The sequence below is a fragment of the Ambystoma mexicanum genome, chromosome 3p, assembly GCF_040938575.1.
Source record: "Ambystoma mexicanum isolate Mex_15411 chromosome 3p, UKY_AmexF1_1, whole genome shotgun sequence".
Lineage (NCBI taxonomy): Eukaryota > Metazoa > Chordata > Amphibia > Caudata > Ambystomatidae > Ambystoma > Ambystoma mexicanum.
In genome coordinates, this window is record NC_090925.1 from 258,164,081 (window position 1) to 258,308,259 (window position 144,179).

General features: G+C 46.1%; 1 protein-coding gene across 1 annotated transcript; it reads right to left on the reverse strand.

The window, feature by feature from the left end:
• Window positions 1–11,975: 11,975 nt before the first annotated feature.
• On the reverse strand, window positions 11,976–118,945 carry GATA5 (GATA binding protein 5). Its single transcript, XM_069650752.1, has 7 exons — window positions 118,180–118,945; window positions 105,494–106,112; window positions 59,853–60,022; window positions 37,773–37,898; window positions 35,879–35,960; window positions 28,556–28,680; window positions 11,976–13,307 (listed from the first exon to the last, which is right to left on the reverse strand). The coding sequence occupies exons 2-7, from the start codon at window positions 105,990–105,992 to the stop codon at window positions 13,152–13,154; spliced, it is 1,158 nt and encodes a 385-aa protein (XP_069506853.1). The 5' UTR covers window positions 105,993–106,112; window positions 118,180–118,945; the 3' UTR covers window positions 11,976–13,151.
• Window positions 118,946–144,179: the final 25,234 nt, after the last annotated feature.

Here is a 144,179-nt window from a genome sequence, read left to right on the forward strand (position 1 = left end):
ACCAAAACAGCCTATTCGGGATGATCTGGGGCAACAGAGGAGGGACACCCCAGAGTGAGGTCCAATCCTTAGCTGTGACAAGTAGAGCCTGGAAATGAGTGGGCTGAATCCTGGCAAGAGAATCTTGTTCCTTCCCAGATCCTCCCGGTTTACAAAATATCTGGGATCCCAATTACACATGAGAGAGCCTTTAAGGTACACTTTCAGACGCTGGGAGACCTAGTACAAGAAGGGCAGTTTATTAAATGGGAAGATTTACGAATGAAGGGGGAATGTAATGCGCTTTATGAATAAACAAATACAAATACAAATACAATGCAGTAACTATGCTTCGATACTAAATGGACCAATTTTCCCCACGCTCCTATCCCCCACCCACCTCAACAATATGTGATTAATACAGTATCCACTAAGAAACTAGTGTCAACTGCCTAGAGGTTGATTAGGGGTGGGAAGGCAGAAGGGGGTGGACTCATAGAAGTGCCTGGGAGGGAATGCTGGGAATGCCGATGAGTGAGAATCATTGGAAAATTGTCTGCATGCAGACACGTAATCTGACTGAATTGTCAGTTCAGGCTAATCCATTACTAGTTCCTGCACCAAGTCTACTACTCCCCGATCAAATTGAACAGATTTTTCCCAGAGAGATTCCCCTCATGTAGAAGATGTGATGCAAACTCAGCAGAGTTTTATTATGCAGCCTTGGCATGCCCAAAAATCAGAACCTTCGGGGGGAGATTGAGGAGGCAATGACTGAAATGTTGCCAACAGCCCAGACATATACACAAGAGCTGTGGCTCCTAGCACTAATCAAAGAGGTGACCTGCACTGAGAGGAAGCTATTGGGGATGGCCAAAGTGACAGCCAGATACCCGGTTGCGAAGAGATGGTGAAAAAATAAAACACTTCCGTTTACGAGATGGCTGGAATTTATGAGCAAATGTGAGCAAAGACAAACCCAATATGCTCTAACACTTCCAGCCAGTAGCCATAGGTTTGACTACTGGCCTCCTTTTCGTCAGTTCTACTTGGAACTACAACAAGACATACACATAACAGAAGACACTCAATGAAAGATAACATTTAAATATGGGAGAGTAACCTACCGTAACCAGACTAAGGAGGTTTGATACCCACACGAGACATACAATAGTGATGATACAAATATAAGGTTATTGGAAATAGTAGAATGTTTGAACAGACACGTGTATTACTGAGAAATTACTTGCCAAGAGCCGGGAGAGGGGCCGGTGGGGGGATGTTTCAGTGGGAATGATTATGATGGTTGTTGTTTACCCATTGTCAAAAAAATCAATAAAGATAGTTTGAAAAATAAATGAAAAACATATTTTCATCATAAAAAATGACAACATTTAAAATGAAAGGCCTATTTTGTTTCTGTGAACAATTGAACATCGGATTCTATGTAACAGTGGCCTACGTGTGAACTTATATTTGTTCAAACAGCATGTAAAGAAAGATTGTATTGTAGTAATAAACAGCAGGACCAGATGCGATACAAGAATGCAATGTTGAACACATGTTTTCAATTGAAAATGCTATGATGTTAGAATTATGTTTGTAGCTTGTTTTCCCCACATTCAGTTTAAATGCTAACAATTACTAAGAATTAGATCTAAATTTTGGAGGGTTCAGATAAGCCAGCCAGCAGAAATTACCTTTAAGGTCATGCCTCCCCATTAACTGTGCATTAGTGACCAACAGAAATGACCTTTTTAGTGCTGACTCGACTTCAAGAAATGGCCTTCACAGCCACTAATGGATCTTGAAACCCCATGAAACAGACACTGCTGATAAGTGTCAGGTCACAGAACAGAAAAAAACTTAAAAATAAGGTGGGGCTACATATCAAACCATGAACTCCCAGGTGATGCCTTGCCATAGATTAACATTGGGACACCTTTCTTTAATTAAAAGAGAATCATATGTCCCAGTGAGCTCATCCCAGACTCATATAAAAGGGGATAAGAAGCCTGTTGGTACCATGTAAATATGACCTATGTGTGATGTTTATAAGTTGAGTTATGAAGAAAAGTATGATTCCAGTCTTCTCATAATTCTGAGGAAATGAAAAGTTGGTGTGGTGATAGATTGTGAATTTAAGGTTTGAATCTTGAAGGGACAGATTTGTAACTATTTCAGCTAAAGAGCAAATCGAAACAAGCAGTAGCTCTTCCCAGGAAGGGTGTGCCAAAATAATATGAGCATTTTCCAACTCGCCATAAAATATAGAACTGAAATAGATATATATGTGCCTGCAGTTATCTGAAAAATTAGGGTAGCTGCCATATTGTGAGATTTTTAGGAACTATGAAACGTTAAACCCACTTGTCATTTTGGGATGATGAATCTTCCTCCTCCCTCAGCCTCCATCATCCATACCTCCCAACTCCTTGTCCTATCAGCAGGTAGTTGGTGTATTGGTGGAGGGGGAGAAAGATAGCTAGCCAATCCTTATTGTGGGAATTATGATAATAATGGAGTGTCAACAGCCCTAAAAGAGATCAGTTTTCAATCTGAGAGGGGACTTTACCTTTTGTCTTGACTTTTCCACTCTATTTATGGAATTAGTCTACTTCTAGACTCTTGCCAGGAACAACTTGCAGAGAGGCAAGGAGAGCTGCCGAGGCCATCAGGGTAAACCTTGCCAGAAGAAAAGCTGGTTACCCTGAAAGTCCCTAGACCTTGCATGGGAGGCAGAGACTGTAAAAATCTAGAAACTAGCTGGGCCTGCGTTTAAGGAGCCAGAGGAGGACTGGGTGCTGGGGACTATCCTAGAGCGAAGCCTTTGACCAGATCTGTGCTGTCCTCTGAGGGCCCCTGCTCTTTCCCTGGATGCCCCATAACCAAGTCCTCCCATGGAAGTAGATTAATCCAAATGCCAACAGAAGTGTGGGGGGAAATCTTCCAGCCTTAATCTACATCTTGCACAGTGGGTATGGGGATGGAACTAGGGAGAACCTTGGCACATTTTATTAAATATAACTCAAATTAATTCCCCATAGAAAACCACCCTATCGATTTAAATTGAATTGTGTGGGGAACTGCCTGAATTAAACCTTTCCAAAAAACTGTGTCGGGGGGTGAAACTGCATAGGCCATTACCACATTTAATAAAAGTAAGTCAATTAATTCCCATATAGAAAAATCACGGGAGGAGTGTTGTTAGAGTACAAAACTAACAACGTTCTTGCCCAGTGTGTTAGAGCCGGTATAGACAATAAGTACTTGGGTGACTATTTTTCTGAAACCACTGACATCTGTACAGGAGGGGGTGTCCTTAACCCAAAGTAGAAGTGACCCTAACATTCTGCCTTTCAACTTAATGCAGAGTGTGTATAACGAAATCCCCACTTATTCCCATTTATAGTCAAACCAGAATCCCAAAGCATTACCTTTACCTTGTTTTAGTGGTACAAAATAAAGTTTCTCAGTTATTCCCATTTATTCTCGAACCAGGATTCCCAAATCCTTGCATTGCACTTTATTGTGGGTTGAAAAATGATGTTTCCCAGAGAGTTCCCAAACCCTGCCTTTCTAATAACAAGCCAAACTGATGCCTGTGAGCATATGGCCCTTTGGGTATTGTGGATGCGATGGATGAGGATGCAGAATAACTCTGACACCAAATAATCGAACCAACTCAGGAAGATGGCAAAGGTTCTGTTTTAATAACAATTATCTAAAACAGGGAGTTACAACGGACATCAACGTACGTTCGTTCAAGCTCTCAGCGCATTTTCCTCATAAAAACATTCTTATATGCAAACTCTACATGTCAAATGAGAAACACCTACCAGGGATTGTGATAGGTTCAAGGGGAACATCTAAGTATACATTGCATAGGGACTAGAATTGTGATTTTTTATCTACTGTCAGGTGGACAACTTATGCCAACCTCTAAAACATGTAATCTTTAACATTGTTAAGTACACAGTATGTCATTGGCTCTCAAACTATAAGGCCCTTCGTTATATGGGCATCTACAATTGGTTGGCACGCTCATGCCATGTCTGGAACATTTGGTTCATTTAGCAGTATGTAAGCTCATACCCAGGTGCCAGTAGGTGGACTTGATTTTACCTCCCCACCTAATTAGCCTAACATCTCTCATCACCCATGCCTTCTTTCATGCAGATTGTCATTGAACTTGGCCTTGCAAAGTTTCCTTGTCTGTGGGAATACATGAGAGTACAGGCTTTCACTATCGTTGTTCTAGGACTCCATGCTCAACTCTATTTCCATCCTTGGCTCACGTGAAAGGAGACCACAATTTGTTCCTTTTTACAGCATTTAAATGTCTTAAATTAATAAAACTTGACAAGCTTGGTGTTCTTTCTTTGCACCTTAACAAGGGATGATTCAGCTTCAGACGTTCACTGCCTTCAAGAATAAATAACCAACCTTGGCTACTTCTGTTTTTGATATCAGACCAGACAGCTTTGCTATTGGTTTCCATGATCTCAGCTTATTCTTGCCGTGGCACAGTTCTCTGCCTTTCCTCTCCATGGGTCCTGGCTTACTAATTCAATGACACCAATGTCCAGTTGCTTGACAATGGTGGCTTCGTCTGCAGTCTATTCACTACATATAGCCAGCTTCTATGATCACTTAGTCTACTTGCGATTGCATTTCCAGCAGCACTTCGCACATGTGAAATCTTCTTTTCGCATATGAAAGTTTACTCGATTCTTAACTTCGTCATGCATTTCTGTAAGATCCATGCATTTTCTTCATCCAATATTCTCAAGGTGTCGCACTCGTCTTTTGTAATGTCACCAGCTCCTCTTTCACTCTTTTTCAGATTCCTTCAGGGAGTTCCTCCCTCAGATTGTCATCTCTTCGGGCACACTCTGGGGTGAAATAGCCCTAAAATGCCATAACTACAGGCCGGAGCCTGTTGGGGGGACCTGCACCTCTGTAAATGGCCTGCCCATGATTTTGTGCAAAATAAGGCTTGTGCCCAAACACAAAGGAGCAAATGTAGGCATCTAAGCCTGGGGAGGCCTGAAAATGTTCCTTGCCACACATGTGGGGAAGACCTCATAATACCTATGAGTTGTGAGAGCAAGATAACACATCTGTGCTGTCATTTGGCTTATACATAGGTTACTCCTCCTCAAGAGGGTATTCTCTCCACAAAATCTGAGCTGTGCAGCTGATGGAAAATCTGGAGCTATCCTTGCAGAAAATTGGGTCTAGTCTTGGAGTGAAGCAGGGACCTGGAATAGCTGATTCGGAGGACAGAGAGCGGCCTTGATTGACCCCTTTATCGTCCCTGCAGTTAAGCCCTTGATGACTATAAAGTCCTTTTCTCCTGTAAGTTTAGACCTCCACAGCCATAGATTAAACAAGTCTTTTTAAGCACTACCCTTGTAAAAAAAAAAAACTCTATTCTATCTGAAGTGTAGTCATTTTTCTATTGAAAAGTATTTTTTTTGTCTGTGCATTGTGGTAACTCTCCTATTGACAAATACTGTGTTCAACTGTGCGTTTAAGTCATTTTCCTATGGAACAAAATCCTCCCTTGTTGACCTGTTGGTTATAGTTATCTTTCCCCTGAAAAATCCCTTGTTTGCTTGCATAGTTAAGTTATTTTCCCGTGGAAGAATCCCTTGTATGTCTCTGTATTTTCACCACTTCCCAATTAAGAATCCCCAGTGTCTGTGTAGATCCCTAGTATTGTGCTTAATAAATCAATTAATTCCCCCATTGAAATTCATGGATTGCGATTGTTGAAATTCGAAACCAACAATCTTGTTCCCAGTGTTTTCATTAATTCTTATAGTCATTAAAGTTTTGCCCCAAAAGAATTATTCCCATTATGAGCTAAAACCAAATTTGTCCATGTATTGTGTGCGTTACCAAACAAATCCCCATTTTCATCTGTCATATTAAACCCAAACCATTGTTCTCACTCTGAGACTACCTTCGCCCCTCTCATTTTCACTGAAAACCGTGGTTCCTTTGTGCCTTTCTCATTGTTGAAAGCATGTGTGTCATTTCCAGCTCCAGCAAAATTCAGTGTGATTTCCATTTTCGTTTTTTCAAAGATGTCTTTTCATCCTTTAAAATGTGATTTTGAGAGTATTCCCCTTCCTCTATCATGCTCTGAGCTCGGTTGTGGCATTGCCTTTCCTTCAGCTCCAGCAAAAATTTGTGTCATTTGCAATTTTGCTTTTCTTAATATATCTTTTCACCTTTGAAAAATCGTTTTTCCTACTCTATCCTTCTTCCTCTATCATACCCTGATCACGGATTTGAATTATATTCCCTCTTTTTTTTTTCTTTCTCATGTGCTGCCTGTGTTAGAATCGGATTTCCTATGTGTGCTTGCTGGTCTGTTTTGAAGCTCTATTTGTTCTCTAGTATAAGCAGCATGAAGTACCCTTGTGTGTTGTCCCATGGCAGTACTATTGAATAATTGAAAACCCAGTTTTCCATTGTCACAGGGAGGCGTTTAATCTTCCTGCAAACAGTTGATTGACATTATTGGGCATTGCTTTTTGCAACACAAAATTGGTGTGGCATTGATGTATCTCTTAACCTGGTTATGTTTTGGAAGCCGCTGCATTGTGTTGCCACAACATTAGTGGCTGCTGTCATATTTTTGTTCTGATTGGATATTAAAATAATAAATGAATAAATTATTCATTGACAACCCACCGGCCTGGTTCCTGGTCTATTGGGAAAAGGGGTGCTGGTGAAGGTTGGGTGCGAGAAGGGTTGAAGGCCTTCTGAAAGAGAATTCTGTGTAATAATAAAAAGCTTTTTATTGTGCACCACCTTCATTGCAGGGGAAAAGAGTCCCTGACTTGCTTGTGCTTAGAGGATATCGTCTCTCAAATATTCACTGCAGAATTGGCACACATGCAGGTGTCAAGCGTGGCACAATCTGAGGCTTCCAACATATAGGAGATAGGGGGGTGGGATTTCCTGCAGAGGCTCCTCTACACCTGGGGTGGGGGTTGCTGGGAGAAAAGAGCTTGATAACAGACTAAGCAATCGCTGAGTGAGTCATATTGTTCTATGGGTCCGATTGCAAGAAATCTGATGTAAAGTGATGGCTGTCCATCTCTAAATTTTACCTGTATGTTGTAGTATCTGAAAGTTCATTAGAAATATACCAGTCAATTGGTGCAAATAATTTGAAAGTTTGATATTGTGTAGTGGTACGGCGCTGGTGGCTTATGTTTTGGTGACAGTTCTGTTAATCTTTGTCAAACCTAAATAAATATATTTACTTACTATACGCTGGCCTGGTTCCTAGCTCATTGGTAATAACGAGGGTATTTTCTGAATGGCACAAGATAGGTTGGAGGCCTCACTAAAGTTGAATCTGCAAAGCACTTTGTTGCGTGCCACCTTCCTTGTGTGGGGGGGCTCCATGAGTTGAGAGTGACCGCCCAATAAATCGTGACAAAACAGAGGGATTGAGAGAGACAGAGAGAGGGAGAGGGAGAGCAAATGAAAGACAGAGAGATGGAAGTGAGAGTAAGCGACAGAACGGCAAACCGGCAAATGATATGCTAGGTACATGTTAAACTCTTAAAGATGCTTTAACAATGCTTTAAAGATATTCAAATATGCAATTATTGTTACAATAGTGCACATGGCTATTTTATTAAAGGGCTTAGTTGGAATGTTGAAATAAATGTGTATCCCTGTGGTATGTCATGCTCAGATCGCCAAGAAGGAGAAGCAAGGTGGGCACAGGCATAACGTCAGTCCAATGCTATTGGCAAAGTACCTGTTGGTCATTGGCAGCTGACCCAGCATTGAAGGACAGGTTCCTGAAAGAAAATGGGGTGGTAGGATTCACAAGATTAGGTCTTGGTCAATCGGAAAAGCAATGTGGAAGGGCTTGTTTTTTAGGGATCTTTGGAACTTGAGTAAGTCATCTTCAAACCTAAGTTGAACTGATTGGGTGTTCTACTGTGTAGAGTAATAGATGTTTAAGGAACCTGACCCAGATCTCTTATTTTTGGTCTTTTGAATGATGCGTGAGCAATCTCAGGTATTATAATGGTGTGTACTCCTGGGTGACTGTGTTGAGATATTTGGGGATATGACCTTTCAGAACTTTGTTAACTATGCACAGGGTTTTAATTCTGATCATTCCTTATATGGTTACAAATGCAGAGACTTGAGCCCAAGTGTTTTGTGGCCATAGGCAAAATGTGAGACACATTGGTGAGAACATTTACTGAAAAGTAAAGAAGAGACTGCTGTAAAAACATACCGGAGGATCAGGGTCGGCAAAATGAAGCTCTGCAAATGTTTCGGTCTACAGATCCCTTCATGCCTTGCCTTTTGACTATTGTGGAAAGGGCTGATTGGAGTTGAAGTTCAAAGCATCTGAATAGTCAAAGGTTTCAGATTCCTATTCCAGATTGTGGCCCTTTTTGATAGGTAAATGAGGAGTACTCCAGAAGCCTATCCAGGCAACAGGGATGCGTATTGTTGACCTTGGTCCATAGGTGAGATGCCTGTATTCAGTATTATTGAGAGCTGCACCTGTTCTGGACAGAAAACTACTTTTTGTCAGCTGCAACATTATGAACCACAAGGAACATGTAACCATTGATTCGGATTCTCAAGAGGTACAAACGCTGGGGCCCTCCGAAGGGGAAGTTGGTGACCTTAAATGAAAGGTTGAAATAAACTTGATGGAATCAGCTCTCAAGGAAGAATGATAACCAGGTGAGGAATATTCCCAATGCCTGGTTAGCTAAATGGTTGAATGGAATATTGAAATCAATAGTGATGAATTTAATGCAGGTTTGGACTCTACCACATGTGGTATGGAGTTCGTGTGTTGTTTAGTATGTCAATTCCAGCCGAGAGTCATGGCTAGAATCCTTATTGGTAGTTGTACAATAGACCATTGGTTGGTCTTTATGTATGGGGAAAGTTATGAGGTGGCCACCATTTCCAGTCTTTTGGATATGTGCAAAAGATCCAATAGGAGCACGTAATTTGAAATAAAATACTGGGATCTGTGTTTTGCTTTTGATCAAGGCATTATGAAAATAAGAGTTTGTGCTTTATGGGGGAGAACTCCAGTTAAGAAGGTGGTGCTAATGGGCTGAAGGATGAGGGTGGCTTGGGCCGGGCTACCTAGGCTGAATGTCTTCATATTGCAGATGCCCAATTTAGGGGAAGACTTCTTGAAGGAAGAGATGATCTGTATGACTTTATGATCTATTGTTCATGCAAAGGGGGCTTTCCTTCAAAGTAAGTTTAAGCAGCCAAGAATCACCCCAGAGATTGGTTTCATGTTGTTCAGACTTTTTAAAATCCTATTTGTGAGCAGCCGACGCCAAGCATCTTTATGGAGCATTGTGAAATGTTGCGCAACTTCTTCATTAAAAACAATTGCAATGTCCAAAAAATATATTATTAAAAGAAAAAGTGACACTGAACCACCGCTCCGGGGACACTCTATTTTGACTTTTCCTTCTTTCAGCGTTTGAACAGTTTCTTCGACTGATATTTTGCCATCATTGAATGATCTGATTTGATTTGATTTTGGCATTTCTAACGTGTATACCTCATAGGGGTCCCGGCAGGTTCTGCATCTGGGCACAGGTGGTGGTCAACAATTAAATCATGAACTGCACTCAATTTTAGCTTGATACCTGGATATTAGGTGGCAACAGACAGTTACAGGAAAAGGTAGGTTTTCATTTGTTTCCAGAAGATAGATAGGGATTCAATCCCTAGAAGGTCCACGGGAAGAGAGCTCCAGGAGCGAGGACCCATAGAAGGAGAAACGCCTATCACCACATGTTACAGTTTTGGAAAAAGGAACCACCAGAAGGCATTGTCCCATGGATCGAAGTGATCGATTTGGACGAATGGTAACAAATGTAGAGGTCAGATATGCCGGGGCTAAGCCGTGGATACATTAAAAAACCAGGCATAGAACTTTCAGTAGGACCCTCTGCTGCACTGGAAGCCAGTGAAGGCTTTTTCGATACTGCGAGAAGGTTGACATCCTCAGAAATGCGAAAATCAGCCTGACTGCAGAATTCTGTGTGACCTATAATCTCTGTATTTGGAATCTTTGAACGCCCATGAGAAGGGTGTTACAATAGTCCAATTTTCAATTTGTAAGTATATCAACCACTGTTGAACGATCCTACGGGTCCAATTGTGGATGTCCTACCAGCTTTGGCTGATTTCACTCTGAGACTGCATTATCCCTGTCTCTCACTTTATTATTCAATCCATATCTGAAGGGACAGGATCGTGTGGTATGAAGCAACTCGGTTTTTGCAGTCGGAATTTTCTTCTTTTTAGTAGATTTCGAAAAAAGAAGAGGAGACCATAGATGCAAGGGTCTTTCTTTAGAAATTCGATCGATTTAACATGTTTATTTTTTTCTGAAAGATTCAAAAAACAATTTATTCTGCTAATTATATATCTGGGCTTTCACCTTTCTTTTTCTGATGTCTGTCCATGCCAAGATGCAACTTATCCCACTGGTGGCGTGTTGCACATTCACGTTATCATCACCATGACTTCTGATTCTAGGCCAGGTGTGGCCATTAGAATGATGCTGGGCTGCAAAGGTTCAGGGTTGCATTCTGCAGCAATGAGTGGGCAGGGTGACTTTGTTCTATCTCTGATGTCTTCAGCCTTGTTTCAGAAAAAACACATCTGAATATCACCACCTCTGGAGAGGGCATCAGTGGTGATTGAGCCTGATGGGGGATGGCATTTTCCTGTAGGTTGTGTAAACTTTGGAGATGTGCACCTGTTGTAATGTTTCTTCGTCATGAAGTGGCTTGATTGCGTCCTCGAGCCTAGGTCTTGGATTTGACAGGATTATCCGGGTGCACTGATTTGGGAACCTTCATTGAAGCGCGCTGGGTTTGTGTTTGGGTTTCAAATGGGACACCAATTACTGCACTTTCTTCATTCATGAGGATCTCAAATTATATGTAGAAGTTAAGGTGGCTTAAGCTGAATTTCAGGGGGTTTGCTGTGTTAAATTCTCACCTTAACGTCCCTGGTGGCAGAAATGCTTTTATGAACCAGTATTGGTGAATTTACTCGAGCTCCCGGATGGAGGGGCTAAATTAACCAAGCTCTGAGCTGCGACTGGCTTAGAGTGCACATGCTACGTCCGCTAGAATTCGAGGTTTCGCGAGCCATTAAGATAAATAAAATCTGCTCCAGCGGGAATCCCACCAACCAGAAGCAGCTCTGATCTGTTTTTCAGACCATGCTGATTAATACCTAAGAACTCAACACTTGCCATACGGAAGCTCTTTACGAGTGTGTAAGCAGGAATGGCCATTTTAATTAAATACGTTTAATGGGAAAGTTGGTGTTTATGCCAGAGCGTGACTGTGTTCTATCTGGAGAGGGATGTGTGCACATAGATGCTGTTAATTTGCAGTTTTTGGGGGGGGTAGCCCATCAAACCACAAAATACATATATATGTATGTGAGTGAAATCATAAATGCGTATGTTTGTGTGCTTATGTGTGTTTGGTTGTCTATCTCTGTGTGTGCTGGTGCGTGCATGGGTAAATGCATGGTTCTATGTTCTTTCATCCCCAGTTATTTTTTCGATACATTTTTTGGCAAAACCTTTTTGACGAAAAACATCTCAGCATTTTTGTTTTAAAAAATATTTTGTGGGCTTCTCTCCCCCAAGAACCTCCCTCCCCTATCATTTACTCCATATTCCCCACCCTCGACCTCTTGTATCGCCTTACACACCCCTATATTTTTCTTGTCATTTTTTGTTGAAAGATGCTTGGCAAAAAACTCATCGAAAAATATATTGCCGATTTAACAATGTTGTACCAAATGTAAGCCAGTCTGTGTGAATTTTTTTTTTTTACACACCAATTTTCTTGACAGTACACTGTTGCCAGTCTTATTACACTAAATGCTCATTAAGTCAACTCCAGAACTTAGTTAAAATAATATTTATTTTTGTTGCCAGAAACAATAAAAATAGCAAAAGGCAAATCTCAACATTTTTAATAAAATTAATTTATTTCATGGCTTATTTGCCATCTTTATTGGAAAGTGAAATACATTGCACTCAAAATAAGTAGTCATACGAGGAAATCATCATAAAATTGGTGGGTGAATTTAACAGAAGTATGGGGGGGTGGGTGTGCAGATTAGTTGGAGAATATGCGAGTAATCCTTCAGCTTCACAATTCTCCACACATGTATGGTTGTTGCTGGGGTGTTCCTGCACAGCACACACCTGTGGTTAGCTCTCCTCTGAGAAACTAATTTTTGTTCTGTGAGTTAGCAAACGATCCCTGGTGGTTCTTATTTAAATAAACTAAAGCACTACATTGCATAGGGGTCAGCGGTGAGTGACATCCCCTTCCCAGTCCTTCATAAAGTATCTTTTCAGTATCATACTGCTGGAATTCTTCAAAGTGTACATTGGTAGGAAACCTTCCAGGAGGTTGTAGATAAACTGAAGATCCCAGAGAGTTCTTTAAAGCCCCAAAAGTTCACAGACATGGTCCGCAGTGGCGCAGCTCAGGGACAGTCCGTGTAGGAGGACCAGCTATTGTGGGGTCTGTGCAGCACGGGCATGGGGGGCAATTCAATGCTTTCCTATTGTAATTGGGATGCTGAGAATATGTTCACCGGTAGTGAGGAAAGAGTCACAGGCCTCCAAGAAAACAGCCCCCCATCCCGCCCGCCCCCAAGTTCCCTCCTTCAAGCACTTGAGATAACCGAGAAGCCAAGAGCAGCAAGTGCATACCCTGATTGGTCCCACCAAACCCTTCCCAAACAGTCAGAGTTTCTTCATTTCTTATGTTTATAAGCATCAAATCCCACTTCGGCCTTGATAGTCCCGGTGGCTGTTTGGTCACTGGTCGTACAGCTGCTGTGTTGGCAGGTGCCATCGGCTATTAGTTGGCCATCCCAATGAGCAATAAGACCGCAGTCCTAGTTGACAGTCAAACCAACAGTCCTACTGGCCGCTGAGTTGGCAATCCGGGTGCCTGTAAAGTCATCCGTCACAATGGCTGCTAAGTCGACAAGCCCAGCAGCTCTGGAGTCACGCTAGCTCTGGCTACAGCCCTTTTACAGGAGAGACTTTGGTTGTTCTGGAGAAGGTTATAAAGATTGCCTTTTTACGCCAAAGCCAGTGCACACCAGGACTCCTGACGCAAGGGGACACCAAATCCAGCAGACTGCTGACTCATGGGTGCTGAGGTGAAGATGTATTCATCGGGGATAAATTTCAGCTCCGGCGGGCCACTGGCTAGGTCATCGGCATGGGTGCGACCCTAAGGAAAAAATAGACAAGGAAGAGGGGTTAGACTCAGAGTCTGGAAACAAGGCTTTTCCAACAGAGCAAAACAGATGGATGTATTTTTCTGAGGCCCATTTTGGACTGCAAAAGACAACCTTACTGTGCAATACAGACTGTTCAAATTCAATTAATCTATTACATATTTATGAGAATATTACAAATAGAAACTTTGATATTTATTGTATGATTATGTATAAGCATGTGTTAAGTAATACTGAATAATGTGGATGTGGAAAACTCCTGTGAGCAAGTGTTTCCTCAAGGGTAAGCGGGCACTCAGAAACAGCAACCAGATTGAGCGACAAGCAAGGGGGTTGGGGGGGACTCGTGCTCCCTCACTTTGTTCAGGTTCAGGTGCTGGGCTCAGTACCACCCATCTGTGGGACCCAGGTTAGTAATGGGACCGGATTGCACAGCTGCGGATTGCCTAGAGAAGCTCTGTCAAACAGTGAGTGCTGTGCAACTTGGGATCTAATGTCCATAAAGATGAGTGCAGAATTCTTGCATCTGCCATTTTTCCAGTCAGGTGGAGAGGATTTTAAAAATCGACTCCATCTTTAGTGCTGTGAGCCCTATTACCCAAAAAGAACGAAAACGAACTGCCTAAAGCATGCTTTGTAAGTTGTTGGTATGGTCGAATCCCATAATGCTGCACAAGGGGAGTGAGCGTGTCCCCCGCTCCTTCAGTTCAGCTTTATGGGTTCAGGGGTTGTGGGTTTGTTGCCCGTTAACATATTCATTGGAAAGCAGGGGACAATTGTCATTTCAGTGCGTTCGGCATTTTCGAAATACCTTTGCGGCATTGAGCTGAGTTGTTTTCGACTTCGATAACGTAGAACCCTGTGAGCACATCTACCATAGCTGATGCAGGCCATCAAGTCACAACGGAGCCAGAGAATGTGTGAGTAGGGCTGAACCACCCAGGCTCCACCCTTCCAACTGACCAGGGTAGATAGTAGGGTCAGCACAATCCTCAACATTCCACATCCATTAATCCATTCCACTCGTGACATCACTCACACATCTTCTGGATGAAGGGTGACCAGATTTTGAAAATAAAATCCGGAACAGGCCACTGACATAGAAGTAGGACTACAGCTTCAGCAGTGAAACTGTAGTCTTACTTCTTATGAGGGTGGCCCATCCCGTGTCATGTTGCAGAACAGAACGCATATTGGGACCCGGAGGAAGGTGGAAGGTATGTGGGAGGGGGTGGAAATCAAGTGAGGAGAGTGCCCAGGGTCCCAAGACTATTTTAAGTTAAAAAAACACCAGCAGGGATTTTAACCCCAAGACTATTTTAAGATTAAAAACCCCACCAGGGATTTGGGGATTGGGTGGATACCATCCCGGTTTTTGGCCAAACCGATGGTAAAATCGTGATATCATGCCAAAAACCAGGATGGTACCCAACGGATCCCCAAATCCCGGTACAGGGTTTTTAAACTTAAAAACGTCTTGGCACCCGGGGACAGAGACACAAATACCCAGACAGTCCTGGCAAAACCGGGACGTCTGGACACCCTACTCGGATGAGACATTGCAAAATTCCTGGAAATGTAATTGTTTAGCTTCATTGGTCTTTTAAAACTTTAATGCTGTTCTAAGTTGATTTGACCGCACATGTGAATTGTTGTATCTTTATATGTTAAATAAGTTGTAATAATTGACACTGTTAATGTTCTGTGCAAAACTCTAATAAATATGTGAGTATATAAAAAAGAAAGAATACACGTACAACACGGAGAGTGTCAGAGTGTCAGAGCGGACAGGGAAAGCCCCCTTGCTTGATTAGCACACATCTCTTGCTTCATACATGAAATAACTGTCTGAATGGAAGTTGATGTTCAGGTGTGTGTATGTTTCTTTGTAGCATGGGCTCGTTCCTGGAACTTGAATGCTTACATTGATAAGCCATCTGCTTCCGGGTTAGCAGAGTATTGTAGTGCACCCAGGATGATGTGACATCTAAACTGTGAGGTTACAGTCTGCTATTCTCTGAGGGGTACAGAACGCACCTTAGCTGTATACAGTACACCAGTGGAAGCCCCATGTTCTGCACAGTGGTCTGCGGCAACTTAAAGAGGAGGAGCTAATTTGAGGGGACACGAGTGGATGGAGTACCTTCATTATTTTTGGAGGGGGGCTGACTCCCCCATTGTCTGGCCAAAGGAGGAGATGACAGTGTCCTGTTTAAGTGGTGAGCCTCCAGAACAGAGGTCTTCAAACTGTAGGGCACATCCGGAGGGGGGCGCGGCCGCATTCCCAGAGGCTGCGAGAGCCCAGCATGAAATGTAAACACATTTTTTTTGTTTTTATAGATTGGAGAAAATGGGTAGGGGCGGCTCACATGGTCGGACTGGACCATAAAACTGTCTCAGGCACCAATGAAAAAGTGGCCCGCAGTTGCAAATGAATATTCATTCCTTTCCTTTAGTCACATAGTGTTTGAATAGTACGCAAGGGTGTATTTTTTGTTAAATTGTAAGCAAGAATATTTATTCAGCAACAATGGTCAAGACTACTAACTGCATAGTGAAGTAACTCATCAAACTGGCCCAAAAAGTGGCCCATTTTGACTGGCCTACACTAGCATTTTGCATTTTTGGTTTGGGCATCGCCCTATTGCCCTATAGGCCAGCCAGAGCCTGGAGGCTCATCCATAATGGGTGAGGGGGTATCCACCCAGGGGTCCCCTTACTCATTATGAAGGAGCCGAGGAGCCAGCCCATGGAAAACACTCAGCACTACCTCGGCTGTTTTTTCCAGATGAGGGAGTGCTCCTGGGCTGGCTGAACTGTCAAAGGGAAACATTGACAGTTCAGTTCATCAGCTGCACATGCTCACTGAGTAATGCAACGCCAGCCTTGCAAAGCTCATTGGAAATGCTGGCTGGGACACTGCATGTCTGTATGTGCGAGGGGGAGCTCCTGCACCTCCTCACACATACGGACAGAGCAACCTGGAGAGGGGCATTTCAGCACCCATGAACATGCCCTTGCAAAAGATATGTTTACGTTCATTTTTTTGAATTTAAATGTGTATGGATGCATGTATGTTTGTGTTATGAGTGAGTGTATGGTGATGGGTGCTTGCACGAATGATAGATTGATTGCTGTGTGAATGTGTGTGTGCTTGTTTTGTTCCTTTGAGCTGATTTTGGTGAGTGGGGGGTAGTGGGGGCAAAGGAGGGTTGTACAACAAAAGCATTTTAAAAATGTCTTTGTTGCACAATCCCCCTACCCACCTGCAAAATCAGCTCTCCTTCTGAGGCGCTGTGGGGCCCAGGGGACAGGTGTTTGTTTTACTGGCTGTCATATATGTCTAGTCAAAAATGCCATGCTTTCCCCCTTAGCCCCCCAACACCAATTGCAAACTGTTTGGCTTTTTACCCATTTTTTATTAAAGTATGCTGTAAAATGCAACATTTTAACCCATTATTTAAAAAGAATTCATGGGCGAAAACCCCCCATGAACCCCCATTGATTGGCTCGGGCTCCCTCGCTGCACTCGTCGCTATGTCATTTTTGTGGGAAATATTTATGCCCCTCCACTTAAAAAATTCACCAGCTCCCACTGGTCCTTGGACTGGTGTGGGAACGGGTTGGGGGGAGCCCAGGGACTGTGGTGGAAGCAGGATGGGTGGGAGCCATGGGATAGTGGTGGGGGCACAGGGGGGAGAGCCCAGGGTCTGTGATGGGGTGGGGAGAGCCCAGGGACTGGGTAGGAGTTGGATGAGGGAGCCCAGCGACTGTGATGGGAGAGCCCAGGGACTATACTGTGAGTAAGGTGCAGGGATGGTTCATAGCCATTTCTACATACTGTCCATTTGGCATTTGAGGGGGGAGGGGTCCGGCCTGCCCAAATTTTGTTCAGAGGGGACCCAGGCCAAAAACGTTTGAAGACAACTGCTCTAGAACAAAGCGGCTATTCAGCGCCTCACGCTGGGCTGCAATTACGTGTCCTCTTGCTTCTGCTTGTGAGGGACTTTTGCTGTCTGTAAAACTGCTCCTCAAAGGCAAAACCCTACACTGTCCAAAACGGGCTTCTCAATATTTAGCTGCATTCAAGAAACCAAAACCTAAATTAAATTAAGAAGCTATTTAAAGCTGACTTTTCCATTTCCATGCTGCTTACTTGTTTGACACGTATTTATGGCACTAAATACCGATTTAATTTCTGCTTGCCTAACAGCTAGAGCCATACTGCACTGGTGCGAAAGAATGAATAAATGTACGGACTATTTCACAGCTCCTTGGGAGATACAAGCCATTCTGCTAGTTTGGGCTGTAACGCTCTCATCGCTTGGCATTATGGTACTTGCAGTCCTACATTTATAAAGGGAAAATAATACCGCGCCACCATGATAGAATTCAATATGACACACTTAAAGAGCCAGGACTTCCAGAGCATCACTTACACGCTCTACATATTTTATTCAAATGAGGGTGAGTGATGTTAGGTTAACAAGGTGGACGGTCGTTTGTCAATATTAGTAGGTTTCCTCCTCGGCATTTCCTTTTGGGCGTAGGACATGGGGGGACAAATCCCCCCCGGGGGGATATAATAGCTTTTATCTCCCCCAGAATTTGTACCTTAAAATAAACACATTCTAGTGTGCTTTGTGGCTAGTTTCCATGATCAGGATCGAACCCTGGTTGTCCCAACTGTGGGCGGGAAGCTTGGCTGCAGTGCCATGTGGAGCTGCTTGCAAATATGCCGAAAGATGTCAATATCAGTTGCAGGCCGCCTGTAGTACCACAGTTGGCCTTGTGCGCCCCCAGGACACTGTCTTGCTTAAGCAAGCTGCTCTTGTTTGCCAGAGATGTCTGAAGGGCTGGGGCAGGATCAGGATAATTGTGGCCACGCAATGAAAATATCACAGTAGCACTGCCGCTCGCCTGGAAATGTTCAAAATAATATTTACTAAATGGTGCAATTTCTTTCATGTGGCTTCTTTCCAAACTCCACACTGTACATTTCAACTTTAAATCACTTCCATGACCAGGTACACCCACTTTTAGTACATTAAGCGACCCACAGACACGCTGTACAGTAGAAGACTGCCAGGGTAGCTCAGCAGGTTGACAGACCGATGCTGAGATGTTATATATTCAAAACTACAGGTTGTTAATCGTATGACTTTTTGCAATGCCTCATAAAAAAAGTGTTAATGTGTTTGGCCAGGGTATGTGTTGGGCTGGTTGCTTGCTTATATTCAGGGTGAAGGTGGGGATATTTCTGCCCCTGTAGTGAAAATTAAAAGTTGCCAGCCATGAACCCACTGTTTAATTTCCTAAAAACTGCTGTCGGCACAACAGAAGCATTTATTTGTGATTAACCAGTTTGACAATCATATACCATCTTTATAAATATAACCTCTGCTAAAACACAGAGGGGCACACAAAAGAACAGTATATGTGTTGTGGCTGACAAAAAAAACATTTCAAAGAAAACTAGTGAACACAAGCAGCATTTTTCAATTTGGAAATTACTTTTGTTTTTTTTATGGAAGTGTGAAATGCACATTTGGAAAACAATAGTGTGCCTAGCATGTAGAAATCCTGCATAAAACGCAAAGGAAGGAGCACACAAATTATAGGATATTTGTGTGGTAGTCCAACAAATATCTGTCTTTTTGAGACAGCTACAAATAAATAATAATGCAACAAAGAGGTTTTTGAAGTTTTTAATATAATCGTGAAGGCATATGTTATTCCATCTTTTTATAGAGGGGAAATAACCGGGCCAAAAAAAAATATGGGTAAAAATTCGGAGGTTTATAAATATCTCCACCCCGATATCACCCATTAGTAGCTCTCCAGTGTTGGCCACCACTACAAGTAGCTCTAGCTAATGTAAAGGTTGAAGACGCCTGCTCTAGCGCCTTCACCTCAATGTCACGTTTGTGTGTCTCATTCCTGTGGTACCATAAAACACCTCAGTCAAGGGCTGTGGCAAGGAAGGGGCGCATTGCTGACTGCCCCCCATTCACATTCGCTCTATCTTCCTTGCTCGCATGTAGTGGCAGACAACACCATATTTTACCACCGCATTCAGTGCCCCAGCAAAACCCATCTTTCTTTCCACAATGCATACAGTGCCAGCACACACACCATATACCGTTCTTCCCCCAACGCATGCAGTGTTAGATTACCAACACTCCCCAACATAATGCATGCAACGCCTAAAGAAAGCACCCCAGAACCCACGCACCCTAGCTCACTTTAACACTTGCATGCAGTGACGAAACAGAGCCCATCTATTTCACTGCACCCCACTACACGCACTGTATAAAGACACACCCTTTCTCTCCCCCCCATCATGCCCATGTAATGCCAGAACACACACCCCTCTGACTCCTTTCACCCGAATGTCCCATTTTGGGCCCTGCCTCCTCTCTTCACCCCTTGGCCCCAATGTATGCACTGCCACACAAGGTGACTCGCCCACCGCTCCCGCTGCATGCAGTGCCACAGGGGCACTCGTGGGCCCTCCACCCCCCTTCCACTGCAGTGGTGCCAGCCTTGCCCCTCCACCGGCACTCCATCGCCTCTGCATGGAGAGCTACATGTGCCATTGCCACAGATGCCCCCACTCCCTCGGCCGGTCAATGCCAGGGTACGCTCTTTGTTGCAAGTCCACTGTGTCAGTGTTGCTGTCCCTTCTTGGCCACATCATTCTCCATGCCGACACTCTGTGTCGCTTCCTGTGAGATATTTTTGGAAGCTTTTTGATAACAAATTATTCACCTTGAAAGATGAGCCTAGTCCCAAAAGAAAAAATCTTCCCCTCGTGGTGATATTTTAGCGCTTTTTTATATTCCTGCCACTATACAATACTCAGTCCAATATTTGGAGAACCAGCATACGCTGCCTCGTACAAACTGGGGGCAATACATGGCCGGGAGAGAGAAGGGGGGAGGGGATAATGGAACTACAGCACAGCGCTGGTAGGTGGAGGGGGTGTCACATAAAATTGAAATGCATGCATTTCTTATGCTGTCGTTGAAAGGCGCAGCTGGGGGAGTAGAGGCAGTCACATGTCAGGTGGGTCGGGTGCGTCCATGTATCTTTCTGCGGGCAGTAAAAGAAAAACTGATTTATAATATTCCAGAAGTATTATAGATGCTGGTACTTCAGAGACTCTGCTAGGGCTGGGGCACTTACATGTTGGGTGTGTCTACATAACCTTCTGTTCCTCTGACGGCGTTCAAATGTCTGCCACGGAATTGTGTAATGTATGAATGCGTGGGTTTTATAAAGCGTAAACCTATGTGGAAAGAAGCCCCTGTACATAGGCGATGCACCCAGGTGGCCATTATTAAGCACTGGTCACTTTTAAAGACCAGTAGAGAAGAGGAGTCAATAACATGTTACATGTGCCCAACGGAGCCCTTTATCTTGCTTAGAACAGTAAAATGAGAGACATTGAAATGGGGAAGATTAACATCTGCAGGCTTCCTACAAGGTAGTACTTAAGGGCATTCTCAAATGGTGTCGACTAGAATGGCTTCATTGAGCCCCTGACAAACTGGTCAAAATATAATAAAGATTTCTCCAAAATGTGTTTACGCAAAGTGTCAAAAGTAAGCCCCACACCTCTCACATCAACCTCGTTTGAGGGGTGCCACCCTCGTTGGGATCAGCTTCACCCTCACGAAAAACCCCAGGTTTTTCATAATCTAGAATAGGGTGGGCGGACTAGTAATCCCTAATTACCGCCAGAATATATGTGATCTAATTTGCTTTTAATGGGATCACCACTACCAACATCTGAATTCAGCCATCTTGAAGGGTCAGGTGGTTTAGCTGTCCCAGGAACACCAGGCAAGTATCTGCAGCGTGTAAAATACGATGTCAGCTTGCAAAAGTTAAAGTAGACTGTCTGCACACTTCTGCTGCGGTGCCCCATGCCTGCGCATAATTAACGTGCCCAAGCTGGGGGACAAACTGCACGTGCCCTGCCTGCGCAGGTCACTGCTGTGCAGCCTCAGCCTTTGTTTTTCCTAAATGAAGGAGAAGCCAGGCAGAGACACGTGCTCCAGTGACTCTGTGAGAGTGTGTGTTATTGAAGGAGACAGAGTGAGACTGACTCCTAGTCCGACTGCGACTCGACCTCCACCTGAGTCCTCAGCTACCATAAGGTAAGTCAAGTGGTGTGGCCCCCCTCTCCCAGGTGCAGGGTGGCATGGGGAGGATTTATTAGAGAGAATGTGCCATTGCCAATGTCAGGTATACAGTTTCTAAGACCGCGTGGTGCATTGCAAAACTGATCAGGAATCCTGGCCTCTTAATGTTTCATTATGAAACATTAAGAGGCCAGGATGCCCTGATCAGTTTGCTACGCGCCGCGCTTGTTTAGAAACTGTACATCTGACGCTGGCACACTTTCATGAATTGAAAAACCTGAGGCCATGCCGCCCTCAGGTTTTTCAATTCATGAAAGTGTGCCCCTGCCAAAGAGGGACATCACATTGGAATGGCTCTTTCATACTGATGGGCAGCCAGGGCTCACATTTAAACTCCAAGCATTGGCGAACATGGGCTTGCAAGGCTGCACAAACAAAACACAGAGGCCATTCACTGACACAGCAGAAGATCAAGGGTGCACAATGGGAGCCGGTATTGACATGTACATGCAGTTCTATACAAATGCCAGGCACAGCACTGTTTAATATATTATGTATTGTCTTTTTTAAGGAGAAGGGCATGATGATTATTTTTGCTGCTTACACTAGTGCCCCTAAACCGTCAGGTTACTTTGAGATTGTTTCTAGTTTATTTCCTTAGAGTTGGATCAAGCTGATCGCACCTGACACGTTTCTCTGAAAAATAAATGACTCATTCTATGAATGTATCTATAACTGCTTCCCAAAATGGGACCCGGTCCCCCAGCTGGAGGTGACATCTATTTCTGTGACACTTTGTCCCTCTTCGCACTCACTCAACATGCTTAGCATACATGGATCAACAAGAAACTCTGTTAGAACATTTAGCATTCCGTTATAGTGTACACTGCCATCTGAGTCACTTCTAGGCGATGCCAAGTAAACCTATAGAGAAAATAATGCACAGTGGGGGGTCACACGATTCGCCCAGGATCACACAATCTGGGAAAGACTGGATTTTCTCCAAGATGTCCCTGTACCCCAGGCCTGGCTTGCAAAGTGCAAACACTGCCTGAGATATCAGCCTGACATAGCATCCAAAATCCCCATGAAACCATATAAAGTAAAATGAGGATGAGCCAATCTCAAGATGGGACGCTACATGGGATGTGTCCTCTTTTCCATAGTAATGTCTAAGCTAGGCAAGGGAAAACACTTGATGTATGCTCTAATATCAGTAGGCCTCACTTAAGGCACACCCCTCCACCTCTTTCCACCAACTCACACCTGCTTGAAGTTTGGATGGTACCACACCTAACGCTTGGTCTCTGACATAAGGGCTACCTGCATTTCTCTAGTTCAAACCCAGCAGCAGCTGGGTCCACTTAACCTTTCATAAATTCAGTACCGTTAAAATGAGGGTAATAATACCTGCTATTGCATTGCCTAGAAGCTGAAAGCATCTAGCATGAAGCACTATGACCAAAGTGTTATTATATTCCATAATACAAACTATTACCAGCACAGGCCTGAACGCTGTCCCTGCCCAAAATAAACCATTTCTTGGTGCCCATCCTGCGCATCTCTCAAAAGAAATCAAGCGCAAATCTTCTGTAGGTCTTGGCTAAGCTTCACTGTTTTATTCAGCCTGGCTGTTTCTGTCAGCGTACTTGAGTGGTCGCAGTGCAATCAGATTTTGGGGGTAGAGCTTCGGCAATACGGGGATTTAGTGACTTCTCTATCTGTGCCCCCTTCCAAATATCCATGCTCCTGACTATTTCTTAAGAGTTAATGCTTGCAGTTATCAATGGGCCCTTTAAAGGTCATGGATCTGGCATGCCTGTTCCAGCTTATTCTGAGAAGCTATATGCAGTGGTTGGTCATGAAAGGCGTGCAAGAGAAAACCTGTGAAACGTAAGCCAGGATAGTGAGGGTGCTCTGAAGACTGAGGAGAAAGTGCTGAGTAAGTGTACAGATGAGAGTTATGGGGTGCTGGCCATGGGGGAATGGGAAGGGAGGGACTGGGCTGCAGTAAAGTGTGGGACTGCAAAGTGAAAAAGGGTAGAAAGGGTGCAGAGGACAGAAAAAGAGAGGAGCAAGGGAGGGGAGAGATGGGAACAAGAACGGAGCGCAGATGAAAGATAGGGATGTAGTGCAAGAAGGGAAACCTCCAGGACTCAGCGCCATGAAGTATATGGATGCTTGATTTTAATGGTCAATCAAACAAAAAAGTTTATTAGCCCTCTTTAGGTTGATTACACGTGTTTCGGCTTGCCTGAGCCTTTTTCAAATCAGGGCCGTGGATAACGTGAAAGATCCATATGACTGTTGTCAGGTAAGTAACAGCGGGGTCAAATCCCCAAGTCCAAAAATCCTTTTGTTCTAAAATTGCACGTGTCGGCTGGTGTCCATGCTCACGAGGCCTGCACGAGGACGATTAGATGTCGTTTGTTGAAATAATTGCAGATATATACACTACACCATACCTGTCTGTGCATTGATTGGGCCTGATAATACACACAGTGACCCCCCTCTCCCAGGTGCAGGCGGGCTTGGGGAGGATTTATTACAAGGAACGTGGGAGCACGGGCTCAACGTTCTCCCACTGCGCCAGTGTCATCTGCACTCCTGTCCTGTTTGTCTCCAGGAAGAGACAGTCACATCAGGCTGTTCCTGAATCCACTCCCTTTTCACTCAATCCTACCTGCAGCCTAGGTCTGAAGTCAGGACTAACCTTAAATGAGGTATATATTCACCTCTGACCTGTCCTGTAGTGGGAGCTGGTGCCAGGGTGCGTAGCATCTTGCCTTGCGAAACAGCATCATGTTATTTGGGCTATCTTAGCAACGCCAGTTCTGGTTTAGATAAAGCCACTGACTTAGGGATGTTTACTACGAAGCCCTGTGTAGTTAATAACTTAATTGGAGCTGGGAACATATTACTAGTGTAATACAAATGTCTTATCCAGGGTTGCCTTCATCCACTCTATTAGCACTATGCATTTCCTTCACTGAAGTCCTACTACTAAAAACCAGCAATGGCAAGTGTTTGCTTGTCTATACATATTGGGCATTTGCCAGGCACTGCTATTAAATGTCCAGGTACTTGCACCATTTTGCAGCTGCTACCATCAGTGGGTACGTAATACCACTATGGCAGTGCTTGGCAAGTGCCTTTTCCATGCCTACATTAAAGCCCAAATGGTTGGCATTGCCAATGCTTGTTTTAAAACTGCATGTTTTTTACCCACCACCAGCTGACTAATGCATTGTAGACAAGTTTTAATAGTGGCAACCATAAGCCATCTTGGTGACCCAGAAAAAAATAAAATAGAGCCTCGAGATTCAAACAGCGCTTGTTCCGCTATCCATGTAAATCTAGTAAATACCCTGGTGCTGAGGTATGATTGCAGCCCATACACTGCTGTAAAGGGGCTCAAGTGGAATAGGATGGGATGGCGAAACTCCATCAAGCTTCTGCATTTAAAGCGCAGGTGAGAGCATTCTAAAAGATCTCTCTAAATGTCCTTTGCTGGGAGGATTTTATACTCTGAACTGCTTTTCTTTTTCTTAATTTTCTTCGGTGTTGTTTTCTTCTTTTCTCTTTTTTTATACAGTGATGATATATGTAATTTAATACATACTGCTATTTTAATTTTGTGAAAAGTCAAGTTCTTTAAAAAAACAAAGTCCCCAAGGTGTCCATTGTCCCCCCCAGATTTTATGGGTCTCCTACTTTTTCATGCTGATTACTGTGTGGCAGAAGTGATAACATGCTCTTCTGTCAATTCTTCAAGGTTCTTCCAGGTACAGCCCCACGTTTTAAAAGGGTCTGGCATTGCCACTCCATGTCACAGTGTACTGTGGTGTTGTGCACCGCTCACGCTGATTATTCCCCCCATGTATTTATTTTAGGAGCTCTGCCCTGGATAGGTGCTCAATGAGCTATACAGGGGATGCTGGTACTTTACTTATGAGAGGAGTACTTACGTTTTAAAAGACACTTCAACAGCTTACCAGAGGGGCAGCATAATGGGTCCAGGGTCACTGTGCCCTTGGGACTGACGCATTGTTCTATGCCCTGTGTACTGCAGCACCTACCCTGTGAGAGGAGCAGCATAATGGGTCCAGGGTCACTGTGCCATTGCGACCGAAGCATCGTGCTTTTCCCTGTGTACTGCAGCACCTACGCTGAGAGGGCAGCTACATGTTGTGTGCGCACTGTTCTGTGGCACCCGACGTTTAAGAATGGACCACACCGTGCCTAGGGTTCTGTGGCACCTTTCCAGTGAAGTCAGCAACACTCTCTGCCCAGGATGCTGTGTCCCTTAGCCTGGGAGGGTACCCCCTGATGCTTATGCTATACTGCATAACCTAATCAGGAAAATGAGTCACCATATTCGTTTGTCTGTCTGCAAAGCCGGCGTCATGAAGTACCTGGGGTACCGCGTCTCTTTCACCTTTGAGGGTGCAGAACACACTTCTCGAGGTATTGGGTTCTTCGCCTGTCAGGGATGCAGCATTTTTTGCATAGATACCGAGTTACCTAATCTAGAAACGAGTATGCCTGGGATCCATGACAAATTGCTGTGCATAATATGGTGGTGGCGGGGAAGGGGTGAAAGCCCTGCCAAGGGTACTGCGTCACTTAACCCGCGAGGAAGGCACCACCATTCTGTGCCTGGGTACAGTCTCACGCTACCCGTAGATGGAGCAAACTGCTATCTTGGAGGCTTTGGGAGACTTACATGTGTGGGCGACGCCATGTTTTTGCATAGGTACTGTGACACGCTACCAGTAAGGATGGGTGCATGGCAGCAAGCCCCGTTTCTTGTCCCGGGTGGGGTGGGCAACGGACCGGGACACAGAGCTAAATAGCTCCGCAGGAGGGCGCAGTAGGGGGCCCACCCAGAAAGCTTCTTCTGAGCTTGCCGGCCAACCGATCAAGCAGCCTGCTGTGCCGGTGAGAACTCCTCTGCCATGTGCGGTTGGCTGCTCTCTGCCGACTTGTAGATGACTGAGATGCGTTTGGAATATGCAAACAAAGGAATGCATATTCCAAAAGCAGCATGTGACATGCTCTGGTGTCACACAGACTTTCAAATGGCTCACTTAACAAGCCACTGTTTTTACACAGTATGTGATTTACATTTCAGTGTTAAGAACTGAACATGGGGCATTTTTATTCACCAGGCCAGCAAAAGTATCAGTTAGCCGACCAAACCCATGCATTCTTCACAGAGAATTAACATGCCACACAGAAAAGTTTTAAACTATTTTCTTTATGTTCATGTCTCTTTATTTGACACACCAAAAACTTTTAAATTATATATATATTACTTTTTAGTTGTATATGGCATATCCTTGGGAAGGTTAACTCTAATTTTCTTGCTTAAGTAGCCTAGTGGCTGCTTTGGGACATGGGCTAAATGCATGCGCTCAGCATCAAAGATCTTTTAATTGTCTAAACAAGCCACCCACTGCCTAGTGTGCAGCCACTGCCTAGCCAGCACACCAGATAGTAACTCCATGTCACATGGCACCTTGATTGGAAAGTAGAGTTCATTGTGTGTCACCATGCAGACAGTAGTCCATGGCAAATCAATGCAGTGATGTCTGCAGCAATGATTTGTGCGCTGCACAAGCCATCACCCTGTTGATTAATGGCGTCTATGTGGTCCTATGTAACAGCACATATGCCTGTTTTTGTCTGATGTGTCCAATATCCATACAATAGCACACTGGATCGTTTTGTGTACGTGGCTCTGACGAGCATGCCATACTGTGCCCAAACTTAAACACATAAAGCAATAATAGAAGTTGCCTCAAATTGTAAATCCACGGGGCCAAACACCCTTTCTACACTGCCACGCCATGTTTTCACTAGCTGCAGACCTGCACTAAGAGATGCTAATGCCAGCTCTGTTAAATAAAGCATGGGCCTGCTCTTTTTTGCCAAAATACTCCCTGAGGCCTGTACAATGGCGAGGAGGTAGTGACTGAGGAACTGTGGACTCTTTACCATGCATCAGAAGCCTGTTTCGTTTAAAACGGTACATCAGCTTATTACTGATCAGGCTAAAGTTTGAAAGAGGTACATTCCTTTCTGTGTAGCCTTTCCGTGCATTGTTTATTGGGTCTTTCTTGTGCGGTATCCTGCCCTATCTGTAGATATAATTCCCTAAAGATGTTTCTGTATTGGGGTTGGGCATGCCCACACTGAGACCCAGCCCTTCCTCCTCTAAAATTCTTCAGAAATAAGAATCAAAAGAACCCTTGTACCCCATTCGAGTGGCTGGTGTTGCAGCCATTTTATACTTGCATCCAAAAACATAAGCTGTCCAAATGAGTATGTATGGTTCATGGTTAGAAACATTTTAATGTTAGGGTGAGTGTTGTGTACAGTGATGCGAGCACCAAACCATGCATCTGTTATGAATTTAGAGATACACACATACAATCCTTTTATCACAGATTCGTTTATCAAATGTATAAATCTTTGATCACTGCTATAGTCCTGAAATGCTCTGTGATTTAATGCAAAACATACAGGAATCCTCATTGGTGCTATGTATCCCCTTTCCCACTCTCAGAGAGGTATTTTGAAAGAATACAATAAGAGTGTACCAGACTGTCCATCTTGGAATGATAACCTTCTATCAGAAAATAATTCATATGGTTAGTCTAGAATTGGCCCTTGCGAAATACAAGTGAGGTGGTAGGAACAGAACACCTGCAACACAAGGCCAGAGGTCAGTAGGCTCTCAGACCCTGGTAGGCTGGTCACACTGCAGTGTGCCAGTACGGACAGTTTGAAACTGCATACAGGCAAGGCCTTCCCTAAGAGCAGGTGACAAACAAATTTACTTGGGCAGCAACAGCTGTGTTTTCACATTAGAATTCTTCTGTAAAGTACTTGAATTACAATGTAATTAAACCAGCTTCATTTATATAGCAATTATTTATTCAAATTGAGGAGGGGTTTTGTCACACGGCAGAGGTGTAGTTTGGGAGTGACGTGTACCAGTCGGGGGAGGCGCATTCTGATGTTAAGCCCTGGGCACCAAGTTGGCTAGAAACTGTCCTGATGGCAGCTATAACCTATTGCCTTACCTGTGATGGGGGCACCAGGCCGTGTGCTTGGTACTGTGGAGTGGTACTGGGCTCTGTCTTTACCACGGTGATGCTGTCCGAGTGAGTGACGGACGAAGGAGAGTCGGTGGCCGAGGTGGTGGACCCTGTGGAGAAAAAGGTTACACGTTTAGAGGAGTGGTGCATTGCCACACCAATGCTAGAGTAAAGGACACTTTCATTCATCAGTGCTGTGTCTGAAGGTTTGTGGTGTGTCTGAAGGTTTGCGGTGTGAAGCTTCCAGCCACTTCACATGAGAGACAGTTGCAGGATATAACTTCTCTGCGGTTTGAGGGGTTCTCTGAGGATCCCCAGAGTCCATTACTGGCAATCGCTTCAGTACCTTAAATCGCCACGTTCTTTAATAAAGCAATGCTCCGCCCCCTCTTCCAGGCCTCGGCAAACCCTATTCATCTTTCTTTGTATTTTAGATCCTCCCGCTCTTTATTTAGTGAAGCTGCTGCCCTCAGGTTTCTTAGGTTGGTCAATGTCTTCTTCATGTTGTAATCACAAACATGGAAGGCTGTGTCCCAAACGTGGTCCCGCCAGCATACCTTAGGGTAGAATGTTTTGGTGTTTCTCAAAATGACTGTGCCCCACTTGTTTGATTTCAGTTGCAAAATTCTGTATTGTGTTATTGAACAAGTTACGCGTGAAAAAAATCCTAGATCTCCCGATGGGGAGAGCCCTTCTAGTGACACGTGTTTCGGCTCGACCTGAGCCTTTTTCAAAACAGGGCATATCTCATATTCACATGAATTTTAGTGTTCAAGTGTAACAACGAAGGTAATAGTAGTCACTTACTTGAATTTCTGGGTTTGAATTCCACCTGCAAAGTTCAGTGTTTCCTTAACTCATGTCGGCTTTCTTAGTATGGAACGCCCCGAAGAGGTTGACCCCGAAAAAATTGCCCCACTTCTAATTCTCATACCTTAGGGTAGACTTGCTCCTACTCCACTCTCTCAGAGGGACTGAGCTGCTGTCTGGTGCACACAGAGCGACGTGTGTTCTAATCCTGACTGCGGAGAACCCCAAGTCCACACACTATTGGCCTCATTACACGGATGGCGGTGGACCAAGGTGCTATTAGCACCTTGGTCCATGCCGGTAAAATACCGGCACCGCCTTGGTGGAAAGGGGAATTACCGCCCTATTCCAAGGTTGGTGGGGCGGTAATTCCCCCTTCCCCCATTGCCCTTCCCCATTCCCATTTTTGCCCCATAGGGCATAATGGGAATGGGGAAGGTGCTAATTACGGCACCGCAAATTGCAGTACCGTAATTAGCTCCCTGGTCCCTTTGCGGGTTGGTTTTTAACGCCTGCAAAAGCAGGTGTTAAATTCCCCAACCCGCAAAGGGACCTCGTAGTAAGGCAGTAAGGGTTTACCGGTACCGGTAAGATACCGGTACCGGTAAACCCTTACCGTCTACCGTGTAATGAGGCCCTATGGGCCTCATTACCCGGTAGGCGGTGAGCCATGGCGCTATTAGCGCCATGGCTCATGCCGGTAAAATACCGGCACCGCCTTGGCGGAAAGGGGATTTACCGCCCCATTCCAAGGTTGGAGGGGCGGTAAATCCCCTTTCCGCCATTGCCCTTCTCCATTCCCATTTCTGCCCCATAGGGCTCTATGGGAATGGGGAAGGCGCTAATTACAGCAGCGCAATTTTGCGGTGCCGTAATTAGCTCCGGGGTCCCTTAGCGGGTTGGATTTTAACGCCTGCAAAAAGCAGGCGTTAAATCCCCCAACCCGCAAAGGGACCTCGTAGTAAGGCGGTAGGGATTTACCGGTACCTGTATTTTACCGGTACCGGTAAATCCCTACCGCCATCCGTGTAATGAGGCCCTATGTGTCCATTTATTTTTAATAGTGCTTGATTTGTTTAGTGTAGGAAGACTAAATACTAATCACAACGAGCTGCGTGTGTGCCCTTAGACTTCTTTGGAAACTGTGGCAGAGCTTTTTCTGGGAATCGTCAGATGCCTGACCAAAGTGGGTTTCCCATTTGGAGGCAGTAATGCCCGCCGACCCTCAGCTCTAGCAGGTTCTTGGGCAGTCTTCTACTATTCTGCATAAAGGAGTCCAGCTCAGGTAGGCCCAGCACACTGCCACCCACTTCCCCCACCCAGCGCCAGTGCAGGGCTGTGCAGCGGGCAGAGGGGACCCCACCTAGCCCCGCACACTGCCACCCACTTCCCCCGCCCAGCACCAGTGCAGGGCTCTGCAGCAGGCAGAGGGACCCCACCTTGCCCCGCACACTGCCACCCACTTCCCTCGCCCAGTGCAGGGCTATGCAGCGGGCAGGGGAGACCACACCTAGCCCTAACACTCTGCCACCTACTGTTCCCACACAGCGCCAGTGTAGGGCTATGCAGCGGGCAGAGGGGGCCCACCTAGCCCCAGAACACTGCCACCCACTTCCCCCACCCAGCGCCAGTGCAGGGTTATGCAGCGGGCAGAGGAGACCCCACCTAGCCCCAGCACACTGGCACCCACTGCCCACCTAGTGCTTTTGCGTTGGACTGATGATTTGCTATGTTATGTTACTGGGATGTATACCGCACACCACTGCCCTTTTCAGGACCTCCGGCGCTTGGGAGCGGGCTCAATAGTCATTTGTATATCGTGAAGGGGAATAGAAGATCTCTAGAGGCCGTCCCATTGGTCAAGAAGGATTGTATCAAGAGTGTCTATCCTCCACTTTTTGGATGGCTTATGGGTCAGGACAAAAGCCCACTCAGTTGAGGTTCTCCAGAGGCTAGAATCTCATACTCATTAACATACGATATCCCCCCACCCTCATGGAACTGTGACAAGAAATCAAGACCCTCTTCTTCAAGCACCACCTTCCCCCTGCTTCCTCCCACCCGTAATATACACCCCCATCTGTAAATGCCATCCTCTGCCACACTACATGATATGCTGATGATACATTCTATGCATGTTATGCGGTACAGACATTTCCCATACCACCGAATGTATGACTGTATCTCCTATGGTGTGCTGTGTTGCTTGGGACAGGGGGAATTTGAGTAGGTTGAGCAGGGGGACATATATCTTTTGAAGTTGGGCTCTCCCGCTGTTGTGGCAATGACCCGGCCCCTAGTAGCAAAACTCAGGGTCAGTTTCCACCTGTCTCTTTGCAGGCCTCCATTTGCACTGCCAATGCCCTCTGTATGTTGGCCATAAGCTCTGTACTGTAACAGGCATGCCTTTGCAACCTGCACACAGGGAACATCCCTCATACCTTAAACACAGCACAGTACACGTTGGGTCAAGACCAAAAGAGCCGTAAAGGAGCACTGACCCAGGAAGCCTAGCTGAAGGCACTGGTGGGCAACACTGGGCTAGTAAAGGGTCCAGCCTACGCTTGTCATCCTGTAGAGAGATTATTCGCCCAACCCAGGTGGATTGGTCTGCCTAGGAGGCCATCCACCTGTGGAAATGAGCAAGTGGGTGGCAATGTGCCCAGGTGTGTCTTTCTCTTCAGCGCTTGTGCCTGTACTTACATGCATAAATAATTGAGCCAGACACTGCAGGGGGAAAGGTCTCAAAAGTGAAGTTACCTGCTTCCCTGGGATCTCCTCCGGAGAACCCGTGCATCTCTGGTGCCACGCTTTGATGTCTAACTCACGTCCAGGCCCTGATTCCACTCACCTACACCCCAGATCTTCTCTTTTATCCTCACACTCTGCCCATCCCTCTGTCTGCATGAGCGCATGCCTAGAGGGGATTCAGCTTGCAGAGTGCTTGTAAGCAACCACCATAACAACATAGCATCAGAGGCCTGAGGTACACCCCTTCCTTCCTAATATTGGCACCACCTTACTTACAAAAATCATGTTGCATGCCGGCAATACTCAACGAGATAGACTCGGGCTTTTTTCTATATGGGATTTCCAAATCTGGTCCGTGGGGCCCAAAATGCACCCATATTCTGTGTAACCACTGACTACGTAAATAACTCCCATAAATGCCCTTTGTGTGGAACTTTAGAAAACATGAAGTGGAGTTGTCCTTTAAGGATTGAACTTTTAGTCCCCTGGTCTAGATGACCCCTCGCAAATATTGAGTCCTTCCTACCCATGGGGCTTGTACATACGTTTTCCTATTTGCTCAGTGCCACTGACATAACTGAGGCAGGTCTCTGAAATACATGCATGCAAGTCTATAATAAGTCCACAAGCTTTGACAAGAATGGGTTCATGACTTGGCTGAATCCCCAAGTCTATAATAAGAAGCTATTGTTCATTCATTTCTATGCACGTGGCCTTAGCAGAGCTTTTATTGCCCACTTATAAACAGCACAATAATCTAGATCTTCAAATAGCTGTAAATGCTAATTCCCCTGTTTACAGGGTGTTCAAATCTAGATTCCACCCAGACATTTTCGCTACTCAGTGATAATATTGCAGGAAATAATAAAGAATGAATTTACAATGATGAAAAGATATTGCAAGAAATAATATAGTGGGTAAAAAAATACCTAACAGCCGAAAGAATATGTAATGGTATGGGTGGGTTTTAGGTATAAAAAATAAAATAAACAGATTTAGGTTAAATTTGGGAACAAGGAGAGGGAGACTAGGAGAGTTTAGGAGTAGGAGAGGTAAGGGGCTATGCCTCCCCCGAAATTAGGTATCAATACAATGTGCACTATAAAAGGGATCTCTATATTTTTTCTTGCAATATTTTTTGCACTCTGTAATTGTACGTCTCTGTTATTTCTGCAATGGAATCACAGTGAACCACATTTTCTATATCTGACTGTCATTTAGGATCTCCTGCAACTAATTAGTGTATGGGCAGTAGGTGTGATGATGTCAAAAAGATTAATAAGAAAAAAACAACTCATACAAAGCATTATTTTTATAACCATGGCTAGAAATGAAAAATAAAATACTCTGTGAACCCGTCACCAGTGGACGTGTGGTGTGAGCGATGGGTATGGACAAGGGGTGGAGTAATGGAACTCAGTGACTGGAAGGAGTGGTTCCAGGCTCCTCAACTCAACAGTATATACACTCCAGGTAGCAATGGTGCTATACCGCACAACAATGTTCAATAAATACATATTATTCTGTCTATTTTACTCTCACTTCTAACCTAGCCATCACCTAATTACCATTTTACATTAAGCCTAGTTAGCACATCATTGGCAGTTTACATTATGCTTAGCTAGCACCTAGTTGCCAGTTTACATTATGCCTAGCTAGCACATCATTGGCTGTTTACATTATGCCTAGCTAGCACTTCATTGCCAGTTTACATTATGCTTAGTTAGCACATCATTGCCAGTTTACATTATGCCTAGCTAGCACATCATTGGCAGTTTACATTATGCCTAGCTAGCACCTCATTACCAGTTTAGATTATCCCTAGCTAGCACATACATTATGCCTAGCTAGCACCTCATTGCCACTTTACATTATGCCTATTTAGCACATCATTGCCAGCTTACATTATGTCTAGTTATCACATCAGTGCCAGTTTACATTATGCCTAGCTAGCACATCATTGGCAGTTTACATTCTGCCTAGTTAGCACATCATCACCAGTTTACATTATGCCTAGTTAGCACATCATCGCCAGTTTCCAGCAAACGACTTAGCACATCATTACCTTTATATATTATGCTTACTTATCAAGTTACCTAATGCACACTTATAGATGGCCGAGTTCCCAGACCACACGCAGTCGCTGTCATACTCGCACTCATTATCACTGTCACGTTCACTCCAACACACACTTTCGTTCCCAAATTCACTCTCACTCCCACACTCACTCCGACACTCCCTCCCAACTCACTCTCACACCCATTCAGATTCAATTCCAAACTCACTCCGACACTTCTACTCACTCCCACACCCATATTGACGTGTGAGCTAAATAAAAAATGCACCATTGTGGTAACTGGTGTAAGTGCAGGGTGGTGCCCACCATGGTACCAACAGGTCTTGAGACATAGAGTATTATCATTAGGGTATTTGTTGGGCGTGGGCCTGTCTTCAGGAAGCAATGGCGCACTTTACACGTCATAAACGGAAGTGCACAGCAAGGGGGCGGGAGCCAACGGGCAGCTTGCCAGCAATGGGTCTACAAGAAAATGGGCTTTCCTTGTGGACTGTACAAACGCTAAACTGAATGTTAATTCATCTAGAGGTGGAAAGAATTTCATTTGAATAATGGTCTATAAGTGTTCTATGATATAACAGAGTCTTTGCTTCCGGTTTACAGAACCAATACCAATATCCACTGCTTACTGTTTCTGATTCAGGCACTACTGGATGTTAGTGGGTGTTTTTGGTGATTTTGTTTGTCGGACTGTGAGTGTAACACCGAGGTGGATTCCAATACCCGAGAGTGTAATCCGAGTGTAAAAAGAACTCAGAATAGTGCAAAGATAGCCTGCTGGTAGAAGCACTGTGGTTGGAATTTGCCTGCTTGTGTCTCGTGTCCATGTTTGACTTTGCTAGTGCTGTTTATCCAGAGATGGCAGCTGGAGTGTAGGCAACTACACTATTACACTGTGATCCTCCCAGGAAGTTCAGTGTCCCTCCCTGCTCTTCTATTGACCTTCTGGGTCAATACATACAGCAAAAGAAGCTTCCCCCAGCGATGGGCAGTGCCATTTAATCTCTGTGCAGAGGATGATCCTGTGACCTCATCCCCAGCTACTGCAATCCCACCCCTTTCTGCCCTGGTTAGATTGTGATGTTTTCGCTGTGGCATCTTCATGACTTAAGTATGAGGGTGCAACGGTAGACAACCTGCCTTTTGACCTGCGACTCTCATGGCCCTACACTGTTGGCAGTGCTGGCGTGGGGTGATGGGACTAGTCAGTGAACACATCTGGAGGATGACATGATGGCTTCAATCACAGACTGCTCTAGAGATTTTATTATATTCGACCATTTACCAGAATGATGCCAACCAGCCACATCATTGAAACTTCAGCTGCCTCTTGCAGAGGTCGTCATGCCAACGCCTATGACAGGCCGGTGAGGCCGCCAAAGAACCGCTCAGTTAGCAGGCAACTGGCTTGCGATTGGAAAAGGGCATTTATAGGTCTGGCATGTGCCTTTATTGGCCATGCTGGCTTCTGAGAGATGTTACACTTGACTTTGGCAGGCCCCAGGCTTCTAGCTTTGCAGTGGCCTGCCACATGGTTGCTTGGGACCCAGCATTCCCGGCCTTACAGTATCCTGGCATGAGACTGTCTCCGCACCAGGCCTTTCAGAGAGATCTTCTGGTGTGGTTTGGCCAGTCGGTCCCTGGTATTTGACAAGTAAAGGTAGACGCACCTGAGGAACTCTTGGCGTTGCCCTTCGGCTTGCGTTTCCTGGTCTGGATGCTCTCCTTCTTCATGGCCAAAGGCCGCGGCACCTGCACACAAAGGGGAGGAGTTAGTGGCACGGGGCACTCTCAGAGCTTCATGAGTCTCAGAGCCCAATCTCAGAGTCAGCATTTTCCTTTTTCACCCTTATTTTCTGACATTACATGGGATTTTTCTATATTTAAGATGTGAATTGATGCACACGCGCACACACACACACACACACACACACACACACGTATATGGTGCCACGCCCACTCAATGGCAAATCTCACATTTGTTAAAAAATACATATATGATATGCAGTGCCATTCAAGAGTGTTGTGTCTGCTAGTCAAACACTACTGGTGGCCTGTGTCAGTTAATAGTGCCCTTCACGTGGCATATTTCTCTGTGCACTGCACACACTGATTGGTGTTTATGCAGAGTGCAGCTGGGATCCAAGGTTCCTGTCCTTCCCTATGAGATGTTTTTCAACTTTTGCAGACCTTGGAAGAGACCGGAGGGGGCCGTCCCACCATACCGGGCTTTGGAAGGCCTTGGTATGGCCCAGCTCCTTCTCACCACAGTCGGCCTCTGCGGACCTTGGCATGGCTCAGCGAGGCCTTCCCACAACAGTGGGCCTCTGCAGACCTTGGCATGGCTCAGAGGTGGCCTTCCCAAGGAATCTGGCGAGGAACCTGGCCTTGCCAGCTTCCTGCTTCCTGTCCTTTGCCTGCTGACTCAGGGAGATGTCAGGAACAAAAACCTCTTATCTGGAGTGGCTGGAGATCCAGGTTTCAGTCTAATTTCTTCAGTTTCCGTGTTTTCCTTAAAATTCAGCCATTCTTCCCGGAGGGATAAACGACTGATGTCACAGCCTGACCTCAGCATGTCCTAGTGATGTCACTGTCAGGCATCAGATTGCTTGACTAATGTTTCAGCCTTTCTAAGTGATGTCACCGCCTGACCTCAGGGTCTATGGCTGTTGATATAGGCTGATGCCAGGGTATGTATTGCAGCTGGCCACCACTGTCCTGGGGTGATGGCACAGCGGGCCTCATTATGAGTTGGGCAGTGCAGGTATAGTGCTGCGGTAATACCGTATACTGCCGCATTATCGCACCACCCAACTATGAGTTTGGTGGTAAGTTGGTGGATTCACCTCCAGCTGTCAGCTGGAGGTAAATCTGCCACCTTTGCACCACATTTCAGTGGAATTACAGCTGGCGGAATCACTGCCCCTGTAATTCCACCCAAATCCCCCATGGAGTCCTATGGACTCCAATTAAATGGGGACTAACAACGCCACTGCAACGTGTAATCCGGTGGTAATACCACCGGACCAAGTGGCGGTAACGGTATTACAGTTCAGTGGTATCTTGGCAGATTTAGCACTGAGATACTACGTACTAAGCCCCTGTGACAGAAGCCCCTCATGCAAACATCATGTACAGACTGCAGTCGTTGCATAGAGTCTTCTTGATAACTGACCTGTGTAGCTTTGTGAACAGGTTGCACATTCTGCCAAATGGCCTGGGGTCGTACATGACCCCTTCCGCCAGACCCAGTTTTGCACATTGCATGCTGGGACATGTAGGTCCATAGTCACGATTGGAAACATGACTATAATTCCCAGCATGCGATGTGAAAAGGCTACCCTGGCTGAAAGTGTCACGCATGAGTTAAATAGGCATCTATGACTATACGCATTGCTGGCCAGTCGGCTGTTGCACGCCCTGTGCCACTTGCTGTGCAGGGAACTAATGCTGTGCAATAACAGGCTCGCTGCTAGTGCTACCTTGATGTCGTGTTCAGGCCACATGCGGTGCGCCGCCATCTTGGATAAGCGCGTTTACAATACACAGGTGGTGCACACCTACCCCATGCAGCTTCATGTACAGGCCACAGGCGTTGCACACGGGCTCCCCCTCCGTGTTCCGTCTCCAGAGTGTGGTAGTGGTGGTGTGGCAATTGGTGCAGCAAAGACCTGCCCGTCTCGACGACGACTATGGAGAAAGAGAGGAAGATACGTGTGATTAAAGCGGTCCAGGGCATAGCAGCGCCAGTCTCAAGGTCTGGCCTTAGGCAGCAGGGTTAGCTCGCTAAAACACACATACTGCACTATGCATTGTCAGGCTTTGGGACAGCAGAGCCAGCTCGCTTAGACACACATACTGCACTATGCATGATCAGGCTAAAACACACATACTGCACTATGCATGGTCAGGCTTTGGGACAGCAGAGCCAGCTCGCTAAAACACACATACTGCACTATGCATGATCAGGCTAAAACACACATACTGCACTATGCATGGTCAGGCTTTGGGACAGCAGAGCCAGCTCGCTAAAACACACATACTGCACTATGCATGATCAGGCTAAAACACACATACTGCACTATGCATGGTCAGGCTTTGGGACAGCAGAGCCAGCTCGCTAAAACACGCATACTCCATTATGCATGGTCAGGCTTTGGAACAGCAGGGCCAGCTCGCTAAAACACACACACTGCACTATGCATGGTCAGGCTTTGGAACAGCAGAGCCAGCTCGCTAAAACACGCATACTGCACTATGCAACGTCAGGATTTGGGACAGCAGGGCCAGCTCGCTAAAACACGCATACTGCACTATGCATGGTCAGGGTTTGGGACAGCAGAGCCAGCTCGCTAAAACACACACACTGCACTTTGCATGGTCAGGCTTTGGAACAGCAGAGCCAGCTCGCTAAAACACACACACTGCACTATGCATGGTCAGGCTTTGGAACAGCAGAGCCAGCTCGCTAAAACACGCATACTCCATTATGCATGGTCAGGCTTTGGAACAGCAGGGCCAGCTCGCTAAAACACACACACTGCACTATGCATGGTCAGGCTTTGGGACAGCAGAGCCAGCTCGCTAAAACACGCATACTGCACTATGCATGGTCAGGGTTTGGGACAGCAGAGCCAGCTCGCTAAAACACACACACTGCACTTTGCATGGTCAGGCTTTGGAACAGCAGAGCCAGCTCGCTAAAACACACACACTGCACTATGCATGGTCAGGCTTTGGAACAGCAGAGCCAGCTCACTAAAACACGCATACTCCATTATGCATGGTCAGGCTTTGGAACAGCAGGGCCAGCTCGCTAAAACACACACACTGCACTATGCATGGTCAGGCTTTGGAACAGCAGAGCCAGCTCGCTAAAACACGCATACTGCACTATGCAACGTCAGGGTTTGGGACAGCAGAGCCAGCTCGCTAAAACACGCATACTGCACTATGCATGGTCAGGGTTTGGGACAGCAGAGCCAGCTCGCTAAAACACACACACTGCACTTTGCATGGTCAGGCTTTGGAACAGCAGAGCCAGCTCGCTAAAACACACACACTGCACTATGCATGGTCAGGCTTTGGAACAGCAGAGCCAGCTCGCTAAAACACGCATACTCCATTATGCATGGTCATGCTTTGGAACAGCAGGGCCAGCTCGCTAAAACACACACACTGCACTATGCATGGTCAGGCTTTGGAACAGCAGAGCCAGCTCGCTAAAACACTCATACTGCACTATGCAACGTCAGGATTTGGGACAGCAGAGCCAGCTCGCTAAAACACGCATACTGCACTATGCATGGTCAGGGTTTGGGACAGCAAAGCCAGCTCACTAAAACACTTTTTGGGGCATCGATTCAGATCTCCCGGATGCCAGCTTACGTATTCTGGCACAATATGATATGATATATTGTATTTGTATCGCGCTCATACACACGTGTTTCAGAGCGCGAAGAGGCAAGGGAGGAGAACAAGAGAGGATAAAAACAACGTTCTTACTAGGCCCAGTGACATTGAGAACGTGCACGTGCAGGCGTGAGGGGAGAGGTGGAAAGTGCTGAGCAAGGGATAAAAACAACAACAACTGGTAGTTCAGCCAGCGGGTGGCAAGTTCAAGATAAAAAGCGTAGACAAGGGGTGTCTGATAAGTGCAGGTAAGGGGACTTTAGGGTTACAGATACAGACCCAAGTGCAAGGGTTACCATCTTTGTGCCCATCCCGATTTATTTCAGTTGGCAAGGTTTGATATGGCACCCTCGGGTGCCATCCGGGTGTACACGTGGTTTGCAGCCAAGAATTGCCCTACTGTAGAACTACCCATGCCTCATGGACAGTCCCACTTCCACTCGGAATAGTGGTGGCATGAATCGGGCAGAGACACGTCCCTGTTTAGGGAGAGGCATCTTGGAGCATCATGAAGTGGTTTTGTCTGTGTCTAAGAGAAGTCTTGGCCAAATGAGGCGGCCAACATCTCCCAAGGGATTCCCGACTGGCAGTCGAATAGTGTTGCAACAACAAGGGGTGCAGTGGGGATCTTTGCCATTAACCCAATTACCATCATCTATTTTGTACTGTATCATCCGTAGCAGAAAGAATGGAAGGAAGCTTTGGCAGAGCCAATTGGGATCTTTTGTGTAGGCATGGGAAAGGCACTACCTTAATGGCATTAACTGGCCATAAAATGGCAACAGCTGGAAATGGTGTGAGTACCTGGGCATATGATTGTAGTTCCTTGGAAATGCCTGAATAATACCTGTTCAGAGCTGTTAGCTTGGCCAATGCTTGCCTTTAACTGTACTCCAGTACAAGGAACATACGTGAGGACACACACTGCTTATAAATCACATGACTTGAGACACACTTGGTCAATGCATTCATATTACATCAGTAGAACATTTACAGCTGCAATTAAGCCATTAACTCTCAGTAGACTGCTTACAAATAACACTGTCAGGCCTTTTACAAAACATTTGATGTTACTGCTTGATAGCGATACCTCAACGAGATCCCAGGAGCATGTATTTTGAGTATGAACAGGCAGGTAGTTGGTGGAAATGGCCAGATTAGCATAACCATGTGTGGTCAATCGGTGGGTAAATAACCAAACAACACCCATAAACCGTGTGTTCCTCCTCACATCTCACCCCCTCCTATCGGCGCTCCAGTGCAAGAGTTAAGCATCACCTAATTGTATGGAAGTCAGATGGGTGAATTTTTACAGTTAATGAAGAGACCGTTTCCTTTTAAAGTTGTTGGTTTGATCTACTTTCAACTCAGAGCTTTCAAAGTGAACCTTGTCAAGAGAGCATTGCTGTGCTTTGTGTCTAAAGGGATTGTCAAGCTAGAGGAATAATAGGAAAATAGTTGACAGTGGAGAAGGAGACCAGGCTTATAAAATGGCAGGACATCATTCAATCATTCATTGTGGCCGACCTTTCCCAATGGGTCCTCGTGTGGATTGATTCGGTGGATTATGGAGACATTAGAACATTCCAATGATGGCGCGCCGCTGTAAGCAATGGGCCTGCCAAGGGCCTTAATGACCATTACAAGGTTATTTACGTGCCCTATTTAAGAATAGGTGACATGTTTAGAACTGAACATTGGTTTCAGCTTGACTGGTGAATATGTAACTCGTTCAAAAAAAAGTCTTGGTTACTCTTTTATTATTCTGTTGCACATACATGTTAGCAGCCTCTATTTCCTCCAGTGTTTTCCGCAGCCGCATTCCTGGTTTTCCTTGTAAACCCTCAAAGACTAAATGTAGTTGGAATGCCATGCAAGGAATTCATTATGTGTCCCTACTTAGTGCAGAGTCCACGACTGCAATCAGTTGCAACTGTATTTTTGTATTTGTATGTATTGAATAACAAGGGTGTTATATTGAACAGGAATGATTGACAAAGTAGGCAATTACGTGGAATGGCGGCAGTGCCTGTTTGGGGTGCATTTAAAGGCCCCAGATAGAAGTCCCTTTGACATTAATGGAAGGATTTTAAACACTGAAACAAAAAAGGCCTGGCCTTTGTTTTTGTTTTTCAAGTAAAATTAAAGAGCCATGTGGAAAGGGATCTACCTGTCATTACCAATGGAAAAACAGCATTTTAATTTACAAAAGAAGGAGGAATCAAAGATCCCTGTGACATGGAAAACAGGATTTTCAAACACTGAAAACAAAAACGGCCTGCACGTGTGTGCAAATAAAAATGGTTTTTGAAAAAAGTAAAAGTGAAAAAAATATCTCTGCTCACGGAAAAATGTTAGGAAAACAAAACATGATGTGTGGGTTGACAAAGAGCAATGTATATTATGTTTCACCCACAAAACGTTAGTGACATTTGAAGATCCACTATGTCTTCATGAAAAAAATGTCAGCCCAAGGCAGACCCTTATGTGGGCTAAACTTCACAAGGACATCTCCCACTTCCATCCTGGATCCTCTACCATCTAATGACCAACCGCAATAAAACTGTCCTGCTAAAGGCGTCAAATTCAGTGTTCCCCTGAAAATTGCTGGCTCTGAAAGCAGGGACTTCAAGAAAAATCAACCTTGGCTTCAGTGGGACTAATATGTGTGAAAATTGGGGCACCCACTTCAAAGAGCAATCGTTCAACACAAAAGAGACTGATAAAGGCACAGGCTGACCCAGTGAAAATATATTGCCGGAAGCAGTAGCTGGACCATTTGTCCCACATGAACATTCACAATTTATTTAAAATGACTATTATAATTCAGGCCTTTTTCTCAGCCATCATAAGGCAGACAGATTTCATCTATGTAACATTTTTAATGTAATTTCCAGGTGATTTTGGGGATATAAAATTCATCTTCATGTGACTCTGGCAATTGTAAGGGCCAGTTAAACTAGGTTTCTGGCTGATTTGAACATGTTCCAAATGTGAGAGTTGGTGAGCGGGTGAAGATTGAAATCAGGGATATGCTTAATAACTTATACATTCATAACTGTTGTGCTTTTTATGGAAATGGCAGAAAGGTGCCACATGGCCGTGCTACATGATACAGATGAGGTGGTTGGCTTATCTAATTCCCTATGATTAGCTGAAACAGAAAATATGTTTAGTCTGGTAGCTGCTAGTAAGATTCTGAAGTTGTGATTCATAACTCGTTTTTGCCAAAAAAGTACAAAGGAGAACAAAGGGCGATGGCAAATGGGAATTTCCATATGCTGCTTCAGACCTCTAAACCAATCCTGACATGGAGGAGAAAGAAGGGTAACTGTCCAATCCTAGTAGCAGGGATTTTGCAGGGTACTTCCCCAAGATTGTAAAATTGGTGGTGTCATCACTGCTATATAAGGGGGACAGCATTAAGACAGAGAGACAGAAAAAGGACAAAGAGAAGAGACAGACCGTCAGGAAGGCTGCTGAAACTTACCATTTGACAGCTGTAAGGGGACACCAGAGCAGATTGCTGAGAGTGCATCTGGGTGAAGCTGTCTATCTCTAGGAAGGCCTCAAAGCTGACTGGGTCCTATGGTGGAGAGCGGGAGGCCATATTTGAAAGTGGAGTGACCAGAGCCATGCCCTATCTTTCCAGAGTGTCCTGAGATGCAGATGGCTTTCCTGAACCTTAAACAGAGGCTTGCTATGTAAGTAGAACTGAGCCCTGGGAAACCAAAAGGTGGTGGAGTCTGCTTGCCTTGAATCCTTTCCCTTTATAGTGGGCGGGGCTGAAGGGGAAAAAACTGTGTAGATCTTCAGCCTATTTAACCAAACATATTAATTTAATTGATTCCCCATTTGACAGACCACTACAGGTGGATTTTGTTAAAATTCCAAATTAACAAAGCTCACTTGCCAGTGTGCACTGAAAACTATAGCTTATAAATTAATTGGGTAATCTGTGTTGTCCAGGTGACCCAGACTTCTTTAAGGAAGAGGGGTGTCTTTGTTTTTAAATCAGTCCAACCTTTTTATCCAGCTTCTCCAACACAGGCCTTTCAGTAAGGGGGGTCTGACATCCAAAATTCCCAAAAGCATTCCAATTTTCCTGTCTGAATTTCCCAACCCATACCAAAGCAAGGGGGTGTGGGAGGGTCTGAAAAACAAAGCAATAAATCACACTGTGTTTATTTTAAGCCACAAGTCTGGGTGGAATTATAATTGTCATATGTATTTTTACCAATCTTGAAATCCTACTGCTACCCTTTTAAGCCTGCCGGAAAATCAAAATCGCACATTACATAAGTGCCTTTGTTATTGATCAGTGTAATTATTTCATGAAGTGAAATTTGCAGAAAGTGAACAAGTGTAATTGTGTTCTTTTGAACTCACTTTTGTGATTTATTTATGCTGAGAGAAGTTGGTTGGGTTGTGCCATGGATAAAGTGTGTTTAACATTTTCGTGCTAAATGCTATCACTTTAATTTAAATAAATACCAATATATTTCCTGTACAGCGGCCTGGTTCTTGGCTCATTGGTAGCTCAGCGGAGAGGGACCCAAGGGCCATGATATGTGTCTGAGATTGGGCTAAAAAAGAATCTATTAAACAGTTTGTTGTGTCACCACTTGAGTGGGGAGGGAAGGTACTCCCTGTGTTGAGGGTGACTTCTCAATAAACCGTTACACCTGCGTAAGGTGTCTTTAGGAAAGAGCACTGTTGCAATGAATGATGTTAGCCGGATAATGAAGGGATAAGAGTTGGAGCACAGTCGAGGGACAGGAGGACATAGCAATATTTGTTGACACATTTCCATGGTCAGTTTCGATGGGAAGTCGGGGGCTATTTGGATTCGTTCCTTGCAAGCAGATGGTGTCTGAGCTAGTTTTGAAGAGTTCCACTGAAGAGGTGGCTTCGATGTCCTGGGCAGAGCATTCTAGTCAGAGAGGCAACAGGGCAGCTAAAAGGTGATAGCAACTGATCCTACATGCATTACTTTATGTGCAGCATTACGCATTGGATACTGGAGAATAAACAACCAAACTCAACCCAGCACATTCTGAAATCCCTTCCTGCTAATGCTAACCTTGTCTAGTGCTAACAGTGATTAATGCCCTACTTGACTACATAAAAGGAGTAGAACACAGTCATCCAGAATCACTAATCCCATACTGTGATGCCCTTCCAGGCAGCCCTGGTGCTATACGTTAAGCCTGATGATAGCTAAGCGCCCTACAGATGCCAAATAACGGACCATAATAATCATTAGATGTGTCATTGGTGCTCCCCCATTTCCTTTCGTTTGTCTCATGCAAATTGGATACTGCTTTAAACTGTATCAGAGTATCCCTCAACTCTGACCCTCAAGAGAAAATGTCACTCCTTCCTTCCAGGATATCCACACAACGTCACAGCTGCAGCTTTTCATGTGCAGAGCAGGCTTCCCAGCAACAACCTCACAGCTGCAGCTTTTCATGTGCAGAGCAGGCTTCCCAGAAACAACCTCACAGCTGCAGCTTTTCATGTTCAGAGCAGGCTTCCCAGCAACAACCTCACAGCTGCAGCTTTTCATGGGCAGACCAGGTGTCCCAGCAACAACCTCACAGCTGCAGGTGTTCATATGCAGAGCAGGCTTCCAAGCAACAACCTCACAGCTGCAGCTTTTCGTATGCAGGGCAGGCTTCCCAGCAACAACCTTACAGCTGCAGTTTTTCATGTGCAGAGCAAACTTCCCAGCAGCATCCTTGAGTTGGCCCTTCAGGTAACCAACCATTCCCGGGTTCTTTTATTTATGCGCTGAATACCGCAGACCTGTCTCTAAGCGCGGGACCAGGATTCCAACCTGTGTTGCTCTGCATTGTGTGTGCTTCCAAGACAAGCACCTTGCCCATAAGCTATCCTCGCGGCCCACCTTTCATCACAAGGGGGGGACTGTGGCAGAGGAGTTTGGGGAGGAGTGGTGCGTGCAGGTGGTTCCCAGAGGAGCACCCCCCCGGCGCAACCCCAAAATGAAACTGCCCATGAAGGAGGGATGCCAGGAGAGTAGGCACAGGGTCATGGACTCAACTGGGAACTCACAATTGCAAGCCCGTCCTCATTGGCTGGTGTACTCAGAGCCATCCAGCGACCTCGCCTATAGAACAGAGCATTTTCACATTATGCCCGTGATTCGAGACTGCTCAGGGGCCAACTGAGGGGCTGTCTTAGGGTTTCCGATCTGTGCCTTTTTTTGTTGCAGCCTGCGGCAGCGTCTCAAAGTGCTCAGAAGTGCTGGTAAAACAATATGTTTGTGCAGATTCATTTAAAAACATGGTATCAAAATGCAGTCTAATTTTGCAACCTCATTTTCCAATTAAACATAATGTTATCACCATAGAGCTCAGTAAAATCCCACTGGCCTCCCAGTACAACACTATTTAAACACGATGATGGTACAACATACATTTAAATCCAGTCATCACCATACAGATCCGAATAAACTCATCTAGGGCACAGCAGAGACACCCTCACTCTATTGACACCACAACACAGCTCTTTTCCAACTCACTGAGATCACAGTGCAGTTCTGTGTCACCTGCATGGCACCACAATATGAGAGGGCAATCAGACACACAATGCAGCTTAACGTAATCCATATAACACCACTCTACAGTTTGATTCAAATGTACTAATCCCCTAATTTGCCTCGATATATACAACAAAAAACGACCGTACAGCCCTCTCTAAGCCCAATGGGATCACAATGAAGCACCATTGCAACTCAATGAAGCACAAGACAGCTCCATGTCATTCCAATGACATTACAACAAAAAGGCCAATTTAAATACTATACAGTCTGAGCACACCTGAATCTCATCACAATACAGCGACGTTTATGCTCACTGACATCACAATACAGCTCCATTTTATGCTTTCTTCTTTTAAATGTATTTTTATTTGTATAAGATTTTCAATTACAAATTCTCTTATGGGACAAACATATGCAGCAGGTGTGGTATAGATATAGACTTAGATCTATTTGTCCATCATGCTATAACATAGCAAAAGAACTTTACTGCGCTTAATAAAGAGTTTCACCTCTCTGATGTCCATAATCAACAAGATAAGGAAGGGGATTTGGGGGACGGAGGGACGGGAAGCGGTAGTAGGTCCCTTAATGAGCCAAACTAGAAGAAAAGCACTAAATACAATACAACAGAAAGTAGCTCCATGTAAACCCAATGACAACGCAATTTAGCTCCATGCATAGCCATTATATTTGAATACATCTCAATGTTAATCTAATAGTATCACACAACACCATCTCGTATTAAACCCAATGACATCCAATGACATCATAAAACAGCACCATTTAATATCGAATAAGCACACAGACCCACTCAAGCCAGAATATATCATAATACAGATAAAGTTAACCCAGAATCAATCGCAATACAGCATCCATCACAATGAAAACCTAATGTACCAATGTAATAATGTCAATAGTCTAAGAGCTGTGTAGTGTAACCACTTGGTTTTCTTCCTTTTTCCCTTATGTTGTTGATCTTTGTAGTCATACGTAAGCAATAATCCCCCAGCAATGGGGAGGCATTGCAACTTCAGGTAATGCCCCAGTGCCCATATATACAGGCCAGAGTGAAGCCCGTAAGACTAGGATACTAAAAGCATGTTTTTCTGTTCCGAAACGCTCTGGCCGCAGGGGAAGGGAATCAAGGTCCCTTTTCCCTTTCCATGGCCGCCATGGAAACTGGCCTGTCTGGGAGCGGACTCTGTGGAGACAGAAGAGTTACTAGTGCATCCACTCCTCAAATAGCCTGAAAATAAGGTAAGTGGCGGTAAGGGACGGGGTAGGAATTGTGGGGATGGGGAAGAGGAAGGGGAGGTTAGAACCACTCACCTGGTTCCCCGGTGGCGGAAGATGGTGGCCTCCAGCCGCGAGGAGGCTCGGAGCAGAGGAATTACCATCTGGTAACATGCATTCTCCGAGCCTCCCCATTTTCTGAGAGGCTGCACCCCCACGGCCCACTGAGGACGAATGTATTATAATGTAAAAGTACCTTGTGCACTATAAACATTTTAAATAGAAGAAAATAAATAAATAAATAAACTACTGCCATTACAATACAGCACAATTGAAACCCAATCAGACGAAAATAAGTCTGCATTTGAAATGAAAGACATCACAGTACAATTCCATTTACACTCAATTAATTCTCAATGCAGGTCACATTAAAACAAATGGCACATGAATGCAGCACAATTAACTGTAATTTACATCACATAATTATCTCATTGGAGACCCGAGACATTGCAATGCAACTCAATTGAAACACTTTGAAATCACAGTCCAACTATTTAATTATATTTTATTGCTTATGGTGCAAAGCTAGCGAAGGGGGCAGCATTGATTGGCCTCGGCCTTTCATATAGTAGCTCAGTACTGCTGGTGAAATGAGGGAGGATTTTAAATTGTCCCGAAGGTATTCTTGAAAGAGCAACATTTTTAGTGTTTTGAGGAGCTCGAAGATTGTGGGGGCATTTCGAGCCACTCCTGGCATTAAGTTAAAGGTAGTCGGAAGTATCAGAAGAAGGACTGCTTGCAAGTCTTCTCTTTGCCGGATAGCTTAGACTCCAACCTTTAGATATTTCTGCTGCGTGATGTGTGAGAGTTTCCAGAGATGTGGAGTTTAGCCGCCAACTATGATGGGGTTTCCTTCCAGACTGCTTTGTAGGTGATACATGAAGTTATAAATCTGACCCTGTGAAGGATGGCGAGCCAGTGAAGCTCACGCAGTGTAAGAGATATTGGGCCTCATTACGAGTTTGGAAGCAGCCATGCCCTTAAGAAGTGGACCCTGAATGGGGAAATACCGGGCCATTCCAACCTTGGAGGACCCGGTATTTCCCCATTCAGGGAACACATCCCCCTTCCCATTTTAGCCCCCAAAGGGCTCAATGGGAATGGGGAGGAGGTAACTACGGGCCCGTTAATAACAGGCCTGTTGTTAGCTCCCTGGTCCCCTCGCGGGTCCTGCAAAGGACGTCTGGTCTGACCAGACGTACAGAGAGGGTCCCGCAAGGGAACCTTGCAATAGGGTGGAATGGAATTAACGACACCGGCACCTTTACCGGTGCTGTTAAACCCATTCCGCCTGCCTCGTAATGAGGCCCATTATGTCGAATTTGCAAGCACCTTTAATGAGGCGGGCAGCCGAATGGTGGGCTGCCTTTAGACAGGCCAGGTGTATGGCTGGAAGCCCCGTTATTTATTTATTCATTTATTTATTTGCATTTGTATAGCGCACTTGCAGCCCGGAGGCATCGAGGCACTGTTACAAGAATTTTGTAGGGAGTTTTGATTCATATGTTGACGGGCGACCCAGAGTTCTCTTTGTTACAGGTACAAACTACATGAAGTGCAGGTGTGATCAGAGATACATACAGATAATTAATGCAATGAGGTCATTTTTACATAGTGATCATTGACAGCATACTTTCAGACAAAAAAGCTTGGTTTTGATTGCTTTGCGGAATGCTTGGTGGGACTCGATCATTCTTAGGTGAGAGGGGAGTGCATTCCAATGGGTGGCGGCCAGTGTAGGAAAACTGGAGCCCCCAGCGCTGACTTTTCGAGTCTTAGGCATGAGAATCATGTTGGAGAATCCCTTCCTCAGAGGTCTTGTGGCGGTGTGCTGGGTGATTCTTTGAGCCAGGTACGGGGGTCCAAGTTCATGGAGGCATTTATGTGTGAGGGTGAGGGTTTTGAAGACAATTCTCTCTTTGACAGGGAGCCAGTGAGCCTGCCTTCTCACTACAGAAATGTGGTCTTTTCTTGAGGTTCATGTGGCTGCCCTGAGGGCATTGTTTTGAACCAGTTGGAGTTTGGTCAGATTTTTGCAAGAGGTCCATGCGAGGAGGGCATTACAATAATCCAGCCTTGATCCAATTATTGCCCTAGCAATGGTGAAGCAATTCTGGCGCGATAAGAAGGGTCTGGCTGCATTAAGAACTTTGGAATAATAGGCTGACAAGGAAGCAATGGCATTAACTTGTCTATCCATGGTCAGATCCGAATCTAAGTAGACTCCAAGTGTCTTGACGTTGTTGGCGACCTTGATGGGAATACTATCAATGGTAAATGATATGTACTGCTGATCGAGGTTTCACAGGGTGGTGGGTGACCCTATAAGCAGAAGTTCAATGTTTTCACTGTTGAGGCATAGCCAATTTTCTGCCATCCAGGACTGGATAGTGGAGTAGATGGTGGTGAGAATGTTCATATCTGCTTCATAGTCACCAGTGAGTGGGATAAGCACCTGTGTGTCATCCGCATAATTAGTATACAATATGCACAAGGAGTCAAGGATGCTGAACAAAGGCCTCTTGAAGAGGTTGTATAGCGTGGGCACGATACAGGAGCCCTGTGGAACTCGACATTTGATGTGGCTCGGGGTGGCACAGGCTGAGTCAGAGAAGACTTTCATGGCCCTCTCTTGGAGAAAGGAGGTTATCCAGTCACACGCTTTAGGAGAGAAGTTGTCCTCAGTCGCAAGATGGCGGCAGAGTGTCGTGATCCACCAAGTCAAAGGCTGCAGATAGGTCCAGGAGCAGAAGGAGCGCAGGTTTGCCTGTGTCTCTCAGATCGTCCATTTGATTCTTTAAGTTTAGGAGAGCCGTTTCGGTGCCATGTCGTGGGCGGAAGCCAGATTGCCGCAGGCCGAGGAGACCGTTATCTTCCAGGAATTTTTGGACTTGCAGGTAGGCTACTTTGTCCAGAATTTTAAGTAAGAATGTGATGGTGGTAATGGGCCTATAGTTCCCTGGGACTGTTGGGTCAAGGGATGTTTTTTTAAGGAGCGGGCATAGCCAAGCTTCCTTAAGTCCAGTTGGAACGTGGCCAGCCTGGAAGGACGAGGTAATGAATGCGGTTAAGAAAGGTGCCAGGATGTGTGCCGAGTCTTTGATGAGTTGGGCTGGGCAAGCATCCATCTTGAAGTTAGAAGGTTTAATGGATTTGAGCAGGGCGATAACTTCCAAATCTGTCATATCTTTAAAGTCAAAAGGTGGGGAGGATTTTACTTTGGTTGGCGCTGGAGTTTTCTGTGCAGGTTGGCTATAAGTAGGTTAAGAGCTTTTTGATGGCCGCAAATTTTGGTTTGCAGAGTATTGAGCTTGTCTAACATGGCAGACTGAATGCTGTTGCACCAGCTTTTGTCCTTGAGGAGAGAGGGTGGGGGAGTGGATGGTTTTTCCAGCTCTCTGAAGACCTGGAATGGTGATGGGACCTGGAGGTCTATAAATAATCTGCATAGTAATGGTGCAATTGTGGGAGACATTGATTTTAAGTGGGAGGCAGTCACAATTGTGACCAAGTTGCACTTCAGCTTCTCTAATAGCAAGGGTATCCTTGGCGATAAGGGCCACTCCCCCACCTCTCTGGGAATTACGGTCTTTTCTGAAAATGGTATACCCTGTAGGGATGGTGAGCGATAGTGCCCAGCCCAACTTTCATTAAGCCAGGTTTCTGGAATTATTAAGAGGTTGAGGTTATCCTTGATGATGAGGTCATTGATGTCAAGGGCATGGGCTGGTACTGAGCGTGCGTTGACCAGAGCACAGCTAAGAGTGTGAATCATTGATGATGTGTCCATGGCCAGTGTGTTTGGCATGGGCCACCATGTGGAAGTCATGTAGGAGGATGAAGGGTGGATATTGAAGAGTGTGGAGATATGCAGCCACACAGTTTGCACCTTTTTGGCTATATGCTTTCGGAAGGAAAGGCTACTGCCAACAATGAACCCCAGGGCATTGGGCGATATTGGCAGCTGTAGGATGAATCCATCCATTGCACAAGTGATTGTTTGATGGGAAACAAATTTGGTCTTGGTGGGTTTCAGTTTCAGCGAGGCATTTGACATCCATTTTGGATGGTCACCAGGCATTTTAAGAGGCAAGCAATGTCCTGGGTCCACTGGCCTTAAGGTGCAGCTGAATGTCATCAGTGGACTGATGGATGGCTTCGGAGCCATTTAGGAGAGTTCCCAAGCATTCCATGTGTAGATTGAAGATGATTTGGGTGATGCTGGAACCTTGAGGGACCCCACATGTTACTGGGACTCGGTTGGATGAGCCCATCTGTATGATCTAATGTTTGCCGGAACAGTAGGATGAAACCCATTTTATTGCATTTATAGAGAAGCCCATCCTGTTTGGGAGGGGGGAGAGGAGTGTTAGGTGGTTGACTGTGTTGAAGGTAGTAAGAGGACTAGGAGGCACAGAGATGTGTGTTCCTTTGGGCTGTGCACTTTGTACCACTACTTTTCAACGGATTTGATAGAGCGTTTTCTGGTGTATTCTAGAGTGTGGATGGTTTCACTTTGAATTAATGAGACTTTAGTAGCACGCAGAGTTCCTCTATTTCTTTGGCAAAGTGATTGAACATATCCAGAAGAGCAGAGGAAATCCCTGTAGTGGGGAATGTTGCAATGGTGGCCACTATTGTGCCTAGCAGGAAATTCTTGAGGGGCAACGTTCAATTGCATAGCGTTTAGCCTAGCCTTTGTGGTGTAGCTTTATGAATAATAGGAGAAGAGGGACTGCATATGGTCAGCAGTGCTGGACCAGGGGGAGGTGGTATGGGCATGGCAGGAGTGAGAGGGATGGGAATGCAAGGTTGACTGTGTGGCTTTTGACATGTGTGTGGAGAGCACAATCTGTTTAAGGACCCAGGAGTCGTGGAGTCGGTCAGAGAGAATAGAGAGTCACAGAGGTGTTTTGCTGGTTGGAAGTCAGGGACCTTAAAGCCTCTGATATGGATGTTATTAGAGTAGGAGAACAGTGCCAAGGGGAGAATGCTGGAGAGATCCATGATGAAGTTACTACTCCCTGGGGGGGGGGCTGTAAATAAGGTGGAATGTAATTGAGCCATTGTTTGAGATGGGAATCTGGCATGAGAGGGATTCAAAGGAGATGTAGGTGGGGGTCAGGATTACTGTGCAGTGCCAGTAGATCTTATGAATGACTGCTCCAAAATGGCCCACACGGTCAGTATGTTCAATACTGTAGCTTTGGGGTAGAGGTATGCTGAAGATGTAGGGGGAGGAGTCATTAATAGGGCATTGGGTTCCTTTTTGGTTATAAGGTTGGTGATGTTGGTGGCTTGTGAGGCCGCTCAGGGGGGTTTAACCACCATAACAGGAAGGATGCAAATAGTAGGTGAGTGCTTCATGCATTTAGCAGGATTTTGACGCGGTTCGCCACGCTAGCTGCTGAGGGGGCGGCTTTGGGAGTTTGGATGTGCTATCCCTGTAGAGGATCAGAATGGGTTATGGTAAGAGTAGACACACGGTGATGCCTATCTGGTGTACGCGAGGGGGAGACTAAAAGGCCCTTGGTCCATCCCAGGCCTTAACAGGGCCAAACAGGAATTGCCCCTTTCTTCACCTGCCTCGCTTTGGACGCCCAGGTGAGAGATGCCCTGTGATCTATTTGCTAAGAAGAAAAAGGAAAGGGCCGAGCTGAGCAGGTTTATTTTATTTATTTATTTATTTGCATTTATAAAGCACGCAGAACTGCCCTGAGGCATCGTGGCACTGTTACAGCAGGCTTAATCTTAGACATAGGTATAGAGTAGGGGTGTCACGGTATTAGTTTTATGACGGTACGATAACCTTCTTGCCAAATGATGGTATATCATGGTTATCGCAGTATAGCAGGTGGAGTTAACCAATCTTAACAAATATTTTCTAAAAGGTCATAAATTGTCAGATTTATCATCACAAACAAAACCAGGCACCCAGGGCCAGAATTGGGCTTTTCAACATACTTTCCACTGAAATGTCACCCCTTGCTTCCACCAAACATAAACACACGTGTGGAGAGGAGGAGGGGGGAGCCCTGCTGAGAGTGACAAAGCAAACTGAATAGCTTTTCTTAAGTGGTCATTAGGCTTTTAGCTCCCTCACTGGCTACTGGTGAAGATGTACATGTTGCCATCTTTATAACCTGCATGTCACAGATCAATGGAGGCTGATGGTAGTATACGCTTGTGCGCATACACACACTCACACGCACGTTCTCTTTACGTTACAACCTTTAGTTTACTTGTGGGCCAAAAGGTGTTCAGTAATCACGGACATGTTACCCTTTGGTATGGCAGCAGGGAATACCCACAGAGATGAGTGAATTTCGTAGTGTGACTCATTATATGTAAATTCAATGATAGAAACAGGGAAATCCCCATTGTCATATGTTTAGGAAACATTATTCATTATAAATATATAGACCCCAAAGCCGCCAACCCAAAGTAAAGCCTTTTCCTTCTTGGCACTGTATTTATTCTTCCTTTTGCTAACATATTGATTTTGTGTCAGACACATGTGGTTTATGGAATGGCATTAAAAACTGCTCCAACTGAAACTACTTGTCAGACGGCACATCCAACAGTGCAAGACCAAGACTGTGCAGCACTTGCTTACTGCAGCCTTTCCAAATCAGATTGAGAAGCACACTTAACGGTATAAACGGTATACCGGTATAAACAATGTGACGGTTATTATTGTTTAATTGAGTGGTTCACGGTATCTTTAACGGTATACCGTTATACCGTTACATCCCTAGTATAGAGTAACAGTCGGTTGCAATAGTACATTGATAGATGGTATGAGACCGAGAGGGTCAACGAGTTATGCTTTGCTGTGGTTACAGTGCAAGCACAACTGTGCATGTTTAAACATTAGCAGAATACAAAGGTTTTTAGGTTTTTGCGAAAGGTGGTGTATGATTTTTCATTCCTTAGTGAGGTTGGTAAGGCATTCCAGTTTTTGGGTGCGAGGTGTTGCAAGCTAGATCCTCCAGCTCTGGATCTTTTGAACGTGGGAACATAGATCTGGTTGGCACGGTGGGCTCTAGTGGGTCTGTTAGTGGCGTTGAGGGTGATCCTCAGAGTGGCTCTACGACATTACCAGTGTGCTCAATAGCATCGCAATATAAGTAATGAGACCACAGATGTGGCCCAGTGGCCCTAGGTCTTGATTAAAAAGCATCAAAGACCGAAATGGGCTTGACTGCATCACTGAAGAGCGTATTGCTACCACGACAACATTAATAACGTCAGAGTGGCAACAACACGAGTGAAGGTCTAACAAAATCACACAAATGTTTGGCGACATCACAGAATTCCAATGACATCATAAAAGGGATGGGTGACATCACAAAAGAGCTCCAAGACTTCATAATATGACTCATTCCAAAAAGTTGAATCTTTTTTCTAATTCTGTAAATTGCGATTCAAACTTATTTTTTCAAAAATAACTTTCCTTCCCATTTTCATCTTGGCCTATGAGTACACTGAACCTTCGGTGTGATGATCTTGATTCTAGGCTGCGTGGGAGTGGAAGGTTCTTGCTTTTTCGCATTTCCTGGCTGGATTTCCATGAGTAGGATGGGACTCATTACCAGTATGGTGAAATTACCATTGGTATTTCTTCCATATTCAGTTACCATTACTGCCATTTAGCCTCCAGATCTGCTGTTAGTTTTAATTTCAATATGGAGACCCATAGGACTTGATTGGGGTCTAGAGAAATTACCTATAGTGGTAGGTCCTCAATTTATTTAGAGGTGAAGTGGTGAAAAAACCTCCAGCCAAGGTCTGGCGGTATTTCCTCCACTTTCCATCTAAATTTGGAATGTTGTGGTGTGGTAAAAGTGGTCATAATTCTGTTACCGCTACTTTTTTCCCCACCACTTGTAACAAGGCCCTATGTAATTCTCCATAGGTTTGTCCAAGAGGCTCACCCCGTGGGGCTAAATGCCCTCTGCAAAAGGGGCTATTAATCTGTGGCCAGTGACTTTCTGTAACCCCGATAATAGAAAGTGGGGTGCAGGGAGCTGTCATGACCCAAACAGGAAGATGTCAGAATTAAGTAAAGATTTGAGCTTCCATGACTATACATTAAGCACAAATTCACAAAGTGAAAATGGCGCATTCTTTTATTTTAGGAATTTGCACATTCATGCTATCCTAATTTGTGCCGCTATGCAGTGATTATATCGAATATAAAATAACTAATGAAATTACAACAAATACGAAAGTAATTAATTTGGGAAAAAACTAGAAATACGGTTGGGAGTGGGAATAGTGGTTTTGGGATGGGCAAATAGTCACACAAAAAGGGTGGTTTTGGGGGGGGCAACCCCCTGCCCCAAAACAACGAAAAAGATATGTGTTATTTTGGTATTAGTTGTTTTGGGATTCGATGAAATCACATGTAACCTAAAAAAAAGTTGAATTTCGGCCTCTTTTATGCATCAGGCTAGTTCTTGAAAGATGACGCAATCCTCGGAAAATGCTCCGCTTTAGAGAGTAACTGTGACACGTGCCATTTTTTCAGTGGATCTGCCAGCATGTTTGGGAAGAAAGGGGTAAGGGGTCTACCTCCACTGTACACAACCTGCAGATGAAAGGCCTCTGTGCTTTGATGGCGCTTTCTCTCAAGAGTTGGACTTGGACAGAAAGTGTTTTTACGTCGCATTAATATTTTGCTTTTAAAAAGCTTGACAGCTTTGCCATAACAATGTGACACTTAGTTTATGCTTCAGAAGTTGCGGTATTTCCTAGGGGTCAGATTTCAGCTGAGCCACCCCCCCCCCCCTTTCCACGCTGAGACTCACTCTCGGATATCGAGAATACTAAACCCACATATTATGTAGTTGGCGAAAGCGGCTCGGCAGTCCCATTGAGGAGTATCTTTGGGGAGGCTCATAACGTTGGCGCAGTTCGGCAAATCGTTGTAAACCTTTCCAAACAAAGTATCGACCCAACTCTGCATATTTTTTTGGTTTCATGATCATCGGGGGGGTGGGGGGGGGCACACTTGTAGGATTGGCTCCGAAAATGTACAATTTCCCATTAAAAGGTTACGATTCACATTGTTTTAAAAAGCATGAACTCGGTGTGAACTCATTGTTAAAGGCATGTCATGGCTGGGCAGAAACAACAGAACCCAGAAAATTACAGACTTTTGGTTTTGGAAGTACCCATAAATGAACCTGTGCCATTGTAAAACAACCATGCCCTAGCTTTTATATGGCCATGCACTCTGGCCTCTGCCAACGGCCCCAAGCCATGGCCAGCAGCCATTTCAAGTGGCACAGTGGCCGCTTTGTGAGGGTTGGGGGGCTGGGCAAGGGCTCACCCATAGTGGACATTGGCTGTGTCCAGAGGCCATCGCCATTGGCATTCAGGAGAGTCTGGGGCATGCAGCTATGACCAGTGGCAACTTTGTGAGGCAAAATAAAAACAAGCACTTTTTTGGCGCTGAGGGGGGTTCCCCCCAAATCCCCCTTCCCCAACAGTTTTTAAGTATTCCTGACCCCCCAATCCCTTATCTGTCCATTCCACCCCCCCCCCCAAAAAAAAATCGATGAACTTTGTCGTTATTCTTTCCACGTTTAAAATGCAGGCGTTAGAAAGCATGGCGATGAAAGGGCGTCGTACCCTTGGGAGTAGTCTGTCAAAGTAGGGTGCCATGACCACAGGCAATGCACAATGGGCACTGCTGGCACAGATCCATAAATCACTAAAACACTGAAATTCATTGACAAACCATTGGTTAGAGGGGCATTGTTTTATTATCTGCCTTAATTAAACATGCACATTCAGTGCACATTGCAGTGCAAAATAAAAAAAAAAATGTATGGTTTCTAAAACAAAAACAAAGGGATGATGGCTGGAAGGTTTAGACTGAATCTTAACCACTGGCATTGCTCTGGGCAACCCTCCAGACCACCGTTCTTCACCTGCCAAGCCATTACAGAAGGGGAAAGACCATATGCAAATCAGACATGGCCCCATAGCAGTTCGGGCTGGACTGCCCCTTTTGACACTGAATTGAATCCTGGAAAAGGAAGAAACAGAGACTCTGTAAAGTTAAGCTGAGTCGCGCATAGCTAGATGGGGTGGGATCTTCCCAACATTGAAATGTATCATTATCCAGCAATTTGTGAAGTCAGTGAAAAATATATCACTGGCGAAGGAGTCACATGTTCTTTTATTGCATTAATTAGCAATAGGTGCCTAAACTACTATTTGTATTAAAAGGAGCATGCGCATTGTTTGTGCAATCAGTGAGGATTCTCAGACCAACCTTCATGTCACAGGAGGATAGCTCAGCAGCAACGTGCTTGCCTTGGAAGCAAGACGACATGGAGCAACACAGGTTCGATCCCCAGGTCCTTGCTTAGAAACCTCTGGGTATTAAGCGCGTTATAAATAACCTATCATATCATATCAATAGACAATGCCCAAAAGTCTCACCATCTGGTGGTGTGGGCCACTTGTGGGCGACAGTGTGAGCCCTTGAATTCATTGGAATTTAGAAACAACAAACTAATAAGTTACAAGTTACCATACCCCCATTACAAGTACTAATTGGGATATGGGGAAATGAACCTAAAGGGGAAGAAGACAAAATAGATCTACTCTCATGTATAGGACTGGTAATGGACGTTGCAAGACAATGCATGCAGAGGTAACAAAACACGAGTGATTCAAGAAAATGATGCTCGTGTATTTAAAAGAGCAGGTTTCAGAATGTCCAATATCATATGCCGATTGAGAGATTATAAGTGCAATTCTAAACCATTTTTTTCCAAAAGAAGTACCAGGGTGACACTGCAGTAGATATACCTGGGTCATGTGAAGCTCAGTCCTGCTTCAATCTTTTAGCGGAAGCTAATGGGTTCAATTTAGTAACATTAGCACGGAAGGAAATTACAGAAACGTGGGTGTACACAAACAAATCCCAAAGCTAAAGGACTGGAGCGATATTGTGAGACAGATATGATAGGTTATTTATAACGCGCTTAATACCCAGAGGTTTCTAAGCACGGTCCGGGGATCGAACCAGTGGTGTTCCATGTCGTCTTGCTTCCAAGGCGAGCACGTTGCCCCTGAGCTATCCTCCCGAGACAGGTGTTAAGATTGGAGGTAGTTATCCAAAAGATAAACTGAAGGAAATAGGAAGTCTGTTCCCAAATTAAGTAGAACGCCGCAGGGTTTGGGGGTGGGGGGAATGTGGAGGCAACACGTGCCATTATGAGTAATGGAGGAGAATCAGACGAATGCCGAGAAATAAAACACAATACGAGATATCATAAAGGATAACTCCTTCTTAATAATGTAGTCACACAATAATGCAAAATAATACTCTGAGAAAATAATAAAGGGTACCAAACGAGGAAAAGTGCTCCAAATGGTGTACTCTAAATGGATTGGTGAAAAACGTGTGTACTTGGACAGCATGCTTGGCTTATTCCCATATTGTCCTGATCAAAGGTCCAGATTGAGCAGTGGGATATCTGAGGGGCTAAATAATACAATCACTTAGAGAGACACACACACACACACACACACACACACCACCCCCCCCTCCTGCCCTGCCCCCCTCTGATTAGATCCAGACAAAACAGGAAGTGTGTGTGTGTCTTCAGGGTCCGGTTGTATGTAATGCATAAACATGTGCACCCCTAGGCTTGGCAGAAAGTGCAACATCTGGTGCAAATAATAACAGCAGTGCTTTTTGGACACGTGTTCCCAGAAGGCATTGTTCAACCGTATTTAAGCTGCAAGGCACCCTAGCAGAAGGGGTGCGGTCATGTGCAAAGCAATCCCGCCCCTTGCGTATCAGCTGTTTTGCATTTGAAGTGAAATACTTGAGGCATACAATAATTCTTAATTCTCCTACTGCAACAGGTGGACATAAGCAGTGGTTGTCACAAATAGCATCCTGTAGCATTATTAACGAAGCAGCCATCGACTAACTTAAGTTATTGGCCCTCGTCTACTTAAGAGACACAGGAAAGGTGCTTATGGACGGCAAGGGAAAACATCTTGGGTTATTGCCTGGATTCAAGCACAATAATGCTATTATGAATTGTTTTCGCTTTGACAGAGCTGTGTTCAAAGAGGGAGACTCCATACGAGGCTTGGGCTATTAGTTATGGGCTGTGCTTGGAGGCACCTGATTGGCTGTCCTGATCCCAACAATACAATCAACATGTTTATTTAGTTTTCGGTGAACTATTGCTGAAGTCTAGCATATTATGTTTAGCACTTAGAAGCTGCCAATCCTTCTGTAGGGTGCAGCCAGCACATACGTAGTTTTGTACTTGGAGTCTGATGCACATGGTAGGAGGAGAGGGCTTGCACAGGATGCAGGACTTCACACTCACCAGTCTCTTCTGGGGCTTGATGAGGGGCCGGTTGATTCCGTTCATCTTGTGGTAGAGCCCACAGGCGTTACACAAGTAGTGCCCTGTGCCATCTCGCCGCCACAGCGGAGTGGACATGGCTCCACAGTTCACGCATTCTCGGCCCTCGCCGGGGAACTCCTCCAGGTACTCTGTGGGGACAAGAAGAAAAGGTTAGAGGTGGGGTACTGTGGGGTGATCAGGGTCGGACCCAAATAAAAGTAGCCCACCCCTCGCCTCAAAAAAGTGGCCCACCCCTCGCCTCACGACCCTTGACCACTGATGACATCACCGGAAGTGATGTCATTTGAGCCCACCCCAAAGTGACATCCCAGGAAGCAATGAAACGCAACCTTTCACCACTTGACAAAACAGGAAGTGGCATTAAATAGCATTGTTCCTAAGTACACTAAATTACTGTGAAGCCAAGCAGACGTCCAAGGCCAAATGATAATATGTAATTGTATAGCACTTACGCTTAAGCTCTTTTTTTATAGAACAAATATGCATTCAATATCACCCAACCTCTGGTGGTACTTATTTATCAACCTAAGAAGGATGAAAGGCTTTTTGAAAAGAAAAAAAAATGTTTCTATTTTTTTTTCTTCCAAACCTGCTCAGGAATGGCCAGAGACCGGCCCCCACTCCCCAGGGACGAGGGGCCAATCCGACCCTGGGGGTGATGGATCTATTGGAAGTGAGGGTATTTCCAAGGGACCTGTGGAGCATGCGCCATCTAACCCTACTATGCATAGTTTCTGAATATGCTGGCCTATATTTGACTGTGTGGAAAACAAAGGATAGCCTGTTAGTCACATACAAAGCTACTTAAACCAATATATGCAATAGCCACAATCACCACTTTGAAAAAGAAACTACTAGAACGTTCGTTCTCCTTCCTAGTCCTGCGGATGTGCAGACATCCACGTGGCAGCCACTGAATCCGGAAGAAACCATTTGTAAGGGAGGTTGTATGCTTCTGTCCGAGCCAATATTGGTGAGCCCTTCCTCGTACCTCCCAGTCCACACTCCTCAATTTAAATAATTATTTCAAAAAAATAAAGCTGTCTTTACCGACAGTCCCACCTTGCACTATTCAGACAAAAAATTGCATGCATTAAATACCCACATTTTAACGGTATCAGGTAATATAATCGCGGTAAAAATGTCGCAGTAAAAAAATATCGCGGCAAAAATGCTGCTGTTTTTAACCCGGTAAAAGTGTGCCCCATTATACCATTGAAGGGGAGCACGGGTTGCGGGGGTGTGCCCCGCATGTTTTACATTGACTGCGGCGCAGAAACGGTGGCATTTTTGCCGCGATATTTTTTTATCACAGCAATTTTTGGAACTATTTTAACTATGGACATCAACAGAGCGGTGTGAGGAAAGGTACTTCCAAATGTAAACCCCTGTCTCAATTCCGAATGCATTCATTCTTAACCTTGCTTGAGTTAGTTGAAGGAAGATTTGGGTAATTGTGGCCATTTTGGTCCTAAGTGAAAAGATCTTTTTGCTAAGATCTTTTCACTGAAAGACTGATTTAGAAAGACTACTCTGTGACCGCACGATGCGGTCTTTCTAAATCCAACTGTCGCGCGCGCCCCTGCCGCACAGGAGTGCGCGCAGGCGCTGACAGGCAGGTCGGGACCTGGAAGCGCAGGACAAGGAGAACGGGTAAGTGTGTGGGTGTATGTTGGTGTGTTGTGTGTATGTGTTTTGGTTTGGGGGAATGCAGGGAGGGGGTTCCTTGGTTGTAGGGCGGCGAGGAACAATTGGATGGCTCTGTGGGTGAGCCCCCTCTCCCGAATATGTTTTTTGAAAAAGGGAAACCGCATTTTAAAGGTTTCAAGAGAATAACACCTTTACAATGCCGGTTTTCCGATCAAAATAAGATTGGTCAATGTAAATCAGTCTTTTTTCTCTTGAGACCTTTAAAAAAGGGTCTATTCACTTAGAACTGCCTTTTTAGCCCTTTGTGGCTGAGGATTGTCTGTATGTATTCCCGTTCAAGGACATGAGATGTTATGAGCTAAACTTCGCTTTGGTTTGCGTTCTCTGTCGTGTGTGCATCAGGGAGGCTGTTGGACCATGGGGGAGACTTCCTCACATCCTGGGTCACTTTTGGGCAAAGGGAAAAACAGGAATGTCGTAGACATGGGCCATGAGCTGTTCGGATTTAGACTCTAGCGTTTTGATTTATTTTTGAGAGATTGCTGTCCTTGTTTCTTCTCTGAAGGTCTCAAATACTTTTGGATCGCCCGTACCAAGGCTTCCAATGAGTACATTTAATACCGGATTATTCTGGGCAAAAGGAGCCGGGAGTTTCCAGGTCTACTGACCGAAATGCGAAGAATGTGTTTACCTAGCAATGCTCTTTTTTTTATTACGCAGTAAACGTCCAGCGTAAAATGCTCAGACGGAAGTGAGGAAACGGGCCCACTTTTATCCAGAAAGAAAAAGACGATCTACGCTTTCTGGCCACTTGACCACATACAAGTCCTGTTTTTGTATCAGGAATGCTTTTGTATGTTTTTCTTTAAATGGATTCAATTTCCTTCAATATTCTCTCACCCTCAAAATATCTTCCCAGCAGACTCTAGACCTGGACGGGGCACTCACTCCTCCCGACGACCACCAGTTTAGTCTTGCTGGTTCTGAATTCATGTTGGAGTAGAATAATTCGCCCACTCTGCGGGGGGGTTCCATGTGTTAATATCCCCACAAAAATACAGCGACAAAAAAATAATGGCATATTTTTGCGGCGATATTGACCCATGGACCCTGCGGGGGACACCCCCGCAACCCCCACATTATTTTAAAATGTGTGGGGGACACCCCAGCAACCCCCGCTCCCACAAATTACCCCCCCCCAAAAAAATATTGCCTATGGCGAGACAAACAGCCATACGTACGGCAATATTTTTGGTGGGGATATTTTGTAAGGATACCCTCTGCAGGTGTCTGCATCACTGTCCAACAGACAGGCCATGCCTGGCATGGTGTCGGTCTGCTCCAGCACAGCCATGGCTAGTGACAGGCCAGTCCCTTGGCCTGGCCCGCTTTCTGTCCCTCCTGCTGCCTGACATACTTCTGTCCTAAAGTCTGACCCTTAAAGACTGGTACATAATGCTTTTCTGTACAGCCACATGGCTGTATTCTCACTGAATTCTCTGTATGTCCTAACTTCTGACAGTGTCTGTCTTCTGTCATGGCACAGTGTCTGTGTATCCCAAAGACTGCCTTTGTTCCAGGGCCTGACATTGTGGAGCTAATTCACATAGATTTTAGGGGTAGGAACTCTGCCTCGATATTGCTTTACTCCTGTAAAGAGATTATTATATTCACAAAGAAATGAACAGAAGTAGCTCCGATTTATTATTGACTTAAACCAGGAGGGAGACTATACGATGTACAAAGAATTTAGCCTGAGAGAACAGGGCTTTAAGAGGGCCGGGGCTAGCTAGGGCACAGTCCTGGCAGTCTTTAAAAAGTGCTCCCGAGCTGGGGCTCTTCCAGGCTCTCCCCAACTAAGTTTGGGGCATCCAATTACTTCAGATTCGAAAAATTAGAGAGGCTCCGACCTTGCAGGCAGCTCTTTAACCACATGGCTATGTTGAGTTAAAGGACTGCCAGAGGGGTTTGGTACCCCTCACCAAGAAACAAAAAGAGGTGGGCGCACTATCAATACTTTTGGCATGCCGTCGCCTTTTGATTCTTAATCTTCGCTACCACCCACCACAGGTGGGTGCCTGCGGGCCTCTGTGACAGTAATGAATAAAGAAAAGGAGAGGGTGAATTCCCACCTCTCTTTCCTGCCATCCGAGACTGTGGGCCATTACCTCATAAGGTAATGCCCCCGGGACCCAGAGTTACAGGCCTGAGCGTAAGGAGGGCCTTAATGAATGCCCCCAGGGCATTACCTATGCAGTAATGGCCCACAGTTGAGGGGCATATTGCCTTTAGTACCACGGCCCATAAGACCGGGGTACTAATGTATTTTTTTTTCCGGATGCGAGACGCCTTTACGTTTTGCAGCCAGAAAACTAAAATAGTTTTTAAAAGTATAAAAAAATGACTGCTGCGGACTTAAAAACATAGTCCGTAGTCTCTTTCTGCAGTGGCCATAGTAAATGAAGAAATTGCCACCATGGAAGGGGAGACTACGCGTATTCCCTTCTGCCTTTCTATGGTGATCTGAAAGAAAGAAAAAAAGAATAGGAAGAATGGGGCGAGGGAGGTGCACAACGTGAGCGGGCTTACCGTGAGGTAAGACTCGCAAATGCACCAATTGGTGCATTTGTTTCGAGCACAATAACCTGCGCTGGGTACTAATATTAAATTCACAAAGAGATTATCAGGAGTAACTTTTTCTTACCGCCGGAGAGAGACTATTCAATTCACAAGGAAGTTAACACAACTCAATATGACTTGCTTTAGATTTACTCCTGCAGAGAGACTAGTCCTTTCAGAAAAGGTTTACTAAACTACTAAAAGTAACTCTGACTTACTATTGACTTATGCTGGAGGTACACTTTGTGATATACAAAAAAGTACCTAGAATTAACTCTAATTTATTATTGACTTGCTACTGGATAGAGGCACTTAAATTCACAAAGAAGTCACCATAAGGCATACTGACTTACTCCTGAAAAGCGAAGAGTATGTCAGAGTAACTACTGACAACTACTTTGTAAATCGAATAGCCTCTCTCCAGTAGCATATTCGTGAATTGCGCTCAGTATGCAGCTCTTGGAAACCAATACGGTGTCTGCCTGTTGTGGAGCCTGGAATGCTGACAGAACTTCCAAAAGGACAACAACTATGACTCATCAGAAATGCAGGCATAAGACATGGGAAACGTATGGCCGTATGGCAGAGCCAGCAAACTGAAGTATTGCCACTTTCTTCAAAGTTAGGCGACAACCGCCATGTATAGTTAAAACACTGGTTTACCCACGGGGAAACTGTTCAGGAGGTGCTAATAGCTAATTATTGATCCATTTATAGATTGAAGTAGGAAAAGACAAAAACAAGTGTATTCATTTATTTTGGGGGATTTTGTGTAGCGTGACATTTGCATACTCGGTGTACGTAGAGGATATCCAGATGCTGCTGGATAAGCATTCATCTCTGTTCGAAGGCATAGGACAAATGACGGGAGACCCTGTCCGGCTACACATCGATGATTCCATTCAACCTGTTTGCTGCTTTCAGCGAAATTGGGGTATTTCAGATTGGAGCAACATAAAACAATTCTAACACAGACAATGAGCAACAAAAAGCAAATAACCCGCTCTTGCCGGGATGCCGGGTTGTGAGGGGCTGGCGGCTGATGGAGATTAGGAGCCGCCAGGTGGAACTGGTTCCACAGCATGGTGCCTGGCAGGTTGTGTGGGTTCGGACCCCCACCACTCACAGACGCACACGGACACGGTGCTGTTGGTGCGGGCTCCCCGGTCGCTCTGCCGCAGCCAGAAATGCCATGTTTATTTATATGGCAATCGACGGAGTGACACGTCACTCCACCGCGTGTGCGCGCCTTTAAAGGGGCAGCACCACACTCCTCCTTTTCCATAACAACAAACATATGAAAAGGAAGCACTAGCTACCACACCTCACAGCACACTATACCGACATGTCCCTGGAGACCCCTTTAATGAGACCCACCCTGGTGTCAGGTGAGCATCGGCCCCCGTGGTATCTGGGACATAACAACAGTTTATCTAGTCCATGACGTTGTCTGTGAGACAGGCAGGTTTCCCTCGCACTGTCCTCAGGGGATACCTCCTGCCAGTCTCTGTGGTCGATGTGCCATAGCCATGCTCTTCGCGGGTTGGAGACCCCGGTAGAAACAAGGGGCCAGCACCTTCATCAGGAACTTCCTTCATATCCATGTCTGCCTTGGTCTCTGCCCTGGACTCGTCCAGTTTTTTAAAGAAGCTGGCATTGCGGGTGACAGAGGCCGTTTCATCGGATGCAGTGACCATTGACCCCTATACTGCCACCACGTCTAGTGGTGCTGGCTCGTAGGTGAGGGAGAGCTTTCCTTGAGGGTGTCGGTTTCTCACGAGTACCTCATCCCCCAGGACCAGTCTCGGGGCCCTTACACCCCTTCGTGCATTCTCCAGATCTGTCCATGCTCTTCTCTCCTCTTCCACCTGCTCATTGTCAATGACCGCCGGCTCATGCTCTACCACCTCTGGCGGAACGTCCCTCGGACAGTGCTGAAATATGGCCTCCGCAGGCACCACCCCCGTGGATTTGTGCGGGGTAGTCCGGAATCCTCGCAGGAACAATTAGGGTGCCCTCTGCAGACATTCGCCTTTGCCCTGAGCAATACAGAACACCTTGTTCAGTGTTCGCATCATTCGCTCCGCTTCTCCATTAGCTCTGGGCCACACCGGGGTGACTTTCCTGTGGTGTGTTCCATACCCTTTCATCAGGTCTGCTAAGCTCTCGCCCTTCAAGGGTACCCCGTTGTCTGAGCACACCACTTTGGGCAGTTCGTGGGTGGCAAAGATCTTCTCCAGCGCCACCACCACTTTTTCAAATGCCACGGACTACAGAAATTCCACCTCCGGATATCTGAACCACTCATCGACCACTACCAGGAAGTGTGTGCCCCTGGTCGTGGATCCGAAGTCTGCATGCACCACCTCCCATGGTCTTGACCCTCTGGGCATGGTTTCAATGGCCGGCTCCTGTAGCGCAGGTGACGCCACCTGGCACCACACACATGAAGCCACAAACTCCTCCACTCTCCTTTCCAGCTCTGGGAATCAAACTTTCTGTCGGAGGCGGGCTTTTCTCTTTGGTGCCCCTGGTGTGCCAGCTCAATGATTTGCTGCACCTTAGCTTGTGGCACCACTATGCAGTCCCCTCGGCGAAGCAGGCCAGACTCCAAGAACGCCAGCTCCTCGTGCCCCCTCCACAGCTGCTCCAGGGTCACTTTGGCCTCTTGTGTTCTTTGGGCCAGGGACTCCATCACAGGCCTCCATGCGCCGTGCTCCATGGCTGTCTTCAGAATGCCGAAGCACTCATCCGCCAGCGAGGCCCATTCCAGCTCTTACACCGGCACTGAGTTGGGCTTTGCTGCTTTGACCACCTAAAAGCAGTCCGCTTCTTCCGCACACCTGGACGGATGTTCGTTCCCCCTCGGGTCCCTGGAGAGGTAGTCTGTGGCATTGTTACTGCCAGTCGATATACCAGTGACATGCCATACTCCAGGAGCGCCAGCATCCAGTGTTCTATCCTCACAGGTGGTTTAGAGGACGAGCCTGCTAGAATAGAAAGAAGGGGCTTGTTGTCCGTGACCACAGTCACCGGCCTCCCCAGCACATACAGTCTGAAGTGCCTGCAGCCCCACAAGACCGCCAGCGCCTCTCGCTCAATCTGAGGGTACCTCTGTTCAGTGTCGAAAGTGCCTTGCTGGCATATGATATCGGCCGGACTTCCTTATTGGCACCCACCTCGGTGAGTCCCGCCCCAAGGCCATAGGGGCTAGCATTGACCACAATCTACGTCTGTAGGGCCGGATCAAAGAACGTCATGGTGTCCTCAATGGTGAGACTACCCTTGATATCATCAAAGGCTGCTTGTTCCAATGGCCCCCCACTGCAAGGTGACTTCTTTTCTTGTGAGTGTCCGCAAAGGTTCCGACCGCGAAGCCAGGTTCCTGAAGAACCGGCCACAGTATGTGACCATGCCCAGGAAGCTCCTCATTTCAGCCACGTTTTCCGGCAGTTTGGCCTCCTGAATGTCCCTCACTTTCCGCAGATCGGGCGACACCCCACCCTCCTTGAAACAAAGCCGAAGAACTCAATGGCAGTCTTGAGAAATTCGCACTTGTCACGATTCAGGGTGAGACCAAGGGATTGGAGGTGCTCAAAAGTTTTCGCAAGCTGGGATAGATGCTCTGGCAAACACTAGAATGTCATTGCTGATGTTGAGTACCCCTTCCAGGTCTGCGAGGGCCCGTCGGATGATGTTTTGAAAGCCCACGGTAGCCAACGACACCCCAAAGCTGAGTCTCTTGTACCTGTATAGCCACTGATGAGTGGTAAAGGTGGTGATGTATCAGGAAACTGGATGGAGCACCACCTGATGGTACGCAGCTCACAGGTCTAGCTTGGAGAAAAACTGTGTACCTTGTAGCTCGGCTATAATGTCATCGATAGTTGGTGTCTCGTTTATCGCCTTGTTGGATAGGCGCATGTCCATGCATATCCTGAGCGAGTCAGGCTGTTTCGGCTTTCGGGTGATCACAATCGGGGAGACCCAGGGAGTGGCGCCCTCCACCTTCTCAATTATATCCAGTCTGACACCCGCCGATGTTTCAATCCCACAGGTTGAATGGAATCATCGATGTGTAGCTGGACAGGGTCTCCCGTCATTTGTCCTATGCCTTCGAACAGAGATGAATTCTTGTCCAGCAGCATCTGGATATCCTCTACGTACACCAAGTGCGCAAATGTCACGATGCCCAGGGTCTCGGCCGCTGCGCAGCTCAGTAAGGTGTTGCAGCTCACTGGGGTGACATAAAACCTTGCCCGAATCTTTGCCCCTGCATTCCTCACATCCGCGATGAACGCACCATCAAGCGGGATTGGTTGTGCCCCCCCGAAGATGAAGATCAGAGCCTTGGGTGTGGAGAGGCCTGGCGGGGATTGCATGGCATCATGATGTTCTCTAGCCATTACGTTTACAGAGGCGCCAGTGTCCACAAGCATTGGAACATAGTCCTCGTTTACTAGTACATGGCATCAGGGTTGCCACCTGGACTTCGAGCGCAAGACACTCACGCTTGACACAAAGAACACATTTTCTTCTTCTTCCTCCTCTTCCTCATCTTCTGTGCCATTGCGGTCATCCCCTTGGTCTACTTGTGCCACATTCGATGAGCACTGCTGGCGGAAGAATCCAGCCCGGACTGGACCTCTTGGAATAACCATCGGAGTCGGGGCCTTGCACATGCAGGCATAGTGGTCAGCGACACTGCAGCGGCCACACAACTTACCGATGGCTGAGCATTCCACAAGATGTGGAAGGTTAAACCCACACTTCATTCACAAGTTGACCGGCACCTGTCCTCTGTCACGTTGACCGCCCGCCGGCCGTCTGAATCCCCTGCCTCTGCCCACAGCACAAATGTCCTCCACCTTGTTGGGACGTACTCCAGGCTCCATGCTGAACGCCCGTAGCTCAGACACCTCATGACACCTCCCCAGTTCTAAGATGCAAGGGAGGGTGATGCCAGGTTCTCTGAAGATCTGTCGGTGCAGCTTTCCAGAGACACACCCCTGAATTAGCTGGTTTCTGATAATCGTGTCGGGGTCATTCCAGGCACAGGGCACTGCGACCCTGGCAGCCTCCCATAGAATGTGTCCAACGTCTCATCGTGTTTCTGGCAGGCTGCGCCCATGAGAAAACGTTCGTAGTCTGCAATTGCCATGGGAAGAAAATAGTTGTGGAGGGCGTCCTTTACCGCAGCATACGAGCCATCCTGAGGTTGGAGGGATAGAAATACCTCTTGTGCTGCAGCTCCAGCACAGTACAAAAGAGTAGCCACCTTACTGTTGACGTTGGTTTCCATTGTGGCTCTGAAGTACATCTCTAACCTGTCCATCCACATTTTCCACCTGGGTCCTAGACTGGAAGGAGCACCTGAAATATCAAATTCAGGCATTTGTTGCGGGGCCCCTAGTGGTCTCAGAAGTGGTCTATGTGGCAGTGCTGGAGGAGCCTGTTGGACTGCCGCTGGAGGGGCTTGTTGCTGGGCCGCAGCTTGGTCGACATTCATGGTGGCAAGCGCACGGGCACCCCAGATGGATTGAATGGGGCCGCAATTTGCACCACCTCACCTTGCAGCGTGGACCACTTTTAGTTCCCCTCCAACTGGATACTGGCAGGCCACAGATGTTTCACAGTCAACCAATCTTCAAAAGGGCATCCATGGATGTAGAAGCCCCAACAGGCACACTACCCCAAGCCAATGGGGGGCAGATGCTGCAGACACAGTTCAGGCTAGAGGCCCCAAAAATTGAGCAGCGTGGGCCAAGGGTACACACACAACAGCAGGCCTCCCCTGGCTCTACACCCAATACTCAATGAAAATGAGTGAAAATGTTCAAAATTCACCTCAAAAGGCACATCATGTGCAAGATATGGCTGTCTGCCACAGTAAGTTCCATATATTGGGCCTGCATGGCTCACTGTGTATTCATAAAGAAGCCGCAACCTTCCTAGGCCCGGATTCTAAAATGGCCGCCTACCGCGTGGTTTGTGTCCCTGTCCGCGGCATGTTTGGAAAGGTGAGATTTATTTAAGCCCATCAAAGCACATCAAAGAAATCAATGCCGAATATCACTGCCATGCCCGGGTCACAATCCCGACTCGTCGTCACTGTTGCCACTTTCCATGCAGCCCGTGAGCCCCTCACAGACACACATGGACACAGTGCTGTTGGTGCAGGCTCCCCGGTCACTCTGCAGAGGCCGGGAACACCCTATTTATTTATATGGCATGCGACGGAGTGATACGTCACTCGACCGCGTGCACGTGCCCTTAAAGGGGCAGCGCCACACCAGCGCTGGGGTGAGCGCAGTAGCGCGAAATGCCCCATAAAAGTAGGGCCTGAGTGCAAAGGAGCACAGTTCTCTGCCTTACCCTCAGGGGATTTCATGCCGATGTGTTCTTGTCATCCGGGCCCATGTCGTTGACCTGCCAGCATCATAGTGCTTTTGGTTACTGCTTCCCGAGTACTCGCTTTCTGGACCTCTTGCCGTGGCTGTCCGTTGTGTCAGTGCGTTCTACATGAAGAAGGTGGTGCAGATGTGAGCACGTCGGTTCATGTTGGTAACTGTGTCATTAGTTTATGTGTTAGTTAGCTCAATGTCCTTCAATGTCCTGGAACCTGGAACCAGTGGGAGGTGTGGAGCATTGTAGGGTTCCAGTTTCCAGAGCGAGTCAGTTGGCTGTGCATGCCGGTCAGAGGCCGCTCTTTGTATATGCTGCTCATCTTTAATAAATGCAGCGTTGATTTACTTTGCCCTGTGTTCTTGCGTGATCACTGATCAGCTACACTGTTGAACATAACAACTGGCGATGAGTTGGAAAAAAGGAGGAAGCGAAAGGGAAAGGAACAGCGGTCCCGGCGGCAACGAGTTGGTGGGCCACTGTTAAGGTGAGGCAGACACAACGCTGCACACCCAGCAGTCGGAGAAGGAAGTAGGTGAGCAAACACCCTCAACACTAACCTGCTTGGCGAGAGCACAACAAATTGCAGTGAAAGGCTTCAGGGATGGAAAAGTACACACGCCTCCATGCCAAGGTGAGAGCATGCCAGAAGGCAGGTGGAGCGCACGTTCCATGTTGATGTGTGCATCTCCATTTTTATTGTCACCACGGGTATGAGCTCAGGCAAAATGTAGAGGAAAGGACCTTGGTGCATGACAGAAGCGTGTGGTGGCCATGTTGGGGATATTGTTTGTTGTTGGTCTCCATGGCGACAATCGCATATGGAGCAAGGGCAGAGTGATGCTTTCAACCATAAAAACTTAGCGTTATCGCTCAGCAAGCAGAGTGGGCAACACCATGTTCTGTGCTTTGATCCACCAATAGTAAAACTCCAATAAAAGACATAAGACTGCTGACTGTTGACTGTCACACATCACATGGTAATATATCAGTACTAGAAAAAGTAAATGAACGCTCAAGCAACTTAAAAGCTACTAATTGTGAACCCAATTTCACGTGGCAGTCTCAAGTCATCCCCACCATAAAGGGAAGTTAATGAGCATTCAGTAGTTCACCTACATCAATGGCTTATGTACCTGGACCTGTATTTTTCCTCTCCACTCCAGGTGAGCCGAAAGTGCGATGGGCAGATTGGAGCGATGGCTTCACTAACTAACTATGTTTTGGCTGTTTTCGGAGTCAATTACTCCAATGACAGGAAAGAAGCATTATTGTACCACTCTCTTGGGGCTGCAGGACAAGACATTCTCAAGAAGTCGCCGGAACCAACTTGTTTGGGTGACGTAGGTCTGTATGAAAAGAGTATTGCCAAACTGGATGAACATTTTGGAAATACAGGAGAACATTTTTTCTGGCACTGTATCATTTTGCTGCCAGGGAGAATAAAGTGGGCACATTTATTGAGGAGTTCATTAAAGCTTTGAGGCGTTTGGCGGTAAAATGTCAATTTATTCACTGTCAAGAAGAACATCTATGAGATCAACTTATGATTAAATTCACCAACAATAATGCATAAATGCATAGAGCACACTGAAAGTTGCATTAAGGCACTTCACTCTGATAAGATAGTAGAGAGTCACAAGGTGATCACGGATGAAGGAGCAGTAAACAAGACTTCCAAGGTAGCTCAGTGACAAGGGCTAACTTCAGGAAGGACGAATTACAAGAAAGGAAGAGGAATGCAAAGTGATGTTATTCCTCGCAGTAATACGAGTGTGGGACGAACATGGGGACCTTCCAAGGAACCGAATTTCACACAGAAATTGAAGTATTATAGGTGTGGTAGTAGTAGCCACTTAGCCAATGATAAGGAATGTGTGGCAATCCACATAGTCTGCCATGAGTGTGAACGCAAGGTACATCTTCCTTGTTGTTGCAAGAATTGTAAGTCTTTTGGCCTAGTCAGAGAAGTAAATGAAGATGAAGAGGATGTTTATAAAAGAATGGGAAGGGTGATAATTAAGTCCATGCAAGCTGTTTCATGGAAAGTTAGAAGAAGCAAGCCCTATGACATCATTTCCATAAATAGTCCATGCTGGTGGACAGTGGGGCAGATTATACACTTGTGGGCTTTCAGATGTGGAAGAACACATTTGCTGGGTGTACTCTTCAAGAGCTGACAATCAAAGCAAATACCTATGGTTACATATCTATCGATATAGTGGCACAAGTTGAAGCAACATTGGAATTTAAAGAATGAAGAGCCACGAGTGTAGTGTATGTGGCAAAAAAAGGAGGAGAATTGTTGTCATGGGATGATCAAGCAGAACTGGCTATTCGCTCGGATGCACGCCTTCCTGAGAAGGTTTTTGCTGTTCAGTGTGTTGGAGGAAACAAAGGAGGATCGGATATCGCAGATTGGTATCCAGAGTTTTTTGAGAAGACACTAGGATGTCTTAAGGGATGTGTACACTGTATCAAATTAAAGAGGGAGGTGATTCCAGTTTACTCCAAACTTCGGATGGTGCCGTTGGCATTGGGCAAAGAAGTAGAAGAAGAAATCATCAGAATGGAGAAAGAGGGTATTTTGGAAAAGAAGGAGCGTTCTGAATGGGTCAGCCCCATTGTTGTGGTGAGGAAACCGAATGGGTCAATGAGATTTTGCATATAATTAAGAAACCTAAATAACAATGTGATGGCAGAAAAATGTCCTTTACCTAGGATTGAGGATCTTCTAACATGTGTTACTGAAGCTCAAGTGATCTCCATTCTTGATCTCAGAGCAGCCTACCATCAGATTGAACTACGTGATGATTCCGTGGATCTAACAGCCTTCATAACAATCATTGCTCTATTTAGATGCTGAAGGATGCTGTTTGGTTTGGTTTGGTATTAGCAGCAAGTGTATTCCAAAATGTTATGTACTGCCTGTTGGGCAGTGAGATAGGGGTGTTATGCTATCAAGATAACATATTGATTTGTGGGATGAATGTGGATAAATATTATGGACATCTGAGGAGGGTGTTAGAAATTGTGAAAGAGGCAGGTTTGATGATTGCCAGGGAGAAGGGTACTTTTATGGCAAGTAAGGTGACTTATCTTGGTCATGAGATCTCTGGGGAAGGGGTAGAATCCAAACATGACACTGTGGAAGCTCTTAGGGGCATGGCATGCCCGAATAGTAAAAGTGATGAAACTTCCTTCCTAGGTCTGGTAGAATTTTATAGTAAATGTATAGAGAGGTTATCAGACAAGACAAAAAAATATGAGGAAACTCACCAAGAAGGGTACTATTTTTCAATGGAATGATTTGTGTTCACAAGAATTGGAAGCTTTTAAACAGCACATTGCCAATGCTTGCGTATTGTCGGGTTTTGTGGAAGGATGAAGAAGTGTGGTTTATGCAGATGCCAGTGATTCAGATTTGGGAGCTTTGTTAATGCAAGAGTGGCATGAAGAATTGTTTACCATAGCTTTTGCCTCCACAACGTTGAAGGACTCGAGGTGAGATATTTTGTTGTGGAGAAAGAAGCATTGGCCTGTTTGTGGGCGGTCAATAAATTTAAGATGTATTTGTGGGGCCGCACATTTACAATCAGGACAGACCATAAATCCCTGATTATAATTTTTTCTAATGGTGGTTTGGAAGGTGTATCCAGGAGGATAATGAAGTGGGTCAGTAGCTTACAGGGATTACAGTATCAAATTGAGTATATTCAGAATAATTTTATCGGTGATGCTCTTTCCAGGTCTGCATTATGTGATCAGGTATGTGGTGAGCCTGAGGTTGAAGATGATGAGGATGTTGCGGAAATTGTTCTGCTACTGGAGAGTTTCAGGAGAAGTGAGTGGGATGCAGCGTGTTCTACTGATGAGATTTATCAGTTATTGCTTGATTTGGTAAAAATTAATTTGGTTGATTTTGGTGATGTGAAAGTGAAAGATTTCAGGAAGGTAAGGAACAAACTGTGTGTGAGAGACTCCTATTCATGCAGAGAGGACATACATTGATAGTTCCTAAGGACATGGAAATGTCTGTCATGGAGTTGGGCCACAGAGGACATTTGGAGCTGGCAAGTAACAAGGGTCTGAAAAGGTCAGATTTATGGTGGCCAGGTGTTGATAGTGATCTCGAGGAATTTGTCAAATGTTGCACTGATTGTGTGGATGGAGACAAAGGGCTCACTGTGTACAAAATATCCCATGAAGGTGAGGGACGTTCCCAAGGTTTCATGAGATTTCATTAGATTTAATAGGTCCATTTAATATCAGAGCTGCCAAGGATCCGTATTTGCTAGTGGTCATGGATTTCCTATCGAAATGGCCGGAGGTATGTGTGTGATGGAGGTCCGCAGCAGCAGTATCATTAGGTTTTTAGAACCTTTGTTTTGGATGGAAGGTTTTCCTCATTGCTGTCTGTCAGACAATGGGACTCAATTGGTTTCAAAGGAGTTCAAGTTGTTTCTGGAGAGGTATGAGATTGAACAGGTGACCACAGCTCTTTATCACACTCAGGTGAATGGCTGTGTGGAGAGGTTTAACGGCACCCAGGTGGATGTGGCCAGGATTGCAGTAGCGATGGAAGGGGATTGAAAAAGGGCCGTCATGGAAGAACATTTCAATATAGGTTGGCTCTGCATGTGATGGCTGGTGCTGAACCGTGTGAATTGTTATGTGGCAGGAAACCTACATTTGTGTCCAGGATAGATGGGGAGGTCAAGATGTGAGAAAGTGGATGTTGAGTGTGTGAGGGAAAGAATGATGGTCTGTGGTTACAAAGCTAAGAGAAGATTTGATGAAAAGAACTGTTGTAAGAGCTTTGAGGTCACAACAGGGGAGGTGGTTAAGGTCAAATTACCAGACAAGGTGAGAAAAGGCAATCTCAGGTTTTCAGAATCCAAGGTGGTTGTGAAATATTTGGGCCCATCTGTGTTGGTCAGAGGTGGAGGAGTTTGGAATAAGGAGAGAGTGACTGTGTTATGCAAGAGATAAATTGGTGTTGAATAGTGCATGTGGAGCAGAGGGAGGAAGGGAGGTGTTAGGTATGGCTTGCCTTTGCATTGCCTCCTTTATGTTATGTTGGTAACTGTGTCATTAGTTTATGTGCTAGCTTGCTCAATGTCCTTCAATGTCCCAGAACCTTGGAACACTGGGAGGTCTGGAGCATTGTAGGGTTCCAGGTTCCAGAGAGAGTCAGTTGGCTGTCCATGCTGGCCAGAGGCTACTGTTTGTATATGCTGCTTATCTTTTAATAAATTCAGCATTGATTTACTTTGCCCTGTGTTCCTGCATGATCAATGATCAGCTACACTGCTGAACATAATGAGGGGGCATGTACCGGTGGGTCTGTATCCCCGTGACAGGTGGGGGGAGGACCACAGGACATTAGAATCCCCTTGTGGGGGACTCCATAGCTGGAATTATGGGAAGGGGAGGATGTAGTATGCCCGCCTGTGGAATTCATGGGCAACTGCCTGGGGGGTCCTGGTGGGGGAGAGGGTATGGGGGTGATGTCAGGAGGCAAGTTGGGGAACAAAGGGTCAGCCTCCTCGGTTTGCCCAACTCCCCCACAGAGAGAAGGGCATTACCGAAGACCAGCATTTAAGTGCGAGCCAGGATTCAAACCTATGTTGCTCTGCGTTTTCTTGCTTTGCAGAAGAAAAAAAAACGTTCCCATGAACTCTCCTCCCAGCCCCATAATATCCTGGTTTGCTCCTCCCTTGAGTGATGCCTTAAGTTCCTCCATTCTTCAAGCACAGATTGCATGTCTCAGAGGCTTTCTATATCCAGTAGTACTTTCACGGCTGACCCTCAATTTATCCTAGAGAGCTTCTGCCAGCACAATCCAGAACTAGCTGTGGCTACCCATGGCCATTAATTGAACAGGACCTCCTCCTATCTGGACACCAATGATATCCATTACCCTCACAAATTTGGAGTTCGTAGCAGTCAGTATACAGAATCTGCCCTAACACGTCTAAAACTTCTGCTCACCGAAGAAAACTATCCTATATCCTCATCCTTATCATCAGCACAGATCGTCATCACATCCCATCACATATTTCCATGCAGTGTATCGCCCCAGCCCCAACTAGAAGACCAACTGGTCTGGTTTTAATAGGAGCTATCAGCAACTTCTGTGTCAACTTCACAAACTTCCTCTAACACTGCCCACACATATTTTTCCTCCAGGTGTCACAGAACTGGTAACCCCAAACAAGTTATAGAACCTGGCCTCCTAAACCATGAAGACACTGTGACCTTGAGGACACTGAACTATCTCCCTGCCAATGCCTGTGTGACATGCACCTATTCTTCATGGAGAAGGGCATCAACGAGAAAGATTAAAATACCTCTGCAATGAAATAAAATGCTGCATCAAAGGATGCTCATCCAATCAAATCTTGCAAATAGGATATGGCTCATAAAGGAAGGAAGCATTTATCACTCCAAGGAAACCAGCTGTGCAGTGCTATCCCGGCTATTAAAGGCATCAAGAGACACTGCTTAAACTATAGGAAGAAATTCAAAAGACCCTCTTTTTCAGAGAAACTCTGTGCACCCCCTCTTCGGAGCCAGGGGCTCATTTATAGAATTGCGCTATGCAGGTCTATTAATTCATTCAGTCCATTTGATTATTCATCATGGTAGATGATCATTTTTCTGAAACTGAATCCAGACAAGTCCAAGGTAATGAATGTGGATTTGGGGGAGAGCTTGTGCTGAAGCCATAGGGAATAATGTATTACATCCTTATGCTCAGGGATCCGTGGGGTTTGCTGACTCTTTGTGGCAACAGTGTGTAACTTCTGAGTTATCCTGAACCGTAGAATTAATTGTTTTGTGTGGAGTATCTGACTTTGAGATTATATACAGGGCAGAATAAAGAGACACATGCGCACATTGCTTTCTTACAAGCAGTTAGCCGCCCACCCGCATGACCCCCAGGGCCGCCATTAGGGCCTTCCGACATTTTCAATTAAAATGGACCACCACACCTTAAGGTCACATCATGACTCTTGCAAAGAAAGTGTTAGGCCTTTTCTTAAGTGGTGATCAAGGGTTTCTAGTCCCCCGCTGGCTATCTTTTTTGTTCTGTTATGCAGAGGACAATAAACTTGTCCCTGGATAAAATGCTGCTACACATCTTCTGCTTTGCTTTACATAGAACTTAGCCACACAATCAAAGCACAAGCAGAAGCTGTGGTCGGGACACACATACTCACTGAAGAAGCCAGTTGTTTGTCACAGGGTGATCAGGGTGTCAAAGACAATAATAATGCTGTGCAATAGGAAAGACCAAAGAGATAATTTTTCAGTCTTTTAATTTATTGACTGTATGGTCATATAAGTGAATTGAGGAGACAAAATTACACAAATTGAAACAGCTTGTGCCCCAAACATATAAGCCACTTTGTTCTTCCGTTTAGCTTTTGAAAATCATAAACTACCCCCTAGCCCTCGGTGACTATTTGTTCCCCGATGTTGTTCCTAACATATGGAGAGAGGTTTACCCTACAGAAGCAAAAAGGGGGCTCCCAGACATCATTTTGAAATGGGTCGCGTCGCATCTTCAGCTGAACCAGACCCCAACTCATCCCAATCATCATTGGCTGGCTGCCAGCAGTCCCAGAGTCAACCACAAAATGGCCGCCATGGCTAAAGCTTGACAGAGCAAGGAGAGCATAGTGTCTGGGAATTTTTCTGCCACGCCTAAGAGCCCCACTGCAAATACAAACTTCGAATTGAACAAACACGGTCTCATTCGACTTTGCCTTTCTCTTCCCAACATCTCCCTGACTAATGTTTGTCCCTTTTTATTTAAACTGTGTTTTTATTCCACTGAAAACTTGTATAAACTCGCTGTTTAAAAAAAAAAAATCGCTCATCTGTGTTATTCCAAGACTCGTGTTTTTTCCTTTTCCACCATTGCACTAGGTCGTGAATATTGAAACTGTTTTTTATTCAACTGAAAAAACGTTCATAAACGTGCAACTCGCCCCTCTGTGTTATTCCAAGACTCGTGTTTTTTTACAAGCGTGAGCAGACAAATATACATACTGTAAAACGCGATGGCAGTGTTTTCTTTTTGAATTAACCTTTTAGTGTGTTTTTTTCTTGGCATCGCGGGTGATGGATGCGATAATGTGAAGTCATTTCCCCTGGATGGATAGTTTGTGTTGCATACTGTCCCCCACACCTCCCCCCCTTCCCAGACAAGGCTATAAAAATAAGAGACCGGCCTATGTTATTATAAGATGATAAAAGAGGGAGGGCCGGCTGCGGGGGAGCTCGCATCTCCATCACAGGCTGCTGGGCCTGACTGCTGGCGACAGGCAGGCTGGGGAGGCCCCCGCGGAATGTCTATGGCTGATACAGGCCTTGAGGAAGGGGCGGGAACAGCCCCTCTGCCACCAAACACTCCATCAATCACATCCCCGCAGTGACAGGCTCTCAGGGGAAAGGGGTCAGCAGTCTCGCGTCCAGCCTCCTGTCCTCCAGAGAACCCCTCATTCCAGGCAAGGGGAACTCTCCGGGGCATTTGGGGTTCACATCACACGCTCTGACATCATCCCGCGTCTCGCGCCATTCTACCCTGCTAGTCTTTGCCCCTCGGGTGGCGCGTGTTGCACTGAGGAACATGTTTTTATAGTCACAGATAAACGCGGGTTGGTAGTAACATTGCCAATGGCGGCACACCACAAACCGACACGCGTCTTGCGTCCGACAAACAAGGTGTCCTTTTTATTAACCGTCCAAATGCTTTGATTATCAACACTGGGTAGACTCGACGCTGCAGCCCGCTGTCTACGGATCTGAGCATTGGAATAACAGCGTTAGAGGTGTCTTCTGAAGCAGGCGGGCTATTTAATAAAATACGCACGCGCGTTTTTAAAATGAAACACAACCACGCAGTCAACGTTTCTATACGCATGTTCTCCTTCCTCAGTTCACAACGATATTGTCACTGCGCTCTGCTGACGCCACGCAGTTCATATATTTCTACTCGGGCTGACGTCACACAGGCTACATAGTCCCTCGGAACGGGCACGAGTCACGTTGGCTGTCACACTGACCATTTCGCCTTTTATATGATTTCTTCAAGGCTATGGTCTCACGTCACAAAGGCAACCTTTTCATTTGTTTCTGACGTCACAATGTCATACCTGTAGAAAGTTGGACTTTCGGGGTGGCTAGCTCACATAGTTTCGAGGGAGTGTAAAGTAAGACAGCAGAGACCCCTGCTTTTGACATCTACATTTCGTCCGTAGAAATACGTAAACATCCGTCAATGCATGTTAAGGCGCGTAATGTTTTACAATAGGCACAATTCGCAGTAAGTGTCGCCTAAGATGCACCAGCAGACAGCGTACGATGCAAGCATTGGTACAGGTGGATGGGGTGAAGGCCAGCAAAGCGTGCTTGTGGATAAAATGACTGCGAGCAGCACACACTAACAGTCTAGTCAGCAGTGAAATAAATGAGATGTTGAACCGCCTACCAGTTCATAGAATTTGCAATATGCCTTTGATGGCTGATACGGTTATATGTGCCTGAACGGCCTCTACCTCCTACCTTACGCATCTCTGTTTGTCTGCTTCCTGTAACATTCATCTATTGTATTATGTAATGAAACAATTGAGTATGTAACAAAGCAATCTGTACTAAGTATTACTCCATAGGGCTGCATTCCTGTAACCCTGAATCAAGCCTTCTTACGTATCCTATAGCGCCTCGATGCTTGTGGGCTGTAGTGTGCTCTACAAATCCAAAATAAATAAATACATATTTGTTCATATACATACAGCCGACTGGCTTTGCAAATACAGCATGCAGTTATATACAAGACATTTAACACATACAATCTCTCATAAAAATCATAGTTAGAATTAAAAATACATAGTTACTAAGCAGTGAATACTCAGGGTGTCATTCAGTTTGTCAGATGAGTTGCTTTACATTGTTGCCAACATTATCAAACAGATGTATCTTGAGTGAAGCTAGTGAGCAATCGAACAGAAGGAACCCTTCAAGCTATCATAGACACATCAGTTCAAATACAGTTAAAAAAATATATTAGCTACATCACATAGTTAAAATATAAAACACAGAGACAACTTAAAACTAGAATTAGACCAAGATAGATCATCGATATAGGCTGGCGATGATCTCAACCCATGTCCAATAAAATTTGACAAGATAAAAGATCAGATTATGATCACACCCTTTCATAAACTCAGACCACAATAGGCGGTTGAAGTCACCATTCGTCCCACTACCATAAGAGTTTAAATAACTCCTGCGTAAATTACATGGGCTTTCACAGTTAATTAACAAGTGCTCAATTGTTTCAAGGACATTATTGCCACACAGCCAACAGTATCTGTTTTTGTGCTCCTTGAGTGATCAAAGCATTACCAGAGTTAAATTTGAGTCTCATATATTGCCTAGCAATCATACTGTTAGGATAAGCAGTTAAATAGGATGGCTTAATGCTACGTTCAACTATATAGTCACAAAACTCAGTAGTATTACTTCCAGAATACAGGTTAGTAAGCTGTTGTATCTTTACAAAGACATTTCATTTTAAGTTTAATATGTGACTTTATCCTATAAACTTGTCCATTCGGGGCAAGACCAAAACATCCTTCTGTCCATTTTGCATGTATAGAAAGCAGCCAACCAAGCGTTCCAAGTGCCATAAAATTGTCCACTTTATAAAACATATCTAGGAATGCCCCCATCGTGGTATTTTTCCTTAGTTTTGACAGATTATCACAAAACATGATCATCTTAACTGTTGAAACGGTAATAAAATCACTAAACTCACATTCTAAATATAGATAGTCAATTGGAAGTGTGTTAGGGAGGAACATCAAGCGGCGCAACATCACAGCTTCAAAACGGCTCAGGTTCCCTCCATAGTGATGTCGCCATATCTCTATGCCATACAGCATAATAGAGCAAATCTTAGTTTGGTACAACAGGAGGATTGTCTCTATAGATATTCCAGCTTGTTGCCAATAGAATGTCTTAAAATGCTGATAGCACGATTGCACTTCGCCTTTGTTGCCATCCAGTGGGTTTCCTAATTCAGGTTGTTTTGGACGCGCACACCTAAATGATTATAGGTACTGACATTCGCTAACAACTGGCCGTTCAGAGTACACGTGACTCTCGTGTACCTGTTTTTGGAGAGGGTAAATGTCATTACCTTGCTCTTAGTCATGTTGATATTCAGACCATTCGTTTTGGCATAGACTCTTAGGTCTGAAATGTACTTTTGCAGCCCTTTCGGAGTGTGGTCGACCAAAATGAGGTTGTCCGCATAGGCTAACCAACTGAGACGATAAAGGCCAATTTTGAGCGAACAGGACACAAAATTTACCAAGGCAACACCCAGGTCTGCTAAATACAGGTTAAATGAGGTCGCTGCAACCGTATAGCCCTGTTTAACGCAAATTTCAGTTGCCATGGCCTCAGAAAGTTCGCCTTCAGCATCGAGGTGAATCTTCACAGAGCTGTTTGAATACAATAGCATTAACATTTTCAGCAAGCCACTCAGTATTTGCCAACTGGATAGTTTATGCCACAATCTGTTGCGTACCACTGAATCGAATGCCACTGAAAGTCAATGAAGCAGCATAAACTGGGGTCTGCCTGCACTTCCATGCATATTCAATTGATGTAACAAGAATAACCAGGTTATGGATTGTACTCAAGTTCTTAACAAATCCCATCTGATTTGGCAGTTATAATGACTTACTTAGAATGTCCCAGTGTGACACAGCTGGGGCTTCAACTCATAGAAATTGCCTTATTGCAACTTATTTCCTTCACAAGTAAGGCATGCTCCGTCGAGGCTGCTTGCAATACCTGCTATGTGGCACGCAACAGATGTGCAGGCCTCCCTCCTTACACCTTAATTCTACCTTGTGTTATTTTACTCTAATGGTCGTTACCCAGGTTTGTTGCATTTTGTTCACTCATTGTCTCCCAACTTACGCTCTCCTTCATTCACTTTCCCTTTTTCCTATACTCCCAAAGAATACGGTCTGGTTAAACACCTTGGGTGGGGACACGATTCACTCACCCGCAGACAAGGAATCTACGTTTTAGGACCACTACAGTGGTGACTTCTATAGTAAAAAAAAGTTAAATATCAACATTACAACACAACAATTTTTCCTTATTTGTAAGATCGTTAAGGGCTGGGTAATGAGAAAATCAAAGTGCCCTTCGTGAGTTTATTTAAGTACTGGTTCATGAGATCACTAACCAGCTCTGAGGAAATGAGGAATAGCACCAATAAAGGAAGGTTCATGGTTGGTGGTCTATTGATATCACCAAATGGTTGAGTCATGAGATTACTGATGACTGAGCTAAATCATGAGATCAGTAAACGGCTCAGTCATGAGACCATTAATGGAACGGGAGCCTCAGTGAAAGGAATCGAAGACTGAGTCATGAAATCATTAAATGGCTGATTACATGCAGGTTGAGTGATGACATAAGTATACATAAAGGACTGAGTCATTGAGGGACTGAGACAATGGATCACTAAAGGTCTACGTCATGAGATCACTAATGACCTGGGTGCCAATATCCTTCAAGGGCTACGTAATGTGATCACTAAAGGGGCTTGCTGTGAGATCATGGAAGGACTGTCATGAATTCCTTAAAGGTTTGAGTCCTGGGGGTCATTAAAGCTCTAAGCAACTTGATCCCCACAGGACTGAACCATGCTATGTTATGATATTGTGGTTTGTACTGCTCACCGCTGCCATTTTCATGGTCTCCAGGCGCTCTGGTGGATCTGAAAAGGTAGGGGGCTGGGAGGGCTTAGTTAGTGGGCTTGAGCTGGAAAAGCGCAAGAGAGTTTTTATGTGCTGTTGGTAGCTTCAGTTGCAAAACAAAGGTCACAAGACGCTAGTTAGTTTTCGTTGGTATAGGTTATGTTCTGTTTGGTGTATCAGTGTGTATGGGTTGATGTGTGTGTGTGATTGATTTAGTTTCCTGTTGGGTGTTGTGTAGTGTATGTAGTGTGTGGTGCTTTTTGTTTTTTTTGTTGCTGCGGTGGTGCTATGAGTGTGATTTGTTCAGTGTTTGAGGGTAAGTATGCAGAAAATTAGAAAGGTTTTACTAGAGTTAGTGGGGAGTCGTCTGTGTCTTTTTGTGCCAAGGTTATGTTGATCTGTCGATTTAATATTATTCTATGCTGATTTTCTGTAGAATGCTTTATTTCTTAGGGTGGCCCTGTTTCGGTTCACCAGGTGGTGGTTGTTTTTGGTGTTTCTGTTGTGATGTGCTGGCAGTTTCCCTTCAATGATGATTCCTATTTAGCACGGACAGTTAAAGAGCCATGTTTTTAGCAATTTTCTGAACTTTTTGAGACCAAGTTCCAAAGTTTTGCTGCGATGCAGGTGAATGCTGTTCCACTAAATTTTCACTTTGAGTATTGTTTAGGTTGAAGGTGAATGTCGTTGCTGGACCTTAGTGTTCGATTTGGTTTGTAGGGCTTGAATGGGACTGGGGAGTAATTATTACCGGCACCCGGCAATGGGGATGTTCCGGGTCCGCCAGGGCTGGAATGCCACGGTACATCCCCATTGCCGGGTGGCGGTAATTACCGGCACGGCTACCTCCAACGTCGTAATGAGCCCATTGTCTATTAATATCTCGAGAATTTTAACCACTTTGGATGCTTCTGGTCAGTTTTCAATTTCAGTAGGCCATGGAATTAGGTGTTGGTTCGACAGGTATTTGGGAGTGATCATGATTTATGTTTTGTCCTGGTTGAGTTCCAGGCTTTTGGTTCTCATCCAATGATTTATTTCTGTGAGTCAGTTAGTAAGGATTGGGTATTATTCCTCGCTAGTGTTTATTTTTTAGATAACTTCTATGTTGTCTGCATTGTTGTAGCAAGTGAGCCTATGCCTTTTGACGAGGTTGATTAGAGGGGTCCATTAGATGTTGAATAGCAGTGGTGAGAGGGATGAGGCTTGTGGAACTCCGCAAGTTGTTGTGTGGGGTGTTCAGCTGAAGAGGGTTAGCCGTGTGGTTTCTGTTCTATCTACCATGAAGGATTTCGGTCAGAGTAACGCTGCATTGCTGATTCCTATATCTTTGAGTCTTTTGGGGAGTGTTTTGTGGTGGACTCAGTCGAAGGCTGATGATAGAACAAGTAGCGATAATAATGCTATTCTATTCCTCTCTCAGGTCTGAAGCTGACTTGTACCTGGTCTAGTATCCGATTGACCATGATATCACCAAAGGACGAGATCTTTGAAGGGCATATTGATGAGATCAACTGAAAGGCTCAATCATTAGCTCATGAAAGTATTTGAGGTATAAGATCACAAAAAGGGTGAGTTATGAGATCTTGGCTAAGTCATAGATAATTGAAGGGCCGAGTCAAGATATCACAGTGTTGAATTATGATATCACTAACAGGCCTTGGGTCATGGCATCAATAAATGCATACGTTATGTGATTGCTAACCACCTGGATGCTTATATCAATCAAGGGTGACTATTTTGAGGGGCAACACGCCTGAGGCACTTAAAGGTGCCATTGGGAGCCATGTGGTGGTGGTTTGGGCCACTGTTTCTGTAGGATACGGGGGAGAAGAATTACAGATTGAAGTTATTGATGAGCCTGAAGAGGCAAGCGCAGAGGTGCAGGATGTGGGATGTTCCTGACTTCCTCAATCAGCACATTCATCCAATGATGATGAATCTCAGGATATTAATGATGATGATGATGACGAAGATAGAAATTGGCGACCCATCTGACTACAGGCCAAAACACATGATTCCTAGAAACCAGTGATGTAGAGGAAATGTAGGAGGATAATGCCACTGTTTCAGAGACAGTAGGGAAAGACAACGCTGCTCTTCTACCACTGTATAGTATCGTTCAAAGCCTGTCACACGTGAAAGTGAAAAACATCAGAATATAGCAGCCACAAGACAATCTCCAGCATCACCACCACCTTTGTGGACAGAGGGCATGTCTTTCTGCCAAAGTAAGAAAGTCCAGAGTATCACAATTCTTCATACTACAGGAGAAAGAACCAAAACATGTAGCTGCCCACAATCTGTGCATTACAGTGGAGTACTAGGGAACGTCTGGGACCAGTCTCTGTACCACAGGGTTGCAGTGCAATATAATGCAACGCCATGCACAGGACTTCGCTGTAATCAGAAAGCCTCCCAGGAAGCCCTCTTGCCAGTCACCAGACACCACTGAATTCCCAGTTTGTACTGAATCTATAGAAAATATTGGTGCACTGACGCCATCATTTTAGTGACTAACAGAACATTTGAAGAACTAACAAAGAATGAAGATCAGGAAATAGTACAAGCTTATCTCTAGTGTAATATCACCTCACATTCTTTTCAAAGTCTCATATTTTTGGATTTCACTTTATTCAGCCCAGAATACATTGATATTGAATTGAGTGGTGGCTTAATGCATTTTGCATAAAATCCCATCATGCCAAATACACATTGTCCTTTTTTCATTAATAAAATTAAATAATTCAAGGAGCCCATTCCTAGCTGACTGCAGTTTGCATGATGTGCATGAAAAATATCAACTATGCACAGTAATAAAAGGTGGGAAGTAATCCCTTGGATTTCTGCCACCCAAGGGTTTTTATGACTGGTGAAATTTGACAATCACAACCATGTGGACGAGCAGTTGATTCACCAATTGGACTCTGTTCTGGATTATCTTCCTTAACACCAATGGACTTTGTCCTCAACTGATTTCATTCCCCTTTCGACGTGACAGGCCGTGGTGTCAGTAAGCAGCTGCCACGCTGATTGCAATCCTCGCACACACTCCCATAGATACTCCTGCAAGACCTGGGTCTATCCTTCCAGCTACGAGGGCATCCACTCAATCTCTTATTTTCCTATCCTCTTGCTTAATGCCCAGTCAGCCGCCATCAAAGGGGCACAGTGGCTCCAGAGCATTTGCTTCTCTGTGGCATCCTCCGATACTGGGGGTTCAACTCCAGCGACTAATGGTCATCCGGCAATAAAGGCAGTGCGTTCCAGCATGATGCACCATTCTGTTCCTCCTCGTCTGCCTACATTGGGACACATCGACAGGGTATGAAATGACTATGAGGAGGGAGCTATTTAACTCCTACTTGGTGTCCACAAGAGCCCGGAAACTGTCAAGCTAACAGCTAGAAAGATTAGAATGAGAAGGGTGAGGTATCACAGGTAATGGTCGCTTGGTCCCCAATCTTTCTAAATGATCCTCTGCTGCAGCAACAACAGGAAGGGCTCCCCTTAAGCCCCTCCAAACAATGTACATTAGAACTGATTGTTGTTGGTCTGCGCAACAAATCCAAACGTTTATCAGTTCACTAGTACGTCATGGACCCTTAAAGTTCAAGTGTATCAAGTCCAACAGATTATTCCAAAATTGGAAACACAGTTTCCAATTTTGGATTTATTGGTTAAGTCCAATGAGTCAACAGCCAACACTTGTTTCGACCAGTCAATTAGCACAGAAACCGGATAACAGTATTCGCCATGATGTGTTATTTCATGTAGGCCCATGCGATAGTTGCAGGTTCAAGTTTTAAACCACACACAAGCAACCATCTAGTGGTAATTTCCTAATAACATTCAAACCGTGATGGCGATGAGTTGAAACTTCCTTCACTCCTAGTGGTGATTTATAAAGCTAGAGAAGCGGTGCGCTTCAGGAAAATCCTAATAACTCATGGATTTATCTGGAGTTAATGCAGTTTTTTTTAAACTCTTTAATGTAAAATAGAATAGACACAATGTAATAATATACGTGCATGAACATTCAGGTTTCTGCCTACTATGGTGACATCAAGGCATCTGGTGACATGAAATAAGTAACTTTGCAATTATTTTCCTTGGGCACTAATTAACATCCACTCAGTTTGCAAACTAAATGCCAAGCTCATGAACTTGCATGTTTGAGGTGTCACTCTTTGACAGTGGGATTGAGAGGAAAAATCGAAAGAGAGCTTGGTGTTCATACTATTCTGTCGTGAATTGTGGTGGAGTGCAACAATTGGAAAGGTGAAGAATGGGAGTATCTGCTTGAATGTGTGTAGATGGAAGAAGCAATTCTTTACTATTGCATTGACTTGAGGTTCAAGTGTTAAGTTGTTTTCCATTAATATTCCAAGATTTTTGACAATTTTGGATGGTTCTGTTCGGTTTACCCATTTCTGTAGGCAATGAAAGGGGGTGTTGGTTCAATGGGTCATTGGGCGCTATCATGATTTCCGTTTTGTCCGGGTTGAGTGTAAGGCTCTTGGTACCCATCCAATGGTTTATTTCTGGGAGGCAGTTTGTGAGGGTTGGGGCTTGTTCTGTAAGTGTTGATTTTGTAGGTGATTTGTGTGTCAGGTGTCTTTTGATGTGGATGATGAGAGGGGTCATGTAGATGTTGAATAGCAGTTGATATTTATATGAGCAGCAGGAACAAACGTCGCTGTTTTCCGCTTTGAAAATCTTCCACAAAGGTACAAAAAAATCACTAAAAGATCAAAGCCTGATGCCTTTCGCTCCTAAGACCTAGCTAGCTCACATGATGTCCCAAACTAGCCTTACTGGCCTACTTGTAAAACGAGTGCTTGAAACATTTTGAAAAGAAACTTGAGTCCATCATCCCTTTCTGAATTATTTTACAGACAGGCTGACTTTGTCATGCAAGACTGCCGGTCATCTTATAACATATACAAACATTGTATGTTGGTATATAAGAACAAAAAACATCCAATACATTTATACATAAAAAAACGTGTGAAATTCAGTAAAACACCTTGGCTAATGTGACGTTATGGGTGCAGCACAAGGCAACACAATCTCAGACATCATTTTCCATTCACCAGTCTTAATTCTGCCACCGTCACACTCTGCTCAGGATGTCTTTCATTGTGATCATTGACAGACTATATAGGCTCTTGAAGAACATCGTTACAATCTACTTGGCTGTTTTGTGCTGGCCTTCAAAGTAAATTAAAAGTGAGCAAAACCAGCCTGAGGTGCTACAGTTTTTCCATAGCTCTTTTGTTTCCTCGAGTTGTGTAGAAACTCGGGACACATAGAGGTTATTCGTGGCATAATATGAGACGTGGTTTAGCCAAACCAAACCACAGTTGTTTTACCATTTATTTTTGCTTTTTTTTTAATGATTATGTTTGTTTGTATGTATATATGTATTTAGGTAGGCGGAACAAGAATGTGTTTTCAAAAAACACACATCATATTGGGCAAAGAATGACACTGGTAATCTCATTATTGGGTGTCTTATGAATTGAAGAAATGATGGTGTGAGAGGGAACAAGAACCGCTGGGGAGGAGTGGTGTGAACAAATGTGAAAATACAGGACTAATCTAAACGAAGGCATGGCGGCCAGAGGTCAGTATATATGCTAATATATGTACAGGGACCCATTGGGCGCCTTTGAGGTGTGTGGGGCATGACGGAAGCCACTTCCTCAGGCAGAGTGTCCAGTGAACACAGGTGCAGGGCATACCCAGTGGAAAATTGGCTATCTCGGTGCCTGTTTGGGGTAAGCCTTAAGGGCTCTTTGGTTTTCAGGGAGCAGCCTCGGGCATGGCCAGAGGACATGCCCCGGGTACAGTGTCCATTGGGCACCGCCACCGGCAATGGCCAGTGGACAGAAAGGGTAACTTGCCTGAAGCAAAGTCCCAAGTGAGCATGGCCTACCCAAGTGAGCATGGCCTACCCAAGTGAGCATGGCCTACCCAAGTGAGCATGGGCTAGGCCACACCCAATGCACACTGCAGATATGGTAGCATGTATCATTAAAAGAAAACACCAAAAAGACTTTAAAAAGCTTATTTCCGATTAATTGAATGTTCTGATCAATTGACTGTAATAAACAAAAACAATAGGAATTCAGTTCATTTTTTGTTGCTGAAGATTTCTTATGCCTGTGAACCAAAACTATAAAGCCCTACAAATGTGCCGTTAATGCTTCCTGGAGAAAAAAAATGGATATTGCCATGTACTTCTCATGATGGCATACATGACATCACTGACGATATCCTCCATCACAACACTGAAGACATGACTAACAAGTACAGCCTGCAAGAAACAGTAGCCAGAGTTCGACGAATCCGTGTACAGTACTGTGCCCCTGCGTTCCGCTTCTACATTGGCCTTCTTACTAGTCCCCCCTGCGAACACTTTGCAAATCATTTTATGCAACCATGCTCTAGCCACCGGTTCTAATGTAGTTCCTATAGCCCCAGGGCATGGCCTGTATGCAATGCAGCAGAAACATGGCATGTGGACACAAAGGAAAGGCAGTATCCAAGGCTCATGGCTCGCATAATGGCATGCAGGCACTGGCTGCTTGGCTGGATCTCTGCTTATGCTACAGAGAAGGGATCTTGTAATCACTTTCATAGCAGAGTTTACTATGAAATGTGTCCATGGTGGTTATCAATGTACACTGTTTGCAATGTCTACAGAAAGTAGCAATGCCACGGCTACTTTCACATGTGTGGATTGTGGCTGGGGATTGTCTATGAAGGTACATCAAAAGATTGCAGTTCCAAAACTCTCCCCAGACCATATAGTACACTCATTGCACGTCTTTGCAGAAGCAGGCACATTCCATAACTACTGCCTCAGAGTTATGCATGCAGTGCAGTTTGTTCTACAAGCTTAACTCCTGTTGAATCGTTTAAGCAGTGTGTATCCATATCAGTGAATCAGTAATGTCACGTGTGGTGTCATCTTTGATGTAATCTGTGATGTCATGTTTATGATCATGACAGTGCTTGGCGGTGACCTAGAGAATGTCTGTGGTTTTCTGCTTTTTCACTACCAGTTGTGAGAAATCGATGGTATACTCTCACCTACACCACAGGGATCTTCCATTCAAGTGCCCAGGGAAGAGTCATCGCTTTTGGATCCTGACCCTGGGGGTGGAGAAGCGAGGAAGGATCACCTGAGTGGAGGGTCACAGAGGATTGTGAGAGCACCCAAGTGTGAGACATGGTATTCCCACTTTCCCAATTATACACTAACCCACTCTCCCTCAGCCTTAATGGGGTAGTTCCAATCACACCCCATCTCCCCTTCCCCATTTCCAAAAGGTACAAAGACGAAGAAGAGGCGACAGGGAGCAATGAGGATTACCCATAAAAACAACATAGGGATACAAAGTGAGGCTTACCATCTAACATCTTTGAATTGTCCTACTAATAGAGTCAGGCTAGCTCAGGCACTTTTCCCCAACTGTGCACATCTGACTCCAATTGACTCTCACCTGCAGTATAAAAAGGGTGGTTCAGCCACAATCATTGAGCAAGCTGAGGATGCTGGATGGAACCAGGAGACCAAGGAGCAGAAGGCTGCAAGAAGAGGAGCCCAGAAGCACCAGTGGAGTGCGGGTTGCCAAGACACTGGCCCGGTATGGGTGAGGGGCTGCAGTGTTGCAATAGAGCTGTGTCTCCAAGAAGTTGGAGCAGGGCGGAAGGCAGTCTATCAGTGCTAATTCCCCTGGGATGTGTGTGGGTGCCAAGGGGATCTGAGGGGCAGATGGTGAGACCCTGACCTGGACCCACATCGATTTGACCAGCTTGCCAGTGCCGCTCTACTGTTGGTGAGTTTCATGAGGCAGATAGAAACTCAGTAGCGTGCGGGTGGCTGGAGCAGGAGAGTTGTGGAAAGAAGAGCCCGGTGAGCAAAAGCAGGAAGAAAGCAAGCAAAATCTGGAAAGCAGTGAAAGATAGCAATGCAAGAGAAAGGTAAAAGCAAAATGAAGCAAGCGAAAGCTGGAAAGCGGCAAAAGAAAGCAAATCAGAAAGACAGAAAAGGTGTACCAGAGGTACAGAAATAATGAAAGACAGCAAACTGCGCTGGCAGAGTGGAAACAGCCAAGAGTGGCTGCAAAAGACCCGAAAGTAAGGAGAGGGGTGCACAGCCAAGAGTGGCTGCAGGACACCCAAAAGTAAGGAGACGGGTGCAAGTGACCCAAAACCGATAGAGACAACAAATAGACAGTGAGAAGGTAAACGAACAGTCAAGAGAGGGTGAAAGCAACCCGAATGTGAGAAAGAGGGTGCAGGTGGCCCAAAAGAAATACAGAGAGTGCATACAGAGAGTGCAAGAGGCACGTTATAGGGAAATTAAGGTGCAAGAGAGCACTGTGGGAAAATGAAGGTGCGAGAGAGCACGTAGAAAAAACTAAGAGAAGTGTGGAAGAGGCACAGAAAGGTGAAAAGAAGGTACAAGTGTGCACGACCGGAAAAGAAGGTGTGCAGGAAACACAGTATAGTGAAAAAGGAAAGAGTGAAAGAGTCAAAGAAGAGGAAAAGGTGCCAGAGAATAAGGAAAGGGGTTAGAGGTCAGAGTGGTTGCCCCTTGGAGGAGCAAAGAGCCTGTTGTTCTCGAAAGTCTCTGATACTACCCCTGTGAAAGAACTGTACAGTTAAAAGTACATCCTGACAAGAGAAACGTTTTGTCTGTTTGAGACCAGAGGGGGCTAGACTTGGGGAAGGGAACCCTCAGAAGCCCAAAAGAGACATTGTTGCACTTCATGAGGAGGGTTCTAGGCTTGGAGAAGAGAACCCTAGGAGGACCATAAAAAACATGATTGATCTGTTTGAAGAGAGGTCTAGACTTGGGGAAGGGAACCATGAGAGGCCTAACAGGAACTGTGTCTTTTTGTTTGGAACTGGAAGGATCGAAGCTTGGGGAAGGGAACCCTAAGAGACCCAGAGACATTGTGAACCCTATTGACTCACTGCAAGAGCCCTGCATGGAAGGTTCCAATGGCAACCCTTTTGAATGGAACTATTTTGAACTGGCGGAACTACACCTATTGGTAAGACTACCTGAAACTACCTGTGGTTTACATTTCCTTTTTTTTGTCATCGTTTTTCCTTTAAGAAGACCCCCTCTCACATATGGTTTAAGAGTGAGGGCAAGCCTAGGTTTGGCCAGAAATGAACTTTGGTTTTGGACTTACGGACATCGGCATCCCTTAGAAGCATCAGTTGAGGGAACAATCCCCTTGGGGTTAGGGCCAGGTAGGCATTACACCAACCCCACAAAATTCGAAAATAGCGGTTTTCAGACTGTTACTTCTCTCTTGATAGCATGCATGTCTCACATAGCATAACAGTTTCAGACTGTTACTTCTCTCTTGATACCATGCATGTCTCACATAGAATAACGGTTTCAGACTATTACTTCTCTCTTGATACCATGCCTGTCTCACATAGCATAACGGTTTTCAGACTGTTACTTCTCTCTTGATACCATGCCTGTCTCACATAGCATAACGGTTTTCAGACTGTTACTTCTCTCTTGATACCATGCCTGTCTCACATAGCATAACGGTTTTCAGACTGTTACTTCTCTCTTGATACCATGCCTGTCTCACATAGCATAACGGTTTTCAGACTGTTACTTCTCTCTTGATACCATGCCTGTCTCACATAGCATAACAGTGTCAGACTGTTACTTCTCTCTTGATACCATGCCTGTCTCACATAGCATAACGTTCTAACAGGTTAACGGTAACCGCACTTAACATCGTTTTTTTCTTTGAAAACACAATATACAGGTTTATGCAGAGACATATGGAGATTGACATAGTATATCTATAGCTAGTGATGTTGACATGTGTAGGCTAAGTACTGCATATAAAATCAATGTTTAATGTATGGACCCCCTTTTAGTTATAAATCAAGAAAACAAATTAAAACTGTTAAAAAGCCAGCATGTGTCCCTGTGAGTTGTGCTTGTTTGCAGGATGTGGTGAGGTGGAACAAGGCATTGAATGTTAATCTCTGTAGTGCTTTTTGGGCATCATTGTAGGGGTCTGAATTATAAGGTCGAAGGAAAATTCCTGTCTTAAAGGCCACCCCTGCTCTCAGGCCTATCCCTTTTCCAAGAGCCACCCCTGCCCTAATGTCCATTCATGCCTCAAGGCCCATCCATGCCTCAAGACCAAGGGTTTGAGGCCCATTTCTTCACTGAGATTGAACACGGCTCAAAGGTCCATCCCTATTCCTACACTCGCCAGGGCCCCAAGGAACATTGCATCCTCAAGGCCCAACTTTGCTCTGAGGCCCATCTCTGCTCCAGATGTCCTCCCTCCCAAGTCCTATACCCGAACAACGGTGTAGACGTTCTCTGATGGCCACTACTGCTCTGTGGCCCATCCCTGCTCCAAACCCCATTTGTAATTATAGGGATGGTGTAAAAAGCATTAAAATAGCACACGTAGAATGGGGACTTGGCATATAACACTGACATTGCATGCCACCATGAAAGGAAATATCACAGGCAGAGAACAATTCCAGGGGGTTCATAAATGCTCACATTTCACTTGAACACCCCTAGGTGGTGTTCAAGGTGCCAGACAACCTCTGCTTGTGGGCCTTGTCCTTCTGGTTCCATGTTATTTTTTCGACAGGAATTCTGGCGAAGTACTTTACTTTGCCTGAATTTTGAGCAAAAAAACTGCTGAGTTTCTTTTTTTTTTAATAAATTGGAGGGGTAGGGATGGTTTCTCACCCAACCCTCCCACCCCCTTTCCCTACAATAATCCCCCAACCCAGGCCCCTCCCCACCCGTTTTAACCACATTGCCCCCCCCCCCCACCCTCACATATAATTTGATGAGGTTTTTTTGGCAGAATTCTGTTGAAGTAATATACTTCGGCAGAATTCCTGTCGAAAAAATGGCTGGACACCGTCCTTCTAAAGTGCTATCTTTAATGATTTTGGCTCCCTAGAATTAGCTAACCTGGCATGAATTGTTTTACAATCTTACCTATGATTTCATTATCTCATACTGCATACCTGTGCTTTATTAACCTATTCGCCACAAACAAGGGCAACACTCGTTCTCTCTTCTCCGCCGGTGGCCGATCTGGTAAGGCTTTGGCAGAACCTTTTGTCAAACTCTTCTTTTGTGCCCCCAGCACCCATTTTACACACAACCAATTCCTGGCTCTGACACCTGGATCTGACACTTGCGGAGACTAACGCGATGACGCTGCACGTTAGCCTCACGCATCGGTTAGAAGTCAGGGAACGATTTGTAAGGCCTAATCCCGCGGACGTCGAACTAATCCTGCTGGAAGCAACACAACTATATTGTTTAGCGCCGGTGGATTAATTCAGAATATGGAAGTAAGGTCTGTCACTCGTGGCTTCTTTGGAAGATCTATCGTCTTCCATGTATGATATGACTATGACCATTGATCAGAAACAATACAGGTAACTATGAAGAATGACAGCTCCAGATCAGTTTGAGGGGTGCTGCGCAGCTCGTCTGGCCCTGAAGAAGACGAGGCTTGTTCGGCTCTTTGTCGAAACTAGTAGTTTACCACTGGAATTATAGGTATGCGGGTTGATGTACTGGTGTGTCTTCCAGTGGGTAGGCTTCGCGTTTGCATGTCAGTTCCATGATTATTCATGACTATTTGGCCTGTATATCACAATATTGGTTCTAGACCAGGCGGGTGGGCCATCACAAGTGCTTGCCGTTCCCTGCTAGCCACAAACATCACTATGCATATTGCACTTATTTGCATTAATGGCACTTTAGTGATGAATTGTGCAATTGCACTTTTCATATTGGTCAAATAACGAAAACAAGTGTTTTTAGAGTTGCTGATTTTCTGTCTAGTATAGTGTTTTTGTCCACAGCTATGCTAAATTGACATTTGGGTGTATATTGGTGTTGTACTTAGTGAATTTTTGAGGTTGTTGACAACATGTTTTAAAGACCATGGTTATGAGAAAGGCGAATCATGAGTATTGATGTTTGAGGGCTGTGTCCCCAGAGAAAAGGATAACTAGGGTATAAACGGTATGTTTGCAATGCCTGTGTGCCATCCACATGGCTGGAATTACGAAGACATTTGGTTTGTGCACATCTGACAGCTCCGTCAGCAGGTTTGTCTTCACTGGAAACGACTCCAGCTACCAGCCGGAGGGAACATCAATATCTGGTTAGTAGCCCCACACCTCCTAGGAGCACTCGAGCACACCTCCAGGCCAACACGTGTCCATGGAACGACCTAATGTAACACATGGCCATCAAACTAGTAAAGGCCTTCAGGAATGCTCTGCTGGCCAGCAAGGAAATAGCTCACCCCTCCTTTTGATGACACCTTCTTCTGATCAAAACTCTGAAAACTAAACCTTCGTCCCAATGATCACAGTCACCCACCCCTATGTCTCATTTTCATACATGTCTCTTTGTCTCCCTGACTTTTTCCACTCTTCCTCTTTCCCGCTCTCCATGGTCCTGTTTCCTTTTCGCCCCACAGACCATGGTTTGGCTGCCAACGTGAACTGGGGTCACACTTTGCCTGTACACAGGTAAGGCTCGGCGCTTTACCGTACGGCAGCTATGCTGGTGAGGTGCACATTTAAAAAGACAACGTAACAAATATTCGCAAACACATATACAAATATTTGGTAATGCTTTGTGCACAAACAGCCGTTTTCTTTTTCTTTTAAAACCCCATAATTGACGGGCATGGCCTCATCCCCGTGAATTATTTTCCATAACTCATAGGATTCATAGAATTGCGGTTTTTATCGAAACCAAAGTCAAGCCTTGTATCTGGAGGAACTGGTCAATTAGAGCTAGTGTCCTCTAAGCATGACAGTCACTTTGAATTGTTAAAATTCAGTCTATTTAAGCTCTTCATACAAGTTGCTGCTCACTATCACACACTGTGAGCCGCCTGTAGCTGCTGTGAAGCAAGTGTTTCACCCATCCTTGATTAAGCAGCAGACTACCTCCCGAGGACATGCAGAGAAACTGCTGGGGAGTGCAACGAGGCTGTGCTTTCTAATGCTGGCTAAAGGTCTACACAGAGAAACTGTGAAACCGCAGCAATTCTGTACAACACAATGCGTGTGCGTGTGTGTCTGTGTGTGTGTGTGTGCGTGCGTGTGTATTAGCCAATTCAAGTTTATTTTGGATTCATAAATCAGATTGAATAAAACATGATAATCCTGAAAATCGAATGTATAAAAAAACACAATCCAGAAGCACTAGTATAAAAAATGTAAATGCATATGACTGTCACTTAGTAGGTGTTAATTCATTGTATTTAGAATAAAATCAATGTCATACACATAATTAACAGAATTAAAAATCAATAAGACAACACATATCAGAATAAAATGTGAACACCGGCAAAGTACATAATTACTGTAAACCGCCCTTGAACACCCTGATCAATTGAGTCCTTCTTAACCAGGCCGTTCCCGAATAGCTCACAAAGGTGAAAATCACCCTCACATCCGTTAACCACGAAAAAAATTTAAAAAATTAACATGAGCGCAGTTGTAAAACGGCTGCATCTCGTCTCCCTAAGAATTCCTAACGGGATATGCTTTCTAATGTCTACCTGTAGAGGGCAGAATGGGACAGAGTGGGTCATAGTGTCAGGTGCCCAGAAAGGCTGCGCTGATTGGCTTCCTCTGCTTGGTCCTTCCTCCATTTCCATGTTGCCGCCTTCAGAGGTAGGACGTTCTCGCCCTATGTCGCTTATTAGTAGCTATGGGAGGATCAGCCTCTGCCCCCTTAGATGGCAAACGCGGTAAATGAGCCCTTGAATCATGGCCTCTTCCCTATTCAAAGCAGAAAGGTGCACACATTTGCTGGTGATAGCAGCTCCTGGATGAACGCTAAACCCTGTGCACGAGCCAGCCACCCTATCTTGTCACAGATGCTCATGGATAGAACATTCCTGATGAATACTTTTGTGGACTCACCACGTTGACCTGCCCCGGAAGCGCATCCTGAAATGCGTGTCGAGAACAGCAAGTCAGTTACGCAGTTGGAGACGCTTCCTAAGAGCACAACGTGGACTTAGGTAGAAGGCACGGGCCAGGAACGCGTTCTCTACCTTCTGTAAATGCTCCAAGTTCCCCACATCTTGCCACGATATATGAGCCTGCATCTATATATGATATGGGGCAGTTAGGCCCTGTAAATAGACAACATGTCGTCAGCCGAATGATGTTGCATAGTCCTCACGAATCTAAACATCCCACCTGTTACCTGTTTCCTCTCAGCCACATGTTCGATAACATGATTGCGCCAAGTCAGTTTACTGTAGCATCTGGACCCCAAGTGGTGAAAGTGAAAACACTGAGGCCCATATTCTCATCAAGGTGTTAAGTAACGAAAAGGACGTTAAAAGGCTTACTTAAGACCTATTCTGAAGGTGGCGCATTCTTCCAAAGTCGGAGGGAATGCGCCACTGTCGAAATACATGTGGCGGTTGCTAGGATGGGTTGGAAACCAATCTAGCAACCGCCACATGCGTAATCTGGCTTTTTGGAAGGGTATTCTTGTGGCACTCCTCCAGTTTAATATGTGCGCTATAATCGCACACATATACAGTACCCTTTTGGAGGCGTTAGACTGGAGGAGTGCCACAAGAAGCCTTGTTTGGTGTAAATGAAAGTGTTCATATACACCCGTGTGTTGTATATGAACACTTTCATGTACACCAAAGCAAGCAGCTTCAACATCCTGCAACGCTGAAGCTGTTCGCTTTGTGTAAATGAAAGTGTTCATATGCACCACACAGTTGTAGATGAACACTTTCCTATACACCAAAGTAAGCAACTTCAACATCCTGCAACGTTTAGTCCCCGAGCTCTGATTGATGTACAGGCCCTTCATGGCAGGCCCCGCCACCTCATCCACTGACTCCTATTAATGTACGGGCCTTGCATGGCAGGCCCTGCTGCTCATACCTGACCTCCCATGGATGTACTGCCCTGCCTGGCCTGCCCCACCACCTCATGCTCGCGCTCTAATTGATGTACGGGCCCTTCATGGAAGGCCCTGCTGCCTCTTCCCTGAGCTACCCTGGATGTAACAGCCCTGCCTGGCAGGCCCCGCTGCTTCTTCCCCGAGCTCCCATTGATGTACCGGCCCTGACTGGCAGGCCCCGCCGCCTCTTCCCAGAGCTCCCATGGATGCACGAACCCTGTATGGCAAGCCCCACTGCCTCTTCCTGCACTGCCATTGATGTATGGGCCCTGCATGGCAGGTCCCGCTGCCTCTTCTCTAAGCTCCCATGGATGTACAGGCCTTGCATGGCAGGCCCCGCTGCCTTGTCCATTGGCTCCCATTGATGTACCAGCCCTGTCTGGCAGGACCCGCCGCCTCTTCCCCGCCCTCTCATGGATGTACGGGTCCTTCATGGCCGGCCCTGCTGCCTCTTCCCCTCGCTCCCTTGGGTGCACGGGCCCTTCCTGGCAAGCCCTGTGGCTCATCCCTGAGCTCCTGTTGATGTACTGGCAGTGCTGGTCATTGGGCCGGCTCTCGGCGCATCCGAGATCCGGCACCAGATGTGTAGTCGGATCTCGGGATCCGGCCAGAGTCAGCCGCCCAAGCCCATGAACCGCCCTGTAAAAAAGAAAAGGAAAAAGAAAAACGCCTGCGATGGCCGCATTTCCGTTTACCCCCGACTTTGACACTGGTGTGTAATGCACAAAGCTCGCTACATGTACAACTGAAAGGAATCAGCTGTACGTGTAGCGAGCATTGTGCATTGCACTAAAGCCGGCGGTAAAAGCCAATGCTGCCATCGTGGGCGCTTTTTTTTCTTTCTTTTTTAAAAATATTTATCGGATCGGATGGCCACTACCAACCCCGCCCCCTCTAGACCACGCCCCCTCTACCCTCACAACCCCTCCCCCACCGCAGCCCTTGCGGGATCACCCACCAAATTTTTTCCATTTCCACCACTGTGTACTGGTCCTGTCTGGACGGCCCCGCCGCCTCTTCCCCGCCCTCTCATGGATGTACGGGCCATGCATGGCCGGCCCTGCTGCCTCTTCCCCTCGCTCCCTTGGGTGCACGGGCCCTTCCTGGCAGGCCCTGCGGCTCATCCCTGAGCTCCTGCTGATGTACCGCCCTGCCCTACGGCCCGCCGCCTCTTCCCCGAGCTCCCATGAATGTACGGGCCATGCATGGCCAGCCCTGCTGCCTCTTCCCCGAGCTCCCATGGATGTACGGGCCATGCATGGCCAGCCCTGCTGCCTCTTCCCCGAGCTCCCATGTATGTACCGGCCCTGCATAGCCGCCCCGCTGCCTCTTCCCCGAGCTCCTTTGGGAGTACCGGCCCGCACTCCCATAGATGTTTGGGTCCTGCCGGGCCGGCCCCGCTGCCTCTTCCCCGCACTCCCATAGATGTTCGGGTCCTGCCTGGCCGGCCCCGCTGCCTCTTCCCCGCACTCCCATAGATGTTCGGGTCCTGCCTGGTCGGCCCCGCTGCCTCTTCCCCGCACTCCCATAGATGTTCGGGTCCTGCCTGGCCGGCCCCGCTGCCTCTTCCCCGCACTCCCATTGATGTTCGGGTCCTGCCTGGCCGGCCCGCCTGCCTCTTCCCCGCACTCCCATAGATGTTCGGGTCCTGCCTGGCCGGCCCGCCTGCCTCTTCCCTGCACTCCCATAGATGTTCGGGTCCTCCCTGCCGGCCCGCCTGCCTCTTCTCCGCACTCCCATAGATGTTCGGGTCCTGCCTGGCCGGCCCGCCTGCCTCTTCCCTTCACTCCCATAGATGTTCGGGTCCTGCGTGGCCGGCCCGCCTGCTTCGGGTCCTGCCTGGCCGGCCCGCCTGCCTCTTCCCTTCACTCCCATAGATGTTCGGGTCCTGCCTGGCCGGCCCGCCTGCCTCTTCCCTGCCCTCCCATAGATGTTCGGGTCCTGCCTGGCCGGCCCGCCTGCCTCTTCCCTGCACTCCCATAGATGTTCGGGTCCTACCTGGCCGGCCCGCCTGCCTCTTCCCCGCACTCCCATAGATGTTCGGGTCCTGCCTGGCCGGCCCCGCTGCCTCTTCCCCGCACTCCCATAGATGTTCGGGTCCTGCCTGGCCGGCCCGCCTGCCTCTTCCCCGCACTCCCATTGATGTTCGGGTCCTGCCTGGCCGGCCCGCCTGCCTCTTCCCCGCACTCCCATAGATGTTCGGGTCCTGCCTGGCCGGCCCGCCTGCCTCTTCCCCGCACTCCCATAGATGTTCGGGTCCTGCCTGCCGGCCCGCCTGCCTCTTCATCGCACTCCCATAGATGTTCGGGTCCTGCCTGGCCGGCCCGCCTGCCTCTTCCCCTCACTCCCATAGATGTTCGGGTCCTGCCTGGCCGGCCCGCCTGCTTCGGGTCCTGCCTGGCCGGCCCGCCTGCCTCTTCCCTTCACTCCCATAGATGTTCGGGTCCTGCCTGGCCGGCCCGCCTGCCTCTTCCCTGCACTCCCATTGATGTTCGGGTCTGCCTGGCCGGCCCCGCTGCCTCTTCCCCGCACTCCCATAGATGTTCGGGTCCTGCCTGGCCGGCCCCGCCGCCTCATCCTCGCGCTCCTATTGATGTTGCTGGAGTGTGTTTAGATAAAGCCCATTTAGGAGCCGGGGAGTCTGTTCAAATATAAACTCATTTGCCACAAAAAAATGACTTAAAAGGGCCGGACTAATAAATCTGCCCCAGGGGTGTAAACACCGAGCGCTGCACAGAGGGGGCCCAGTGAGTGAGGGTCACGTGTAGCCAGCCCCTCCCGCCAGGACTGTGTCCAGTCCGGCTGTCAGAGCAGTTCAAGGCTTCTCATGGCGATCTTTACGGGTTCTTATAAATATCAGCGGCTCGGCCGTGATGGGGCCGCCAGCAAGAGGTGTTTGCAAACGAGGGGCTTATTTGTGAAATTCTACACCATAATATTAGGGGACATGTATTATCTTTAGAAACTGAACAGTAAACCGGGGCTGTGCATGCTAAATAATTGACGTTTTTAAATAAATAAAAATGTTCAGTGCTATGACAAAGTATATAGGCGGCTTGTAGAATAGACGAATTGTAAATTAAGAGCACCGTTCAGTTCACACCACGTCTGGGGGCGGTGGCCCGATAATACCGACCTCTCGGCTCCCCGTCCGATCGCAGAGACCCAAATATCGCCCGGCCCACAGAACCAATAACTATGAAGTACCCGAAGCACCAAGTAAAACCCGCCGAAAGGCAGGGGTGGACTGGCCTATACGGAACTCTGGAGATTTCCAGGTGGGCCTCTGCACCCTGGGCCTCTTTTCTGTGGTATTTCCAAATGTTCTCATAGGAAAAGCATTGGGCTTGCTGAAAATGTGTCATAAGGGGCCACTTTGACCTTTATTTCCAGGGCCTCTTTTGGTCCACAGTAATTATTTCCAGGGCCTCTTTTAGTTCCCAGTCCAGCCCTGCCGAAAGGGCTCTGGCTGAGGAAAGCTGGTCGAGTGGCCATCTAGTGCTGCGGGGAGGCCCGTAAGCGCTATATAAAGTAGTGGAGAGGGCTAGAGGTGGCAGCGTGGGCTGGAAACTATTGCAGGAAAAGCGTCACGGAAAATAAAACAATACACGCGGCCCCCTGTCTTCACACTTCAGAGATAAGGGTCTGATTTACACACACAAAATTCAATGGGACCTTCCCAAGTTATAACATGTTTGCAAAGCAGGCCCTAACCGTACACATTTGTTTTGCATTTTCAACATCAATATACAAACACATCTAATGGGAAGTTAAAGTTACTACCTGCCAAAAACGTAAAGGGCACGATTTACAAAGGGGGGTTTCAATGGCATGGCGCTATTGGAAAACACTTGTGTAAAACGATGCGTAAGACAATATAACGCTTCCTCCAAATACGCGAATCGCAGCACTCACACACTATCCCTCCTTCGGAAGACTCCCTGTAAGCGAGCAGCCCCCCTCCTTTTTTTTTTTTTTTACTATGGATGCAAATTAATGGAGGACAGAGACAAATAAAGTTCTTGTGCGGTGACGTGGCGTACACACACTTGCGTGCAGAGCTGGGAAATGTGGCGTGGGGGCGTATAGATGCATAATGTGGAGCCGGATGGGGTCGCGGATAAACAAAACATGACATTTTATATATATGGAGATGAGTTATGTCCGTGTTCGTGTACGGTGTGCACCATGAAAGCCATGGGTAAAAAATAAGCGCCGAGCCCAAAAACGACCAGCTGATAACTTCATTTGGCCAATTGATTTAATTTGCAAGCGTTCGTGATCTTCACATCACTTCTTAAAGAATAGAATTGAATTCTGGGCCGGGTGTTATTAGCAGGGAGATCGGATGACAATCACATTAATAAGGACAGAGAGAGGGTGTGTGGGGGGGTCAGGGTGGAGAATGGAATATCCACGTGCGCGTGCGTGAATACCAGTGAACGCGCGGAGCCATTATTTCCTCATCAACGCTCGCCGGTGGCAGCTACTGAGCCGGGGTGATTGCAGGTTCTCTCCTGTGTATTTATTTGAGAATTATATATAGTGCTCGATGCCAACCGGTGGCCACTTAAGAACCGCTTCATTACTTCTGGCCAGGCTGCAGGCGGTGCCAGAATCTTAACTCACTGCCGACAAGAACTTAGGTGTGTACGCGCACCTGAACGGGGAAAGCATCGGCGGAGCAGATTGGGGCCCGGGAGAAATGACCCGCGTCGCGGGTCCCACCTGCCTGCGTGGGATACAGCTGTGGTGGGGAGACTGGCCTGCATCGCGGCTGCCGCCTGCGTGGTTGGTGTAGAGACTGGCCTGCATCGCGACTTCCGCCTGCACGGGATACACCTGTGGTGGGGAGACGGGCCTGCATCGCAGCTGCCGCCTGTGTGGGATCGGCCCATGGTGGGGAGAGTGGCCTCCATCGCGGCTGCCGCCTGCGCGGGTTACACCTGTGGTGGGGAGACTGGGCTGCATCGCGGCTCCCACCTGCGTGATTACACCTGTGGTGTAGAGACTGGCCTGCATCGCGGCTGCCGCCTGCGTCGGTTACACATGTGGTGGGGAGACTGGCCTGCATCGCGGCTGCCGCCTGCGTCGGTTACACATGCGGTGGGGAGACTGGCCTGCATCGCGGCTGCCGCCTGCGTCGGTTACACATGCGGTGGGGAGACTGGCCTGCATCGCGGCTGCCGCCTGCGTGGGATAGGTCCGTGGTGGGGAGATTTCACCGCCTCGCCTCAGACGGTGAGCCCCCGAGCACACTGCAGAGGCTACTTTGCTCACTGCGGTTTAGACATCACAGATAATTTAAGGCTCTTGAAAATAATGGCTTGAATTGATTTTTTTGGCCGTATTTTGGGTTTTCAATTGGAAAAATATCTCTGTTTAGAAATGATGACATTAAGACCCTGATTCGTGGAATTATTTGCGCGTAAAACGCACATTTGTGCGCCATTCTGCAGGAAAATCCCTGTTTGAGATATGGGGATTTTCGGGCGGAAAGGCGCTCAAATGTGCGCTTTACGCGCAAATAATTCCATGAATCATTGTAACGTCGATGTTTTGGTAGTCGTTACATTTGATTCGACAGTTGCAATTTCGAACACTTATGAAGCGTTGTGCAAACCAATAGAACCGCTTAAAGCGTGTTGATAGTTCAGGGTTCGGCCAATAAGGCAGCCGGGGCGACACGTCCACATAACTGCGGGGCATCCACCTTTACACTGTCTTCAAGACCGACAAGCGCTTCGAAGTGGTCAGAAGGGCACGCAGCGCTCTGCGAACGATTCAATAAAAAATGCACGTTTTACAGGAGCCGTAAGGCCGGCTTTTCATGCCACTGGAAGCGGCCCACGCGTGTCGTTTCTCTGCAGTGAAGGTAGCGCGTGTTGGGAAGCGGCGCGCGGCTCTTTCGGGGGACTAAAGCGGAAGCGTTTATGGGGCAGGCGCGTGCGGCGCTCAGTGGAAGTGTGCAGGATACAGAGGAGAGCTGCTGCACCGCACCGGGGTGGTGTGTAACCACACGTCTACACGCCCACTAAACCTCTCGCATGCGTGTTTGTTATGCGCACACGTTTTAAAGTAGAAATGTAAAAGAAAACCAGGTGTAATGTAACGGGCAGTCAGGAAACGCTTGTGTGACAACTTATAGTTTCCGAAGAGTACGGACAAATCCCCACTTTGCAGTGCGCGCCTCCAAGAAATGTTCTCAAGACACAACAGCACGTGGGTGTCTGTGTGTCGCGTTCGTGCTTAACAAAAACACAATTGCCATCCCGCGTGTCTCCCTTCCAGATAAAGGGGGTTCCGCATGACTAGAACGGCGCCACCCCATAGTCCGCGGACCCAGTAGCGACGTCCACGTGTCCGCGGACCCCTGCCCCCCCCCCCCCGACTCGGCGGGTGGGGGCATGGGGAGGAGGGTGGAGGTATATCAGTAGCGTACAGGGGCAGTTGCCTGGAGTTTCCCCATCGAAAGGTTTTGCGGCCCAAATGCTGTAGTGGAATAAACATATACGTGGGCCTATTCCGCTAAAAACGAAGTTCCCCTTTAAGGTACGGGGTGGGTGTGTGCATGTGTCTGCCACTCACGGTGTTGCACGAAGGAGGCGACGAGCGACACGGGCCACGCAGGTTTTATAATCCACCCCAAAATCAGCCGCAAAGGGACCCTCGGCGGGAACTCCCGGAGAGGCAGGTCTGGGCAAAAAGAGGGTATTTTTTATTTCATCAAACTGCCTTTGTAGCTCCCAATTCGTGGCCTAGCGCCTGGCACAGACATTTGACATTCAGCAATTAGTAGACACTCTGGTCTATAGGTTCCAGGAAGGGGTCATTGTATTGGACCAACACATCATGTACAGCGAGTGTCTGGCACATTAATTCATAATAGCACGAGACACAGGTGCTAAGAATGATGTGCTCTGGTTCCGGCGTAGCGCCACGATGCCACACTGGGGTCAACTTGCCGCTGTATCCACCTGCAGGAAAAACATTTCCGTCACATCTCCCATACCCCATTAGCAGCGGTGTGATGGCTCCCCAATGCCCCTCTACCCCCCCACCCCCCCCCCCCCACCCCACACACACCCTTCCCCCGGGAATCCCGCAGTACATACCCAGGCTTGTTCTCCGGCCCTGCAGCGCCTGCCTGTGCGCCATGCTGCTGTCCCAGTGTCCGCTGGCCCAGGAGTGCGGCATCTCCGGGGTGCCGTAGGCCGCATAGGGGTTCGCATAGGAGCCGCTGGTCCGTACCAGACCGCTGCCGTACTGTTCTCGCCCCCCGCCGCTGCCCAGCATCAGAGGGCCCTGGTAGGCGCCCTCCCTCCCCCCGCTGCCCACCGGTGGGCTATGCGAGTACGTAAAGCCGGGGGAGGCGTGTGGACTGCTGGCGCCGAAGGTGTCCCCACCTGCCGGGCCCCAGCTGGGATGGGGTGCCAGGGAGTGGCCCTGGTGGGCACCCTCGCAACTCTGCAGGTAGGGCAGGGTGGGCAGCATGGAGGGCACCCTGCTGCTGGGCACGTACACCGGCGAGCTGGCAGGCCCGTGCATGAAGTTGCTGGGGTCGTGTGAGTACGATTGCCCATGGGTGGGCGCCAGCGCCAGGCCCTGGTACATATCTTCCGATGTCCCTGGGGTGGCACCTAGACGTGTGATCCTGGGCGTTCCAGATGTGTCGAGCGAGGCTCCGCTGTGCAGCAGCAGGTGCCCACCAGATGTTAGGCTCTTCACTGGCACCTGTAAAATCAGAAATGGGTAAATTACTTTCTGGAGCATGCTAGGTAAGTGCGTGCGTTTGTAGCACTCTTCAGACTGCACAGCACGCGCTCAGCACACAGCCATTCGCCCAGAGAATATGCACCTGCCGCACAGCAGATGCGTGCACTGACTCAACCGCAGGGACACCAACACAAGCACATGTTCGATGATCTCGGCCCCTCCAACAACCAACAACCCAAACGTTTCCACCACTCCTGAAACGAGGGCACATTCCTGGAACACCGTGCTGACACCCTGCTCGCAAGCTTGTACACAATGGTGCGGGGGTGTCACTGGGGCCACGTGTAACCACTGCCTATTGCCACAGTGACAGGACAGCCTTCGTACCCTCTTCGAATCTTTTATTTCATCTTAATTCTGAGTCAATGTTTCAGGTTACAGTCTAGCGGGACCACTGAACTGTCACACAGCGCTTGGATGCCGCGCCAGTGGCCGTGCAGCGCTCTACACACAGCAAATATCACGAAGTAACACCGCTTGCCACAAACACTATTGGCCACCATCAACTCTCAAATTCACTCATTTTCTAGCGAGTTTTGTTGCATAGGGGCCAGGCAAATTCAGCAGGCACCAGGGCTGCAGTGGAATCGTTTTGAACCGAACACTGTGTGTGTGTGGAATACTTAGGGCCGGATTTATAAAGTGTTTCTGAACGGGATTTCCCCCTTGCGGGACGCTCGTGTGAATCAGGCCCCTGGCCACTTATAAAGGCAGTGTTGGCGGTTGTTATTGGCGCTGTTAGGATCTTTTTGCATGAGGGTGGAATCGCCCTAGTGTGCTTCAGGGTGTCTCAGCCGCCACACCCGCTTGGCTTCACATCACCATGTCTGTTAATCTAAGCATACGCTGTAGCTTTTGCGTTTACCAATTGTGCAGTTTATCCTGTGCGCCTATAGGTGATACCTATTGCACTTGTATTTTGTGTTTGTATACATTTGGTGATGTCAATTTCGATTGGAAATGACTTACAATAACACATTTACAAATGGCGGAAGCATTCCCAGGAAGGGTGTCTATACAATAGCATACAGATGAGAACGAGTGGCGGGCCAGTTCCTGAGGGTGAGAACAAAGTGGGGCATCGACCAGGGGCAACAAGAACACAAAAGCAATGCAAATATAAGGAACAGGCGAAGCACAGTTATAACAATAATAAGTGGGGAGAGTAGGGGTAAGTGCTTCAAACTTAAGACGAGTACTCTATAAATATATCAGATTGCATTGTTATGAGTCTCTGGGGGGAGGAGTGGGATCGCAAAGAGAGAATAGGGGCAGGGAGTAGCACCCCCTTTAACCAGTAGGTGAAGTTTAAGCCGTGCTTTATTTTATTTATTGTGTGAATTAGTTAAAACAAACTTTACACACAAGTACACAATCAATCAAAACACAAAATCAGATCATTGCTAACGCACATTAATTTCATACAATGCAAAAAGCAATTTCAATAAATTCATTACAGTAATTAGCAGCCTATTTTAGGAGTATTTAATCATTTCCACCACAAGTCTTCCCAAGTTAAAAGCAGGCGATTACTAACATAGACTTTAAACATCTCTAAAGTTGAACAGTGCATGATAAGGTGCTTCAAGTTTCCACATTTAGATTGCAAGAGCGACATTGAGGATCAATTAGAGGCGAGCTCTGAAGAGACGGACAGCCGGGCTGGCTCTATTTGTGATGGGCAGCGGGTTGCCATGGAGCAGGGCGAGTAGGGAGGATTGGAAGCGCGGTGACGCAAGGAGCCGCACTGCTACACCAGAGCTTCCACGTTACATTGGATTTGCCGGGTTGGCCGATGCTATCACAAGCCATTGCTGGCACAGAGCTAGGCCACTTCAGTAAAGCTTGCCCTTTTAAGCTCATGCCTTCAGGGCCCGATTCATAGAATTTTTAGCAGCGGTGCAATGTCACTTTGCACTACAAAAATACACTGTACACAGTTCCATGAATCAGGGTGTGAGTGGGCATACACTTTATATTTTCTTAACGTCACATCTCTTTTACGCACAGTGTCAGTTCTATCAGGGAGGCAGGCCTTTTCTCCATAGCTATCACGGGGCCATTATTACATCGGTGGGCCTAGAAGCCTGCCAGACCATGATGGCGCTTGCGTAGTTTAAAGGTCGCTTGTGAGAAACCCTAGATTTTCTCCATTGCTGGGGTACGGAACACAGTCGGGTTACAGAAGTTATCTGTGGCAAAGCACATTCCTGCATTGTATACAGCGAGGATTTGAGTGCTGTGTTGAAATTTGGCGCACGGTGTGCACAAAAAATACTGCATGGGGTAAATTACAAATATGCATCCCTTGATATACTTTATAAATACTATAAACATTCCATGCAATGTTTACTCCTAATTAGGTGGTATTTTAAAAATGAGGTATTAAAAAACACCACATGTTTGCTTACCATTACGACCAAAAACATAAGGAGGCCTTTAGTACTGAAGTACCACGGCCAGTTTGTCTCGAAAGCCACTCATGTCAATATGCAGGTGCCAAGGGTATGCATGGGCAGTATATGAACTGTGTGACTTTACTTACCATAGCTAGCCGGGCATTAGCAGTATGGATTATGCACCTGGCGTAAACACGCCCAAGTGCAGAGGTCAAAGTGAGCGTTAACGGTCGGGAGCGGTGTTCCACTACTTTTATTTTTTACTGTAAACAGCTACACTACTTTTTGCAACCGTTTTTACCATTCTGGACCTGTTTTTTATGAAGTTAAATTAAGGCACACCTCTCCACTTCACCACTGGATAGCAGTTACAGCTAAACTGAAATTTGTTTCAACTCAATAGGCTGTCAACCAACATGGCTGCACCCCTTGAAAAATGTGTTGCACGTTGCTCCCTTCCTTCTAACTCTGCGCCTGTCGGAGTCACAGTTCCACTACTTTTTTGGTACACTTCTATCGGTTTTATGTTCTTTCATCGACAGTCATTTTTATGACTGCCTTTCTAACAAGTACACTATTACGAAAATGGTCATCGAATTTTTTTTTGGGGGGGGAGGTTTCCCTTTCAAGCCCCGGCTCAACCACTTATTTTTTTACTATTCCCAACCCCCCAACCAATTATCTGCCCTTTCCCACCCCCCCAAAATGTCGATGAGCTTTTTTGTAATTCTGTTCTCGTAAAAAAAGGCAGACGTAAAAATGACTGTCGATGAAACAAAGGTATATACTGTTCTATCACTGCCCCACGTGTGGGTGAAAAATCAATCAACGGTCCTAGCACAGAATACATGTTTTATGGGAGAGTAGTGTGGGTTCTAGCGAGCCCTGATTTATGTAGAAAGCGGTCTGTATCACAGTATATGAGCCTGACACCCTCAGGTAACGATTGCAGAGGAGCACAATTGGGGCTGTTGGGTTTGGTAGACATGAGTATTCAAGATGTTTCCTGAAGTGTGGAAAGATCTGGAGTCAGACACAGTAACCACCTGATGCGTTCACCGCCATGTGCACACACTTAGGGGCAACATGGCATGGCACAGGGGTTCTACCAGAAACATAAGGGCCCGATTCATGGACATTTTTGCACGGTTCAAAGTGACCTTGCACTGCTGAAAAGTGACTTTGCACTGCCGACACAAAATCATCAACACAGGCCAGTGTGTGACAAGCGAGGTTCATACACGCGCTAACACCTGTGTTTCTAGGTAGGTTTTTCAAGTTCAGACCATTCCCCAAAGTGCATTATTCAGGAACCATGAAGGTATTCACGTTTAGAGGGTGTGGCGGGCCGCCATTAATCTGCGAACTCAGACCGCCTCTCAGTGCAAAGCACCCCCGCGCCAGCAGCGCCATCCAGCTCGGGTGACTGCGATGCTGAGCGCAAATCTGTAGCAGGATACGCGTGCGCCCAGCACAATCCAAGGGGCGCAGAGGGCGGGCTTTCTCAGGACCTATCCCTGAATCAGAAGCCGGATAGGTTTAGGAGCTTCAGGAAACAGAGCACACAAACCCCATCAAGTCTTCCACCAGACTGCAAACCTCGCGGGATCATTGCCCTCCTTCCATAAGCAGCGTGGGCCTGATTTACAAAGCGTTTTTCAATGGGATTGCGCTATTGTAAAACACTTGCAGAAAGCAGGCCCCATCTTTAATGTACTGATCACATACTAGTAACGTTTATAGAGCAGTGATCTTCAAACTGTGGGGCTGCCCCCTAGGGGGGCCTGAAGGAGGTCCGAGGGGCTGGGGGTGGAGGCACAAGGCTCTTCCCAAAGGGAGTATAGGGACTTCTTTTAATAGAAATGATAAATAGATATAGCATCTGGGGGAGCCCAGCAACAACATTTTCACTCCAGGGGGGCTCAGTATAAAAAAGGTGGTTATAGGTCAAAGGATTGACTGCAAAGGGTCAAATGACAAAAGGTTAAAGTCAATAGTCACGAAAACAAAAAGTTAAAAAACATTTTTTTTGTAATTTTTTTTGGGGGGGGGGGTAAAAAACACTTTTTTACCTATACGAAAACCCAAAAATAAATATATAAATAAAAAAAATTCAAACCTTTGGTTTTCGACCCTATTGACTCTCACCTTTTGTATTCGGGCCTTTTGTAATCGATCCTTTAACTGGACACCAAAAAGGTTGCATACCACCGCTATAGAGGATATGAGTTCTATTTGACGACAGGGATGCCCACTCTAGGGTTATGATGCATTCTCCAGGGAGGGTAGGTGCAGATACTGTAAGAGGCCTGCACACTCTATAGAAAGTAGTGCAGGCCTGCACACTCAAGGGAAAGGGAGGAGGTGCAGATACTGTAGGAGGCCTTCACACGCTAGGGAAAGGGTGCAAACTATAGGGAGGAGGTGCAGATACTGTAGGAGGCCTGCACACTCTATAGAAAGTAGTGCAGGCCTGCACACTCAAGTGAAAGGGAGGAGGTGCAGAGACTGTAGGAGGCCTTCACACGCTAGGGAAAGGGTGCAAACTATATGGAGGAGGTGCATATACTGTAGGAGGCCTGCACACTCTAGGGAAAGAGGTGCAAACTACAGGGGGGAGGTGCAGATACTGTAGGAGGCCTGCACACTCTAGGGAAAGGGGTGCAAACTACAGGGAGGAGGTGCAGATACTGTAGGAGGCCTGCACACTCTAGGGAAAGCAGTGCAGACTATAGGGAGGAGGTGCAGATACTGTAGGAGGCCTGCACACTCTATAGAAAGTAGTGCAGGCCTGCACACTCAAGGGAAAGGGAGGAGGTGCAGATACTGTAGGAGGCCTTCACACGCTAGGGAAAGGGTGCTAACTATAGGGAGGAGGTGCAGATACTGTAGGAGGCCTTCACACTCTAGGGAAAGGGGTGCACTCTACAGGGAGGAGGTGCAGATACTGTAGGAGGCCTGCACACTCTAGGGAAAGAGGTGCAATCTACAGGGAGGAGGTGCAGATACTGTAGGAGGCCTGCATACTCTAGGGGAAGGGGTGCAAACTACAGGGAGGAGGTGCAAATACTGTAGGAGGCCTGCACACTCTAGCGAAAGGGGTGCATACTACAGGGAGGGGGTGCAGATACTGTAGGAGGCCTGCACACTCTAGGGAAAGAGTGCAAACTATAGGGAGGAGGTGTAGATGCTGTAGGAGGCCTTCACACTCTAGGGAAAGGGTGCAAATTATAGGGAGGAGGTGCAGATACTGTAGGAGGCCTGCACACTCTAGTGGAAGGGGTGCAAACTACAGGGAGGAGGTGCAGATACTGTAGGAGGCCTGCACACTCTAGTTAAAGGGGTGCAAACTACAGGGAGGGGGTGCAGATACTGTAGGAGGCCTGCACACTCAGGGAAAGGGTGCAAACTATAGGGAGGGGGTGTAGATGCTGTAAGAGGCCTTCACACTCTAGGGAAAGGGTGCAAATTATAGGGAGGAGGTGCAGACACTGTAGGAGGCCTGCACATTCTAGAGTAAGTGGTGCAAACTATAGGTATTAGGTGCAGATATTGTAGGATGCCTTCACACTCTAGGGAAAGGGGTGCAAACTATAGGGCGGTGCTGCAGACACTGTAGGAGGCCTGCACTCTCTAGGGAAAGGGGTGCAAACTATAGGGAGGAGGTGCAGATACTGTAGGAAGGAAAGGGGTGCAAACTATAGGGAGGAGGTTCAGATACTGTAGGAAGGAAAGGGGTGAAAACTATAGGGAGGAGGTGCAGATACTGTAGGAAGGAAAGGGGTGCAAACTATAGGGAGGCGGTGCAGACACTGTAGGAAGGAAAGGGGTGAAAACTACAGGGAGGCGGTGCAGACACTGTAGGAGGCCTGCACACTCTAGAGGAGGAAAATCATACCATAGGGATGAGGTATTGAAACTATAGAAGCCATGTCCACTCTGTGGGGAGGGTGAATACCATCGGGTGGGGGTGCAAAGACTAGAGAAGGCATATACATTATTTGGGGTGCCGGCTAATGGGTGGGTGTGCAGAGACTAGGGAAGGCATGTACACTCTAGCAGAGAAGATGCCTACCGTAAAGGATGAGGTGCGCATACCTTAGAGAGGAGGTACAGAGACAAGAGAAGCAATGTACACTCTACGGGGAGGGGTGCATACTATCGGGCGGGGGTGCAGAGACTAGAGAAGGCATGTAAACTCTAGGGGAGGAGATGCAAACTCTAGGGAGGAGGTGCATAGACTACAGAAGGCATGCACACTCTAGAGGGAGGATATAGATTCTCTAAGGAGGGGGTGCTGAGCTAGAGAAGGCATGCACACTCTAGGGAAGGAGGTGCATACACCAGGGATGCAATTCAGAGACTAGAAAAGGTATTTGCACTCTAGGTGGAGTAGATGCATATTCTAGGGAAGAGGTGCAGAGAACAGAGAGGGCATGCACACTCTGGGAGGGGAGTACATACCCAATATACCCAAGGGAGGAGGTGCAGAGACTAGGAAAGGCATGCACACTCAAGGGGATGAGACACACACCATAGGGAGGTGCTGAGACTAGAGAAAGCATGTGCACCCTAGGGGAGGAGGTGCACACTCTAGGGATTCCATGCAGAAACTAGAGAAGGAATGTACAATCTAGGAGGAGGGTCTGCGTACTCTATGGAAGAGGTGCGGAGACTAGATGAGCATGTACACTATAGGGGGAGGATATGCATACACCAAGGAAGGAGGTGTAGAGAATAGAGAAGGAATGCACACTGTAGGGGTAGCAGGTGCATACTTCAGGGAGGAGGTACAGAGACTAGAGAAGACGTGTGCATTCTAAGGGAAAAGACACACTCTATGGAGGAGGTGCTGAGGCTAGAAAATGCATGTGCACTCCAGGGGAAGAGATGCATATCCTAGGGAGGTGGTCAAGAGACTAGAGAAGGCATGCACAATCTACCTAAGAAGATGCATACCGTAGGGAGGAGGTGCAGAGACTAGGTAATGCATTTTCACTCTGGGGGAGGTGTGCATACCCAAGGGAGGAGGTGCAGAGATTAGGGAATGCATGCACACTCTAGGGGAAAAGACACACACTCTATGGAGGAGGTGCTGAGGCTAGAGAAGGAATGTACACTCTATGGGGAGAAATACACACTCTAGGGAGGAGGTGTTGGGACTAGAGAAGGCATGTAAACTCTATGGGGAGAACCACACACTCTAGGGGATGGTCTGAATACTCTATGGAGGAAGTGCTGAGATTAGGGAAGGCATGTACACTCTGGGGAGGAGATGGATACTCTACGAAGGAGGTGCAGAGATTAGGGAAGGCACGTACACTCTGGAAGGGGAGGTGCATACCCAAGATATGCAAGGGAGGAGGTGCAGAAACTAGGGATGGTGTGTTCACTCTGGGGGAGGTGTGCATACCCAAGGGTGGAGGTGCAGAGATTAGGGAATGCATTTACACTCTAGGGGAAAAGACACACACTCTATGGAGGAGGTGCTGAGGCTAGAGAAGGAATGTGCACTCTATGGGGAGAAACACCCACTCTAGGGAGGAGGTGCTGGGACTAGAGAGGCAATGTGAACTGGGTGGAGGGTGCATACTCCAGATACCCAAGGGAGGAGGTGCTGAGGCTAGAGAAGGGATGTACACTCTATGGGGAAAGACACACTCTAGGCCGGAGGTTCCGAGACTAGAGAAGGCATGTGCACTCTGGAAGGGGAGGTGCATACCCAAGATATGCAAGGGAGGAGGTGCAGGGATTAGGGAAGACATGCACGCTCTATGGGATGAGACACATAATCTAGGGAGGAGGTGCTTAAACTAGGGACAGACTGTACATTATAGGGAAGGAGATGCATATGCTACGGTGGGGGTGCAGAGACTATAGAAGGCACTCTAGGGGAAGCAGAAGCGTACTGTAGGGAGAAGGACCAGAGAGTAGGGAAGGCATGTACACTGGAGGTGGGAGGGGCATACTTTATGGAAGGATAGTGTACTCTAAGGTTGAGGTACAGAGAATAGAGAAGGCAAGTGTACTCCAGGGGAAGCAGAAGCATACTCCAGGGAGAAGGCACAGGGACTAGAGAAGGCATGTACACTAGAGGGGGTAGAGGCATACTTTAGGGAAGGAATGTGTATTCTAAGGTAGAGGTACAGAGACTAGAGAAGGCATGTGTACTAGAGGGGAAGCAGAAGCATACTGAAGGGAGAAGGACCAGAGCCTAGAGGGGGTAGAGGCATACATTAGGGAAGGAATGCGTACTCTTAGGTAGAGGTACAGAGAATAGAGAAGGCATGTGTACTAGCGGGGGAAGATGCATACTTCAGGGGAGGGAGGAATGTGGAGGTGCGGAGGCTAGAGGAGGCATAAATACTCCAAGAGGAGGAGATACATACTCTAGGGGGATATGCATACTCTAGGAAGGAGAGGCAACTCCAGGGCAGAGGTGTGAAGTCTCAAGGGGAGATCTTGTCTCTATTAGGACAGCTTGACAGTGATAGTGCGGCGGTCGCTGCACTACAGTTAAATTGAGCATCTAGTTCCATAGGAAATCCGAAAATTGAATTGCTAATAACTTTTGACTGATATTTTGCAAACAAGACGTTTGTAACGTCATCCCCTCCTTCGTCCCCCGCCACAACCCCCCGCAACCCCAGACTGGACATGTTGGGTAAGACAAGTTAAAAAATGAAAAACGTTATTAAGAAAGCAAAAAAAATGTTGTTTTCGGCACACTCCCATTCATTTCCCCATAGAGAAAAAGAGAACATTTCTTCGTAATGCACAGCAAAAACCGCTGGAAGGAATTGGACCAGGTACTAAACAACATGGGCATGAAACGTTGACTGAGAAGGTGGGGGCCCTTCTCACAAAATGATAGCATATATGTGTCCCTGAGTGCATTAGCGAGGGTTTTTAGAAATGAAAAAGCAGGCTTTTTTTCCCTTGATGCAAGCATTCATCGCGTTAATTACCAGTGTAATGCATTTGGAGGAGGAAAAATGATGAAATGGCATCGGGATAAAGTTGGGGAGGGGGAAAGAGGACGCCATGCAAAATTGGGGAGTTGAAAGTGGTCTGTGGAGCCAATTGTAGTTTTAATGTTTTGGCATTATCGGGGTAATATTGTGGTAATCCACAATACTTACTGTGGTAATGGTGGTGCAGTTTTTACAATAAAGGGACTACATTAATCCACAGTAATTGTCGTTAAATTATTGTGGCTTATCAGGGTAATCGAAACCATGAGTAAAAATAAATGGGCGAGCGTCTATTGTGATCACATCTACTAGGCGGGGGGGGGGGATGGATCTTTGTGCCAGTGACCCTGCCAGTGGGCCCCAAAGAAACCTATCCGTGCAGCATGTAAAGTGGCCACGATATTGGCCATGGCCTAACGATGTGGCCAGTGGCCCCAAGGAAACCTATTGGTGGAACATTCGGCAGCGGCCACTCTCCATGCCCGAAGGCCATGGATAGTGGGCCCTAAAGAAATCCTATTGGTGCAACATGAACAGTGGCCACCGCGGCCATGGCCAGTGGGCCCTAAAGAAATCCTATTGGTGCAACATGCACCGGCCGTGGCCACTGGCCATGGCCAAAGGCCATGGCTAGTGGCGTTGAATAAATGATGGCATAACAAAAGCTTTGAAATTGGCTGAAAAAACATTAAGGCGCAGTCAAGTTGTGCAGATTTAACACAACAATTCCCTTAAAATTCAGCAGATGTGGAAAGTCAGGACCAGTTTAAATCGGCGCGCTCCCGTTGCAAAGCCCACGAGCACATGCATATTATACGAGAAGAGTTTCACAGTGAAACAAATTGCCATTACGAGGGACATGGCATTATGGGGAGATCAACGGGAACGCGCGGAGTCATCAGTCCCCACACCCGCTGAATTTTAAGGCTTTTGTTGCATTTAATCTGCGCAATTTAACTGCACCTTAACTAAGATTTGTTTCTGTGAATGTATATTCATATAGAGAAAGAGAGAGAGAGAGAGAGGGAGAGAGAGAGAGAGAGAGAGAGAGAGAGAGAGAGAGAGAGAGAAAGAGAGAGAGAGAGAGAGAGATTTAGATTTCATCTTTTGCGTTGGAATAATTTATGTGTAAAAGTGTGCTTTATAAATGTAAAATAAATAAATAAATAAATTGTTAGACACCAAAAGAGTGCTTTATAAATGTAAAATAAATAAATAAATAAATTGTTAGACACCAAAAGAGTGCTTTATAAATGTAAAATAAATAAATAAATAAATTGTTAGACACCATGGACTTTAGGCCCTGTAGACCTGCCAGGCACTTTAGCCTTCTAGTAAACATCGCCTTGGGGTCTGGACCTTCCATATCTTCCAAGTGCAGGGACTATTTAATGAAAACGTTATAGCGTGTTTTACTTTGAACTTTCTGCCTGATGTGTCACCTTGTTTTAAAAGTGTGACAAATTATGCCAACTGCATTATTTTTTATCTGACTTATTGTTGCTGATGAGATTTGCTTTTTACGGATATGTTTTACAATAGAATTTAGATTCCACCTTAAATCTAGTGCGGAGATATATATATATATATACGAGCCACGATACTAGGCCCTTTTCATTTTGTAAAACTCATCCACGTTTTCAATTTACGTGACGAAAATAGAATGTAGTCGCTTAACGTTCTTTTCATCTTGGCGATCATTTTAAATTCGTGTCGGGAGTATTCCGTGAACAGAAATGTTGTATTTTGCTATATTGTTCCTATCACTGGCAACATTTCTGTTCACTGAAGACTCCCAACACGAATTTCAAATGATCGCCAAGATGAAAAGATCGCAAATTCGTGTTGGGAGTCTTCAGTGAACAGAAATGTTGGCAATGATAGGAAAATATAGCAAAATAAGAAAAGTTTTTTTTTTTTTAAAGCCCTTTTTTCCGCGACGGGCCGTTTAACCTCCACGGCGCGCCTTTATTGCGCTCTTTCAGTAGCGCGGGCGATCCCAAACCCGTACTTAATTCCCGGCAAACCGATAAAATCCCCTCTCATTTCTAAATGCCACCTTTTGGACACAGGCTTTTGCCAGGCGGCCCCTCCACAAACATCGCGGCCATTCAATAAAATGCACCGGCCGCATAAGTCATGCCGCCTCGGTGCTTAATAACCGTTGCAAAAACATCGATGGAAAATATCGAAAAGAAGCGGAAAGACCAGGGAACCAGAGACAGGGACAGAACATAAGGAAAGGGAAACCGATATGCGGCCAGAGAAAATAAATGGCACACGCCTTCCAAAAGCACGGGATGCAAAGAGAACACCTGCGAGTTTTATGGGCAGGCGCCGTTCCACAGGCTGTCCCCACACATACCTCATGCGTCTGGTGTCTTCAGAGATAGAAGTGAATCACAAGACGACATAATGCCCTGACCTTGGAAATCTGGCAGAATTTCCCCCTAAGAAGGGGCCCTTGGTTACCTGAGAGATAAGGGGATACGATACACAGACACCGCGCGAGGGGAGCGCAGCAGGGGGTGCAGTGGCGCTCGCAGAAGAGAATCCGCGGACTCACTGCGGGGCAGGGTGGGGCGCTCGCACTCGCTGCAAAATGAGTGAGAAGTGGCATATAGGCCACAATAAAGCGAGAGAGGTACTCACCACGGCAGCGCAGTCCTCGGGGGCACGGGACGGGTCCACTCGTGTTCTGCCAGCTCACGGGCGGGCGCTGTGCCGCGGCCACCTCTTGCCTCCAGGTGGGAGTGTCCGCCGTGCCCGGGGGGAGGACCAGGCGCCTGATCTCCCTCTCTCTCGCTCTCACTCCTTTGATGCCGGGACTGGAGTCCGTGCCCTGGTTAGGGGAGGCCTCCTCAGCCGTCGCCTCTTATCCCAGGGCTGCAGTATCTGTCCCCGACTGCGAAGGGCTCCTCATTCACCGCCTCTCCTCTGATCCCAGGGCTGCCGTGTCTGTCCTGGGAGAGGGCTCCTCACCCCGTCCCCTCCGATGCCAGGGGTGCAGTGGTTGCTATCATCAGGAGTGCGCCCCACTCCTCTGACTTCAGGGATGAAATGCGTGTCCCGGGGCAGGTCCCCCTCCCTCCGTTGATGGCAGGACGGTCTGTGCTGCGGGGACGTAGGGTTCCCCACAATTCCACTGGGATCCGATGTGGTCTGCTTCGTGTTGCCCCTGCGATTCCACGGCTGGCGGGTCTCTGCAGCGGGACTAGGGTTCCTGACCCCAGGGCTGGACGTTCTGTTCTGTCGACAGTTCGGTTCCTCACACCTCCTCTGGTGTCAGGGTTGCGGTGGCTGCTCCTCTTCCCACTCCTTATCTGATCCCAGGACTAGTGCCTCCCTCGAGGGGGAGGGCTCCTGGCTGCTGCTCCTCTGGGCCTGGGCTGGACTGTCAGTGCTGCCCGGGGCGGTGTTCCTGAGGCCACACCTCCTCTTATGTGACTGACCTGCCCAGGTGAGCCTCCACACTGCACTCCTCTTCTGTTCCCAGGGTTGCAGTTCGCTTCTCCTCGCTCTTATTTCAGGCCTGGAGTGCCCGCCCTGGGCTCTGGCGCAGGCTGGGACCAGGGTCACGTGGCCCCGTACTTGTGAGAACCCGCTGTTCTCCCTGGATTGGGCGAGAGGAGAGGAAAAGCAGATCGCCTCCGAAGATCAGCGCCCCGAGTGATTCACCAGGCTTCCTGTCTCCGTCTCCAGCCCGGCCCCACATAGCCAGGCAGGAGAGAGCATCCTCCTGGCTCCAGCTTTGTCGCACGGCTCCGGTCTCTCAGCCGCTCTTTTGAAGAACAAAACAACTCATTTTCATCATTCCACAACTCCAGGCAGTGAATTGGATTAAAAGGTGCACGCCTTTTATCCGTAGTTTAGGACCAGGCATGTCAGTGTGACGTTCTGCAGACCTATGCGTCATCAGTGGGGGATGAGGGCGGTTTCGCTGTCAATCACCTGCAGTCTAGTAGCGGGTGCCTGTGTGTGTGTGTCTGAAGGGAAAGGGAGTCACGTTTGCGGTGCATTAGATGCGCCTATAAAATAACAGTGTATAAAGGGTTCCATGTCTTAATATCCCCGCAAAAATATCGCCTTACAAGAACAGCGCCATTTTTTTCCGGCAATATTAACCCATGAAACCTGCGTGGGACACCCCCCGCAACCCACATATTTTTTTCAAGGGAGCGGGGAACACCCCTGCAACCCCGCTCCCATTTACCCCATACATTATCCCCATCAATAGAATCGCCTATGCCGTTTCCCCGAGGACTATATATATGGCGATATTATTGGTGGGGATAATGTTACCTGGTACCATATAAAGGGCACCACACAAACGGCAAGTGGCAGCCTGTGTTCGCCTTTTCTCACGGGTAGAAGCGTGATTTGTGTTCAGCAATGCCTGGATGTTTTTCTGATGTCCGTGCATGCGGGTCGCAGGCCTGCTCTTAATTAGATGAGCCTCAAAAGCGTCAGTTGCCTGATGTTACACTTTCCCATTGAGCAGAAGGGCCACTCTCTACTTGCAAAGACAAGGTACTAAAATGACATTTGTGTTCTGTCCTTTTCTTCTGTGTTTATTTGATATCATTACGATTTTACATTATGCCTAGTTCTCAAATGATTTATTTGGGGGAAAAAAGTCAAAGCACCCAATAAACTAGGCCTTAAGTGGGCTGGGGCTCAGCCTCTGCGTGCTCCAAAAATGGATCTGGCTTCTATTAATATCTTTCTGTGTGTCCCTCTCTATTTGTGTAGTTCTCTCTGCCATTTCCTATCTTATTGGTCTCTCTCATTCTCCACTCAACCCCTCCCACTCTGTCACATGTTTCCCTCTGTGACTCTCTAAGCCCCTCTTGTGTTCTGAGCCCGGGCCTTGGCAGCATGGCACATTGAAGCATCTCAGTCAGGTACTTTACAAAATGAGTAGCCAGGCATATAACTTGGCTTTAACCCTTCTGAAGGCACGCCCCTGAATGCTCACGCCAGAAAAAAATCATCCTGCTTGGGAAAAAAGGCCAAGAGATTTCTTGCAAGTTTAATAGCACTAAAATAAGGATGCAAGCAAAGAACTCTGCTGCTCGAAAACGTTCTGCCGGAAAATGGTACAAGCAGAAGGTTATAAGGCAACACATCGTCATGGCTATGTCATACTTCCAGTAAAAACCTGCGCGGCTGGTTGGTGAGACCCTATACATTAGTCTGCTCCATAAGGGATCCCGGGCTGCCATTGGCCCCAGCCTGTCCATCCGTCTTACATGACGTGGGGTCAGCTGGCTAATTTCTCCAGGGAATGAAGGTCATCCTCCTCGTAAATTGCTATTGCAAGACAATGCTACTCTATCATTATGGAGTGCACCTGGGAACCTCAGGGAATGGCAAATGTGGGTGGGGGGACCACAGTCATGCTGACCCACACATTCTTTGCTCAGTTCATATCACACTCTCCACATCCAAGGTTTCCACCATTGCTTTGGACAATAATGTATTCCAGCCTGTACCTCGTATTACAAACCATGTAATTCTAGGTTAAGGTGAAATCGTCCTGTTCTCCCAGATTTTTTATGACCACTGGTTTTATGGTTGGTGGTCTGAGGTCACATACTATCGCGGAATTCAGGGGTCTTGGACTGGGTCAGTTGTGGGTGTCTGAACTCCTTGGGGGGCTCAGTGGGGGTTGGAGGTCTCTTGGTGGCCCGGCTATGATGAATGTGTACAGCGAGGAGCCTGGCACATTCCTTTGCAGGATAACAAGTAATTGCAACAGTTAAGGAACAAAAGGAAGTTTCTATGGGAATTAGCTGGGCAGGTCCTTCTACCATCAGCACTTGGGCCTGTTCGAGTTTCTTCATTGGGCCTGTGTTTACCGCACAGCCATGCTGAAATGAATGTATCTACCATAACAGCAAACATGTGTCTCTTCATATGCTCGCACTATGTCTCTACATCTGTGTTTTATGCAATATTGTGTTCATGCAGGGTTTCCTAGCACGGCCCTCTCCCCCCTGGTACAACGCACATCTCGCTATGGGACTGACCTCACTCTAAATCTCCTAGGGGGGGTGGGAAAAGGTAATTTCCTTTCCAACATTCACCCTTTTCGTTACTTCTACAGTAACAAATTCCTTTGCATATTTGTGTTCATTTTCCCTTCTTACTGCAGCCTCATATGGTGGCATTCCCTTTATTGGCATCCATGCTCTACATACATCCCGCAGACTTTCTCCTGCTTGAGCATATTCTTCGGGAGTGCATGTCATATAGATACATCCCCCATCTCCTGCTAGATCTACACATGCGTCTTTATAATTTTCAGGGTCAGGGGAAGGGACAATAATCAGATGGTACAGTCTACCTCATCACCATAGGGTATGGGGACCATGTAGGGGATAGGATGGTCCGTTTGTATTTCTATTTCTTTTGTATTATGAGGCACCTTTGAAACGCTAAATGAAACCATCATCATTGTGCTACTAGGCACTGCTTTGGCACAACAGTGGAGTGCCATTTGGCACATGCAGAAAAGAACCAGGATGAACACAGTGACAGGAACCAGCATCTTCACAAGGGCTCCTAGCCAGGATGGTGCCCAGTCAAAAGTGATATCAAACCAATCACCTCCTTGGATACCAGCTTCTTTTTTCAAGCACATCCCCAGGTCATGCATTGCCTCTACTATGTGGGTCAACAACCTATTTTCTGTGTCTTTGGGATGTAGGAATGTGCAACATAAATCCCCGATCTGTTTGCACACGCCTATTTAGATCGCCATCAGCATTTTCCAAGAAGTATCTGTTCTGCATCGTCATCAACCTTAGAGCACACAGCTCGACCTTGATGATGTTGAACCCCTGCTCGGTATCGTCCGCCAACTGGAACAGTTCCCATCATAGGACCTGCTGCAATTTAGCATTTGTCCTTGCCTTTATGCTGTGGGATGCATTTAAAGGGCTCAAACAGAAGTCCCTTTCACCTGAAAAGCAGCATTTAAACACTGTAACCAAAATGGTTCTGCTTTGCCTGCCCTGTCACATGAATGGCAAGAAGTTATACACTGCAACCAAAAACATTGCTCTGCTTTGCTTTCCCTTTTCCATGAACAGCAGCATTTAAACACTGCAACCAAAAACGGCCTGGCTTTTTCTTTTTGTTCATGTCAAATTAAAGAACCATGTGGAAAGGGGCCTACCCATCATCATCTATGGATAAGCAGCAATGTAAATTCACCCAAGAAGGAGAAATCAAAGAATCCTGTGACTTGCAAGATAGGATTTTAAACATTAAAAGCAAAAACAGCCCGCACATGTGTTGCAAATAAAAATGGTTTTAAAAAAGCACAATGGAAAAAGATAGCACTACTCACACAGAGATTGTCAGGGAAACATGATGTGGGGCAAGGGGGGCGACCAAAGAAAATATATATTAGGTTTCACCCACAAGACTCCTGTAACCGGTGAAGAGACACTACTTCATGAAAAACTGGTTCTGGCTGAGGCAGGAACTTCACCATGACAAGACCCACATCCTGCTGGATATCACACCTATCCTGCAATAAAATGTGATTCTGCCGAGGGCGTCAAAATTCCCTATTCCACAGACATGAGGGCAGAGATTTCAAAGAAGGCAAAATGTGGCTGAAGCATGACAAGAAGGTGTAAATCATTGTAGCACCCACTTCAAAGAGCAAACTGCCAATTTCAAAGGGACTCAAAAAAAACCACTGGTCACAGGCTGACCCAGGGGAACAGATGGTTGTGGGGGATGAAGTGGCCCTCCCACACGTTGCCCAAGACACGCCCAGTTAATATTAAAAGACGATTTATTTTTAGACATTTTGCGTAGCCATAACACAAAGGATTTATTTTCCTTTTATGTAATTTTTCATGTGATTTCCAGGCGGTTTTAAGGATATAAATTGCATTTACCTGGGACTTTGGGAACTGTAATGGCCAGATAGATTATGTTTCTGGCTGATATGAACATGTGACAAATTTGACAGTTGGTGAAAAGGTGGAAAACTTAGGAACATGCTTGATCACTCACAGATTGATAAATGTTGTATATTTTATGAAACTGACAAAAATGTGCCACATGGCCATGCTACATCTTACAGATTTGGTGATTGGCTTATCTAATTCCCCATGACCAGCTAAAACAAAATATCAATTTCATATGGCAGTTGATAGTATAATTATTAAGTTATGATACATAACTAGGTTTTGCCAGAAAGTTGTAATGAGAACGAAGGAGGGTAACACATGGAAATAGACAGATGGTGCTCTCCTCCCCTGAACCAATCCTGACAGGGGGTGGAGAGAGGGATGGTAACTGTTCAATCCAAGTGGCAGGGATAATTACAGGGTACTCCCCCTAGATTGTAAAATTAGTGATGTCATTTCTGCCATATAAGCAGGACTGTACTAGGACTCAGGACACACAAAAAACAGGGAGACAGGAGAAGGAGGACGGAAAGAAGGCTGCTGCACCTTACCATCTTTGAGAGTGCAGTGACCAGACCCCTTGCCCTATCTGTCCAGAATGTCTTGAGATCCAGCTGACTTTCCTGAATCCTAAACCCAGGCTTGCTATGTAATAACATATAACCCCAACCCTAATTTGCATAAACCTTTAATTTTTGTAGAAGTACACCCAATATTTCCCATGGAAAAGCCCAATTGCCTACGTAGTTCAGTCATTTCCCCATAGAAGAATCTCTTGTTGCCTGTATATGTTAGCATATCCCCATTAAGAAAACCCAGCAGTGTCTCTCTAAATCCTTAGTATTTGTGTAAGTATATCAATTAATTTCCCCATTGAAATTCACAGTTCAAGATTGTTCCAATTCGAAATCAACCACCTTGTTCCCGGTGCTTTTATTTAATTGTTAAGTAACGATAAGTACTGTTTGCTGTTCTTGCTGGATTGCTTGAGAAAATCATCCTGAGACTCCCGTTGAGCCTGCTGCCGTTCCGTGCACACGTGGAGCAAATCGTCCAGGAGGACGTCTTTGTGTGTAGCACCTGGCGTGCCTGTCTTCCTAGAAACAAGGCATTTCCTGGAGGGAGGCTCCGCCACCACTGACCTCGTGACGCACAGCCTGCCTCTCCATTTTTTTTAAATACCATCATCTTGGCGCACTCGCGCCACGCACTAAGTACCGATAAGTACTGTTTGCTGTTCTTGCTGGATTGCTGGAGAAAATCATCCTGAGACTCCCGTTGAGCCTGCTGCCGTTCCGTGCACACGTGGAGCAAATCGTCCAGGAGGACGTTTTTGTGTGTAGCACCTGGCGTGCCTGTCTTCCTAGAAACAAGGCATTTCCTGGAGGGAGGCTCCGCCCCCACTGACCTCGTGACGCACAGCCTGCCTCTCCATTTTTTTAAAATACCATCATCTTGGCGAACTCGCGCCGCGCACTAAGTACCGATAAGTACTGTTTGCTGTTCTTGCTGGATTGCTGGAGAAAATGATCCTGAGACTCCCATTGAGCCTGCTGCCATTCCGTGCACACGCGGAGCAAATCGTCCAGGAGGACGTCTTTGTGTGTAGCACCTGGCGTGCCAGTCTTCCTAGAAACAAGGTGACTACGTGTTTGACTTTTTGTGTTTGTTTGAACTAATTTGGACTCATCTGGACCTCTTTGGACTTGCTCACAGATACGCCTGCTTTACTATTGTATATTCTTACTCTTAGTAAGCGTGTATTCGTATCTACTTTTTTTTTTTCAAGGCATTTCCTGGAGGGAGGCTCCGCCCCCACTGACCTCGTGACGCACGACGGCGTCTATGTCCGGGTGCTTCACTTCGATCTCCTCGGCGGTCCCGTCTCGGGTCGGCAGCCTTTCGAGGGTCTGACTTCCAGGGCGCTTCGGCGAAGATGGAGCGGTGCTCGATGGTCCCTCGGAGCACGGGAAGAGGGCGCCTTACCAGGTCCTCTCTCGGGTCAGTCTTCGACGATTTCGGCAGCCTTCGGATCGGTCGAAGCAAATGCAACAGCAAGTCTTCTTCTTCCAGCTGGACGTCGAGGATCAGCAGTTCCAGTTACTCTTAGAGTGGAGACTCAACTCCAGAACGCTTCTGAACAATTACCAGTGGTGAGAGGTCCCCAGATATACTATTCTGTCTCTCATCCACACTGCTGGCACACACTCAGCAGCCAATCATACAGAAGGGCATTCATGCAGTCAGTCAGCCAATCAGGCACACAGTGCATTCAGGCCACACTCCTCCCTTTCAGACACTCACAACAAGGAATGTGGATTGGGACAAGTACCCAGCCATTCAACACTACACACTGCATTCAGGCCAGTTTCGGGCAGGGCTGTCTCAGTCTTTGTCTCTCATGCCAGAAACCAGACAACCACAACAAGGAGTGTATATTGGCCACACACTCCATTCACCCAGGTCCCACCCACAGGAGGTACCCACAACATACAGTCACTGGGAAGGCTCCAGTCAGTCTAGCTGGGCCTTCACAACAACACCATATATGGAACTTCCACCCAACAGCCAGTCAGGGGGAAGAGACAGAGTCAGGGCTTCCCAGGACTTTGGGAAACAAGGTAACAGACAATAGAAAGCAAGAGGCCACAGGGGCCATCTTGTTTCCTATCAGGAATCAACTGATCCCAATGGCAGGGCCTGGGTATCCCAAAATGGAGGACACCCAGAGCACCTGTCAAATTCAGCATGGAGCTGCCACCAGCCCATACCCTGCTCTGTGGGCCACCCACAGGTGCCCAAAAACATACACTAGGGGCACAGGGTTGTACCCCTACCCATGGGTGCCATAAGGGTATCCCATGGGTCTGTTCACCAAACCAAAAGAGAGAGCTGCACTGCCAGGAGTCCCACATGGACTCATGGGCAGAAAACATGACAGAACACACGATAAAAAGCAGTAAAGGACAAGGATTCAGAGGCCCTGTCCCTCTGATGCATTTCCAGCATCACCCTAACGTCAACGGCCAGATTACTGATTGACTTGTTGAGCACATATTTTGAATTTATTTTGGTTGTATATACAAACTTAAAACGTATTTGTGAATTGAGCGAGTTGATTGAAAAAGTGTAGTAACATACTCTCGCTGAAAGAGATTAACTGAAGTGGTATCCACCTGTGACACAAATGGATAAAGTCCCGTACACGCTAAAATCCGGCCTGCCGGCTGTAAATGTTGCATTGTTCAAGGAGGGAACTGTTATGAATCCAAAACATACGGTTGCAACACCGCTCACACCAAATATCCAACACCCAAAAAAAAAAGTGGCACCCTGCTTAGGAGAGAAGAGAGTGGGAACTAAAAACAGGAACCGATTAATGTCACAGGTTCCTGATATTCGCTCATATTATAACTTAAATATGGAGATGGGGGATGACTCTCGCCAAATACAACAGGTCAAAAACAAACATCCGAAAAAAGATAAGCTCCTTGAATTGAATACTCGACTTGACATCGAAGTAGCTGCTATTAAAACAAATGCTCCAGTGATGCCTAGTGCAGGGGCTACAAATATAATATCGGACACTACAGTGGAGCATGAAAGCAAACGGTGCGAGAAGGATAGAGTGCATATACCTAATGCACTTGAAAAAATTACTGAGAGTCCTCCAAAACTTTGCTCAGTCGAGGCTCAACAGAGACTGAGAGAAGCCTACCAAAACATGCAAGTTACAGGACAAGTAGATGAGGAAGCGCTCAATTTTATGAACTGTCATATTTGTACATTCAAATACAGGTGACCTAATGCAAGTGGACAACTTGTCGCCAATCCCAATGCAACGCTCTTGCAATACCAACATGCTGAGGGTTGAGGAGGAAAATATAATGCGTACTTCAGCAAATCAAAAAACAAAAACCTCGTTAGATATGTCTGAATGTTCTGAGGAAGAAGCTTTTGTGAATTCACTCTCATTTGTTCCCCCAACTCCCAGGCAGCCCATGAGAGGGAAAAAAAACTATTTTGGTGAAAAGCCTCATATTTTAAGGCTTGTTGAAACCCATGCAGAAGAGGACCTAGGGCAGGCAGAGAGTAATACAACTCTGTTGGCGATGAATACAGCTTTACTGTCATTAGCCAAATTATATGAAGCCATGGACCAGAAGTTAAATAATCAGACTATACTGTTGAACAAATTAACAAATCAGAGCAATAACTGTCAGGCAATGGGTGAACTGAGAGAGTGTGTTCAACAATATGAAATATTCAGACACTGTGAAACAAAAAATTCTGAAACTCAGACCGAATCCACTCCCAATCAAAAGACTAAGATAGCCTTGCAACTTAAACAATTTAACTTTGGTGGGGCGACTACTATTGATAGATTAGTGGAAGTGCCAAAGCCACAGTCACAGGACAGTGCAAAATGTGACACTGGTAAGCTGCCTATAAATAGGATGCCCCCAGTAGCATCCGGGGAGGACACTACCCATGAGAAGACACAATATGAGGATTTTAATGTCCCACAAAAACTGGATGCAAAACACAACAAACAAAATAAAGAGGGTCAATCTCTGACAAACAAGACAAAAAGGGCAATGACTGCTGCAAAGACAGGCAAAGGCAGAGCTAAAAACAGATGAATTCTAAAGATAATAAGTGTTGCAAAAGAAACCGTTGAAAAACCAAAAGTCAGCAAGGAAAACAGTGATCATACAGGAATTTTGCCTGTAAGTAACACAAGCAAAATCACCCCAAGCTTATTTTACAAACCATTAAGCGATCTTGTGGCGGTAGAAGTAGCCATGAGAGAAAATGAAAAAGCCCAATCCCAGATACCCACCATTATCGAAGTGACAGACTCAAGGTTCAGTGGATTAACTGAGGCTCAAATGAGAGAGGAAATAACTAAAACAGTTGAAAAATACATGGCCAATAGGGTAAAGGAAACCATGGAAATTGGTCCAAATAGAAAGGAACAAGGTTTGCTGGGGGGAGGATTTGATGAGAACATGACAGCTAGAAACAGAGAGCCAATGGAAATTGCCAGCACGAGGAAAACTGTGCAATGGCAAAAGAACATGAGCATGACCAAAGAACAAACATTCAAGTCGAGAGCAGTGACTCAAAAGAACAGCCATTGCTTTGTACTGGAATGCAGAGATCACCCATTCCAGCAATTTGATTTGAATCGGTCAAGCGTCATAAATATCTGCAGGGAGTTATCCCAACTAAAAAACATAACAACATCTGATATCGATAGAGCTGAATTCCTGGATGACCAGGACCTGTCACGATCTCGAATATCCGTCCATTCAACCATTGTTGCAGACATAATGTGGCAGGCAAGGGATGCACTCTTCCATATGGGCTTCAATTTATATCAAGACAACCCCCAGACGAATGAAGAAAGCATACCAAACTCCAAGAAATGGAGTCCACGTATCTATGGCTTCAATCCTACTGGATTAAACGAGGGAAGACGCAATCCGTTGGTCCGTTCGTAACAACCCACAATAAAAGAAACATTCCGACTTATATGTTGGAACACTCGTGGGTTCACGCACTTTACGAACACTATAAACACAGAACTTCATGAATTTGACATAGTGGTCTTGCAGGAAACCTGGATGGTGGAAGCCCCCATCTGGGATGGTTATGAGATATTTTTGCAGCCAGCCATAGGTCTCCCCTGAGGTAGACCAATGGCAGGTCTTTTGATAGCAGTGAAGAGATCAAGGGGTTTTAAAACATCAATGTATGATTCCAACACCCCGTTCATTCAAACCATCAAGTTGAGTAGTAACTCACACCTGCTTCTAATTGTCAACATCTATTGGGGAAAATCACATTTGACACCTGATTGCTTTTTTGAATTACTCCAGGAGGTCTTTGACAAGATTGCTAAGGAAAAAAATGTGGATTATATAATGGTTATGGGTGATCTTAATCTACATCTGTTGAATAAGGGCAAAAGGGCACCTACAGCTGAAGAGAGAAGATGGCTCACAGTTATGGAAAATATGCAGTTGTTCATGCTAAATGGGTCAGCAGAGGGGGACACGCAGGCTGCCAGTACTTGGCGCAATGGCCCATTTAAAGCAATAATAGACTACATATTTGTAAATACCACAACGCTGAATCCAATTCAATCCATGAACATAAAACCAAAAAGGGAAAGTGATCACAGTCAACTTTGTCTCACTTGGGAACAGGAGGAAAATCAGTGCAAAAGTGACTGTCGCACCTACAAAGGTGCCATAACCGCAAGTAACAAGAGGAATAGAATCAAATGGTCTAATGCCTCTCTACAGGATTTTGACAAACATTTATCTATATGTCCGGGGTCGGAACATGTTACAACAATGCAAAAAAATGCATATGTAAAAAACAGCTCTCAAGGACATGGTTTCAAACACACACATGTATTCGATAATGATGTCAAAGTCAAAAAAGCTGACATGAGGAAGCAGATACGATCATTAAACTGCTTAACATTGAAAGAGAAATTGTCACAAATAAAACATATACGGACAGTCTATAAAAATTGGATAAGAGGAAGAAAGGCGCTATGCTATCAAAGGGACAGCGAAGACATGTTGGAAAAAATTGCCTCGAAATCCGCTGCTGATATTTGGAAGGTCCTGAATAAAGCCACCTATAAAAATCAGACTTCTGTGCAAGTTAATTCCATCTCTGCGGAAACCTGGTGCGCTTATTTCTTGAAAATATACTTGACCCCAATATCGACCCATCATATGCCCCTTATGGGTGCAAATTGGGACCATAATATAGAATTTGATCAAAATGATATTATACATTACATCTCCAAGTTGAGCTCCTCAAGGGCGCCGGGCCCGGATGGGCTCGACAATAAAATGATCAAAGAAGAGGCAGAAGTCTGGTCTCTAATTCTAATGAAAATATATGCAGAAGTGATGCGTTCCGGGAAATTACCAGTGTTGTGGAAAAAATCTATATTAATCCCGCTGTTCAAAAAGGGAAATAGACTTGACCCTGGTTCTTACAGGCCAATAGCCCTCCTCGATTGTCCGGGGAAAATATTTGCCCGCCTGCTCCTGCGTGAATTTAACAGCTGGTTAGACAGAGAGAACTTGAGGGACCCGTGGCAGACGGGATTTCTCAAGGGCCTGGGCACAGGCATCAACCTATTAACGATAAATGCCATTATTACAAATCATGCAAACAAGAATTTACCACTATATGTTGCATTTGTCGATTTTAAAACTGCATTTGATTCCATCCTAAGAGAGCTACTCTTTATGAAGCTGATGAGAAACAATTGCCCTTGGAATATCCTGAAGTGGATCATTGAGCTTCATCAAGATACCTCACTCCAGATAAGGTTAAACAGCGATGGACTGCTGACAGACCCCATTAAAACATCGAGAGGTCTTAAGCAAGGTTGCATACTTGCATCAGCAATCTTTAACTTCTTCATTCTTGACATGGGTAAAGAATTTCTCAATATTATAACTGACTCCCCGAAGCTAGGCCAATATGAGATCAAATGGCTATTGTATGCAGATGACCTGCTCTTAATATCTAAGACACCAATGGGGTTACGCAATATGCTTCAAGCGTTGGAAGAATATGCCAGAACCAATGGAATGACCATTAATAATAAAAAATCTAAGGTTATCCAGTTTGGAAATTCCCAACAAAGAAATAAAAAATATAAGTGGATCTTAGACAAACAACTGCTTGAAACAGTGTGTGAATATAATTATTTGGGAGTGAACATCAATAATAACCCAAAAGATCTTCCTTATGAAACCACTGTATTGTTGAAATGGAATAGTCTAACCTCCCAATCCAGAATCATCAGTGGTAAGTACTGTAAATTCACCATTGCATCTCTGCTAACATACTACAAGCAAAAGGCCCTCCCAATACTGCTATATGGAGCCGAAACAAGAGCATATAAACCATGCAACTATTGGGATAAGAAAGAGGGCTTTTACTGGAGAAGTCTTTTAAAGCTTCCTAGATCTACACCCATAGCCCTCATAAGACACGAACTAGGGCTCATATCAATACAAGCCACCTATAAATGGAAAATATGCATGTTATATAGGAAATGTGCTCTGGAAAAGCATAACAACGGGCTAGTAAAGCAGTTAGCAAAATATGTGAGAGAGTCAGAGGATAGATTTCCTAAACAATGGACAGCACAAGCGCAGGAATTCATGCGAGAGGCAGACATAGGGGATGAGCTCCTGCTACAAAATCCCGATAAAGCAAAACGAAAAATGTGGGAAACTGATTGGATCAGGACTAGGGAAATGTGTCAAGCGTATAAATGCTTTAAGCAAAATCCATTTGCCGTGAAACCCCTTGGCTCCCCTGAAGAGTACCTTCTAAAATCTCCTAGGGTCATGCACCGAGCAGGACTCCTGCGCTTGAGGCTAAACCAATGGAAAACTAAAGAGGTTACATCTAAATGATTTGTCACTGTTGAAGTAAGCAATTTATGTCGATTTTGTAATATGCACGAGGAGTCCTTAGAACATCTGACCACTGTGTGTGTAGAATTGACAGGTCTGAGAACAACATATTTTAAAAACCTCTTTAAACACATTCTACACATGGATTCAAAAGACTTGTGAAAATATATATTTCATGTGTATTCAAGATCAGTAGGTTATGCAACCACAAACTTTCTGAATGAACTGAAACTCGAACATGAGAATGTCCAAAAAGGCAAAGGCTAAAAGTGAAATGTTTAAGCCTTGTGTTGAATTATCTGTCATGTCAAGTTTGGAACATCCCTCTGTTGGACAATTGTTGATTGTTTATTCTAGAGCATGCTGCTCTTCTTTCGGCCCTTCCTTTTCTCTTTTTTTCTCTCTCTTTCTCAATTTTATCGGATGTTTGACTCCAACGTCTACCTCAGTATTTGCTGCGCACATTTTTACTTTCTTTGAGGATTTGAATGAATGTATATGTAGATGTGATTGATCTGTATTTTGCTAATTGAAACTCATGTGTTCGATATATTTGTAAATATTTGTATTTTAAGTATGTGTGTGACAATAGAAATGAAGTGAATGTATTTTTGAAAGGTTGAATTTTTCAGCCAAATAAAATAAAATAAAAACATTTAAAAAAATTAAAGTGCAGCCTCAAAAAAATGAGTCTCCTTGTAACTAAAAACTGAATTTGTCCGTGTATGGTGTGCATTACCAAACAAATTCCTATTAGCATCTATCCCATTAAACCCAAACCGCTGTTCCCATTGTGAGCAATCCCTTTTGCTTAGAAGTCTACCTGTGATGAGCCTCTTTTCCTTGTCACTGAAAACGGATATTCCTATTTTAAGCTAAAACCCTTTTGTGAGCTGCCTGTCATTGTAAGCCTCAGTATAAAAAAATTCCATTTGCCACTGTATTTTCCCTTTGCATTTGCTTTCTCCCAAAAACCGATTTTCCTAGTTCATGTGTATTTTGCCCTGGTGTGCTGATTAGTATTCTCTAAAACTTTTCCTATCTCCTAAGTGTAAGCAATACGAATTTCCTTATATTCTGTCCCCTAGCAGTTGTGAGAAATAACCAAAACCCCATTCTTCCCTTTTGCTCCAAAAATGGGGGTTCTCTTTCTTTGCTGGCTTCCCTTCTTGTGGTGGTGGGCTTTACCCCAAAACCGATTTTCCCTCTACATTCCTACTCCTTGCCACTGCCTTCCATTCAAAGCAATCAAGACTAAATTGATGTTTGGGGGTGAATGTTGCAGGGGGGAGTGCATAACTGTAGGGGCCATCACTTTGTGGTAAATTGTTCTTTTTCTGTTTTGCCATTAAAAGTCTGAATTAACTGTAATAGATTATCATAATCTGGTTGTTTGGTAGAGATTATTGCATTTTGTGATGTCACAACTTTGGTGGCTGCTGTATTTTGATTATACTCCTTTACATTGAATAATACATTAATAAATATCTTATTGATACACACTGGCCTGGTTCCTAGTGCATTGTAACACACGGTGTTTGTGGAGGTTGGGTACGAGACGGGTTGGAGGCCTACTCAAAATAATCCGTAGTATATTAAAAATAAAAATCGCTTTACTGTGCGCCACATCCATTGTAGGGGAAGGAGTTCCCTAGTTGGCGTGTGCCGTGTAATAAAACCGTGACAAAGTGGGATTTGTGCCGTGATTGAGAAAAGTGTTTTCACTCGTGGCAGTGCAGCACAGCAGACTACCTTCCCATTGAACGTATTGTTACATATAGTGGATATAAAGCTGGGTTGCGTTGTAAAGGCGCCATCCAAAAACTTGTACCCTAGGTATCAGAGCTGTGTCTCAAAATAAAATATGGTAAGCACAAACTAGGCAGGAGCAGGGGGAGATCTTGCCCTTGCATACATAACCCACCAGCAGTAGAACACATTTCATAATGAGCACCATGTAAATTAATATGGCTATACAGCACTTCCTATCCAAATTGTTCATTAGAGGGGAATAGGGAACAGGGAGATGAAGCCTGGCATTCTAGTATGATGCAACAGGTGACCCTTTATAAATATGGATGTGTGACAGGACAGTGGCCTGTTACATCAAGCCCTGACTGACTTTTACATGATGCAGACCACCAAATATGAGCAAACTAAAATGGTCCAACTCACTGCATACATGTACTTCCACGTGATAGTTATGGAAGAAAGATACCATGAGAGTGTAGCCTCTGGGCAGAACCAATCTGAGTTATTGGAGCAGGTAAAAGGTGAGTTAAGGCATGTAGAGGAGAAGATGCTACAGAGCCAAAATGCTGAGTTAGAATTAGGTAACACCATTCAGCAGCTAAAGGATGAGTTTACAGTACAGGAACAAATTAATTCAGAACGAGAATCACAATTCTCTGCACTGAAAGAGGAGTGCCAAGAAGGGGTTGAAAACCTCAAAGAGAGTCAGCTAAAAGTGAATCAGCAAGTGACGCACAGTAGACTCTGTTTAGAAGACATGAGCGCTCATCAATATCAAATAAAACAAATTGAAAGAGGAGAATAACCATTTGATGATTAAAGAGGTCCACTCCCAAGTGGATTTTGACCAAGAGCGCCAGAACTTGGGCGCTATGAAACAGCAGAGAGATCACCTCAGTGAACAGAATTGTAGGAGGTGTCAAGAAAAAGATGTCTTGTGCCAGGAAGTGGGCCAGTTGAAGGCAGACCTTGGGAAAAGTGTTTTCAGGAACTGGCTAAAATAAAATTAGAATGAAAAATTAATGGGGCATATGAGACGAATAGAATGTGACCTAGAGCAGACAATACAGATAAAAAATGCGCAGAGTGAGGAGATGAATCTCCTGCACCAGAAATGGTCTGAGTATTCCCAGACAACACAAGAAGCACAGAAAGAAAATGAGGCCCTTTGTGATGAGAACAGGGGACTCCATGGCCAAGTAGTAGCACAAGGTACAGTCATAGAAGCCAGTCAAGCCCTGATAGCAGAGCACAAAGCGCATGCCTTTGCATACTATCAAGAAATAGGGTCTGAGAAAGAGAAATCAGAGAGATTAGAGAAGGAGTGTGCTATGTTTAATAAGGCTTGTAGGGAATGGAAGGGAATGGAAGGGCAGCCCCTAATCCTGGTGTAGGGCCCCCTGTACCAGGGGCTTCAAGCCAATTTACCACCTTGTATGCGCACAGCCCTGCTAAATTCACATCTATGAGTTCACAAGAACCAGGAACCATGAGGCAGCTGGACTTAAGTAGGTCTAGCATACTGAGCCGGAAGGCCGGCCCCCATTAGAGATTGATGGACGTGCATCACTGCTTAGGTTAAAAAATATTTTGGCAAATGTATCTGACCAGAAGGGCTCCTATGAAGAGAAAATCAGGTAGTTAGACTGGCAGAGACATCAGCTACAAAGGGACCATCTGGTCCACTTTGCGGATAAGGAAGAGTCTGAGTTTAGGCCCCAAAACAGCATCCTGAAAACCTCCACCTATTCAGGGAGGTGGGGGAGTTCTCCACCTACCCCGGAAGGAGGGAGGAGTCAGATAAGTACTCCCCTGTGCGAAAGAGGGAGTCCATGGGAATTGACCTAGAGAGCATACAATACAACAGGGGGAGAAGAGACTAGGCCCCATCATTCTTGGAGAGACTCCCAATCTCACAGAATCAGGGAGCGACTAGATGATAGGGATGGGACCTCAAATAGCAGCAGCTCTGAGTCCGAAGGCAAAAGACCCCATTAGACAAATAAAAGCCATTAGAAACTTCATGACCCTTTACCATAAAAATGCCAAATACCCAGTCTGTGAGCATCTGGAGCTGTATGACCAGAAGATTACATCATTTGGCATACAAAATGGCCAAAATTCTATGGAGTTTGCCAAGTGGACATTCTCCCCAGAATACTCCAGCTTCTTTGCTGGGCTGGCGGATCACAATCAATCAAGGTGGTCTACCTACAAGGCGGCCATCTTGAAGCACTTCTCCATGCACCAGAACCCCTAGGAAGCTCGCAAGGCGGCCTAACACCTGCAGTGCGGCGAGGATCAGGCACCGAGAGAGTTTGTCCAAGAAGTAAAAAGGGCATTTGCCCAAAGTGCTACATGGGTGCGCATGAACAGTAGGGAGTTCATTAACACCTATTTCCATGCACTCCCTAAGTACATAATGATGAAACTGGTTAGGGACTTCATCAAAAAAAGCACCCTGGACTGGGTAATAGAGCAAGCTACCCGGATCTATGAGGTCCAAAAGCCTGTAGAAAAAAAAGAATTCCCCCAAAAGTCCCAAACTATCCAACACGCCCGCTGCTGGTGGCAGAGGTGAAGAATACCCCCACCTTGGACCTAGAAATGAGCAGCCCTAAAAATACAACTCCCGCTAATAAACCCACAGAGAGGCAAAGAAGACCCTCTGACCAGTCCCAAGCAGGTGGTAGCCAGCAGGGTACACCACCAATCTATCTGTCACCTGACTCTGCCACCTACATCAGCCCAAGGTACAAGGGGCACAGACCCATGTTGGGGTACATATGGACTCCCCCGGCTCAAGGGGGGGATCTAACCAGGTAGGTATGGCCCCAGTTACTTTGACTCCCAACTTTCCCCCAAATTTCCCACAAAACGTCCCTCAGGAGGGCTGTAATGTTCCACCCCCAAATTTAAGTTTCTTCCCCAGGTACACTCTAAACACCAACATTCAGAACAATCCTTCTCTCTCTCCCAACTTTCAGGAGTATAGACCCCCAAATCAAGGAGAAGGGAGACCAAGGTTGGAAGGCTACCAGGGAAACCCTCAATACCCCAGCTACTCTGGGAGAAGGGACTGTTACCCTTCCAGAGAGCAGCAAAGATTTGATCCAAGACCCCTGTATCAGCCACAAAGGGGGTCACAACTGAAGTGCCAGGTCCAGAACCTGACCCAAGACCTGAGTTGCATGTTGAGGGTTGAGTAGAGCCCTCAAATGAACATGGCTGCCCAGAACAGCTCAAACCAAGGGCCTGGCACCATGGAACAATGACAGGGAGAGAACTGTCATGACCACTGTGAGGGGGCACAAGTTGTGCCACAAGTAGGCTCCCACCAGAACCCTGAGGGCCTTAAAACCACTGCAAAAGGGCTCCTGGAGCCATTCCTGGCACCTTTGGCACCAGGCTCATATGTAGGAAGGAAGGGCTGTTCAAACTAGGTCCCATTTATGTACATGGGCCTTTAAATCCAACATGGAACCACCCACACAGTCTAGTTCCAAGAACTAAGCCATGCGGTCTAGTGTTTTGGGTGTGGCAGGCCTGGAACTATTTTCCCTGGTACTACTTTACCTGGGCTATATAAACCGCACCCTGACTGCAGAACATGCTTTGTATTATTCTGCAACCAGCAGCGTGACGCTCACCGTGTCCAGCTCCTGGTCTTCAGCATCTTCCTGTAATCCTGCAACAACAAGAACAAGATTATTCTGTCTTACCTAAGAAAACACCATGCAGCACTCAGCATCTCAACTGGGCTGCAATCTGTGGAAACCGAGAGAAGAAGAAACATCACTCACCTGTGAGTACTAGCTTAAGGACTTCCGGCGAACCGCTACCACAGCTGCTGTACGAACATTGCGACCTGCAATAACGAGAAAGGGAAAAATAATATTAGAACGCGCACTTCCAAAACATCGAATTCCATCAGTCTTACCTGAATTCCATCGCGCTACGCCACGCTTCCATCCGGAGCTCCACAACAACATCTGCAAAGGAAAAGAGACATATTCAGGTTCGCTTTCAATATTAAACAACCGCACAGCGCTGTACTACCTTAACGGATTCCGGGGGCCTGTTTTTCATCGTGCTGTCATCCACTCGTAGCACCACAGTGGCCTGTGAGGAGAAGAAGAAAAAAACACAGGTTAGCTTCAAAAGATTATAAACGCGCTGCGCTTCGCGCTTTCTCTTACCTAGAAACGTGCCTCTCCATCCGGCACGCCAGCATCAAGACCTTCACACCCGAAGAGAAGGAGATAAAGACATTAACAAATTCCCACCATAAACATAACAAAGACTTACAATTAACAAACCTACTTGCCTAACAGCAGATTTGGGGTCACAGCAGGCCTGGGCCCAAGGAAGGCATACTGCACCAGTGAAGCAACTCGGGTAGCTCACCAAAAAACATCAAGCGCCCAAGCACAAGAAATGCAGGAAGGATAGCTCACCCTACAAATAACTAAGGTGAGAAAAGAACCCAGTGGGAAGGGAATCGGTCAGAGGGAGGTGGGAGATTCACCCATTAGAGACAGTTATCACAAATCCTTCCTCTGTAATTACAGATTCATTAATCAGCACTGGGCAACTACACATCCGGGGTTCCAGACCTCAGAGCCTTCCAGACGCCCCCAGGGATATCAGGTGAGCAGAACAAGAACCCCGACAACCAACCAGTTCCAGAGGAGGAGGCTCAGGAGGAAGGGGGTTGCTAAGCCTTAGAGGAAGCTTCCTTCCTCACCCGTGAAGAGCCCCTATAAACCCTGAACCCAGATCTCCTACCTCGAAAAGCTGCAACTTAGGGTACAGAGGATAAGTAGGAGAAACCAAGGGAAAAAGAAGACCCATTTTTTGGAGGAAGTCAGCGTCCTCCAGTTTGAAAGGGGAAGAATCCCTGGAGGATTCTGGGAAGAAAGTCTTCTCTTTTAAGGACGGGGGGATTCCTCCCAAAGATAAATGGGTCCCAAAAGACCCTAATTTAGATTGGGTAAGTATGGGGACTGACCTAGAGCCGCTTATCCTTGAACCCCACAAATATCATCCTGAGAACTCAGAAATAAATGAGGGATCCTCCCCTCAAACCGGCTCAGGTGACAGTCTCCAGGAAAAGGGGGACAGCACAGAATCAACGGAAAAAGGGGATTCACAAACTCCCCAAATCTCAGGATGCCAAATTTTCTTCACAGATTCTTGAACTCAAGTTCAAAATAAACAACTAAACTTCCCAGCTGGCTCAAAATGCCATTTTCCTTTGCCACCTGGAGGAGGTTTCATGTCCCCGTCCGGGTGCAAGGGGAGTGTGCAATTTCAGCACTGGTGGATACAGGATCCCAATCCACCCTCCTGTCCAAAAAGGCATTTGAGCAACTTAATTCAGGAAGGGGGAGAGTCACCAAATACCCCTGACACCTCTTCCTGGACAACTCCATAACTTCGATGGGAATGACATTCCCGTAGAGGGGACTGTGAATCTGGAGATCAAAATTGGGCGACATAAGGTGAAAGACCCAGTTATAGTCGTTACTCCAGAGGGAACACCCTGTCTCTTAGAGAATTACCTCCTTTGGAGGTTGTCACCACTAATAGACTGTGTAATGAAGGTCCTCTGGACACAGCCTAACCGGCCAATAAAATTAAAACAGAGCATGAACTATGTAAGTATAAATGGCACATGCCACATGATTGAGCAGCGGTCTGACAAAATTGAGTTCCACTTTAGGAACAATCAAGTCCCCAACATAACTGTAATTGCTGTAGGAGAACAACCTGGTGATGGGAACCCTTCTCCATTCTTGAAACTCAACCTTCATCCCAGTTTTAAGCGGAATTCAACACTGGAATTAAATACCCAGTCATTGTATACTGATCCACAATTTGAAGAGAACCCAAACCCCATGAAAAAAGGTGATGAACAGCCAACTCAAAGCTAGGCTGATATTCAGAAAAATGGTGAACAGCTGTTCCTTCCCATTCAGGTAAATGAGGGAGGAGCCTTTTGTCGCCAGAGTATGCCTTAGAAATGGAAAAAGCATCATCAGCGAAGCGTTATTAAGGAAACTCCCAAAAGATCAGACCATTCCCACATTTAACTTGATTGATAAGTGGGAAATAGGCCTGGAAACTCCCAATTCCAAACATTCCCTGCCTAGCAGGTGCATTCTATAAATGTCCATTGGAGATAAAAGCATAGAGCGTAATTGTTGGGTTGTGCGAGATGTCCCCTCTGCCTTCTACTTAGGCAGTGACATTCTCAATTGATTCACAATTAATTTGGACCTAATAAATTACAAAGGCTGATCCCGACTGGGGGGTAACCCTATGGGCTTTGACAATCCTGAAAAGGTATTTTGGTCAGCTTAATTGCTACCGTATGCAGTTGAAATTCAAACTGGAGAAGAGGTCACCATCCCAGGACAGACCCAACAATTCATTATTTTACTAAAAATTAAGATAGGACAGAAACTCCAAAACCCAGACGCTTATGTAAATTTAAATCATCATCTCCAACAGCAGGGGTTGTATTTGAACCCAACACCATAAGTTGACTTAGAACACGACACCATTGCAATATTGGTGGATAACAGCGACCCTAGGAGTATCACCCCGGGGGCAGACACCTTTATTGGAATGGGGGTTAATGCCCAACATTTCTTCATTGACTTAGGGAATGAAATCATGGGACGGATCCCCAATGACTGCTACGACTGTGACGATGACTTACCTCCAGAAAAGACTTTCACCCAGCAAAGGGGGAATTTCTTGGTGTACTCTTCCTGCCCTTACGAGGGGGAAAAGGTGACCTGCGACATCAGGAAGGATGAGGTGGTATTTCAGGTCAACAGTGACAGGGTCTCCTACCTGAAACCTCCTGTCCAGACCAACACCATAACTAGAGATCTATCCACGCTGCTGGAGGATACCGCACAGATTGCCAAACCTGAGGTCTTTCAGGGCTTCAGGCAGAAGGTTGAGGAACAGATCAACCTCGCTGATGCCTGTGAGACCGAGGAGCAAAAACAAAAGCTGAAACAGGTGTTTCTGGATTTTCAAGAAATCTTTGCCGTGGACTCGTATGACTGTGGTTGCACCGAGATACATCCGACATCCATACCCACGGACCCTGCAATGTCTCCCATATTCATGAAGCAATATCGGTTGCCTCTCGTGTCTATGGAGTCCCTCACAGAAATCATAAAGAACCTAGAGTCCCGTGGGATAATTTGTCCAGTCCACAGTACCTTCAATAATTCTGTACTGGGGATCCTAAATCCTAATGGCCAATGGAGACTATGCGCAGACCTTAAAGAGTTGAACAAATGGGTCCACATGTCCTGATGGCCTCTTCCCTACATTGACGAGGGACTGGCCCAGATCCCAGGGTCAAGCGTGTATTCTGCCATTGACCTGATACTTGACAGTACCCTTGAGTAGGGAAGACCAGTACAAGAAAGCCTTTAACTTTGGGGGGCAGCAGTACACATGGACCCAAACTCCTGTGTATATATAAACTCCAGCAATTAATTTAACATCTTTCTGCACAAGGCCATGCCCGACTTGGGTGAAAGGGGAAACCTGGCCTATGTGTTTGATGTCCTAATTAAAAGCTCAACCGCGGAGGGACATATAGCAGAAATCTGCTATGCTCTGACCTAGTTGAAGGGAGCTGGAGTGGGACTGTCTTTCCAGAAGGCGCAGTGGTGTAGGGCATGAAATCACCCCTGAGCGTCTTTGTCCCCAGGCGAAAAAGGTGGAAGCATTACTACAATTGAAAAATCCTACATCTCTGCGTGAACTAAGGAGACTTCTTGCACTGACTAATTACACTAGAAAGTTCATAGAGGACTACACAGAGGTCATGAGACCCCTGGTCCAATTATTAAAGGCCGGGGGTCAAGTGGGAGTGGGGTCCAGAGCTAGCCGAGGCAGTGAAACAACTGAAGAGAAGCCTCTCACAAGTGCCTTGCCTAGTTTACCCCGTAAAAACAAGGAGATTGTCTTGGAGACAGGGTTCTCAAATACGTGCTTAACAGCAGTATTATACCAGAAGCATGACAAGGTCAATAAAGTCATCTCCTATGCGAGTAAGCCTTTATCCTCTGTGGAGGAAAGATTCAACGATTGTGAGAAGGCACTCCTGGCAACGGTGTGGGCATTGAAAAATTAACGCCCGTTCATCCAGGGGGAGCATATCATTGTCGAGACTCTTCATCAGCCTTTGCAATACCTCCAAAGTGACAGAACCAGGGCAGGGAATGTGAGTAAATCCAGAATTACTTCTTGGATTCTGTCCATGCAAGGCTTTCCTGTGGAGGTCAGATATGGCTAAAACAAGAAGAGTCACCTCGCGCAAGGTATGGCTGACTTGCATGATTGTGCTCGAGAAAAATGTCTTGAGGACGAAAGTCTCAAAACACAAGACAACATGAAGGCATACTTGAATTTCCCGCACAAAGTCTATGAAGAAGACACGTGCCAGGGGATGCCCAAAGTGTATGTGGACGGGTGCTCCTACCTTGTGGATAACAATGGGGAAAAGGAACTGGAGGCCAGCATTGGGAATGCCTGGGTGAATGATGCCCCACAGCCCTCCACTGGGTACAAGATCGGTCCCCAAAGTAGTCAGGTGACAGAGGTGATGGAGGTTCATCAGGCCATCCTCACTGCCGTGCAACACAGGCTCCACGAACTGGTCATAATCACTGATTCAGATTATACAAGGAACGGGTTCATGGAGCACCTGATTAATTGAAAACCGGAGGCATGCTGTGTGCAAACAATAAACAACTCAAGCATGGCAAATGAATACAATACATTGATGATCTGTTCACCTCTAATGAGATGAACATCTACTGTAAGACGATCAAGAGTCATTCCAGAATAGAGGGACCAGACAAAACCGTAAATGATCTGACTGACCAGTTGGCCAAAACCAGAGACATCCATGGGGTTCTCCTCGAGTTTGAATCCCTGTTGGGGGAAATTGAGGTCGTCGCTGTCACCAAGTCCCAAACACTTGCCCAAAATGAACTCTGAACTGCCCAGTGAAGTAAGGAGACCCCAGATGTGATTTGATCACGGCACAAAAAGGGGATCCGATAATTGATCAATTTTATCAACACATTGAAGACCCCGTGAATCTTCCTCTGACCAAGGCTGATTACATCTGGAAAGAGGATCTCTGGTTGTGACCAGTGGGTGGTACCTAACTCTTTCCAAAGCCTGCTGCTAAGTTACGTCCATGACACAGCCACAGCCGGTCATCAGGGGTTTCATACTAATTTGGAAATCTTGCGAGAGGTTGCATACTAGCTACACATGGGTCAGGACCTCGACCAATATTTGAAGGGGTGTCTTGTGTGTACGCAATTTCAGACAAGTTCACTCACACATCAAGCCCCCCTCCAGAAAAGGGGGATGACACTGCCTTGGTCAGATTTACAAGTAGATTTAATCCGGCCCGTCATTCGCTCCTCTAGTGGAAACAAGTACATGTTAACGATAACATGCTTCTTTACGAAATGGGTGGAATGTCTCCCGGTCCTAAATTGCAATGCAGAAACAGCAGCTGCCCTGATTATCAACCACAACTTCTTGCATTTCAGCCTTCCCCAAAGGATTGAGTCAGACCAAGGAATTCACTTCACCAACAAGGTGATGACAAAGATTTGGGAGATACATGGGGTAAAGAGAAACCTCCATATTGCCTACCGCCAAGCCTCTAGTGGGGGAATTGAGAGGTACAATAAAACAATTTTGAGCATTCTTAAGAAGTTTGTGATGGCCATCAGGTCTAAACCATCTTCTGCAACCAAAATGTCTCCATTTGAGCTAATGACTGGATGAAAAATGGTGCTACCGCAACACCTACTCTACAGAATTCAAGAGCAGACACCGATTAACGTGTCCACGATACATGAATATATTGAGAACTGAAAAAACACCTTTAGCATGCTTTTGGATGCTCAGAGGAATCTGGAAAAATCTGCAGAGCGGATGAAAACCCACTACGATTTAAAGACCACAAAAAAAGAATATACAGTCGGAGACAGGGTCTAGTTGTACAATTTTCAGAGGACCAGACCAAGGGGTGGACATTTCTTCCCTCATGGAATGGCACCTTTGAAATTGTAGATCAAATCTCACCTGTCACCTATAAGATCCCCATCCCTAAAAGAGAACTGACAGAAGAAAAATTGGTCCACATCAATAAGTTAAAAAACTGTCATCCCAGACATGGTTTGCGACTGATTGATGAGCCAAGTGAAAGTCAAGCAGAGGAACCATCTGAACAATGAAAAGGAAGAAGGGGAAATCAGACGGAAATATTTAGATACATGTATGTATATATAACAGGAGTAATTTACTTGGAGTTATTGTACAAATGGAGAAAATAGAAATAATAATAATAAAAAGATTGAAGAATTGTTTATGAAGCTAGAAGGTATTGTAACTGTAGGTTATTGTTGTGTGAATTCTTTGTAAATCCTACAGG

Coding starts and splice junctions, on each gene's coding strand:
- GATA5 (XM_069650752.1), bottom strand. CDS start 105,992: ATGTACCAGGGCCTGGCGCTGGCGCCCACCCATGGGCAATCGTACTCA. Junction 28,681..35,878: donor CAACGCCAAGAGTTCCTCAG/GTGCGTCTACCT, acceptor TTTTCTCCACAG/GGTCCACCACCTCGGCCACC. Junction 13,308..28,555: donor GCCTGGTGCCCCCATCACAG/GTAAGGCAATAG, acceptor TTTTTTCCTTAG/GGTCGCACCCATGCCGATGA.